The sequence below is a fragment of the Quercus robur genome, chromosome 1 (assembly GCF_932294415.1).
Source record: "Quercus robur chromosome 1, dhQueRobu3.1, whole genome shotgun sequence".
Lineage (NCBI taxonomy): Eukaryota > Viridiplantae > Streptophyta > Magnoliopsida > Fagales > Fagaceae > Quercus > Quercus robur.
In genome coordinates, this window is record NC_065534.1 from 36,006,795 (window position 1) to 36,127,000 (window position 120,206).

Genomic DNA, 120,206 nt, shown 5'->3' on the forward strand with positions numbered 1-120,206 from the left:
CTTTTTTGAGTTCTTAGATCTTTCTTCCTTTTTGGTGCAGAGATGATGAGCAAATTTAACAAGGATATGTACGCCAAAATTAAGGCGAAGAAGAATGAACCTCTTTCAAGTATTGGCTAGAAAACATTAAGGATAACTAACACGAAGAAGGAAAAAGAGAAAGAGGCAGTTGAGAGAGGTTTGTCCATCCCCACTTTGGATGAAGGACGGATAGCTTCTCCTACCATTTCTATTGAGGAGGTCCCTGCCCTAAAGAAGCGGAAAATAGGGTACAAGGGCAAGGAAAAAGTGGGCTCCTCTATTTGGGCTGATGCTGAGGCAGCCATGACTCAAGCAAATGAGTTCTTAACTCCTGAAGAAATGAAGGAGATTTACCTGGTGCCTTCCCACGAGATGGTGAGCCAGAATGTTCACGAGTTCGTCCAGGTAATTTTCCCCTTACTCTATTATTTCTTTCTTTGTTGATTCAAGTTTTGACGGTAGTCTTTACTATTAGGTGTTGGGAGAGACGATGCATCTTACTACTCAATTTTTGGCGAACGTAGAGAAGGCAGTTATGGCTACTTCAAAAGTGGAGGCTTTGGAGGCTGAAGCTTCGAGGTTGCAGAGGGACTTGATTGTTGCTATGGATGCTCATAATACCTTTAAGGAGCAAGTTAAAGTTCTGACCGAGCAATTTGAAGCTGAGAAGTTGTTAACGAAGCAGAAGGACAAACTTCTCGCATCGGCCGGCCAGAAGATGAAGGCTGCAGTTGCTAAGGCCATCCTTGCTTTCCAGACGACAGAGGAATATAATACTATTTTGTTCCAGTGGCACTTTAAGGGCTTTGAATTACTGAGGAGGTATTTGATGAAGCACAGACTTGGAACCAATCTGGAAGACTTGGATTTTGAAGTCGTTGATAAGGAAATTGAGGCAGACGAGGTGGCTTAAGTTGTTCAGGTTCCTCGTGAAGATCCTCCAGAGGCAGACAAGGGTGGCGACGATGCACCTCCGGCTTAACCAGGCTCCACTTTTCAAGACATCTTTTTTTTTTTTTTTTTGGTGCCCTATATGTTTTTGGGCTTTTGGACGAACAATCTTTTTATGCCTGGTATGTTATGGTGCTTTCGAACAACTTGCATCTTTTTATGTATGATATGTTTGTTGGTATTTCCCTTGTTCGTTTCAATCGTAGATGCCTTTTCTTCGTCCTTATGGGGACTAGGAGAATTTTTGTTTAGATACTCTTTTCGTCCTTATAGGGATTTTGAGAAGAAAAATACTCTTTTCGTCCTTATGGGGACTTAGAGAATTTTTGTTTAAATACTCTTTTCGTCCTTATAGGGACCTTGAGAAGAAAAATACTCTTTTCGTCCTTACGGGGACTTAGAGAATTTTTGTTTAAATACTCTTTTCGTCCTTATGGGGACCTTGAGAAGAAAAATACTCTTTTCGTCCTTACGAGGACTTAAAGAATTTTTGTTTAAATACTCTTTTCGTCCTTATGGGGACTTTGAGAAGAAAAATACTCTTTTCGTCCTTACCTAGACGATATTTATCCATTTAAGGAATCTTGTCGTCGATGTTCATTCATTCAAGGAATCTTATTGTCTTTTTGGTTTGGATGATGTACATCCATTTAAGGAATCTTATCGTCTTTTTGCTTTGGACAATGTACATCCATCTAAGGAATCTTATCGTCTTTTTTATTTGGACGACATTTTCGGTCTTTCGAGAAGGAAATAATTAGAGCGCATGAACTGCTGGATAATACTTGTGAAATGCTGAGTAACAACTTACGAAATTCTGAATAATCATTTATTACATAACTTGTATTAAAGAGCTCGAAATCAAATTATACAATCAGGCTATGGTTCCTGTTTCATAATACCTCTTTAGATGTTTGAAATTCCATGGACGAGGTAGCCTTTTTCCTCCTAAGTCTTCTAGGTGGTAACTTCCCTGTTGTGAATAGTGGACGACTCTGTAGGGTCCTTCCCAAGTCGGACCAAGTTTGCCTTGCGTTGGATCTTTCGTTGCAGGAGTCACCTTCCGAAGGACTAGATCCCCGATGTCGAATCTTTTTAGTTTTACTCTCTGATTGTAGTATTCGGCCATCTTCTACTGGTACTTGGCCATTCTTTGGGAGGCTTGGTCTCTGACTTCGTCTAGGCAATCAAGGTTCAGCTTCAGTTGGTCGTCATTGCGTTGTTCGTCAAAGAACTCTCTCCTGAGGCTAGTAAGCCCTACCTCGACTGGGATGACTGCTTCTGTGCCGTATGTTAGATTGAAGGGTGTTTCTCCTGTTGGTGTCCGTGCCATCGTCCTATAAGCCCACAAGACACTTGACAATTCCTTGGGCCATGCTCCCTTTGCCCCCATCAACCGGGACTTGATAATCTTGAGCAAGATTTGGTTGGTTACTTCCGTCTGTCCATTGGCCTGAGGATGTCCTTGTGATGAGTATTTGTTTTTGATACCTAGGCTCAAGCAAAATGATCTGAACCCATTGCTGTCAAACTGACGACCATTGTCTGAGATGATCGTCCTTGGTATCCCGAACTTGCAAACAATATTTTTTCCATACAAAATTTTGTACCTTTGCCTCGGTGATCGTTGCAAGAGCCTCTGCTTCAACCCACTTCGTGAAGTAGTTGATTGCGACGAGTAAAAACTTCATCTGTCTCTTTCCCTGTGGAAGAGGGCCCATGATGTCGATCCCCCATTGTGCAAACGGCCAGGGCGAGGCAATGGTTATCATTTTTTCCCCTGAGACTTGTTGAGCATTACCTTTGGCAACTGTCACATCTCTTCACGAAATCTGCTGCGTCCTGCTGCATCGTGGGCCAAAAATAACCTACCCTCATGATCTTCCTGACAAGGGACTTATGCCCCATGTGATCTCTGCAAACTCCCCCATGTACCTCCTCCAGGACATATCTGGCCTCAACCTCTTCTATACATCTTAGGTAGGGCTAGGAGAAGCCCTTTTTGTAAAACTCGTCATTTAGTACTGTGAACCGAGCAACTCATTTTTGGATCTTCTTGGCTTTTTCAGGATTTGGTGGTAATTGTCCATCTTTGAGGAATGACAAAATGGGATCCGTCCATCCCGGGCACGTATGCACAGGGAAAGTTTGAAACTCTTTGATACTGGGAGAGTTTTGTTCTTCCAGCCTCTAATCATTCATTTTATCTTGGTTGTCTACTGAGGCACTTCATGCTACCTCGTCAGCTTCTGCATTCTGATCCCATGGGATCTAAACGAACATTGCGCGATGAAAGGTATTTACCAGCTGGTTTGTCAGTTTGAGGTATTTCTGCATTCTTGTCTCTTTTGCTTCGAAATCTCCTTTAACTTGCCCTATGACGAGTTGTGAGTCGCTCTTGAGCACGATATTTTTAGCTCCAAGTGCCCGAGCTATTCTTAGTCCTGTTAACAAGGCCTCGTACTCTGCCTCGTTATTAGTTATAGGGAATTTGAGCTGGACCCCATACTTGAGAACGTCTTTTTCAGGGGAAGTAATAACAACGCCTGCTCCGCCTCCTTTCTGAGTGGATGATCCATCAGTGTTTATCGTCCAAAGGTCTTCTTGGTCGCCTGTGTTCTCGGGGGTGGTAAATTCCGCTATGAAATTAGCCAACGCTTGAGCTTTTATGGCTGTTTGTGGATGGTATTCTATATCAAACTGGTTGAGCTCGACAGCCCATTGTACCATTCGTCCTGCAGCCTCGGGCTTGTTCATCGCCTTTTTGATGGGCTGGTCCGTCATTACTATGATAGGATTAGCTTGGAAGTATGGACGAAGTTTTCTTGAAGCCACTATTAAGGCGAAGGTGATCTTCTCTATGTGAGGATATCGCGCTTCGGCACCTTGGAAAGCCTGGCTGATGTAGTATACAGGGAGTTGCAACCTGTTTTCTTCTTTGATCAATGCTGCGCTGACTGCCGTGATAGATACTGCTAAGTATAAGAATAAGTCTTCACCTTCTTTGGACGGACTTAAGAGTGGGGGGTTGCTCAAGTAGTGCTTCAACTCTTGGAATGCTGTTTCGCATTCCTCCGTCCAAGCAAATGCTTTCTTCAAAGTCTTGAAGAATGGAAGGCATTTGTCTGTGGCCTTAGAGACGAACCTATTGAGGGCTGCTACTCTTCCTATGAGGGATTGTACTTCTTTAATCATTTTTGGTGAGGACGTCTTTAGGATAGCCTTGACTTTCTCGGGGTTTGCTTCAATTCCTCTTTGTGACACCATAAACCCGAGGAATTTCCCTGACGAAACCCCAAAAGCACATTTGGACGGGTTCAACTTCATGCTGTACTGTCTGAGTGTGTTGAACGTCTCCTTGAGGTTGTCTAAGTGATCCTCTTCCTCTTTGCTCTTGACGAACATATCATCAACGTATACCTCCATGTTTCTCTCGATCTGTTTCTTGAACATCTGGTTCACCAACCTTTGATAGGTGGCCTCTACGTTCTTGAGTCCAAAAGGCATGACCCAGCAGCAGTAGAGCCCTTGGCTAGTGACAAAGGCAGTTTTTTCTTAATCTTCTTCAGCCATTTGTATCTGGTTATATCCGGAAAATGCGTCCATGAACGTGAGAAGTTTATGTTCGGCGGTGGAATCTACCAGTTGATCAATTTTGGGCAAGGGAAAATTGTCCTTCGGGCAGGCTTGATTAAGATCTGTGAAATCGACACACATTCTCCACTTCCCGTTTGCTTTCTTGACCATGACCACATTGACCAACCAATCAAGGTAGTGAACTTCCCGAATGAAATTTGCAGCAAGCAACTTATTTACTTCGTCCATTACTACTTTGTTTCGTTCGGGGGCAAAGATTCTTCTTCTTTTCTGGACGGACTTCTTTTCTGGGTCAACGTTCAGGCGATGCTGGATGAGGCTTGCTGGGATCCCTAGCATGTCTTCATGGCTCCAAGCAAATACATCGAGGTTATCTTTTAGGAAGTTGATGATCCCTTCCTTCATCCTGGGACTTAGATTCGTCCCTATTTGGGTCGTCTTCTCTGGAATTCCTTCGACCAACTTTATTGTTTCTAGCTTCTCAACGATTTCTGGTGTTTTTTCCTCGATTGTCCACGTATGGTTCTCTTTTGAGGCCAGGACGGCCTGGTAACACTCTCTTGCCAACACCTAGTCTCCTTTTATCTCTCCAACCTCATGTTCTGTTGGATAGTTTACCTTCAGACAGTACGTGGAAGTAGCAGCCTTCCAGCGATGTGTAGGTCGTCCTATGATCACATTGTAGGACGAGGGTAAGTCTACCACCAAGAAATTGTGCTGGTTGGTTATCTGGAAAGGGTACGAGCCGGCAGTGACTGTCAATGTCACTATCCCCCTGAGGTATACCTTGTCTCCACTAAAACTGACGAGGGGAGACTCGAAAGGACGAAGCCTCTTTGGGTCTACCTTTAGTTGCAGGAAGGCGAAAAGGTAGATAATGTTAGCTGAGCTCCCATTGTCTACCAGAACTCTCCTCGTATTGAAACCCTCGATCATGATCATAATGACCAGTGGGTCATCATGAGGTTGCTTTACACCCCTGGCATCTTCTTCTGAGAAGTACATGTCTTGGTTTGTTCATCTTTGCTTTAGGGGAGGTAGATTGTAAACACTGTTTACCTGCCTTTGGTGTGACTTCCTGAGGGATCTGAACGATCCCCCTGTGGTTGGTCCCCCTGCGATAGTTTTAATTTCCCCTAGTGCATTCTGTGGACGAGGCGAGGGGCGGTCTTCATCTCTCCTTGAACCCCCGTGCTAATCTTTCTGGTTGTATTTGTTGGAATCTCCCATTTTCACATACTGTTGTAGTTTTTCTTTCCGTATAAGTTCTTCAATCTGCTCCTTTAGATCTCTGCAATCCTCTGTGTAATGCCCATGGTCTCTGTGAAAGTGACAGTATTTCCTCTTGTCGCGCAAACTAGGCGATGAATGAAGTGGCCTCGGCCATTTAAGAGATGGTTCGTCTCTTATTTCCGTCAGAATTTGGTCAATAGGCATCACTAACGGTGTGAACTTCATTGGACGAGGGTTCTTGTCCTCCCTTCGTCTATTTCCTTCGTCATTTCGTCAATCAGCTCGATCTCTCTTTTGTCCTCTTCGATCATCTTCTTTTTCCTTGCTTCTTCCTGCTCCATCAATGGCTGCCAGAGCTTCTTTAGCGTTCATATACTTCTGTGCTTTCAATAATGCCTCGGCCATCGTTTTGGGGGGGATTTTTAGCCAAGGAAGCCACGAAATCTCTGGACTTCAATCCTGCCTTGAAGGTCGTGAGCTGGACCTTATCGTCTGTCTCGTCTACTTCCAGCATTCCTCGGGTGAAGCGTGTTACGTAAGACCTCAATGGTTCCTTCTTTCCTTGTTTGATGGTAAGCAAATGGTCGGCAGTCCTTTTCAGACATTGCCCGCCGAAAAAATGACGGACAAAGGAACTGCTTAGTTGCTCGAAGTTATCAATGGACGACGTTGGCAACTTGTTGAACCACTCCCTAGCTGCCCCTTTGAGGGTAGTGGGAAAGGAGCGGCATAAAATCTCGTCGGGGGGTTGTTGAAGACCCAAGGTTGTCTTGAAGGTATTCAGGTGATCCAGTGGGTCTTTCAGCCCGTCGAAGGGCTCTAACTGTGGTAAACAGAACTTGGAGGGCACCGGGCACTCCTAAACGGCCACGGTGAAAGGCAAATTTGTCTTCCTGACTATCCTTTCCAAGCTTTGGTCTGTCTTCCCTTTGATGGTGTTTCTCAATTCATCCATCTCCTTTCTCATTTCCTTGAGTAGATCTGGGCTCACCTCTTCTGGAGTGCTGGTTCGTCTCTTGTTACCATCTTCATCGTCATCCCTGTTGACGTCTGTACAGTTGTCTTCTTGTTGCAACCGCTGCCTCATCTCCTGGTTTTGCCTGGTAAGTTCCTCCACAGTGGCTGTGAGTGATTGAATCTGTAGGGCCAATACGGCAAGATCTGGGCTAGTATTGGATTCCATTTGAACTTGTGAGTTAATTGGGACAAATCACGTGCTGAATAGTAATCTTCCCCACAGACGGCGCCAAACTGATGATGCTCGAATCGTCAGTAAAAAGATTCGTCCAGCTTGGGATCGTCCGCAGCTTATCCTAAACTAGAGATAAGTCAAAAATAAAATATGGTCACCAGTGTAGTGCCTGCCATAGAGCCTCCGATGCCAAAGTTAGAATAGCTAGAACTTGGGAAGAAAGTAATTTGGGTGTTTTTGAAGATTTTTCAGAGTACCTTTTTCTCGGGCTTTATCAATGGGCATATATAGGAGTCCTCTTCCTAGCCGTTGGCTTTGCTTTAATGGTGGAATCATTGCAAGATTTGTAACGCCTATGCGAGGTGTCAAATGGACAGAATGATCTCCCAACGGCACTGAAGACTGCTATTTGTTTATGTAACGCCTCGTCATAACTGAGGGACGATGGTTGAGTCTTTGTCAAGCAGTTCTTCCCAGGCTTGGTTGATTCCAGTATTGTCCTTGTATATCGTCTTTCTAGGGTGGACAAATATATCTTCAGGACCATCAGTGACTTCATTCTCATATCAGTAATGCCTTCATAGAACATTGATGGTGGGTTATTTCCCCAACGGTATAGAAATTCATCATTTCTTTGTAACGCTTCATTAATGATTAAGGATGGACGAGTCTATTCCAGCTTGACAACGATCACTGGTTGGATGGTTTCTAGGATTGTCCTCGTCATTGTGTCGTCCTATAGACGAAGGTATAATCGGGATCATCAGGTGCGGTTCGGGTAGTGAAGTTGATGAGCTTCAAGCTCTCATTGAATCTCTCTATAAATCTCTGACCTTGGATTTGAAAAGCGTCACCTTTTTCTGTGATGATTACATGCTTCACCAATATGTGAGTCAATAATAACCTTATTATTATTTTACTTTAATTTGACATTTTTTTTAATAGTTGGATCTGTCTTATTATTGTAAATTTTGGATTGTTTTGTTTGTGGATATGTTTGGTTGTATTGATTATTATTTTATTGAGTTTAATAAAGTTTGTATAACTGTATTGGTGGGCATGGTTTTGATGGTCGAATATTTGTTGTAAAGGCACGTGGGAAATGAAACAAATAAAATGGAGGACGCTAGAGTTATAGAAATGTGATAATGGGTGATTTCGTTTTTGTTTTTGTTTTTGTTTTTTTTGTTGGGTGGTGAGTAAATTTGCTAAGGCATTCATAATCTAGGTATTCGTAATCTCACTAATCCCGGTATTTGGTGTGGTATAATGTGCTTTTAATATGATGCACATTATTATAATATGACATTAAAATTTTTGGTTTTTTTTATTTTTTCTAAAATTATCATAATTTAAAATTATAAAATATATTATGTCACTTTAATCTCATCACCTTTCTTATATTTTTTCTAACGTTACCATATTTTATTTTAAGTTTGCATTTAAATATGCAAGAGATGCTATAGTTTCTCAAATTATATGGGCTGAAGAAACTAGCAAAGGAAATTTGGAGACGTGTAATTTGCTTTGAAGATATTGATGTTGATAAGATATTTTCAGTTGATGGTTGCCTGCACAGATATCGCTTTTCTTGTATGAAACAGCATGTGGAGGTCAAGTTACTTAATGGAATGGTGGCAAAGCGCCCTCATGAAAATTGTATGTCGGAGGTGAGTATTGAAAGCTGCGGAAAATTCTTGGCACCAAATTTGGTTGAGGTCATGAGCCAACGCATCAAGGAATCATCTATTTCTCCTACAGAGAAAGTTTATTGCCCATATCCCAGGTACTCAGCATTAATGTCAAAAAGTGAGGTTTTACAATATACTAAAAATGTGTACATTGATGCGGAAGAATCTGGAGCCAAGAAATGCATGAAATATCATAATTTTTTCTGTATCAAATGCAAAGCCCCTTGGCATTTGAATATGACCTGCTTGTAGGAGGCAAAATTTTAAGCCAATCATAAAATGCCACATCAAAATTTAGTGACAAAATTTAAATTAATATGTCATTAAATTAGATAAATGAAGTGTTGACATGTGTCATTTAAGATGATATTTATCCTAATTAAATAGAGATAAATATCTCAATTAAATTGGAATGATAATAGTTAGTCATTATCTCTATTAAAATAAATAAATAAAAATAGAGATAATTATCTACAAGGAAGTCAATCTCAAGTGGGGCTCATCCTTTGAAACCACTATAAATAGAGGGCATACCTCCTCTCAAGAAGAATTTTTTGAAGACATCAGAGCTCTGGAGAAATTCTGTCTCAAGAAGAATTTTTCTAAGACGTCAAAGCTCTAGAGAAATTCTGTCTCAAGAACACACAAAGAACATTCAAATAAGTTCTGTGAAGTTCTATTGGAATTAAGCTGAAAAAGCCTCCATAAACTTCAACGAATCTCAAATCCTTGAAGCTCAACGGATCAAGCCTCTAAAGCCCAGAAGAACTTCAACCTAAAAGCCTTCATATTCAAAGACTTGAAGAACAATAAATCTCTAATAAGCTCAAAGCTAAAGATTTGTTGTGAAGACCGTTCAATCCATCTTTCAACTAAAGTCAAGAAGATTCCTTGTTTGAGTCAAGTTCAATGAAGATGGAATCAGAGGGTATTCTTTTGTAAAAGAATTGAAATAGAGATTGTACTCATTATTCATCAATACAAATTATTATTTGCAAACCATATTTCTTTTCAATTGTTTAATTTTCTACAATTGGAAAAATTTGTGTTTACACTGCTATGATTACAAAAGATCAAATCCTAATGCCCATCCAGGAGATAAAAAGCTAATCGATGGCGCCAGTGTTTGAAGTGCAACCACATGGTTGAACTAGCTGAAGGTTGTAATCACATCACTTGCAGGTACTCTAATATTCCTCCCTCCAACTCTTAGATGGAAGAGCTATCTTACTGAGGGAAGAAAGATACTAACAGAAGATAAAGAGTGAACCTTTTAAAAAAACTTAGATGATTGAATAGGCAGCGAATGCCAAATAGGGTATAAGATTAGGACATGGATAAAGAGTGCACCTTTTTAAAAAACTAGATGATTGAATAGGCAGCGAATGCCAAATAGGGTATAAGATTAGGACATGGGTAAATCCGTTGCCTTGGATAAAACGTACACTTGATTTCTTAATGCTAATATTCTCTATTTGCTTTGAGATACTGCCCAATAAATTTAGAATTCAGAAAATCAAGATTTTTGGTTTCACTGTGTTGGTTTAGTGAAATGGCCCTGCCTATAGGTCCCTTTAGACGGTATTTTACCTTCATTCACTGTGTTATAATATTCATGTCTTTGTATTTCCCAAGGGGAACAAGTCAAGATAAAGTCAACCTCGCTTTGTTTCTTGTTCATCTGTGTTAATGTCATATTTGTTAAACAATGCTTTTATTTTCCCATGCTTGCAATCTTTCTGCAGATGTGGATATGAGTTTTGCTACACTTGTGGAGCCGAGTGGAAGAACAAGAAAGCAACATGTTCCTGTAAAATCTGGGATGAGCGTAGCATTATACATGATAACCGGCAAAGATGATGATTATTGATTAGTAGTGTGAAGGCTTTTGTTGTAGATTGACTGCGATGGTCATCAGTCTGTATCTATTTCTCTCACCCTTTCTTTGACATTGTGTGGTTTAGTTTTTGGCAAAAAGAACAAGAAGCATCATATCTGCTAATGCTGTGAACATATAGCATCTAAGTTTTTATTTTTTATTTTTTATAGTTTTTGGCTAAAAGAACTGCAGGTATTTCCCTCTATCCAAGTGTCATTATTATTATTTTTTTGGTTTCCAAAGGTCATTATTGTTTTTCTTTTAATGCATGTATGTAGTATCGTTATTTACTTATTAAAAAGGAGTAGCTTCTTTTATGTACGTATATTTTAAATCCATTGTCTTGCTTGTGGACTACACAAGAAGAAAAAGATAAGTTTAGAGGGGTTTATGTCCCTCTCTTTGAGGCCAAGTCTACATGATCTTGATGCCATAACTTGGTCTTTTTTTTTTCTTTGCAATTACTTGCTTGCTACACATTACCTATTAAGGTGTTAATTTTTATCTCCTTATTCTCTGTTTACATAACCTATTAAGAAAGTGGAGACTTTAGACAACATTTGTTTATAAAACGGATTTGGTGGCTTAATTGGGGGATTCACATCTTGACCTCGGTGATTCTCCAAAAAAAAAAAAAACTTCTTGACCTTGGTGTTGTCATTAAAACCATTCTTTATCTTAACATGTTATATAAGAAACTTGGCCATCAAGGAACATGCATGTTTATAAAACTGTGGCTGAAATGAGAATGTTTGAGAAAAAGATGCTTAAAATCATGTAAATTGGAATGCTCTATTTTAGAGATGATGGGTTTTGGGGAGAAGTGGGGAAGATGGATGAAGGCGTGCATCTCTATAGTATGTTTCTTAGTGCTTATTAATGGGTCCCCAGCTGGTTTTTTTGGTAGCTCTTATGATTTTTGTCAAGGGGATCTTTTATCTCCATTATTGTTCTTGTTGGTGATGGAGGTGTTGTGTAGGCTATTGAAGAGGACAGAAGAGGGAGACTTTCTTAGGGGTTTCTAAGCAAGTCCCAATGTGCGAGGAGGTTTGCATATTTCTCATTTTTGTTTGTTGATAATACTATTTTTTGTGATGCATTCAGGGAACAATTATTATATATTCGGATGGTGTTGAATTTTTTTAAAGCTATTACAGGCTTGAAAGTAAATGTTGGTAAGAGTGAGATTGTGCCAGTTGGTGAGGTTGGGAACTTGGATGGCTTGTATTTTATGTTGTAAGGTTGGTTGTTTGCCCATATCTTATTTGTGAATGCCTCTTGGGGTTCATTTCAAGGATGCTTCGATTTGGAACCCTATTATATAAATGATGGAGAAAAAGCTCTCAAGTTGGAAGCGATTATATTTATCAAAAGGGGGTAGACTTACTTTATTGAAGAGCACTTTGTCAAGCCTTCCAACTTATTAACTATCTTTGTTTACTATTTCACAACATGTAGCAGACAGATTAGAGAGGATTCAAAGGAATTTCTTTTAGGGGAGACCTGATGAAGTTTTTAAATATCTGCTTATTGCTTGGGATAAGGTTGTTTGGCCGGTGGAGGCAGTTGGTTTAGGGATTCAGACGATTGGGCTTTTTAACCAAGCTTTACTTGGGAGGGAAGTGGCTTTGACACTTTGGGAAGGAAGTTACCCATTTATGGCGTTAGGTTATTGCCACTAAATATGGGGAGGTTAGTGGATGTTGGTGCACTAGAGTTGTTAGAGGGACACATGGTTGTGGGGTGTGGAAGAATAATTAGAAAGATGCAGATAATTTCTTTGGTCATGTGGTGTATGTAGTGGGAGAGGGTATCTGCATTCAATTTTGGCATTACCCTTGGAGCGGTCCTATTTCTTTAAAAGAGTTATATAACTTATATCCGGAATTGTTTGCCCATGTTGTGGTTCAAGAAGCTCTAATATTTATTTGATTTTATATGCACCAGATAAGGGAGGTATGAGTTGGAAATTACTTTTTCATCACGACTTTAATGATTGGGAAATGGGGAGATTTTACTCTTTTTTTGAGCATGTCTCTACCAGAATACCAAGGGAAGAGGTGATGATGTTCTGATTTGGCAGTTTAATCATAGTGGTATTTTTTATGTGCCCTCATTTTATAATTCTTTATTGAAAGCCCCTTCTGTTTCTTTCCCTAGGTAGAGCATTTGGTGTGTTAAGGTACCTAAAAAGGTGTCTTTCTTTTTATGGATTGCTGTTAGGGGTGGGATTCTTACAATAGATAACCTTGTTAAGAAGAACTTGTCTCTTGTTAATTGGTGTTGCCTATGTTGGTGTGATGAGGAAACTGTGGATCACCTTTTGCTCTGTTGTAAGTTTTCTCATTGTTGGGGACGTTTTGGGAAAAGGGCAAAAAATGCAAGATTAGTCCAAAACTTCGACCCATAGTTAGCGAGAAGAGGAAATTGAGAGAGGTTGTGAACAAGAGAGGGAAGGTTCCCTTGTACCCATATTTTGATTCCCAATCTTGAAAATTGTGAGAATGTTAGCTGGTTGAATGGGCTTTTGTTCTAAAGTTTCATCTCTGTGGGAAAAACATGGTTGATTTTGTTTTGAGCTGAAGGGAGAGTTTTATAGCAGCCTTTAGGTGTCCTTAATGACTGATTTTTAAGCTAAAAGATGAGGCTATGGACCTCCAAGGTGCTAAGTTGATGTTTGGTTCAAATTTGCTTTAGTTGGGTAAAAGTGTTAGCTTGTTTTATGCATAATTTGGGAAAGATTTGACTAAGCCCCCCATTGGCTCCTCATTTTTAGTTGTTTCAAACTCTTGGCAGATTCACATAAGTAAGGGCTAGTAGTTGGAGTTGGCCAACGAGAGCCAACTATTTTTAAAGGGAAAAATGAGTTTGTGCAAAAACTTTGAGCCATAGTCAGCCAGAGCATAAAAACTCTTTTGGGATGGAAATTTTAGGTACAAGACCTTCTCTATGAGCCTGAGGTGCAACTAGTGTCCCTTACCCACTTGGTAGCACATATGGGCTAGGCTCATGCAAAAGGTTTGAAAGAAACTGACCCATACTCTCTAAACCACACTCCTTCAATTTCCCCAATAAGTTGCATGAGCTTGGGTTATGCTTAAAAAAATAAAAATAATACATGAATTCAGCTACAAAGAAGTTGGGCTTGTAAAAATTGTGTCGCAAAAATAGGTATCAACACTCATGCTTTGTGGAAAGAGGTCTTTCTTATGTTTGGGGTTCATTGGGTGATGCCGAATATAGTTGTCTCTCTTATTTTCGATTGGAGGAACTGGTTGGGGAATTATTTTTCAATTGTTTGGAATTGGTACTGATGTATCTTATGTGGTTAGTATAGAAGGAATGCAATGCCCGAACTTTTGAGGACATTAAGAGACCTATTGATCTGTTGAAGACTTCACTAGTTAGGACTTTGTTTGAGTGGTCTCATATTATGGGTCTTACGCATTGTATTTCCTTGTCTGATTTCCTTATTTTTGTTAAATCTTCCATTTGATTTGTTTGTATTCTTTTCTTTGCTGTGAGTTTACAATCATAAACACATTGCACTTTTGTTATCAATAAAACTCTTATTACCTATAAAAAAAGAAAATAAAAAAGTCATGCACTGATGACCAAGTCAAAGGCATTAGAAGAATTATAGGGCACAAAATAAGGTGGATTGAGAATTGGAAGGCTTGATGGTTGTGGATTCAGTGGAAGACAAGGTTGTACATAGAGATGAATGAGACTAATGTTACTATCATCTTGTTGCTATTGTATATATACCCTCCCTCAACCCACCCCTTTCCCCCAAAAAAATGAAATCATTCAGAGTTCATGCTATCAAAAGTTAGGTTCTGCATATTTATTAGTGATTTATTACTTGGAAGTTGGAATGGTAGCCTATTTAAATCTACCTAATACCATTTATTTTCTATTTATAGCTACCTTTGTAGTTGATTAAATTGCTGGGATGAGGATCACATTTGGCTTTAAATTGATAGAGACTTTGATGAAGATGATGAGTATTATGACTCTGATTTTGACTCTGATTGCTATTGAATAGATATTTTCCTTTCACCATCCCTCTTTCTCATTTTCTCTCCTCTCTTCTTTTGATCTGCTTGCTCACAAGTCACGAATTTTTTCATTTCATATTTTATTAGGGACAATGAACGAATGCATGAAAAATGGATGAACAAAATAGAAAAGTTAATTTGAAGGAGACGAGACCAGGCTATTGTAAAAAGAATTTACGTTGACTATTTAACATAGTTTTGAGAAAGTATATCCTAAGCCCACTTTATGGAATTGGCCTCTCACAAGCATGTTTGCCCCATTGGCTTGTGATAGGCCCTCTCCATAGAGTGGACACATTAGATAAATTTTGCATCTTAAGAATTTTGAGTTATGGTTTGGTATTGCTATACAATGGATGATTCTACTAGATGGAAGGAGCTATTCCTCTGATAAAAGTTCCTAAATTAGGGCCCATTTGGATTAAAGGGGGAATGAGGGGGAGTGGAGGGGAGTAAAGTAGAATTGGCTGAAAATATTCAAATTTTAGGCCTCTCCTCCTCAATCCAAACGGACTATTAAACTAGACTTAAGGAGTAATTCCTAATTTCCTATGATAAAAGGTTGCTAAAGCAGTTAGATTTAGGCTATTTTCATTTTAATGGTGAGTTATGTATCCCTATTGCTTCTTTGTATTACTTCACACCATGGTTTTAAAAACCAATATGGTCAAACAACCAATTTATGCCCCTGTTCCTAGTTTAACTTGGTTTTTGATCGGTTTTATACTAGTTTCGAGTGATTTTACTAGATCGAATTGGTGCCCAATTCCTAGTTAAATCGACCAGTTCGGTCCGGTTTACACTTAACAACACACATTTATAACATGCCTCGCATGCCACCTCTTTGTGATAGGTGATAGAAGGTTGCTAAAGCAGTTAGATATAGACTATGCAATGTTAATAACATAGGACCTTAGACCTCCCCATGGACCCCACCTTTCTTACCCAACTTTAACAGCAGAAATTTTAGTTCGAGACGTTAAATATTGGACTTAACTGTAGCAAGTTTGTAAAATTAAAAACTAATTATTTTATTTTAACTTTTAACTCATCTCTCTCCTGTCTCAACTCAACTTAGCCTATCTCACCTCACTTGTCTTCTCTTTTTTCTCTTCTCTCTTATTCTCAATCTCTCTCAAAACCATCCACCTACTATCGTGGCCAACTCGGGTCAAGCAGTGGAGATCGGTGTGCCAACTCGGCCTAAATGGTGGAGCTTATGAGTTGCCAACTCGGCCTAGGCAGTGGATCTGGCATGGCCAACTCAGCCCAGGAGGTGGATTCAGCGTGGCCAACCTCAACCTAGGTGGTGGAGATTGACGTTGCTTGGGTATGGGTCATGATTAGTTTGGTTTGTTGTGGAGCTCATGGATTTGATTTGTGTTGAGGTCTAAAAAAAGGTCATAATAAAATAAGCCCAAAACAGAAGAACAAGTCAAGCCCAAAAGGAAAAATTCAGGCTAAGCCCAAAGCAATAGATACGGATGACTCATGGGGGAATAAAAGGAAGGCCCAGAGGATCCTGAAGCCCAAAAAAGATAGAAGCATCCAAAAAAAGAGACCACGGCAAAGTATAGAGAAGCAAGGATCCTCAATAAGCGCAGATCCCTCCAAGCACAAATAAAAAAGAAGACCGGGACAGATCGATAGAAGGAAGACAGAAAAAAGAAAACAAGAAAACAAAAGAACGCAAGCGACCCTTCATGGCACAGACAGAAGAGGCGTCGGGGAACCAAGACAGGGAAGAAGAATGATAACAAACGATTTTAAAAAGGCAGAACAGGATTCCGCCCAAATAGGAAAGAAACGGAAAAGTAGAAGGCGCCAGAAGTGGGGATGCCGAGAAGGGCATACCTCAGCACGTCCCAAAGAGGATGGCCAACCAGAAGCTTTCGAAGGAATCAGAACCAAGAGAAGGAAAGAATGAGAGAAAACGGAAAAGGGACTTACCGAGACGATGGGGACAGAACATGCTCTGTTTGCAAAAGAACAAAACAGGGGAACCAACGGTTCCCCGGGACGCCCAGAAAACTCCACTATAAAAGGAGGGGATGGGTTGTGAAGAAGGCAGCGAGAAAAAAAGAAAAGAAACACAAAAAAGAAGAAATTATCTAGGAAAAACTATCAGAAAAATCTGTGCAAAAAGAAAATACTAAGGGAAAAACAAATACTGCTTCCCGATATCCTGTAAAGGCCACTATTGCACATACTCGGATTCAACGAGAATCAAACTTTGCAAGTTTTGAAGGCTGAAATAGCCATTCAAGACTGCAATTTTTGAGTTTGATTGGACTTTGTATCACGTCCTAGTGAGCTTTCTGTAATCAAACAGATAATGTATTAATGAAATACTGTTTCATAATTCCCAGGATCCCCACAGCACTTTTTTTTTTATCGTCTTGCTAATCCTGTTTTTCTTTCTTTCTGAACTTACGTTGTTAATTTTTGGCACTCTTCGATATCCTTGTTTGTCATTTTTTCTGTATATTGTCAGGAGTATTCTCTGCATTCACTTGATTCTTAAACAGCTTGTTAGCTGCGGTGAGTCAAGGCCCGGTCCACCAAATCCTTTCCTTTTCATTCAGGCCCGGGATCCTTGGGCCTGAGTATCCCGAAAAAGGCAACCTCACAATTTGTTTTGGGCTAGGCGGTGGAGCTTATGGGTTTCAAAGGTTTGTTCAGGGCTGGCCAATGGCTCTAGGTTGTAGGTTTGTAATAGGTCACGGTGGCAGTGGTGGTAGTTTGACCAATTTGGGTGTAGGTTAGGTTAATCTGGAGTGGGTTGTTCCAATGGTTTGGGATGGTGTAAGTTCTGTGATTCGTACCCCCTTTAAATGACATATCAGCATGTCGGTTCCTTCTCACGAAGGTGAGGTGCACGATATTTAATCTTTTTGAAAGTGGTTTTAGACTCAAACCAACGTGAGCTTAGGAGTACGTGATGCCTCTTAAAAAGAGGCAAATTTGTCACCATTTGGTTATAGGTCCAGGAACCAAAACATGATTCCATGAAGGTCTTCATACTAGATAAGGTCCGGAATTAGGGTACAAGATAGGAAAATGTTAGGCACCCCAAGCCTGCCCAACCATAGCTGGCTTTCGTATATCATTACTAGATAGTGGATAAATGGTATCTATCTAATGAGCCTATGTGAAAGCATGCATGCATCTAAGCCCTAGAGTTTGTCTATGGGTCATGTGAACATATATGGCAAGCATATTAGACATGTGAAAGAAAATCAAACATGTGAAGGTCAACGGAAGATATAAGCATATGACATTTGATCATATGAACATGAAAAGCATGGAAACATCCAAACATGTGAACATACAAGTACGTGAAGATACGAGCATGCAAGCATGTGAACATGTGAATATGCAAGTATATTAGGATATGAACATCCAAGCATATGAGCGTGCAAGCATGCAAACATGGAAGTATGTGAGGATATGAACATCAAGCATGTGAACATGGAGCATACAAACATATGAGCATGAGAGCATCTAAACATGTGAGCATCCAAGTGTGAAGACATGTGAGCATGTGATCATCAAAGCAAGTAGATACGTGAGAATGTGATCATCAAAGCATATGAGCATGTAAGTATGCAAGCATATGGACATGTAAACATGTGAGCATCTAAGCACATACCTCTTACCGCCTAATCACCTCAGCATTTAAGCATAATCGTCAAAGCGCATAAGCGCATGAACGTCCAACTGCATGATCACTTAAGCCTCCATGCATATAGACATATCATCCAAGTGTGTGCACATGTGGATATCAAATAAAGGGTTGAATGATTAATGTGAATTAATGATTAAGTCTTATGAAGGATTGACACTTAATTAGAGTGAAGTCTTCATTTAATCTTGAATGTCTTTCCTTTAATAAACTCAACATCAATTATAAAATGTGCTCCTAATCTTTAAATGTGCTCTTGCCTTTTAAAGTGTTCATTAATCAATTGAATTTTATTGCCTTAGATATCAAATTAGTTTAAATTCAAATATCCAAAATTCCAAATCTTTTAGGAAGGATCATCAAATTATATAAGCCATCAATTGCTTTGTCCTTTCGGATTCAACTATTTCTAATATATTAGGCAAAATGATCTCTTGATTGTCAACCATTAATGTTTGTCAACTATTTTGGAATTAAACCCTTTAGCCTTTTAGGAAAGATTTGCGATTAGTATCTTATCAATCAATTGTCCTTTCCTTAATTGACTTTTAGGTTTAAATTCAAATGGCGAAAACACTATTTTAGTCCTTATATTTTAGGGTCACAGTCAATTTAGTCCCTACATTTTGATAATAATAAATTTGGTCCTTGTTATTTTCAAATGTATAGATTAATTGTTTTATAAAGATTTCGTAAAAAAAAAAAAAAAAAAAAAGATTTGGTCAATTTCAGTCGAATAAAGTTTGGTTGTTTGTGTTTTTTGAGAACACTCACACTCATAACTCACAGTTTTCTCTCCAGTACCAACGTACGATCTTATATCGTCTTTAAACTTTTGGACCCACGACTGATCGTTTTAACTTTTTTTTTTTTTTTTTTATAAGCCGATGGTTTTCACTTCCTTCTTCTAATCTTCTTTCGCAAGTTCAAATTATTTAAGGTTAGTTTGGTAATATTGTTTTATTAATATTATTGTATTTTTTAAAAATATATATAAATAAAAAATATATATAAAAATAAATTTAATATTATTTAAATACTAAAAATATTCAATCATACAAAAAAAAAAAAAAAAAATACTAAAAATATCCCTACAAACAGCCCTTAATATTAAAAAAGAAAAAAAAAATCAAACTTCTTTAACAAGGATACTTCTTTGCGTTTGCGTTGAAAGAAATAAAAACCAACAGTTACCAAGCACTTTCCTTTCCTCAGACATACACTTTCCCTCCAAAGCGAAAGAAAAACAGAGAGAGAGAGCATTAAACATGGACGAGCTGTACACCACACTCACTGAGCAACGCCGAGAGCTCATGGCGGCGAAAACCCTAGACTCCGACCTCGACTTGGCCTATCAACTCCAAATGCAAGAGGCCATGAACGCCTCTCTCGCTCTCCACAACCCTGCAGCTGCAAGCTCTTCACGCACTCCTCCACGTCCACATCCGCAACCCAACGACGACGTCGTATTCATACCACAATCCCCTAACGACGACGTTTTGGACATCGCCACAACGCTCATGCTCGAAGACATGAACAGGTTCGTGCAAGAACTCGAGGACCGCGAGCAAAGCGAGGCGGAGATGAGGAAATTGAAGGAGGATCTCGACCGTCGGATCCACGATCAAAAACTCGCCGTCGATATCCACAACATCCCGGACCAACAATGGGAAAAATACGGCGACAATTACCACCGCCCCTACCGTACGGCCAAGTCTTCGCCATCGTCTTCGAAGGCTTTGGTTGACTCGGAGTGTTTCAGGCTGTATTTCAAGGGCTTGGTGAGCGAAGAGAGGGTAAGGGGTATAATGGTAAACGTGGCTGGTGCTGGCGTTGCCATTTGCGATTCTCGGGATAATCTGATCTTAGAGGCGAGGAAGAATGTGGAGGCAATGGTGAACGGTGCGGTGGTGAGTGGAGAAGTTGCTGAGCTCCAAGCTCTCATTGAAGCTCTCAATAAAGCTCTGACCTTGGATTTGAAAAGCGTCACCTTTTTCTGTGACGATTACATGCTTTACCAATATGTGAGTCAATAATAACCTTATTACTATTATTTTACTTTAATTTGACATTTTTTTAATAGTGTTGTATCTGTCTTATTATGCTAAATTTTCAGCTTTGATGGTTGTACTGATTATTATTTCAGTGAATTTAATAAAGTTACTTTGTTTGGCTGTATTGGGTATTTATAGCTTGGTTGGTGGGTCATGGGTGTGGCTTTGATGGTCGAATGTTTGTTGTAAAGGGACATGGGAATGGGAAATGGAAAAAATAAAAAGGAAGTTGGATTTATAAAAATGTGATAAAGGGTGTTTTTGTTTTATATATATATAACACCACAAATGATGCCATTACGGCTGGGGTTTGTATCATGGTCAGTTTTAGTCCCTTACCTTGGAGCCACCACTTATAAATAAATAAATTAAAGTTTAAATGTGCTAAGGTAAAACCTTTGTTATAAGACCTAGACATTTTGACATTGGTTCAGTGGTTGGGTTAATTGGTTGCAAAACTGTGAAGGTAAATTATCTTTGTGAATGTGACTTTTGTGATTAAAATGAATATTGGGCACAACAAGTTTCGATTTAAACAGATATTTTACAGGTTCTTTGCGGATTCATAGTAGGAAAGCAAGTCCTACATATGTTGCTTTATTTGATTGACTGCTTCAAAATTTGTTTTAGTAGCAATGTGCAGAAGTTGCAAGATCCCAAACAAGTGGAAAAATGGGAGGCATTCCATTGTTGCAACTTTTCTTCTTGAGCTTTTCAATTGTGCTATCATGATTGGTTGAATTAGCCTCTCTGGTTCAACATTGTCAATTATTAGCATATGCATATTATTTTCTAATCTGTGAACTCTTTTGATGAGGTGTTACCATTATGTTGTTGTTGCAATAAATTTTCAATTTTCTTCTCTAGTATTCAAGTTATGATAATTCTTTGTCTGTGTTTGTAAAGCCTAGTAAGCTGCATTCTTCTGATACAAAGATAGAAGTATTGACATTTTATATCTGGATACAGGTTACAGGCAGAGTACCACCACGGCAGAGCAAGACTGTAACATTAGTCAATCAGGTGGCTCTTCTTCAAAGAAAATTTACATATTGCAACCCATCTCTTGTGGCACGTAACAATATTAAATTTGCATTTAAATCTGCAAGAGATGCTATAGTTTCTCAAATTATCTGGGCAGAAGAAACTAACAAAGGCAAGTTGAAGGAGACATGTGTAATTTGCTTTGAAGATACTGATGTTGATAAGATATTTTCAGTTGATGGTTGCCTGCACAGGTATTGTTTTTCTTGTATGAAACAGCATGTGGAGGTTAAGTTACTTAATGGAATGGTGGCAAAGTGCCCTCATGAAAACTGTAAGTCAGAGGTGAGTATTGATAGCTGTAGAAAGTTCTTGGCACCGAATTTGGTTGAGGTCTTGAGCCAACGCATTATGGAATCTTCTATTTCTCCTACAGAGAAAGTTTATTGTCCATATCCCAGGTGCTCAGCATTAATGTCAAAAAGTGAGGTCTTACGATATACTAAAAATGTATACATTGGTGCGGAAGAATCTGGAGCCAGGAAATGCATGAAATGTCGTTATTTTTTCTGTATCAAATGCAAAGTCCCTTGGCATTTGAATATGACCTGCTATGATTACAAAAGATCAAATCCTAATGCCCATCCAGGAGATGCAAAGCTCAAGTCTCTTGCAAAATCAAATCAATGGCGCCAGTGTTTGAAATGCAAGCACATGGTTGAACTAGCTGAAGGTTGCTATCACATCACTTGCAGGTACATTAATATTCCTCCCTCCAATTCTTAGATGGAAGAACAATCTTATTGAGGGAAGAAAGATACTAACAGAAGATAAAGAGTACCTTTTTTAAAAAACTAGATGATTGAATAGCTAGCAAATGCCAAATTGGGTATAAGATTAGGACATGGGTAAATCTGTTGCCATGGATAAAACCTACACTTTGATTTCTTTATGCTAATTCTCTATTTGCTTTGTGATGCTGGCCAATGAATTCAGAAAGTCAAGATTTTTGGTTTCATTGGGTTGGTTTAGTGAAATGGGCCTGCCTATAGGTCCCTTCAGACGGTATTTTATCTTCATTCTCTGTGTTATAATATATTCATGTCTTTGTATTTCCCAAGGGGAAAAAGTCAGGATAAAATCAACCTTGTTCTGTTTCTTGTTTATCTGTCTTAATGTCATATTTGTTAAACAATGCTTGCAATCTTTCTGCAGATGTGGATATGAGTTTTGCTACACTTGTGGAGCCGAGTGGAAGAACAAGAAAGCAACATGTTCCTGTAAAATCTGGGATGAGCGTAACATTATACATGATAACCGGCAAAGATGATGATTAGTAGTGTGAAGGCTTTTGTTGCAGATTGACTGTGATGGTGATCAGTCTGTTTATTTCTCTCACCCTTTCTTCCACTTTGTGTGGTTTAGTTTTTGGCAAAAAGAACAGCAAGAAAGTATCATATCTGCTAATGCTGCGAACATATAGCTTCTATGTTTTTTGTTCAGTTTTTGGCAAAAAGAACAGCAATGAGTATCATGTTTGCTAATGCTGCAGACATATGCGAATACATGCTCAAATAGGACTTGGTGGTGATATTAGACTATAGCTTCTAAGGTTTTTTGTTGAATGTTGGCTCATACTGCTTGTCTTCCTTTCTATCACCCCCTCTTCCTATTTTGGAATTGTATGCTTAGGTCATCGCTCTCATCTGGGTTGCAGGTGTTTGATACTCCTTCCCTCTAAGGTTTCCAGATTACTCCCTGGCTTCTTCCTAAAACTTGTTTCAGTTTTTGGATTGAAGTCTTCTTACTCCATCAATCTTCACTTTCTCTGAGAAATCCAATATTTTTCCCTAGCTGCTCAACTGCTCAAGATATGGTCATATATAACAAAGAAAAACTATTCATCCATAGCCTGAGCTATGCCATGGTTTCTTTCTACGAGCTAAATTTCAATTAAAAGTTGAAAAAAAAAAAACTTTTAATATGTAGCTTAAAAAAAAATTTATTACAACCATTGCAAGAGTTGAAGTTAAATTGAAACACATTATTAAAAAAAAGTGCCAACGAAAGTTTTTTCAAAATAAATCCAACTGAGGGTTGGATACTGTAAATGAACAGATACGCGTTGAACGTAATGTTTGGCAAAGTGAAGGAAGGGATAGAAAGGTGGGGGCAGGGTAGTTATTGTGCTTTTTTTTTTTTTTTTTGTGTTTGTTGTTTTGAAGGAATTGAAAGAAAAAGGAAATGTTTGGTGGGTCTTACAATTCTCAATACCTGAATATTGGATCACACTCAGCTTCTTCTTCTTTTTTTTTTTTTTTTTTTTTTTTTTTAAATGTTTTTGTTTGTGATGCGAAATGGGTCTTAGGTTTAATTTCCGTGTTCCTAATCCTGAGATCAGATCTATATGCCATTTTGGTTCCATATTTGATTATATGATCACCTAGGATTGTATGTTTGATACTTGCTTTGAGTATAAATGGAGATACCTGGTTGATGTGGTAGAATTTGTAATCGGTAATGTGAAGTAGGTACTACTAATTCAATGCATTTTTGTTATTGTTATATTTTGGTCTTGATCTGTCACTTGCATTTCTATTCTAAGCGGATTGTTCATGATCCAGTATTTGGGTCAGATCTGATTTTTTTTGGCTCATATAGATTCTAAGAACGCTTTTTTTCTTTTTTCCCCTTCTCAAAGCTGGGTACAACATATTGCCATTACTCCCATGGGCATGCAAGTTAGAACGCGTTATTTTACTCTTTTTGTTGTATTCATGAGCTGCTCGTGCTCTTTGCTTCGGCTAACCTGTAAATACAGTTTTTAGCTCTAGTTTCTAGGAAATTTAGTGTATGCACGGGGGCTTTTGAAAGGGACTCTTTTTGTTGTATTCATGAGCTGCTCGTGCTCTTTGTTTCGGCTAACCTGTAAATACAGTTTTGAGCTCTAGTTTCTAGGAAATTTAGCGTATGCACGGGGGCTTTTGAAAGGGAATGAAATTTTTAGTGCCATACACTCGGGGGCGGCTCTACGTTTAAGGCAGGATGGTCACGGTAGTCCTTCTGGGGCAGTTTCATCGCTTCAAGGTCAACCATATCTTTAGAGAGGTGAATAGGTGCGCTGACAACCTAGCTTGAGCCAGCTGCTCTCTTGCAGGGAATTTTGTTGTTTTAGATGTGCCACCTAATGATGTATTTTGTAATCTTTTAGTTCTGATGCTGCTGGTTTGTATTCCTTAAGGCTCACCGCCACAACTTTGCCTTTAATGGCTTCCTAATTTAATGCATATTCCTCTTTAACCAAAAAAAAAAAAAAAGAATAATCACATGAAATTTTTTTCTCGGCCTCGCTTCTCTCTGAGAAACCAGGCTGTGGAACCTCTGTTATCTTCTTCGGAATGATATCTCTTTCCCTCTGCTAACACTGTTATCAGTAGGGCTTGTTGGTTTTATTTCTTCGTGGGTTTTAGGGAAACACATCCTCTCTTCCTTTCCCCCTTCTCAAACTCGATCATGGATGAAGTCCTCAGTGATTGGAAAAAACTATCCCTCACAGATGAGGAAGGTGCAAAACTTAGCCTAACAAAGTCAAAGAATCTGAAAAGAAAAGAATATGTCATTGCAGCAAAGTTTCTGACAAAACGTGCCCTGAACGTAGACGCCATTGGAAGAACTCTTAAACCATTATGGAGAGCCAGAAAAGAGTTTAAGATCAGAGAAGTAGGCGACCACACTCTGTTATTCGTTTTCGAACTGGAGACAGATGCGCAGAGAGTTCTAGCTCAAGAACCGTGGTCTTTTGATAAGCACCTCATTCTTCTACAGCGATATGACTATTCGATCCCGGCCAAACAACTACGCTTTACAAAGATAACGTTTTGGGTGCAAATACATGGTCTACCCCTAAGATTGTTAGACACTGAGTCAGCCATTGAACTAGGGGAAACACTTGGAGAAGTGATAACTGACGAAGCAGAAAAGGAGATGGTGGGCGGAGATTTTGTACGTGTAAGGGTTAGAATAGATGTCTCAAAACCATTGAGCAGAGGCCGAAGAGTTGTTCTGGACGAGGGAAGCGAGACTTGGGTCTCTTTTAAATATGAGAAGCTCTCCAACTTCTGTTACTGGTGTGGTTTGGTAACGCATGATGAGAAAGAGTGTGAACAATGGCTAGCCGGGAAAGGTTCAATTAAACAGGTCCAGCAGGAATACGGCGTATGGTTGCGGGCCACTCCGTATAATCCAAGAAGGTCCTCATACACTACGGTCTCGGGAATGGGTGATGGGCTTGGTGGAGTGACGGAGAAGACGTCTGGACAGAATAATGGAGTAGCGATGGAGATTCCGTTGGTGGCTTCTCAGGGAGGACCTTCTCCGGCGGGGGTCAGTAACGGTCATTCCAACGTGGATAGTCCGCGTACATCTCACATGGAAACAGAGGATATTGTGGAAGATTCTGTGCGAAATTCCAGGCCATCATTATCACCACTTATTCAGGTAATTAATCCCACCCCAAATTCCGCCCCATCAAATAACCGTCCACATGATTTTGAAAATCAGATTGAAGAAATTGATTCGGCATTGAATATGTTTGACCCCCATTCAATCTCTACAACTATCAAGCCTTCTGTTATCCCCACACACTCTCAACCCGGTGCAAAAAATTCTGAAATAAATGCAAATATTTTAGACATGAATGCTCTTAGTAACCCCCACGTGACCATGCATGTTACCCCACTTGAAAACACTCCCATACGCACGTGGAAAAGAATGGCCCGAAATATTATGCCACCTGAAAGCTTATCCGAACACTCTGTTTTAAACAAAAGAAACAGAGAGATTGACGAGGAAGACCATTCGGATTTACCAAAGAAGAAAGTCTTGGTTTCAAAAGATGAGAACACAGAAACTTCAATGGCGGAGGCTGCTGTGTAGTCCCGCCAAGAACCATGAGCATCATTGTCTGGAACTGCCGCGGGCTTGGGAACCCGCGGACAGGAACAGAGCTTGAAGTAGTGATTCGAGCAAAAGACCCCTCCGTCCTGTTTATAGCCGAAACGTGGGCGGATGAAGCAAGGCTGAAAGAAATCAAACAGAAAATCGAATTTGATAACTTATTTTTTGTAGAAAGAAATAACAGAGGTGGAGGTCTAGCACTCTTTTGGCGAAACTCAGTAGACTTGCATGTTGATTCTTGCTCGCCAAATCATATAGATTCCATCATCAACAAAGGGAAGGAGGAAGCATGGCATTTCACAGGCTTTTATGGTGAACCAGTGACGCATAAACGGATTGATTCGTGGAACAAGCTTCGACAACTTCACAGAAAGTATAATATCCCTTGGCTGTGCGCCGGGGATTTCAATGAGATCATGAGAAGCTCTGAAAAATTGGGAGGAAGCAGCAGGAACCAATCACAGATGCAACTATTTCGAGATGTAGCAGATGAGTGTGGCTTTATTGACCTTGGTTTTTCAGGGCCTTGGTACACATGGCAAAAACATTTCTCAGCAGGTCATTCATTATGGGAAAGACTTGATCGGGCCTTGGTTACTAACGATTGGCTTTTAAGATTTGCAGGTACAAAAGTCCACCATCTCAAGTCAGATTCTTCAGACCATTGCCCACTATGGATAGATATGGCGGGCCTAGAATTTCAATGTGCAAAAAAACCATTTCGGTTCGAAGAGGCATGGCTGTCAGACCATACATGTACAGAAGTTGTAGAAGCCAGTTGGGAAGAAAGGGGAGTGGATGATCCAGCAACAAAAGTCATTAGAAAAATTGAAAGGTGTGGCCGAGAACTAAAAAGATGGGAAAGGGACCACTTCGGCAACATTAGAAATACCTTGAAGAAAAAGAGGAAAGAGCTGACTGAAGCTGAGAAGGAGGCGATGCGCACTGGACAAAACTTCAAAATTCAGAGATTAAAGCATGAGATTACAGAATTGATGGACAAGGAAAATAGGCTATGGCTCCAAAGATCAAAGGTGCTATGGGCTACTCAGGGTGACCGAAACTCAAAGTATTTTCACAGCCGGGCTACCCAACGAAGGCGGAAAAATACCATCCAGAAGCTTCGGTCCACTAATGGGCAATGGAGTTCAAGCAATGATGAGGTAGCCGAGATACTCATTGGCTATTTCCAAGACTTATACACATCTGCAAATCAGGTTTCATGTGATGCAGCCACAGAGTCTATTGAGAAGGTGATCAATTCAAACTTGAACAATCAGTTGACGCAAGAATTTACTGCATGGGAAGTTCAGAAAGCAATTAAAGAAATGGCACCTCTCAAAGCCCCTGGCCCAGACGGAATGCCTCCTTTGTTTTACCAACACTACTGGGGTACAATTGGTAATGACGTTACTCAATCTGTATTACATTTTCTTAATTCTGCTTGCCTTCCTGATAATCTCAACCACACTTTTATTACACTCATCCCAAAAAAAAACTCCCCTGAATATGCTTCTGATTTTAGACCCATCAGCCTTTGTAATGTTTTATACAAAATATTTTCAAAGGTATTGGCAAATAGAATAAAGAAAATTCTCCCAATGATCATCTCTGAGCATCAAAGTGCTTTTACAAAAAGCAGATTAATTTCTGATAATATTCTAGTTGCTTTTGAATCTCTCCATAGTATGCAGAAGCATGTGGGCAAGGAAGACTATATGGCTATCAAATTAGACATGAGCAAAGCATTTGACAAGGTGGAATGGTCGTACCTTGAATCAGTCATGAGAAGAGTGGGATTTACTGAAAGATGGATTAAACTTATGATGCTTTGTGTCAAGACGGTCTCTTATTCCATCTTGGTGAATGGAGAGCCAAAAGGGATGATAAAACCTACTCGTGGTATCCGTCAAGGAGATCCACTGTCACCATTCCTTTTTTTGCTATGCACGGAAGGCTTAAACGGCCTCATCACTAAGGCGGAGGAGAAAGGTGATATTAAGGGTTATGCCCTATGCAGAAATAGCCCAAGACTAACCCATCTCTTTTTTGCAGATGATAGTCTGTTATTTTGTAGGGCAACAATCCGGGAATGCCAACAAGTTCTGGATATACTTGAACTTTATGGAAGATGTTCGGGTCAACAAATCAATAAAGCAAAAACTACCATCTTTTTCAGCAGGTCCACATCGGAGGAATTCAAAAATCAGATCAAATCTGCCTTGGAAGTACCAGAAATCCTACAATACGAGAAGTATTTGGGATTACCATCTTTGGTGGGAAAAAACAAAAAGGCTAGCTTCAACTACATTAAGGAGAGACTATGGAAAAAAATTCAAGGGTGGAAAGAAAAGCTTTTGTCTCAAGTGGGAAGAGAGATCCTTATCAAGGCTGTGGTTCAAGCAATACCAACCTACACAATGAGTTGCTTCAGGCTTCCTTTAGGACTTTGTGGAGATATTGAGAGTCTCATAAGAAAGTTTTGGTGGGGCCAAAAAGGTGACAGAAGAAAAGTTCATTGGGTCAAGTGGGACACCCTTTGCAAACCAAAATTGGAAGGGGGTATGGGTTTCAAAGACTTGGCAAACTTCAATGATGCCCTTTTAGCAAAACAAGCATGGCTATTACTTCACCAAAAAAACTCTCTTCTTTATAGGGTTTTTAAGGTGAGGTTTTTTCCAAATTGCTCTATCCTAGAAGCTTCCTACTCAAGTTCGGGGTCTTATGCATGGCATAGCATACTAAAAGGAAGGGATTTATTATTGAAGGGAGCAAGGTGGAGAGTGGGATGTGGAGATGCTATTAGTGTGTGGAACGATGCTTGGTTGCCTTCTAAAACCCATCCGAGAATTGAATCACAAGTGGTAAGTGGTTTTGAGGAGATGAAAGTCTCTGCACTCATAGATCCCATCACAAAGAAATGGGATCATAATATGTTGAATGGACTCTTCACCCCATTGGAAACAGAATTGATTTTAAGTATTCCATTGTGTCAAAATACGGTGGAGGATACAGTTGTGTGGCCGTTCACTCCATCAGGAACTTATACAGTGAGATCGGGTACAAGGTTCCTCACAGCAGACCATGCACCAATCCCACAAGACGTTCCTATACAGCCAGATAAGGAAGTATGGAAATCAATCTGGAGTCTCAATGTGCAAAACAAAGTCCGAAACTTCCTGTGGAGGACCTGCCATAATGCCTTACCGGTGAAACAAAATCTGAAGCGAAGGCATATCATAAATGAAGATGTCTGCGAACTGTGCAAACAAGAGACCGAATCGGTTTTCCATGCACTCTGGAGCTGCACACAACTTACACAGGTATGGGGTTCTTTATCAACCTTTTCGTTCAGGCAGATGAAGGTGTTTTCTTCCATTCAAGAAGTGCTTCTGTACATGGACAAAGAAAAGAAAAATCCAGAACTGTTGGCATCAGTAATGTGGACTATTTGGCATCGCAGAAACCAGGTCCGCACCTCTCCAAAGGACTTTCCACTAGCACAGGTCGCCCCAACAGCTACTCAAGCTTTGGAAGTCTTTCAACAAGCTAACTTAGATGCAGCCGCACTCTATAGAGACCCTCATCGTTCGCGGGATTGTTGGTCACCACCGGCAGAAGGAGAGATCAAAATTAATTTTGATGGAGCCCAATTCAGAGATGTGGGCAAAGCGGGATTGGGTGTTGTTATCCGAAACAGCAGAGGACAAGCTCTGGCTTCTCTCTCGGAGCAAGCAAACCTTCCATACTCTCCAGACATTACAGAAGCTTTGGCTGCTGCCAGAGCTATTTCTTTTGCACGGGGACTCGGCTCACTTCATTCATTTTAGAGGGAGACTCCACAAATATTATTAAAACACTAAAGTCTGAAGAAGCATCTCTATCCTCCTTTGGACATATTCTTAGTTCAGCAAAATCCATGATGGCAGATGGCAATATTAGATTCTCTCATGTGGGTCGTATGGGTAATATGGTAGCACATAAACTAGCTCAACATGCTAGACATGTTAGGGGATTTTCGATATGGACGAAAAATGCCCCTCCACACCTTTCTCATGTACTTGGTGCCGATCACGGCTGATTTGTTTCTTCTTCCTTAATAAAGTTTAAAGTTCTTGTTTCTCAACAAAAAAAAAAAGAAAAAGAAAAAAAAAGAAAAAAGAGGAGACAATTGTTTTATCCTTGTATATTCTAACCTATAGAGAAGGTATTTGGTATCAAATAATATCATCTCAACTGTATCAAAATATAATAAGTATGAGATATGTCAGTAAAAAATAACTTACTAATAATTAAAATACATGTGTTAGTGGGTAGTTATTTTTGCACGCATTTCTTGTTTATTAGATTTTGATATGAATGAAATGTGGTATCGTTTGATAAAAAATACTTTTTTGGTCCTGAAGAACAACAAGAAGGCAAGCAACAACCGGAAATGGAATTGGACAATATATTGGTATTAGAAATGGAAGTATTAATGATTCTTCTTCGGTTAACGAAACTCTTCTAAATGCCACATGCACTGTCAAGCCAACCAACAAAGGCAGAACTATACATGCAGTGCCAGTATACACGGCTTTTCGGTGGCAATGTACATGATTCGTGCTCGTTTGCTTCATGCCCCTAATAAGAATGTTTGAATTTTTATTTATTTATTTATGATTAACAACACATCAATTTATCAACTCTATTCCTAGTATTACTCTTTTTAAACAACATTGGGGGTTTAGGGGTCAACTAGTGTCTGTTATACCTGTCGTTTGATTCTTGTTCGTGCCATTCTTTAAGTACTAGGATTAATCCTTGTTAGTTAGGTGCAATTTTTTTCTTGAACCTAAGGGAAAGAGTTAAAACAAACCAACTGATAAGGATAAAAAATAGTACTTATTCATACAAGGCATAAAGCTGACAGTTTTAGATAAGCCATCAGGCATAAGCTGACGGGTACAGTCATAACCGTTAGCTTCCTCATGTAGTAGTCGACAACTGATGTTCTAAATTGAGGGAATGAGGGAAGTCTACAAGACACACCTAAAGGCTGACGGCATCAACAAAACTGACGCCAGTAAGGTTGAAGGAAAAAAATAAGCTGACGAATAAATAAGCTAACGACCTTGATGCATGTTTACTTGCTCCCCACGATTGCATGTATAAGGAAATACCTTGCCCTCTACGTTTGATACTACTCAAAGGATCCCTATTAGGAAAGGACCCCGCCAAATACGCCTAAGAAAACTCCTATAAGGAAAAGACTTCTGCACCAAGGAAGAGATGTCAACCCTTTGCTACTATAAAAGCCCCAATACTCTCATTAGCCAAGGTACGCATAATTTACCCTCTCTAGCACTCTAGAGTTGTGAGAATAGTTTTAACTTGACCTTCGGAGGGTATTTGGCCGGCACCACACCGGTGCTCTCTGTTAGGTCTTCTCTTTTTGTTGTATAAGTGCTATTTCAAGCATGCGAGGACTGTGTGGCTTACTGGTGATTTTTTCGGCATCATCAATTGGCACCATCTGTGGGAAGCGTTTCGCGGATTGTAAGCCATATTATGGCTTCTTGGAAAAAAGAGTTGCATGGTGCTCACTCGCTCAATGGCAATCACTAACGTTGTTCAAGAAGAAGAACCACCCACGACCGCCCTCGAGAGACAGGTTAAAACTCTCGCCGCTGCTGTGGAACACCTCACCAAATAAAATCGCGACCTGGAAGAGCAGTTGAGCCAAAAAAATGCAGCACCGAATAACCAAGGAGCGGATCAAGAAGGAACCAGCGCTGAAAGAAGGAATCAAGAGGGACCACAAGCCAGTAACGCCCCAAGCAGACTGGAGAGACAAAACATGAGCCTCCCCTCCCTCATGGATACGGCTCCACCACCTATTGTCGTGGAGATGTAGGCAATGAAGGAACAGATGGAAGTTATGATGAACGCTCTCAAGGGACGAATGTCCAGCGATCTTGACGACCTCGTTAACCGAACTGACTCGCCATTCACCGCCTTCGTCAACTCCTTCCCCCTGTTGAGTAAGTTCCACATGCCACAGATAGATAGTTACGACGAGGTCAAGGACCCTCTAGATCACCTAGAGACCTTTAAGACCTTGATGCACCTTCAAGGAGTAGCAGATGAGATCATGTGTAGGGCCTTCCCTACAACGCTGAAGGGTGCGGCAAGAATTTGGTTCAGCCGGTTGACGCCCAATTTCATCAGCACCTTCAAGGAGCTAAGCGCTCAATTTATTGCGCACTTCATCGGGGGACATAGGTACAAGAAGTCTACGACTTGCTTGATGAGCATCAAACAACGAGAGGAGGAGACACTAAGATCCTACATATCCCACTTCAACAAGGAGGCACTCTCGATCGACGAAACCGACAACAAGATACTTGTAGTGACATTCACTAATGGGCTGAAGAAGGGTAAGTTTTTGTTCTCCCTGTACAAGAATGACCCGAAGACCATGTAAGAGGTGCTTTACAGGGCCACCAACTACATGAACGCTGAAGACGTGCTGCTAGCCCGAGAAGAAAGACCCAAGAAAAGAGGCAGGCAAGAAGACATACGGTAGGACCAAGGCCGGAAGAAGGCAAGGACAGGAGATCGAAGGGATGAAAGGCGCCCTAAGCCCCTAGGAGGAAGATTCACAAGCTTCACTCCATTGACCGCCCCGATAGATTAAGTTCTAATGCAAATCAAGGAGGAGGGAGCTCTGACGTTCCTTGGAAAGCTGAAGGGTGATCCCAACAAACGATCTAAGGATAAATTTTGCCGCTTCCACCGTGACCATGGTCATGACACGGCCGATTGCTATGACCTAAAGCAGCAGATTGAGGCCCTTATCAGACAAGGAAAACTGCAGAAGTTCGTCAGCAAGGAGAGAACAGATCCACCCCCTCAAGACCAGCACCCCCGGCGGGATAATGAGCGACCAAGACCCCCCATAGAGGACATAAGGATGATCGTGGGAGGAACAGCGGCCGCTAGGTCGTCCAAAAAGGCCTGCAAAACCTACCTTAGGATGGTACAAAATGTTCAGCTGACGGGAGTCGTGCCAAAGATAGCACGGAGAGAAGGCCCCATCATCAGGTTCTTAGAAGAAGATGCGCGACGTCTTCACCACCGGCATCACAATGTGCTTGTCATCAGCATACGGGTAAGAGACTACAACATGCACCGGGTGTTGGTCGACAACGGCAGCTCAGTAGATATCCTATACTACCCGGCGTTCCAACAGATGAGGATCGACAAGGAACAATTGATTCCGATGAACGCCCCGCTTGTTGGCTTTGGAGGGAGTCGGGTATTCCCCCTGGGCGCGGTCACATTGCCCGTAATGGTAGGCGATTACCCCAAGCTACGTGGCCATGATGGAAATGGAGGATTAGGTCCAGGCCATGAATATAAAAGAGCACCGGATGGTGACGGAGCCGGTAGAGAAACTTGAAGAGACGATCCTTGACAATTCCGATCCTGACCAAACGACCAAAATTGGAACCCTCGCTAATCCCGCGATCCTCCAAGAGTTCATAACCTTTCTTAGGAGCAATCGGAACGTATTCGCCTGGAGCCATGAAGACATGCTAGGGATAGACCCTTCAGTAATGGTACATAGGCTGAATGTATCACCTTCCTTCCCACCCGTTCGACAAAAGAAGAGGGTGTTCGCCCCAGAGCGAGATCAGGCCATAGCAGAAGAAGTCCGCAAACTACAGAAGGCAAGTTTCATCAGGGAAGTTTACTACCCCGATTGGCTGGCGAACATAGTAATGGTTAAAAAAGCTAGCGGGAAGTGGCGGATGTGCGTGGACTTCACCGACCTTAACAAGACCTTCCCCAAAGACAGTTATCCCCTCCTAAGGGTCGGCGTTCTAGTAGACTCTACGGATTGACACTAGCTGTTAAGCTTTATGGACGCTTTCTCGGGTTACAACCAAATCCGAATGCACGACGCTGATCAGGAGAAAACTTCATTTGTAACCAGTCAAGGCCTCTTCTGTTATAAAGTAATGCCCTTCGGCCTAAAGAATGAGGGCGCAACGTACCAGAGGCTTATGAACAAAATGTTCGCGCAGCAAATTGGGAGGAATGTCCAAGTCTACATTGACGACATGCTGGTAAAAAGCCGAAGGGAGGAAGATCACCTAGAAGACCTCAAAGAAACATTCGACACCCTTCGTTCTTACAACATGAAGCTCAATCCAGGAAAATGTGCCTTCGGAGTAACGGCAGGAAAATTCTTAGGATTTATGGTGTCTCAAAGGGGGATCGAGGCCAACTCGGACAAGATCCGGGCCATTATAGAGATGGCACCGCCAAGAAATATGAAGGAGGTACAAAGCCTCAACGGAAAAATAGCAGCACTGAATAGGTTCATGTCAAGGGCAACGGATAAATGTTTGCCTTTCTTCCGCACGTTGAAGAGATCATTTGAGTGGACAGCCAAATGTCAGCAGGCATTAGAGGAGTTGAAAGCCTATCTCTTCTCCCCGCCGTTGCTAAGTCTGTCGCAGCCAAGAGAAGAGCTTTTCCTCTATCTGGCCGTTTCCCCCGCAGCCGTCAGCGCTGCTTTAGTCAGAGAAGAAGAAAGAGTGCAAAAGCCCTTATACTACGCAAGCCGAGCGCTTCGCAGTGCCGAAGAAAGATACCCACCTATGGAGAAACTTGCCTTTGCATTAGTAACAGTAGCTCACAAGCTCAAGCCATACTTTCAAGCCCATACAGTGAACGTTCTAACCGACAAACCCTTACGATGGGCGATGAGCAATCCTGAAGTTGCGAGTCAACTAGTTTTATGGGCAATAGAGTTGAGTGAGTTTGATATCCAGTATTGCCCACAGACTGCCATCAAATGACAGGTTGTCTCGGACTTCATAGCAGAGTTCACTCACGACGAAGACAAGGGGGCAGAAGAGTCCCTTCATTGGAGCATATATATAGACGGATCATCCAACAGACAAGCCGGGGGGGCCAGCATCGTACTACTGTCGCCCAAAAGGGACATGGTTAAGTGTATGGTCCATCTCGACTTCCCCACTACCAACAATGAAGTAGAATACGAAGCACTAGTGGCGGGGCTCGATCTTGCCAAAGCGGCAGGGGCAGTGAGTATAGTCGTTTACTGTGACTCTCAAGTCTTTGCAAACTAAGTAAATGGAGATTATGAGTGCAAGGGCGAAAGGATGAAGAGGTACCTTGATCAAGTAAGGAAAAGAGTAGACGACCTAGAGGCCAAAATCATCCAAATCCCCCGAGGAGAAAATAAGCAAGCTGATCGTCTTACCAAGACTGCTTCAGCAGAACATATTATCGTCCTTGGTAATGTACTTTCTTTTGTTCAGCTTTCTCCACTAATAGATGCCGACGATGTACAGGAGATTGGCTCTGAGAGTAACTGGACCACACCGTTGGTTTCGTACTTAAAGAATGGCATCTTGCCAGACAGGAAGGAAGCCGCGAGAAAGCTAAAGGTCTAGGCAGCAAGATTCGTCTTGATAAAAGATATCCTGTATAAAAGAGGTTTCTCCCGTCCATATCTGAGATGCTTGGGTACGGAAGAAGCGGACTACGTCATGAGGGAGGTACACGAAGGGATTTGCGGAAACCATTCAGGGTCAAAGTCATTAGTGCACAAGCTTGTGCGAGCAGGGTACTATTGGCCCACCATGCAGAAGGATGCCGAGGCTTATGTTAAGACCTGTGACAAATGCCAAAGGTTCAGCAATATTATTAGACAACCAACCGAAGAGTTGACCCCGATGACGGCCTCATGGCCGTTCGCTCAGTGGGGATTAGATATTGTGGGACCATTCCATACAGTAGTACGACAGCTGAAGTTCCTGATAGTGGGCATTAACTACTTTACAAAGTGGGTGAAAGCTGAAACTTTGGCCACCATTACGGAAAAGAACGTACGGAGTTTTGTCTGGAGATGCATCATATGCAGGTTTGGCATTCATAGAGTCTTTGTCTCGGATAACGAGAAGCAATTCGGCAACGACTCCTTCCGGGATTTTTGCTCGCAGTTAGGGATAAAGAACCACTACTCCTCCCCCACCCACCCTCAGGTTAACGGCCAGGTCGAAGTCACGACTGATCCTTGCTCAAGATTATCAAGACTCAGCTCGAGGGGGCAAAGGGTATATGGCCTGAAGAGTTGCCAAGCATACTATGGGCATACAGGACGATAGTGAGGACGCCCACAGGAGAGACACCATTCTGGCTAACGTATGGGAGCGAAGCAGTCATACCAGCCAAGGTCGGACTCACAAGCTACAAGGTGCATAACCACGATGACAGCAAAAATGACGAGGCCATGTGTCTACAACTTGACCTAGTAGATGAAGTCAGGGTGGCGGCAGAGCAAAGGCAAGCATGATACTAGGACCTCATGGCTAAGCACTACAACTCACGGGTCCAACGCAAAGACTTCCAAGTTGGAGACCTCGTTCTAAGGAGAGTTATGGGCACTGCTAAAGACCCCACCCAAGGAAAGCTCGACCCCAATTGGGAAGGACCTCACCAGATCACGTCATGGTAGAGGAAAGGCACTTACCATCTGGAGACGTTAAAGGGACAGAAGCTGCCGCATCCATGGAACACTGAGCATTTGTGGAAGTATTACCAATAGAGATGACAACATGAAAACCAGCCCTTTCTTTTTACGGTTCACCGTAGTTAATTTTTATACTCCTTAGTTCTATCATTTACTTTAGTTTTGCTACAATATCTTTTTTAAGCCCAAAGGGCAGGACCTTTTTTTTTTCTTTTTTTTCTTTTTTTTCTTTTTTAAGAACTACTTTTTCTATGAATGGATAAGAGGAGTTTATTCAGAATTGACTGAAGTTTCTTTCTACAAGTTTATAGGCCACAAAAAGTGGACGGTTCTAAGTCCATAAAGTGGACGACCCTTAGTCCATAAAGTGGATGACCTTAAGTTCACACAAAGTGGACGGTTCTAAGTCCATAAAGTGGACGACCTTAAGTTCACACAAAGTGGACGGTTCTGGACGACCTTAAGTTCACACAAAGTGGACGATTCTAAGTCCGTAAAATGGACGACCTTAAGTTCACACAAAGTGGACGGTTCTAAGCTCGTAAAATGGACGACTTTAAGTTAAGTTCACACAAAGTGGACGGTTCTAATTCCGTAAAATGGACGGCCTTAAGTTCACACAAAGTGGACGGTTCTAAGTCCATAAAATGAACGACCTTAAGTTCACACAAAGTGGACGGTTCTAAGTCCATAAAATGAACGACCTTAAGTTCACACAAAGTGGACGACCCTAAGTCCATAAAATGGACAACCTTAAGTTCACACGAGGTGGATGGTCCTAAGTCCATAAAATAGACGACCTTGAGTTCACAAAAAGTGAATGATTCTAAGTCCATAAGGTGGACGAACCCACCCCAAAAGGATAAAACACTGTTAAAGTCCCTCAAAAAGAGGAAATCATAAAAGTGACGGGTTCATCAAGTCCTTATAGTGGACGGGGCTATAAATCTGACGGTCTCACCAAATGAATGAGACTATCATCACATAAAACCGACGGGCTAATGAAAAATGACAAGGTCATTAAGTCCATAACATGGCTGAAGCCATAAAGCCGACAAACCAATTTGATAATTAAGATAATAAAAGTGACAAGGTCAATAAATGGACGAAGCTATAAAACTGACGGGCCCATAAAAAATGGCGTCGTCAGTCTATAAAGTGGACGAGATTATAAGGATAACAACGCAATCAAACGCCCAGAGGTAAAGCTCATAAAACCGACGAGCTTACCAAACTCAAAAGGGTGAGGTGGACGGGCTCATAAGTCACACCAAGCCCATATCAACAGATTTGTTGAACAAGTCCACCCTCAAAAAACTGACGACTTTCCCAAAACAGACGGGATTGCAGGCCGACGAATTCATCCAACACAATCACTGATTAAGAGTAAAATAACGACGGGAATAACATGGCACATAACAAAATAAACTGTATACAAATAAAAGCCCAAAAACCAAAAGGGTACTTAAACAATTGTTTGCGGAATAATTGAAATACACATTAAACGATTGTTTGCAAAATAATTGAAATACACATAAAGAAACTAAGTAGCAGGAGCGTCAGCAGGGTTCCCGTCATCTTTCTGATTTTCAACATCTACGAGCACTGTTGGAGGGTTGGAAGCAGGAGTAGGAGGATTGGCAGCAGGCTGGGTGAGAACAACGACATTGTCATCCTTGGGAGGAGGATTGGACTCAAGGGAGGCGTCACCTTCGTCGTCCATCGTAATTCCGGATAAGTCCAGCTCTGGGAAAACTAACACGACTTGTTTGAGGCAATCATCAAACCTAGTACCATAATACTCAGCACAAGAGTCAATGAATGATTGCGACGCCTTAAATTCTTGAACATCGTCAGTCCCAGCCGTTTCCACCCTTTTACCCAGAACCGTCACCTCCTGCTGTAGTTTTTCCCTCTGACGGTCGACCACCTCTAGCTTTCCCCTGACTTCCTTCAGCTCATTGTTTAGTGTGTGGACAGCCTCCTTGTATTGCCCTTGCTCATTCATGAAATTTGTATTATGTTTTCTGACTCCGGTGAAGACCCCTTCCTTGGCAATGCAACGATCCTGAAGGGTCTTGACACGCACCAAGGCCTGAAAAAAGAGCACAAGCGTCAGTCAAAGTAAATCAAAACAAAATGAAACTAACTTGACCTAAGGGAGCGAGCATACCCTAGTAAGATCAAAAAGAGCTGACGCCCCTAGGTCCTCCGTCCCCAGTAGGTCGCAAGGCCCTATATCTGTCGGCTTTATGAAGGACCCAACTTCCCCGACGGTATAGTCCTTGTGGGTCAGGAGGCAACAAGGGCCCTCGATGACGGGACCCGAGGAAGTCATTACCCCCTTGCTTGCACCGTGTCTTGGCTTAAGGAGAGATTTCCCCTTTGGAGAAACGTCCCCAGAAGTGACGGCAACCTTCTTGGACAAACGGTCGTCACTCCCGTTAGGTTTCCTTTTTGAAGCCTTGGTGACGGTCTTGGGGGTTGACGAGGTTCCCCCTCTGCCTCCTTTGCTTTCTTTTCCTCTTTTTTGCGGGCTGCAGCAGCCCTCACCCTTTGCCTAGCAGATTCCATCTCTGCACAAAGTAACCAACAATTATTACAACAGACGAGATGGGTAAACTGACGGAGGAAATAAAGAGTTTACTCACGTCGGCGAGAGAAGTCGTCCAACCTACGAGCTTCAGCTGACGGCTCCGGACCCCTGCAGTATAAGTGGAGTGTCTAGGGTAATCAAGTCCCTACACTTTCATTCCTCCAAAGGGATTTCAAGAACCCGACGGATGAACGCCTCTTACTCGGTGGTTATATATGGATGGCTACAGGCTGAAGAGACAAAAGGGAAGACGTTAAAAAACTAAATGGAGTAATAAAAGGATAAAAAGCTGACGGTTAATCAAAAGTTGTTAAAACCTGAGGGTTTAACTAATGCCCAGGTATTGTCAAAACCATGAGGCATGGTATCCTACTCTTCTGGACGGCATACCCAATCAGATCCCTCAAGGAAAAAATATCTACTTTTCCAACTCCTGTTGGAATCTGGCATGTCAGATACAAGTCTTAAGTCCTTTTCCCTGACGGAGAAATGGTAAGTCCCTTTGGACGAAACAATCTGACGGGGCTTGTAGCAATAGAAGAACTCGTCTAGAGAAAGCTGACAGTTCCCACCGCTCAAACGACCCCACAAAACCTCAAACCAAATAAAAGTCCTCCAAGCATTGGGGGCAATCTGGCTGACGGATATCCCCATAAAGTCCACAAGCTGACGGTGCAAAGTCGTCAGTGGTAGCCTTAATCTAGCAGAAAGCATGGCATCATACATGCTGACGTTTGCAATCCTCCCTGTATAACATTTTTCCTTTTTCCTAGGGAGACGGATTGAAATGTGTTCTGGGATTTGGAAACGGTTACGTAATTCTTTGAAAACCTTCTCACTCATTTTGGGCAAAAACTTGTTGACGGCCTAATCCTAGGGAAGGATGAAGGGGCGGTTTCCTCCGGGACTTACTGAAGCCTCTTCATAGGACTCCTCATCACCATCATCCTCCTCTTCATCTCCGTCACTCTCTCACTCCTTTTCAACCTCACCTAGTACTTTCTCTCCAACTCCCTCAACATAGTCTTCTACATCGTCGCTAGGAGACTGGGCTGACGTTTCCCGTCCTGACAACTCAGAAAAGACGTTGGACTCTTGACCTGAGCCAAAAATTCGTTGTAGTCCGCTCCATCGCGAACTGGCGACTGGTCACTCGACGCATCACTTGACATCTGACTACCTACAAGTGACTGATCCATTCTAAGTACCTAAACTAACGTCCTCACTAAGAAATTGTTTAGCTAGAGCAAAAATGCGAATGAAGAAGGAAAAAGAACTTACGAGTAAATAAGTCTTGGAGGAGAAGACGGCCTGGAAAGTGACGATGTTGGCAACAGGTGATGGATCAACAAAAGCAAAGGCGATGAGCTCTCTCTTGAAATATCAGCAATGGTGAAATAGAGAAATGAGGAGAAGGATGCGTATTATATATAGGAAGAAGAATGCACGGAAGACGAGGCGACGCCTTTGTCCAGAAACGAGGCCAACGGAGCACGCCACGTGTCCAAGCATTAAATGGATGGCAGCTCGAGAAGTCACTTATAAATGATTTTCCCGCTCGTCTGAACCAAAATATAGTTAATCGATAAAAACTTAACTCTACATCCCGTCAATTTAAAACGACGAGGATGTAGAATAGGGGGCAGCTGATAAGGATAAAAAATAGTACTTATTCATATAAGGCATAAAGCTAACAGTTTTAGATAAGCCATCAGACATAAGCTGATGGGTACAGTCATAACCGTCAGCTTCCTCATGTAGTAGTCAACAACTGATGTTCTAAATTGAGGGAATGAGGGAAGTCTGCAAGACACACCTAAAGGCTAACGGCATCAACAAAATTGACGCTAGTAAGGCTGAAGGAAAAAAATAAGCTGACGACCCTGATGCATGTTTACTTGCTCCCCACGACTGCATGTATAAGGAAATACCTTGCCCTCCACGTTTGATACTACTTAAAGGATCCCTATTAGGAAAGGATCCCGCCAAATACACCTAAGAAGACTCCTATAAGGAAAAGACTTCTGCACCAAGGAAGAGATGTCAACCCTTTACTACTATAAAAGCCCCAATACCCTTATTAGCCAAGGTACGCATAATTTATCCTCTCTAGCACTCTAGAGTTGTGAGAATAGTTCTAACTTGACTTTCGGAGGGTATTTGGTCGGCACCACATCGGTGCTCTCTGTTAGGTCTTCTCTTTTTGTTGTGCAGGTGTTATTTCGAGCATGCGAGGACTGTGTGGCTTACTGGTGATTTTTTCGGCATCATCACCAACCATTAAGTGTGGTGGCTTTAAGATTCTTTTTTAAGATGGTTACTAAAAAACTTAAATTATATAAAATTTAATAAAAAAATAACTGGAGAATGCTGAGATCAGTGTAATAAAGCGAGAGAAGGTCTAAAATGATAATAGAGAAGAGAAAATGGAGAGAGAGAGAGAGTCTAAAATGATAATAGAGAAGAGAAAATGGAGAGAGAGAGATGAGATTTTCTACAACTGTGAGCCGAGTTGCTAAGAAGAGAAAAATTTTTATGACTGTAATGCCAAAGATAGCATAACTACAAGTACCGCCAAGGAGAACTCACGATTACAGTATTTTACCTTCTTTTTAAGGAAAAATGAAATTAGACATTATATTTATGCAATGGGTTTGTAATGGGTTGAATAAGTTACAAATTTGAATAATTATAGATTTTATTTAATAGAGTTTTTGTAGAATAATTTGTTCACTTGTTGTTTGGTTTAGTCTCATTTTTGTTATTGTAATTTAAGACGCACCCCCCCCCCCCTTTTTTTTTAAGGGATCATGGATTATGTTTAGGGGAGAAATTTATTTTTGGAATAATGCTATGTTTACAACATTTTTCACAACAAATCTTAAGTAACAAGTCATTATTAGTGGGTAAAAAGTAATGTTAATATTGAGCCCAAATTAGAATTAGTAACAACTTATTACATATGATTAGTTGTGAAATTATTGTGAAAATGTTATGGATGTAGCATTACTATTATTTTTGTTGAATCCAAATTATTATAATTCTCAAGTCAAGGTGTCCAACATTTTTATTAAATGGTCAAATTGTCAAAATAGATTATTTAGTATATAATTTTTTTACGAGTATATATATATATATATAATTTTTTTTTTTTTTTGCAAGTCAAGACTCTTGACATAAATTTAAAGCCGCCACTGCATGCATTAATTTACAATTATTTGTTAATTGATAGATTACAAAGAAATCGACCATATATATTAGTTGAAATTATTCTATTAGACTCTCTTCTAGGTTCTCACATGGTCCGATGAATAGATCCACGTTTAAGGTCCATGGGATGCTCTGAATAATTTCACCCATATTAAGTACATAACAATTATGCTGTGTTTTTTTTAGAAGACTTATGCTGTGTTTAGTTCAACGGAAATTGATTTCCCAAAAATATTTCCCACATTTAATGGTGTTTGGGGTTATAGAAAATGTTAGTTAACCAGAAATTATTTTTTTTGACGGTAAAATAAAGGCATTTATGGTGGAAATTGATTTACACTTTCATTTCCATAAACCATTTTTCACATCACCCTAACTTATCAACTAAACATCTACCCTCCACTATCTACCAACCCCCACTAATGTCCCCGATCTCCGGTGGTCAACCACCCTGCCACTGTTGGTCCCCCAATCACAATTTTTTTAATCTAAAATTTTTCATTTTCTTATTATATTTGTGCTTGGGAGATAGGAAAATGTGAGAAAATAGTAGAAAATAGGTGTTCTATAGCATTTTCAGGAACACAATTAAACACTTAAAAATAATTTATTTTTTGAAAAATATTTCACTTGAAAAATTTATAGTTGGAAAATATTTTCCATCGAACCAAATAGAACCTTAATTAGAATTAACTAGAAAACAACTAAACTAGCTTCTCCTCTCTGGTCTGTCCACTTCAAAAACCATTCGCTTTTGCCTCTTCTAATTCTCACTTCTATTATTAGAGGCATTTTATCATTCAAATGGTATGGAACATTTACATGCTACACTAAACTTGGCTCATATTAAGAGTTATCTACATAGGTAATTTCCATTTTCTCCAACTTTCTAGATCAAATTTCACTCCGACTCGTCAACTATACATCTTTCTTTCTCTCACCAAAAAAAAAAAAAATCTTTCTCTCTCTCTCAACAACTCAACAAAGCAAAATTAAAAACTAAAATAAATTACCCAAACAAATCAATCTCAAACTTTAGATTTTTTATACTCATTGCTAGAAACTTTTCCATTCTCTCCAATCAAATCCGCTAAAGAATGCCCATCTAGCTAAAATTAGTTTAGCAAATTCGTTTCAAATCTTTTTAGTTGCTTATTAAGTTTTTATTGTTCTGGTTGCAATATAAATATATATATATATATATATATATATGGTTTAGATTAACTTCTTATTGATGATTTTTTTTTCTCAAGGATTTGTCTCTCATTTATAGATTTTAATATGATTTTTTTTGTTTTATTTTGATTCAAGGAGATTTATACATTGGCAATTGTGGTCATGGCATGAATGAAAAGGTGTTGAGCTTGGACTACTGATCCAGGTGAAACTCATCCATGTTCTTCATTTTCTGTCTTTTAGTCCCCATGAGAGCCTTGGGTTATGTAAAATGAGTAATTATCTTTCTTATGATTTTCTGTTTATTGGTTATGAAAATATATGACTTGATCCTTCTTGACCCAACAAAGTTTGGAATTGTCGTGATATGAACTATGAAGAAGACATCTCCATGTAGGCTCATGTTTGTGTTCACACTTGTATTTTGTGCAATACTCTATAGATTGTTTAGTGAATGATTATTCATTTTCTTTGTTTTTATTTAATTTATTTTTAAAAATGCCACAAATTTTTTTTTTTTTCACATTGCTTACATGATTTATAATCCACTTTTAAAGAATAAATAAATATAATCCATTTTTAACTAAAGAATAACAAACACAATATAGTTCAATTAATATAGTATTAAAGTAATTTACTATATATATATATATATATATATATTTTTTTTTAATATAATGTATAATGAAACAAATAACAATGAAGCAACACTTCTATATCAAGTGGTAATATTTCAAGGATTATGTGACTAATGAGAGAGAGAGAGAGAGAAGAAAAAAAAAGTTTACTCATATATTTCAAGCTATGATATGAGATCTAATAAAAACAAAGGAATATATTATCTTCAAGCTAGTTACAAGAATTATATCTTTATGTATATCTCATATGTCCAATGAGTTTTATTTCCTCTTTAATTCATAAATTTGACAAAATATATTACATACCTTGCAGATTATCCATTAAAAATAATACAACTTAATTTTCTTTTGATTAATTTATTTTCTAAGTACTTTTTAAATCAAAACATGTCATGAAAAATATTTTTCATCTAAAAACCATGATTTCATTCATATATTTAAAAATGAATTAATAAAAAAAACCCGTGCAAGGCACGGGCCAAACACTAGTTTTTAATATTTCTCTTTTTAAACTTATCATACAGCTATTGAGCGAGCCACATGATGTACAAGAAAAATACTCTATTTTTTCCTCTTTTACTCACATTAGCTTGGTGAATGTTGCTACAATTTTAGGGTGATGTGAACAATAAAGATTAGAGAGAGCTAAAAATATTTTCTTTTCATTTTTATCATTGAATGGTGATTTTGAATGTAAATTTGTGTTAAATGCTTATTTGTTTAGTCATTGATGGTGGTTAAAATACAGTCATATATATATATATATATATATATATATATAAAAGTTAGGTATTAAAACACAAAGCTTTTGTCAAATGTACAGACACATTTTGCTAAAAATATTATAAAAAAATACAAATGATATTAATGGTTTAGGTTTATTGATAAAACAAGTTTTTTTAATTTTTTTTTTTATTACAATAGATGAAAATTACTCCAATTGACTTACTAATTATATAAAAAACGTCCCATTAAACACTGTTATCACATTAGGCCACAAAATGTATCAAGCTAGCTTTAGCAAGTAACCAAATTGACTTTGAAAACATAAGAATTTTTCATTTCTTTCTTAAAACCAACTCTTGAAAAAAGAAAACAAAAACAGTTATCAAACATAACCACAACGTCTAAAAGAGGAAGACTATTGGTCAGTTCTTTGCAATTAAGTTTGCCTCTTCTATGGAAACTATTACAAATGAAATATTCTACAACCTAGCACTAGTTCTCGAAATGATCATCATATACCTTATTCATGTCTTGGCTAAGATTCAGAGTTTACCTTTTGTAGTCTACCCACCCTCTTACTCTGGGCTGTTATGTTGCACCACCAAAACGGAAAACCTAAAACTTGAACTGGCTAGCACGTCCCCAAGTACTCCAAGCTCAGGGCATTCGCTCCATTCTATAAGGCCTAATGTAACTGGAGAGTGTGGTTCATGGTATCTACCCACTATAACTAGATCAAAATTGTTCGCCATCTTCTGTATAACAAGAGTTGTATCTGCCCCATCTCTCACAGTCTCCTTTTCATGCTTTATTTTCTGATTTCCATTTATACTAGCCCATAATTCATCCATCGCCTCCTTGTCTAGATTATTTTGATAATTGATTGTGTTGTAACTTGACGCTATAAGCTGAACCACTGTTAGGTTGACATTAGGATGCCCGGCCATGCGAATGCTATACGCAAGTGCCTCTCGATCATCAGCACCACCTATGAAAAGCATGGAAATCAAATATGATGAATTACCTGTCAAAATGCTCAAGTTGCCACCAATTTCGCCTCGGTTAACAAGAACTCCAATGGAGCAAGGGGCCTTCTTAAGCACATTTTTGTTTATGGTCCTAAGGAAAGGAATGTTTGCTTCGGCTGTTCCATCAATTGCCCATGTTTTGTGAAAGGGAACAATTATGATGCTTGTTTTCTGATCCATTGCAAGAGTACATATATCATCATGCATGCTTGCACATGGTGCAATTGCTTTGAAGTTTTGTATTTTAACACTCCCTTCACTGTAGTTCTCATAATGATCAAAGGCATTGCTAATTTGTCCAGAATAATCTAGATTAGAAGCTAATAAGTTGTTTTGCTTATCAAGTTTTACAAGGATAGATGCTGCCTGTCCTGTGATCTCAATGAGCTGAAGGACACAGACAAAAATAGGGTTTTCTTTTGTGGGGTTGGACACTTCAATGAGGTTAGTAAATGAAGATACATTCTCTTCTGAATGGATGCAGACCAGCATTCGGAGACCAGAGTTTTGTGCTGAGTTTGTGATTGTCCTCCTTGTGTCAACCATGTATCTTGTGGAAGGGTCATAAAGGTGACGGATAAAAATTGTGGCCAACCCTGTTGCCATAATCATGCTGAAAATTAGAAGCGTATATGTTTGGGTTGTTATGAACTGTCAATGAACAAACAAAACAGAAGGTTAATGCACCATTAACATTATCTTACAAAGCAAACAAAACTTCATTCTTCTTTTTTTTTTTTTTGGTCATAAGATAATCGTAGGATTTGTAACTAAGTAAACAGAGCTTTAAGAAAAGTACTATAGTATTTTTTTTTTTGGAAAGTATTGAATGTGAAGACTGAAGTGAGCATTTAAGTTAAATTGATATTGATCCTATAGATTCTTCACACTTAGTTGTTTCTTGTGTTACCTGATTGTCGTGCCACACCCTAAATATAGTGATTTCCATAACGCCTTTGCAACACATGATGAGAGCCAGTGTCAAAGATTCCTTAAAAGGGATCTTAAAGTAGATTGATGGCAAAATGGTGCCAATGAACTTGCCAAAGTAACCAGCAAAAATGATGAGCTCTGTTTTTACTGCAGACATGTTTGCTATGGAAGAGAATTGCGTTTTGAACCCACTAGTAATGCAGTAGATTGGAAGTAGCAACCCAGTACAAAGAGACTCAAGCTTTTGTATCATGGTTGCGCCTAATGTTGGCCCATTTGGCAAAGACAAACCAAGCACAAAAGTACCAAAGTGAGCATGTTCGCCAATATACTCTGCAAAAAATCCATTCACCAAAACTACACAAAGGATGGCTATAAAATGATTTTCCTCATTGGGTCTATTTTTTGGCATGAAACTGTCAATCCATATCACTAGGGGTCTCATTAGGAAGATTAAGATGAAGTAATAACCGACCACTGTTGCTATTATTGATAAAGGTTCGGTTGGGGAGTATTTCAGGGCTGCACCAATATTTCTCACAATAAATGCGAGAAGCCAACCACTTGCATCACTTACCAAGGACATGGAGGAAGCAAATCGGCCAATTTCTGAATTAAGAATGTTGATTTCATTAAGGAGGCCGGTGATGTCAATGAAAGGGGTCAAAGCATTTGTAGTAATTAAGATTAAAAGTACAAGTGCATGCTCTGAAGGGTTAGCATGTTCTTCGATCTTGTATGCTGCCACTCCAAATACCAAGGGAATAATAGTCCCTGTTAGAGCGATTACCACGACTTTTCTTCCAATGCTCTTTACTAAGCTTGTATCAATCTGTAATCCTAATAGAAAGACGTGAAACATGAAGCCAAACTCTGCAAATGTTAGAAGTACCAATCTGGCTCCTGGAGGAAATAATTTTGCGACATACACCTTGCTTTGACCTAGTAACGTTGGACCCATTATTATGCCGGCCTAGGAAAGCAGATTATTTTAAGTATCAGCATGTATACTGTAAGAAACTTGATTTTGATCTAGCTATATGCATTTTGAATGCGGACAATAAGTTGGAAGGACCAAATGCGACAACATCAATTTTAAAAATTCCACTAGTAGGAAAATGATGACAACAATGATAAATGTTTAATTATTTAACAATAATTCTAATACTCCCCTCATATGTGAGTCTAAATTCCCTCTTAATAAGTGGGGGCTCAACACATAGGATTTTTAATTTTTTAAATGAGAGGTAGAATTGAGACATGAATTGAATTCTGGATCTTCTACCCTGATATCATGATAAATTACCAACTATTCCAAAACTTAAAATATGGACAAAGTTTTGGTTCAAACAAATTTGAAACTATCTTTTCTAACTCATTGTGTGACAAATTATAGACTACCTTTGTGTATTATGGGAAATGACTTGATATGGACATGAGTTATGTAAAGAAACAAACTTACAACAATTTGTATGATGATCTTGGGTTGGCGAAGAGGCCTAAAAAACATGAAAGTGAAACCAAAGACGATAAAAATCACGATGATCTCGACCATTAGAATTGAAGTGTTGTTGTCCAAAGGATGATCCCTGTTCCAGAAACCCCTGGAGTTATTTATGTGGGTGTATTGACACACCATTGATTCACCTAGGGCAGTCCCTCTAGCCCTTGTCAACCCTTTTGAATTGTTCATGGCAAGCTGAAACAGTCTTAATTTGTTAATTGTAAAAATTCAAGAAGGATAATGATTAGCTTACACGACAAGACAACAACAAGATCAAAAACATATTGAATGATGGAAAAAGAATAGAAGGTAAGCCTTTAAAAAGACTAGAAATTGGGGAAGAGATAAAGAGATTAATGTCAATAGGATATATAGACGAGAAATTTGGAAGTGTGAATAGACATTTGCAAGTTTCAAGGTTTTTCTAATTGACTAACTTCCAAAAGGGTTTCAAACGACTAACTAGTCAAAACTTCAATGTCGACCTTTGAAGTTGGTCTTTGAAAAGGACAAGATTTTTGAGGTTGTTTATTTATAAGATCACCGTACATGACAAGACAACAAGATCAAAAACATATTGAATTATGGAAAAAGAATAGAATGTAAGCCTTTAAAAAGACTAGAAATTGGGGAAGAGATAAAGAGATTAATGTTAATAGGATATATAGACGAGAAATTTGGAAGTGTGAATAGACATTTGCAAGTTTCAAGGTTTTTCTAATTGACTAAGTTCCAAAAGGGTTTCAAACAACCAACTAGTCAAAACTTCAATGTTGACCTTTGAAGTTGGTCTTTGAAAAGGTCAGGCTTTTTGGGGTTGTTTATTTATAAGATCACTGTAAGGAAAGGGATTTTGAGATTGTTTAGGGTCTGTTTGTTAATGTTGTTTGAACAATAGTTTTGGTTGTTTAAACAGCACAATATGTATTTCCACAATAATTTTTCACCTACATGTATTTCCACAACACTTAAATAACATTACTAGAAATCTCTTATCAAACTAGCCTTTATTTTTTAAGAACACTGTTTGTTACCGTATACACACAGGTAGCTCCACTTTGAAGGCAAGGGGGTCAAACTAACCTAACTGGACGAAAAAAAAAAAGGTATCTATAATCTATATTTATATATAGGACAAAACTTAGGTACAGTACCTTAGATGTTGTTTCTTAGGTTCCCTTCTTAAGATTCAGCCATGTGGATATTTAACTAAAATTTACACTTCTATCCTATGAGAAAAAATCCAAATGGCAAAATCTTAAGAGGGGAACTTAAAGAACAACACCTAATTATCGTACCTAAGTCTTACCCTTATATATATAGAAGTTGAAGTCTATCATTTTTTTTTTAAATCACATCATCAGTCACATCACTATTTTTTCCCCATTTTTTAAAATAATATTAATATATAAATAGTGCAACTTTACACATTTTCTAACTCATTATATTCAATTTACCATTAATTCTATCATCTTCCAATTCTAATTCTTCCTTTCCCCTTCAAACCCTTCATGTGCCACCACTGCAATTAACTACATTGTTTTTAATGGTATAAATTTCCAATTGCTCTTTATCCCCTCCACAAAAGTTGTCAAAGTAGCATTAGATTTGGAAAGTCCCTTTGAGGTGTGTTCATTCCCTTCTTATTTTTTCTTTTTCCCCAACTTTGGGTTTTGTATTGGAATTTTGATAGTTTGTGGCTAATATGGTTTTTTGTGGGTTGTTCACAATGTGATCACTTTGGGCTATGGGTGGCTAGGATTTGGTTTGCTGGTTATGAGAAGGGTTTTTAAGGATCAAAAATCTCTACAATAACTTCATATTCATGTTGTACAATTTTTATTTTATATTTGTGTTTTAGCCCATCAATTTGTTCACTTCATATTCATGTTGGATGTCGGACCTTTCTCAATTTATATTTGGTTCCAAAAGTCATAAATACTATATTTAGCACATTGTTTTTTATTATATGCAAAACATAACAATTTGATCTTGATGCCCAATAGAAAATAATAAATATGCCACAAAAGGTTGATGAGTTTGTGTGTCACAAGGAAATTGAGAATCTCAACCTAATTGGGGGTTTGATTTTTATTTGATTCTGGCAATGCTAAATGTGGAATTTGATTCTTGCAGGGTTTAGGAACATTAATCCAGATTCATGGATGTTTAACAATGAAGATTTTTAAGTGGCTAGAGACATTTCTAACTTTAAGAGAAAGACAGTTTTTTCTTCCTTTTTCTTCACAACAAGCTCTTGGTCCATGTGTTGACCTAGGCCAGTTTGGACCAAATGAAAAAAAATTGATCATTTGAGGTGTGACATGTTGATTCTAATGATGGCATTAGGGAACCTTAGAGAGCAGTATTTTCCAACACAAATGCTTTATTTCTTACATTCAGCAGGTTCATAATTAAGTTGTTCCCTCATTTAGTAGCTCCAATTGAAGCCAGAGTGTTATAGCTCAACCAACTCCTGTTGTTTCTAATAGAAACATTCATGATTTAAACTTCAAATCCTCATTTCCCCATTATAACAGTAGATTTTTTTTTTTTAAGTAGAATCATAGAATATCCTCTTTCTCGCTTATCACTTAATCCTTAAGGCTGATTTTCAATTATGATCAATTTGCTCTCAAACCCCTTTTATTATAGTGTTGATATGTTAGAATTAATGAGCACTTGTACATGCCATAAGTCATGCTTGTTGGTTTGAATTTTGGGGGTTAGTTGCTTGCATGTGCGTCACATTTATTTTGGCAAAGAGATAAAAATAGGTTATTTTTTACCTTTGTCGACAATTGTGACTAAGATAATCTATACTATCTATAATAGGATTCCTCCCTTTAATCTGGACTTCTCTCAATGTCAAAAATACCTCATCTAATAACCAATGACTTTTCCTTGTTTTAGGAATAAGGTCAATAACATCATAGGATTCCCCATAAAATTCTCCTTCTTCAATTAGACTTTTATGTGGTTCAAAAATATCCCTACAACGTTTAAGTAAAGACAAAACAAGGGAACAAATACGTAAAATAAAACTCACTACACCACTTTCAAATACACATTAAAAAAAAATAAAAAATAAAAAAAAAATAAAAAATAAAACCATTCACCTCATAGTCCATTTGAATTAATGTCTATGTTTTATTTTAATTCAAATACTAGGTCATTGCCACATCTATATCACTTTTATCATTATTGCAAAGAGATGAAAACTCACTAACCCCTCTTTTTTAGTTAAAATGGAGTTCCTTCAAATTAAGGATAACAAAGTCATTTTACAAGTGATACCCGTTTTTGACAAATAGCCCAATAGTGAAGGAAGATGAAGGAGGAAAAGAGTGAAAGAAACCTGATAGAAGCAAAAGGGTCATGGGAGCCCAAGAAAAGAGGTAAAAACCTAATGGGCTTATAGGGCAAGAAATAACAGTCAGTAGACTCATAGGCACAACGAGAGGTAAAATAAAGTAAATGGGCTATGAAAGTTCAAGAAAAGAGGTAAACGCCCAATGGGCCAACGTGGCAGGAAATAATAGCCAGCAGGCCCATGGACACAACAAGAGGTAAAAGTAAAGTAAATGGGTTATGAAAGTCCAATAAAAAAGGCAAACGCCCAATGGGCCAACATGGTAGGAAATAACAGCTAGCAAGCCCATGGGTACAAAAGAGGTAAAAGTAAAGTAAATGGGCTATGAGGGCCCAAAGGAATAAGTAAAAAACCAATGGGTTGACAAGTTTATGACCATAGCAAGAAGAGAAAAATAGACTAGGACATAAGAAAGAAGAACAAAAACCCAATGAATTGGTTTGGCAAGAACTTATGCCAAACAAGCAAACAAGCCCATGAGGAAATGAGAAGAAATAAGGTAAACCGAGAAACCCATGCACCTTTTCGTGGAAGATAAGAGCAAGTAGAAGAGACACACAGCAAAACTAGACATGACAGAAACGACATGGGAATGAAAGAAAACAAACGTAAAGGATAGCGTAAAGAGCACACAAGGGCCGGAGCACCACTCACTTATACCCAGCCAATATAGGAGAGGTAGGCACGCAGTCAAGGGATTTAGAGGATATGGTTTCGTAATGGGGGGAAAAGTCTATTTTGGGTTTCCAACTATAACTTCTTTTGGAAAAAATGCCTTGCTGGGATGGTATTTTGCCCAAAAGAGGTAGTAGACGGTTGGGACCACCTGATGCATGCCATAGAGGTAGGTAGTGAGAAACGCAAACCCTTATCCATTGAGGCAAGAGGGGAAAGGCGGGAGGAAGATCAAATAGAAGAAGAAAAGTGAGGTGAGCTTTACTGTAGGTATCACTGCAGGAGTGACCATCACACCATGAATTGCTATGCTTTAAGGAATATCTTCCATAAGATGGTAGCCAAGGGAGATTTGGTAATCAAGAATATAAAGCATACAGACCAAAGGATGCACATGCTTGAGGTTGCCATGACTTTCTTTATGGAATGCGAAGATCCTATGGGGGAAGAGGCTGGGAGTATGGCTAGTAGCAACTCCACACCCCACCTATGCAAGATGAAGAAATGACGTTGAGAATCCAGCAAGATGATAAAGTCCATTCCTTGTTGGAAGGGATAGGTCTTAGGTCATTGGCTAGACGGGAAGTAGCACAAGCCTTAACCTAAGTAGTGGAAAGAAGATAGAGAGTTACTGCTTTTGAAGGAAGTTTATTGTAGGTGCCTTATCATGAGACCAAAGATTCTGTGACCTTCTCCTTAAGAGACTTAGCCAATCGAACAGTTGATGGCAAAAGACCACTATATATTATTGCCTTTTTGGGAGCTTCTTAGAGCAAGAGACCCTTGGTAGACACTAGTGCTTCAACCAACATCCTACCCCTCCTAACACTGGATGCCTTGGGTATCCCACGAGAAAGAATCATCCGAGAGCCACTCCAATTGTCTGGGATAGGAATGTTGCACCAGTGCACTGTGGGCCATGTGTCCTTGGATTTAAGGGTAGGGTCTATTAAAGCGCGTACTCTTATACAATTGATGGATGGTGATACTTCACACCATATCATCTTAGGCTACCCTTGGCTCCGTGCTTATAAAGTCATGACCTCTACTTATCATCAGTGTGTGAAACCTGTTTAGCAAGGTAGGCCTATAATTATTAAGGCCACTAGGATGCCTTACGACAAAGTGGAACGTCATTTCGTTGAGGTAGCCCTGTACCAGGAATTCGAGCCTAAATAAGGGAACACGATCCTTCATTTCAACACCACCGTGCTAAGGAGGGATGAGGAAGATGAGGGAAAAGTCATAAAACTTATGTGCGGGAAATACCAATCCCTTAAAAAAGGACCTTAAAATGCTAAATCCATTAAGTAATGCACAAATGGGTTGAATAATATTCATTTATGTAAAATGAAAACCATTGGTCACATCAATACAAGAATGTTCATACAAATGTATAATTAAGCATGATAACCATATTATATTCTAATATCATGTACATTAAAGGATTACATTTGTTCTCTTATTACTACCAAAATTCTAAACTAGCGCATATTTTAGCTCAATATGCTAGAAATTTAGATTCTTATGTAACTTGAGTAGAGAAAAATCTGGTACTCATTGAGTCAGTTTTAGCTCACGATGTTTTGAATTTATCTTCAGATGAATAAAATTACATGTCTTTAAAATAAATAAATAAATAAATAAACTTATCCAATTCCCACTTCTTAAAAATAAAAAATAAAAAAATAATTTGAGACTATTGACTATTAAGGGTCCATTTGGAATCCGCTTATTTTGTTGAAATTGATTTTTTTTTTTTTTTTTTTGTTGAAAGTACTGTAAATAAAGGTAAAAATTAGTTGAAATAGTACAGTATGACCCATAAATAATATTAAAAAGTGCAGTGAGACTCATGAATAGTAGAAAAAATAAACTGAATAGTAAAATAAGTTGGCAAATTTTGACGTAAATGCACTTTTAGTCCGTAAACCAATTAATGCGAGACATTTAAGTCCTTGAAACACTATTCCGTCACCAAACTAACGCTGGTTGATGGATCAATAAAATAACAGGAAGAAATCAGACTCACCAAGCAATAAAATAATAAACTCACGTGAAGAAGAGCCAAGCAATCTGTCATCCAACACTGCGCCATTGCATAAACAGCCTCCAGACCTCTTTCCCCTGACAATGCAAAACCTTTGTTCAACACTGCCAAGTCAGTCACATTTTCAATAACTTTAAATACTTTTTCTTGAAACTCCTTTCCCATGTACACATCTTTGCTAACATTTGTGGGCAGGCTACACTTCACGTAGTCATGCTTTTCATTGAGGGACTCTTTGAAGAAGTTATAGGTATCATAACGAAAGAAACAACCATCAAGATAAATGCAAGCCGAGTTTGAAGGAAGGCATTTAGGAAGCCTTGTCCTGGTCCCAGAGTAGCAGGATAAGCAATCCTTGTGTGAGAGGAAACCATAGCATTGAGCATATGTGAAGATCTCAAGCTTTGTCGAAAGCACAGCATTGGCTCCCCAGTGCTCATCATTAATTTTTCTAGATACTTCTTCCATTGAAGATATGAAATTAGGAATGAAGTTTAGGCTGGATTCCAGCTTTATGGAACCACAAAGTCGCTGACTAAAGAGGCTTGAGGGTCAGAGAGGGAGACATCGAAGAAGAAGAGGAAGATGAAAAAATGAGGAACACCATTTGGTGCTCTGTTTGATGCTCTGTTTCCTCGGTTTCATATGAGAATTGGTAAGAAACAGAGCAAATGGATGTTTATCTCCTTCTTTTTCCCTCTCTCTTTTCATGTGAGAATTGGGAGAGGGAGGGAAGCTGAACCCAACAAGGGAATGGTGTGGTTTTGTGTAAATTGCTTTATGTTTCTTCTTCTTCTTTACCTTTGCGCCAAATTGCTTGGCTCTTCTTCACGTGAGTTTATTATTTTATTGCGTGGTCAGTCTGATTTCTTCCCGTTATTTTATTGATTCATGTGTAAAAAAAAAAATTTATTTTATTGATTCGTTAACCACGTCAGCGTTCCGTTAGTTTGGTGACGGAATGTTGCTTCAAAGACTTAAATGCCCCGTGTTAATTGGTTTAAGAATTAAAAGTGATAAAAATAAAATATAAGGACTAAAATGGACATTATACTATTTATATATTTAAAAATTATTTTGTTATAGAATTTTCAATATTTAGTTTTCGACAACAATCAGTATCAAAACAGAACTAGTATTGAGCATCATTTTCTCTATTATTTCGGAAGAGGAATCAAAGTTCAAACTCGTTACATATTACATATATTACACAGTCAGAGAGTGATAGTCTCGGGGGAGAGAGAGATGAGTGGAGCAGGGAAGAAGGTAACTGAGGCGGCATTTGAGGCATCGAAGAGCATAGATTGGGATGCGATGACTAAGCTTTCCGTCTCCGACGAGGCTCGCTAAGAGTTCTCCACTCTTCGCCGTGCCTTCGACGAGGTCAACAACACCCTCCGAACCAAGTTCGGTCAGGTACGGTACCTCCTCTCTCTCTCTCTCTCTCATCGATCTTCTTTTTTAGCTAATTACATTGACACCAAGTTCATTCATACTTCATTGCTTCAGGCTTTTAGTTGATTTGTGTTCTACATTTTAAGCTTAATTAATGATATGAAATTGATCCAAGTCAGCCGTTGAGATTGATTTCTTTGTTTTTGTTTATGTAAAAAACCAGAAACAATTTCTTCCAAGTTTTTTTAATTTTTATTTTATGAATGTTTTAGAATTTTAAACTATTTGGTTTGTTATTGTGTCTTACAAATCAGTGTGGGCGTGTTTGGATTGGGTCATTGCAATTCCATGGCTAAGTTCAGGTTTACATGGCATTGATCTTTGACGCTCATTTTGTTTATAGAACTTGCTAGAGCTTATGAATTTTATAAACTCATTTTCAAATTAGGAGACTTGGAATTGGTAATCTTTATTTATTTTTCTCCTTTTATACGTTGTTGTTTTGTCCCAATGAATACAAAAGCCTGCATTTTTATTTTATTTTATTTTATTTTTTGGAATCTTTGTTTATTCTTTTGTCTGTTTTGTATTTTTGAAATTCGCGTAATGAATTTGTATGAAAATCATGGTGACACTAACAATTAAGACATCATATGAAATTTCTGGGCCTTGTTTATATTTATCTATAATCTGATAATCCATTTTGTTAATTTATTTTTTGAATGATGCAGGAACCTGACCCGATTGACTGAGATGGGTCTCACATAGTTGATATTTACAAGGAAGCATATGATAGTATGTATTATACATTACCTATGTGCCATTTATATTTATTCTTCATATAACGTTTTTCGTTATCATCTTGCATGAGATGGGTGAGTCTGTTTGAGCGAAAGTCTCCATACTTAGGTTCTTTTCTCTGTAGTAGGAAACTACTTCCAAGCTGTAGTCTTCTATAAGAATGAATGCATCCAATCCTTGTTTATTTTTCTTGCATCTTCCTAAAGCACAAGAAATTTCAGGTCATAGATCATAAAATAGTGAACCTTCTAGAACTTATCTGCATGCACTATGTCTATGTGTGACTGTAGGTAGCATATACAGCTATTCAAAAATTGAACTTTTTGTATAGTTGAATTCAGTATTGACTGTTTGGTTAGGTTTTCTTTAAAATTCAGCATATAGGTTTTCTTTAGCTCACCACTTCAATACTTAAATATATAAATAAAAAAAGAACCTGGGGATTAATGTATATCTTATGCCTCCTACCTATCAAGAAAAAGAAGTTATTGAGATGCCTCCTTCATAATTCCCTTAGGAAGTTGTGGATAAGTGAGTACAGATGGCCATAAATTGTCTATTCTATAGAGAGTATTGAAAATATTTTTTAACTCCCCCTTCCAAAAAGAAAATAACTACATCTAGATTAACGACAAAATTTTATCTGCAGAAGTGCAGAGTATACTTGTAAAAGAGAACAAGATTTTCTTTTTCAGAGATAATTCCATTCCTTCTCTTCTGTGCTAGGTCTTTTTCTTTGGGGGGGTAGGGGGAGCCTGTGGTTATAGGAGTTAACTTTTTTATTGAATTTCAGTTGTTTTTGTAAACATATCAATTGATAAAAGAAAGACATGCTGTATTCAAATCACTCATATTTTTCTTCCAGATTGTATGTACCTGCAGGATTATTTTGGAAAAACAGTGGAGTAATGCTAGAACAAAAAAATTCTATTGGAAACATTCCTTTAATAGTTTAGGTGCCAAATAATAGAACCCACTGTTGTGTTGATTTGAGGTGTTGATAAGGCTGACTTCATCTCTGTTCAGTGGGTGAATCTTGCACATATGGAAAAGCTTCATATCAAAATCTTTAAAGTTACATTTTGTTTTATTTTTGTGGGTGATTTCTCATGTATACATCCTATGTACTAGGAATGCACCCCTCTTTTTCACATTTTTTTAATTAAACTTTATTTAGTTACATAAAAAGAAAAGACCAAGATAATGGCAGTAGAGAAAAGGTTTTTGGGAATTCACCCAGCGTTGTCCAATAATTACTTCATTGGAATCAAACAACTATAATTAAATGGTTTATGGTGGTAGAATTGGTTGATCGATCTGCTTTCTGCACTTATTTATTTCCTTTAGTCTGTTAACTTTATATTAGCCTGATTTTGGCACTATATATGTTAATCTGCAGACATTCAGATCCCAAAGTATGTAGACACCATCACTCCTCATTACAAACACAAGTCTGATGCCTTGGTAATGGCCGCAATTATTTTTTATTTTTTTTATTGGTTCTCATTACTCTCCTATTCTCCTATTAAAGCTAAAGGATCCCTTTTTTCTTTTCTTTTTTCTCTTTCTCCGCGCTTTGTTTCGACAAATGTCTGGAACTGCTCATACTTGTTTTGATTTGCATAATTGAAAATGTAACATCCAAGAGGGCATGAAGAATATCCAAATGTCCATGGATATGATGTGAATGGGATGACTTCCGGTCATATCTTGCGAGAAACTGAAATCAAGAAAATCATTTCTATCGGGAATACCTGAATTGACAAATTCCTGTAAGAAAGGTTCTGATGTTGTTTATCTTCTGCTAGGAAACATGAAAAATCAACATCAACAGGGGTTAAAAAAGGTCCAAATGTCTTAGAATCTGATGAAATTGCTCCTGGTCATGTCTAACCAGGGTAAACTTTTTCATTAGGAGCTTCGGTGATTGCAGGAAATTCTTGATTTTAGTGTTCTTACTACATAGAAACTATCCAGCTACTGTAAACATGGCAGGGGAAAAACATCTTATATTTTTGGGAACATATAACGAAGTTCAATATATTTTGAATTTTAGTTGGTCGAGCTGAAAGAAGCTGAAGAGAAATCTCTGAAGGAGTCTGAAAGATTAGAAAAGGAGGTTGCAGAAGTTAAAGAGATGAAGGTAAACATTGATTTTGTTTTTGTTTTTGTTTTTTTTTTTTTTAAATCACCCATTTTCAAATGTCTCTCTCACCATTTTGGTTTGTATTGGTTTGTGTGCCAACTTAACAGTAAAAGATCAGTACCACGACTGCAAATTTAAGATGCATCCAGAGCTAAAGATGAAGTTTTGATGATGAATATCCGAAATGATCGATTATTGGTGTTACTGAAGTCATCTCTGCTTATAACTTTTCAGTTATTAAGGGCCTGTTTGGGTAAGGAATTTTCGTCACTCAATTTCCGTCACTCAATTTCCATCACTCATCACTCATCACTCATAACTCATAACTCATCACTCATCACTCATTTTTTTCACACTCATTTGGCAACATCACTTTTATTTTCATCACTCAATTTTTTCACACTATTCATGGGTCCCACACCTGTCAGCCAGTACAGTAGTTTTTTTTTTTATTTTTTTTTATTTTTTTATTAATACCCAACTCACCGAAGCTTAAAAAAAAAAAAAAAAAAAAAAAAAAAAAAAAAAAAAAAACCGAACAGCCAAACCCAGGAAAAGAAAAAGAAAAAGAAAAAAAAAATAAAAAAAAAGGACAACGCCAACCCAGAAAAGAAAAAAAAAAGGAAAAGAAAAAAAAAAAAAAAAGAACAACGCCAACCCAGAAAAAAAAAAAAAAAAAAAAAAAAAAACAGCCAACGCCAACCCAGAAAAAAAAAAAAAAAAAAAAAAAAAAAAAAAAAAAAAAAAAAAAAAAAGTCAAAAGGTGGTCAAAAGTTGCGGCTGTGGGTCCCTCATGTGTGTTTATTTACGGAAATGCCATTGAGTTATGAGTTATGGAAACTGAAAACAGCCTTTTGTTGTTTTCAGTTTCCATAACTCATAACTCAAAAATCAGAGAATTGAGTGATGGAAACAGAGTTATGGAAACAGAGTTATCGTTTGGCCAAACAACCTTTTTACTATGGGTCCCACCATTTTTGAGTTATGAGTTATGGAAACAGAGAATTGAGTTATCAAAAAACTCAATCCAAACGGCCCCTAAGCATCTATTGCATTTCAAGTTCTACGCCTTCATGCCCAATTTGTCATATTCCATTAGAATAAAATTAAGCAATTGTTCTTTTCGAATTTTGTAAGCTTGTTCTTGGGAAATTGTGAAAATTTTGATCAATATACTTGTGTGGAAAAGGATTATCTTCATTTCAAGTCTTGTTTATTTCGATCATTTAATTGTTTTTAATTTTATTCTCTTGATCTAATAGTGTAAGGATTGTCATGTCATTTAATCGTATACTTGTACCATAGATCTGGGTTCTGACTTCTTTAAAAGACAGATGACTGTTATGGAACGGGCCATATGTATCAAACCAGTCTGAAGTCCAAAGTTAAATTCATTTATGAAATTCTGTTCTTAATTCCTTTTGTTTGCTTGACAATGAGATATATAATCCCAAAATACACAAAACAATAAAATAAAAAGGAAACTCCACCCAAACTCAACTTTGGGCCACTGGCCACCTCTTTGATCGGCTGCTATAATTCCAGCATAAAGACAAAGGTAAACTACATATATCACAGATTCACAATATTGATTATTGACTTATTGAGACGTTTACGGCCGCAAGAGAATCTTCATGGGACCAAGGCTTCTCCTTCTCTCACTGAATATTTAAGAGAAAATAATTCAACAGAAGAAGTTCGTAGAGAATTAAAAGCTCTAGCTCTAGGTTAGACAAATGGAATAATAAAAGGAATATTGGATAGAAGTTGATGATGATTAGAGAGAGGAAATCTTGACTCTGTCTCTCCCTCAGGCTGGGATAAAAACTCTAGGATAGAAAACCAACTAATAATAAGCTCTACTAAGATGAGTTGGAGAAAATGGTTTGGTATGATTCTTCCAACTCTGATGTCTACCATCAATTATGTGATTGTTGAAGGAGAAGGACCACTCTCCTTCTCCTAATGCCAAAAGCTAAAAGAAGAGTCATGTGATGTGCTCCACACTGGGGCTTTCTTCGTGGTCCCCCTTTCTAATGCAAATTTATAAATTCTCTTTTCCCTTGCATTTAGATTTTGGACGGAGTTAGTGCTTTTCAGACTGCTGCATTGCATACCATCAACAATGGTGGTGTACAAGTAATGCATTGCATGGATCCCATGATACCAAAGTCCAAACCCTCTGTAATGTGTGTGGATTTCACGGACCTAAACAGGGTCTGCCTCAAGTATAGCTTTCTCTTGCCAAGAATCGACTAGCTAGTTGATTCAACACTGGGGCACAAACTCCTCACCTTCATGGACACTTTCTTAGGCCACAACCAAATCCAAATGTCAGAAGAAGACTTGGAGAAGACAGCTTTCATTACCAGTCAAGGACTCTGTTGTTACAGGGTCATTGATAGTGGTAAAAATATAATCATATATATATATATATATATATATAAGTTAGGTATTACAAAATTTTACGTAAACAACTAAATTAAAAGACAGCTTTTGTCAAACGTACAAACACTTTTTGCTAAAAATATTATTAAAAAAATACACATGATATTAATGGTTTAATGGTTTAGGTTTATTGATAAAACATTTTTTTTTTTTAAATTATTACAATAGATGAAAATTACTCCAATTGGCTTACTTATTATACAAAAAATACCCCATTAAACACTATTGTTACCTTAGGACGCAAAATGTATCGAGCTAGCTTTTGCAGGTAACCAAATTGACTTTGAAAACTTAAGATATTTTTCTTTACTTTCTTAAAACCAACTTTTGAAAACAGAAAACAAAAACAGTTATCAAACATAACCACAACATCCAAAAGAGGAAGACCATTGGTCAGTTCTTTGCATTAAAGTTTGCCTCTTCTATGGAAACTATTACAAATGAAATATCTGTAGCCTAGCACTAGTTCTCGAAATGATCATCATATACCTTAATCATGTCTTGGCTAAGATTTAGAGTTTACTTTCTTTAGTCTACCTACCCTCTTACTCTGGGCTGTTACGCTGCACCACCAAAACTGAAAACCTAAAACTTGAACTGGCTAGCATGTCCCCAAGTACCCCAAGCTCAGGGCATTCACTCCATTCCATAAGGCCTAATGTAACTGGAGAGTGTGGTTCATGGTATCTACCCACTATAACAAGATCAAAATTGTTCGCCATCTTCTGTATAACAAGAGTTGTATCTGCCCCATGTCTCACACTCTCCTCTTCATGCTTTATTTTTCGGTTGCCATTTATACTAGCCCATAATTCATCCATTGCCTCCTTGTCTAGATTATTTTGATAACTACTTGTGTTGTAACCCGACGCTATAAGCTGAACCACTGTTAGGCTGACATTAGGATGCCCAGCCATGCGAATGCTATACGCAAGTGCCTCTCGATCATCAGCACCCCCTATGAAAAGCATGGCAATCAAATATGATGAATTACCTGTCAAAATGCTCAAGTTGCCACCAATTTCGCCTCGGTCAACAAGAACTCCAATGGAGCAAGGAGCCTTCTTAAGCACATTTTTGTTTATGATCCTAAGGAAAGGAATGTTTGCTTCGGCTGTTCCATCAATTGCCCATGTTTTGTGAAAGGGAACAATTATGATGCTTGTTTTCTGATCCATTGCAAGAGTACATATATCATCATGCATGCTTGCACATGGTGCAATTGCTTTGAAGTTTTGTATTTTAACACTCCCTTCGCTGTAATTCTCATAATGATCAAAGGCATTGCTAATTTGTCCAGAATAATCTAGATTAGAAGCTAATAAGTTGTTTTGCTTATCAAGTTTTACAAGGATAGATGTTGCCCGTCCTGTGATCTCCATAAGCTGAAGGACACATACAAGAATAGGGTTTTCTTTTGTGGGGTTGGACACTTCAATGAGGTTAGTAAATGAAGATACATTTTCTTCTGAATGGATGCAGACTAGCATTCGGAGACCAGAGTTTTGTGCTGAGTTTGTGATTGTCCTCCTTGTGTTAGCCATGTATCTTGTGGAAGGGTCATAAAGGTGACGGATAAAAATTGTGGCCAACCCTGTTGCCATTATCATGTTGAAAATTAAAAGCGTATATGTTTGGGTTGTTATGATCTGTCAATGAACAAACAAAACAGAAGGTTAATGCATCATTAACATTATCTTACAAAGTAAGAAAAACTTCATTCTTTACTTTTTTTTTGTCCTAAGATAATCGTAGGATTTGTAACTAAGTAAACAGAGCTTTAAGAAAAGTACTATAGTATTGTTTTTGGAAAGTATTGAATGTGAAGACTGAAGCGAGCATTTAAGTTAAATTAATATTGATCCTACAGATTATTCACACTTTGTTTTTTCTTGTGTTACCTGAGAGTCGCGCAACACACCATATGTAGTGATTTCCATAATACCTTTGCAACACATGATGAGAGTCAGTGTTAAAGATTCCTTGAAAGGGATCTTAAAGTAGATTGATGGCAAAATGGTGCCAATGAACTTGCCGAAGTAACCAGCAAAAATGATGAGCTCTGTTTTTGCTGCAGACATGTTTACTATGGAAGAGATCTGCATCTTGAGCCCACTGGTAGCGTAGAAGATTGGAAGTAGCAACCCAGTACAAATAACCTCAAGCTTTTGTGTTATGATTGCACCTAATGTTGTCCCATTTGGCAAAGCCACACCAAACACAAAAGCTCCAAAGCGAGCATGTTCACCAATATACTCTGCAAAAAATCCATTCACCATAACTATACAAAGGATGGCTATAAATTGATTTTCCTCAATGGGTCTATTTTTTGGCGTGAAACTGACAATCCATATCACTAGTGGTCGCATTAGGAAGAGTACGGAGCAGTAATAACCGACCACAATTGCTATTAATGATAAAGGTTCGGTTGGGGAGTATTTCAGGGCTGTACCAATATTTCTCACAATAAATGCGAGAAACCAAGCACATGCATCACTTACAAAGGAAATGGAGGAAGCAAATCGGCCAATTTCTGAATTAAGAATGTTGATTTCATAAAGGAGGCTGGTGATGTCAATGAAAGGAGTCAAAGCATTTGTAGTAATTAAGAATAAAAGTACAACTGCATGCTCTAAGGGGTTAGCACGTTCTACGATCTTGTATGTTGCCACTCCAAATACCAAGGGAATAATAATCCCCGTTAGAGCGATTATCACGGCTTTTCTTCCAGTGCTCTTTACTAAGCTTGTATCAATCTGTAAGCCTAATATAAAGAGGTGTAACATGACGCCAAACTCTGCAAATGTTAAAAATACATATCTGGCTCCTGGAGGAAATAAGTTTGCTGCATACACCTTGCATTGAGCTAGTAATGAGGGGCCCATTATTATGCTGGCCTGGAAAAGCAAATTTTTTTAAGTATTAGCATGTATACTGTAAGAAACTTGATTTTAATCCAGCTATATGGATTTTGGAATGTGGACAATAAGTTGGAAGGACCAAATGCTATAAAATCAATTTTAAAAAATTCCACTAGTAGGAAAATGATGACAGCAATGATGAATGTTTAATTATTTAACAATAATTCTAATACTCCTCTTATGTATGTGTCTAAATTCCCCCTTAATAAGTGGGGCCCAACACATAGGATTTTTAATATTTTAAATGAAAGGTAGAATTGAGATTTGTATCGAATTCAGGATCTTCTACTCTGATACCATGATAAATTACCAATTGTTCCAAAACATAAAATATGGACAAAGTTTTGGTTCAAACAAATTTGAAACTATCTTTTCTAACTCATTGTGTGATAAATTATAGACTAGCTTTGTGTATTATTTAAACAAATCAAATGTCTTATTGAAAATATCGTGCAACTAAAATTACACGTGAATGGATTTTTCAATTGTCACGTAGATTTGAGTAAGATAACTCCAAACATAGCTAAGCCAAACATTTTCTATTAGAAAATTGTGAATTTTTTTTTCCCCAAAAAAAGAAGAAGGTAGGGGTAGCTATAACAACTGCCAAATTAAAACATGGGAAAGGACTTGATATGGACATGAGTTATGTAAAGAAAAAGACTTACAACAATTTGTATGATGATCTTGGGTTGGCGAAGAGGTCTCAATAAAATGAAAGCAAAACCAGAGAGAATAAAAAACACAACGATCTCAGCCAATAGAATCGAAGTGTTGTTGTCCAAAGGATGATCTCTGTGCCAGAAACCCTTGGAGTTATTTATGTGGGTGTATTGACACACCATTAATTCCCCTAGGGCAGTCCCTATCGCCCTTGTCACTCCAACTGAATTGTTCATGGCAAGCTGAAACAGTCTTAATTTGTTAATTGTAAAAATTCAAGAAGGATAATGATTAGCTTACACGACAAGACAACAACAAGATCAAAAACTTATTGAATGATGGAGAAAGAATAGAAGGTAAGCCTTTAAAAATAGTAGAAATCGGATATATAGACGAGAAATTTGGAAGTGTGAATGGAGATTTGCAAGTTTCAAGGTTTTTCTAACTAACCAAGTTCCAAGAGGGTTTCAAAGGACCACTAGTCAAAACTTAAATGTTGTTCTTTGAAGTTGGCCTTTGAAAAGGACAAGGTTGTTAAGGTTGTTTATTTATAAGATCACTGTAAGGAAAGCGATGTTGAGATTGTTTAGGGCATGTTTGTTAATGTAACACTTAAACAACGTTACTAGAAATCTCTTACTAAACTGACCCTTATTTCTTAAGAATATTGTTTGTTACCATATACACATAGGCATCTCCACTTTGAAGGCAAGGGGGTCAAACTAACATGACTTGGAAAAAAAGATGTATCTATAATTTTTTTTTTATATAGGACAAAACTTAGGTACAATACCTTAGGTGCTATTCCTTAGATTCCCTTCTTAAGATTCAGCAATGTGGTTATTTAACTAAAATATACACTTCTATCCCATGAGAAAAAATCCACATGGCAGAATCTTAAGAGAGGAACCGAAAGAAGGATAATGATTAGCTTACACGACAAGACAACAACAACATCAAAAACTTATTGAATGATGGAGAAAGAACAGAAGGTAAGCCTTTAAAAATAGTAGAAATCAGATATATAGATGAGAAAAGTGGAAGTGTGAATGGACATTTGCAAGTTTCAAGGTTTTTCTAACTGACCAAGTTCCAAGAGGGTTTCAAAGGACCAACTAGTCAAAACTTAAATGTTGTTCGTTAAAGTTGGCCTTTGAAAAGGACAAGGTTGTTGAGGTTGTTTATTTATAAGATCACTGTAAGGATAGCGATGTTGAGATTGTTTAGGGAATGTTTGTTAATGTTGTTTAAACAGCACAATACATATTTTCACAATACTTTTTCACTCATACATATTTCCACAATACTTAAACAATATTACTAGAAATCTCTTACTAAACGGACCCTTATTTCTTAAAAATACTGTTTGTTACCATATACACACAAGCATCTCCACTTTGAAGGCAAGGGGGTCAAACAAACATGACTTGGAAAAAAAGATGTATCTATAATCTATATTTATATATAGGACAAAATTTAGGTATAGTACCTTAGGTGCTATATTTTAGGTTCCCCTCTTGAGATTCAGCAATGTGGCTACTTAACTAAAATATACACTTCTATCTCATGAGAAAAAATTCACCTGGCAGAATTTTAAGAGGGGAACCAAAAGAACAGCACCTAATTATTATACCTAAGTGTTGCCCTTATATATATATATAAAAGTTGAAGTCTGTCATTTTTTTTAAATCACATCATCAATCACGTCACTATTTTTTCCCCATTTTTTTAACTATATATATATATATATATATATATATATATAGTGCAGCTTTACACATTTTCTAACTCATTATATTCAATTTACCATTAATTCTGCCATCTTCCAATTCTAACTCTTCTTTTCCCCTGTCAAAAGCCTTGTAGTTGAATTGACACCTCCCTATGTATAAAGTGTTTTTTAGGAAGGAAAGGGTTCGAGTTGCAGGATTAGCAGCATATTATAATTATCTCTGAAAAAATAAATAAATAAATAACTCTTCCTTTCCCCTTCAAACCTTTCATGTGCCACCACTGCAATTAACTACATTATTTTTAACAATATAAATTTCCAATTGCTCTTTGTCCACCCCACAAAAGTTGCCACAGTAGCATTAGATTTGGAAAGTATGCGTTCATTCCCTTCTTATTTTTGCTTTTTCCCCAACTTTGGGTTTTCAATTGGAATTTTGATAGTTTGTGGCTAGTATGGTTTTTTGTGGGTTATTCACAATGTGATCACTTTAGGCTATGGGTGACTAGGATTTAGTTTGCCGGTTATGAGAAGGGTTTTTGAGGATTAGAAATCTCTACAATAACTTCATATTGTGGGTTGTTCACAATTGCTATAATAACTTCATATGGGTGGCTAGTATGGTTTTTTGTGGGTTGTTCACAATTTTTATTTTATATTTGTGTTTTACCCAATCAATTTGTTCACTTCATATTCATGTTGGATGTGGGACCTTTCTCAATTTCTATTTGGTTCCGAAAGTCATAAATACTATATTTAGCAAATTGTTTCTTATTATATGCAAAACATAACAATTTGATCTTGATGCCCAATAGAAAATAATAAATATGCCACAAAAGGTTGATGAGTTTGTGAGTCACAAGGAAATAGAGAATCTTAACTTAATTAGGGGTTTGATTTTTACTTGATTCTGGCAATGCTAAATGTGGAATTTGATTCTTGCAGGGTTTAGGAACATTGATCCAAATACAAGGAAGTTTGACAATGAAGATTTCTTAAGTGGCTAGAGACATTTCTAACTTTAAGAGAAAGACTATTTTTTCATCCTTTTCCTTCACAACAAGCTCTTGGACCATGTGTTGAGCTAGGGCAATTTGGACCAAATGGAAAAAATTGATCATTTGAGGTGGGACATGTTGATTCTAATGATGGCATTAGGAAAGCTTAGAGAGCAATAATTTCCAACACAAATGCTTTATTTCTTACATTCAACAGGTTCATAATTAAGTTGTTCCCTCATTTGGTAGCTTCAATTGAAGCCAGAGCATTGTAGCTCAACCGACTCCTGTTGTTTCTAATAGAGACATTCATGATTTAAACTTCAAATCCCCATTTCCCCATTATAACAATAGAATTATCAACCAAAAAAAAAAAAAATAGAATCATAGAATGTCCTCTTTCTCGCTTATTACTTAATTCTTAAGGTTGATTTTCAATCATGATCAATTTGCTCTCAAACCCCTATTATTATAATGTTGATATGTTAGAATAAATGAGCACTTGTACATGCCATAAGTCATGATTGTTGGTTTGAATTTTGGGGGTTAGTTGCTTGCATATGCGTCACATATATTTTGGCAAAGAGACAAAAATAGGTTTTTTTTACGTTTGTCGACAATTGTGACTAAGATAATCTATACTATCTATAACAGGATTCCCCCTTTAATCTAGACTTCTCTCAATATCAAAAATACCTCATCTAATAAAATAAAATCATAGGATTCCCCATAAAATTCTCTTTCTTCAATTAGACTTTTATGTGGTTCAAATATACCCCTACAATGTTTAAGTAAGGACAAAACATGGGAACAAATAAGTAAAACTCAATACACCACTTTCAAATACACGTTAAAAAAAAAAAAAAAAAAATCGTTCACCTCACAGTCCATTTGAATTAATGTCTATGTTTTATTTGAATTCAAATACTAGGTCATTGCCACATCTATATCACTTTTATCATTATTGCAAAGAGATGAAAACTCACTAACCCCTCTTTTTTAGTTAAAATGGAGTTCCTTCAAATTAAGGATAACAAAGTCATTTTACAAATGTTGATACCCGTTTTTGACAAATAGCCCAATAGTGAAGGAAGATGAAGGAGGAAAAGAGTGAAAGAAACCTGATAGAAGCAAAAGGGTCATGGGAGCCCAAGAAAAGAGGTAAACGCCTAATGGGCTAACGTGGCAGGGAATAACAGTCAGCAGGCTCGTGGGCGCAACGAGAGGTAAAATAAAGTAAATGGGCTATGAAAGTCCAAGAAAAGAGGTAAACACCCAATGGGCCAACGTGGCAGGAAATAACAGCCAGCAGGCCCATGGACACAACGAGAGGTAAAAGTAAAGTAAATGGGCTATGAAAGTCCAATAAAAAAGGTAAACGCCCAATGGGCCAACATGGTAGAAAATAACAGCCAGCAAGCTTATGGGCCCAAAGGAGGTAGAAGCAAAAAAACAAGAAGAGAGAAGGAGACTAGTGGGACGGAGGAAATAAGAAAGAAGAACAAAAGCCCAACGAATTGGTTTGGCAAGAACTTATGCCAAACAAGCAAACAAGCCTATGAGGGAATGAGAAGAAATAAGGCAAACCCAGAAGCGCATGCACCTTTTTGTGGAAGATAAGCACGAGTAGAAGAGACACACAGCAGAACGAGACATGGCAGAAATGGCATGGGAATGAAAGAAAACAAATGTAGAGGATAGTGGAACAAGCACACAAGGGCAGGAGCACCACCCACTTGTACCCAGCCAATATAGGAGAGGTGGGCACGCTGTCAAGGGATTTAGAGGGTGTAGTTTGGTATTAGGGGAAAAAAGTCTATTTTGGGTTTCCAACCATAACTTCGTTTGGGAAAAATGCCTTGTTAGGATGGCATTTTGCCCAAAAGAGGTAGTAGATGATTGGGACCACCCAATGCATGCCATAAAGGTAGGTAGTAAGAGACCCAAACCCTTATCCACTAAGGCAAGAGGGGAAAGGCGGGAGGAAGATCAAACAAAGAGAGATTTTATCATGGCATGGGTGGTGGAAGAAAGAGAATGCACTAGATTCACCCAGTGGTGGTAATGGTCGGGCAACCAATGGGTTGATGGGCAATCCTGAAGGGATGCCCATAACAAATCAAAAATAGTTGATGAAACCCTGGGGGGTAAAACGGAGAAATCCCATGGAATTATCCCCCTATAAAGAGGGGCAGTAGCCATAGATGGAAGAGAGGCGGGACAATAGTAAAAGACTAGGAAAGAAAAGACTAAGGAAAAGAAAGAGATGGTTTTGGATCTGCTCACACTCACTTTGATTTGGGTTTGTTTAGATCTTGTTGTCTTATTCAGATATTTTATTCAGATCTGGGTTGTGAGCTGTGTGTTGATGATGCTATTGGTGGGTCTAAGGTTGATTTGGAAGTTTTTAGCTCAAGATTGTTGTGGATTTGAGTTAGGGCTTTACTGGTTGCTGGGAAATTGATTAAGGAATTTGTTTGATTGAAATTATGTTTATTTGGTTGAAAATCTATGTTATGAGAAATATTGTATTAGGAAAATAATTTTTGGTTGAATGTATAATTGATTTTTGTGGAAGTATTTGTGTACAAATTTTGGAATATTCTGGGTTTCAATTCTTTTGTTCTTGTGATTGAATATTCTGGGTTTGTTGTTCTTGTGTATTCATGATCAAGATGAACACAAATCTCAATTAATGTGTTTTTTGGTTTTTAATTTTGTTCTTCTCTTTTTTATATGGTTAAAATTGATAATTTTTTTTTTTTTAATTTAGAAACTTATGCGGAGCTGGCATGGTATTTTTTAAAAATCAAATAAAATTTTTTTATTATTATTTTATTAGCCATGTCAGCATTTACTATGCAAATAGTGCACTTCGTCTATCACGTATGAATTTTCTGTTAGTGTGTTAATGGCATGGACCAAAATGGACGTGATATTTCGTTTTCAAGGACTGAGGTAGGTGTAAATAAAAGTTAGGGACCAAAATGAGAATAGGCCCAAAATGTATGGACCAAAAGTGTATTTTTGGCTTGAATTAAAAAAAAAAAAAATTGTCCCCCCTCCCCCGGCAGCGCCCTTTGTTATGCATATTTCTGCCCTTGGTAATAATGTCTATTTCCTGCATATATGTAATTCGAACATCACCTTTGCCATTATCTATCAATCTCTATATATATTATCTCTACTAATAATTATTATTATTAGTAGAGATGATGATAATAATAATAATAATAATGTGTGAAAAAGTGAGCAAATCTAGTTGAGTCATGTTGTACTTAGATCAGATTGGGAGCTAATCTGGTTTCCTGCTTGGATTAATTAAAAAATTAAAGAGAATCCTTGGTAAATCCTATATATTTTTATTATAAAAATGTTTAGATAATTACTAATCTCTAAGAGGCTCTTTTTTTTATTTTCTAAAGGTTAATAATTTTTATTTATCATTGTACAGTACACTAGCCAAGGCAAACAAGAGTGCTAACTTGGCTGAATCTAGACCTTACACGTGGACAAGTAGTGAGGAAAGGAAAGGGGATTTTGGCAAAGGGAAGAGTGTCCATGGCTCATGCCACAGGCATGATCACCCTTGGAGGGAGTGAAATGCGTGCCTTGGCATGGACACCCAGCACCAGCGTAAAAGGGAGATAGCAACCCCCTCTGGTCGGAGGTATTAGAACACCTCTCATTGGTTGAAACTCGGTTGGGCCACTACTGAGAACACGTGTATCACTTCTAGCCCCCTTGGATTCCCTTTCCTTGTCTAATGCTTGTTCCTCACGGACTCACGATGTAGCAAAGCCGTCCTTCATCCCACTATCCTGACATTAGCAGATTTTCTCTCTCCTCCAGCCATGGCATGGTACAATAGCTATCTTAGGGTTTGAATGGGGGAAGGGCTTAACACATGTTTTTGTGTACCTAACAACATTCCTCGTACTATAAAAGAAATATATTGCTGAGCAATTAGGGCAAGAGACAGAAGAGATAGAAAGAGAGGCAGAAATCTGGGTAGAAAAGTGAGGAAAAGAGAGGCTTTTGGGGAAGAACATCACCTTATGTAGTACCTTAAACTTTCACATAATAGAGAGCTTTAAAGAGTGAAGGATATTCCATCCTTCACTCACCGTGGTTTTTCACCCCTTCCTCAAGGTTTTCCACATATGTTACATGCCTTCTTTACTTTCTTTGCTCTGTATTTTACTTTCCTTAGATGTTAAAGTGTTAAAGTTTTCATTTTTATTGTTCATGAGCTTTTACACTTAAATACAATATTAGATTTCTACTTCGCCTTCTTTGCACATTTGACAATCTAACTTGCACATACATTTTTGGCGACTTCACTAGAGAGAATCTCAGGTTATTCTCTCTTTTTGTTTTTCAATGCCTCTGAGAAAGAAGAACGCAGCTGATTAGACAGGTTCAGGTGAAGAACAACAAGTCGAAGCAAGCGTGGATCATGTCTCCATGCACACTGAAGGTACAGAGTCTTTTGAATAGGTCTGGCAGCCCAGAAACCGAGAGCTTTTTGTGGCCATAGAGGACCCTCAACGTTCCCAAGCCACCATGTGGGTTGAAGTTCAGTCTTTGTGTCAAAAGTCATCTACTCCTCAGACCCCACAAGGAGGCCAACCACCTCAGGGAGAGACTGAAAGGTCGAATCTGATTCCACCTCCAATTCCAGAGCGGAGAGCACCACAACAGCCCAATGAGCCTCAAGCATCTCCCTATTTGACTACGGCTTGAGGCCAGAAAGGCGGAGAGCCTGTGGTTATTGGAGTTAGCTTTTTTTTTTATTATTGAATTTCAGTTGTTTTTGTAAACATATCAGATCCCAATGTATGTAGACACCATCACTCTTCATTACAAACCCAACAAACCCAAGTCTGATGCCTTGGTAAGGGCCGCAATTATTTCTTTTTTTCTTTATTGGTTCTCATTACTCCTCCTATTCTCCTATTAAAGCTAAAGGATCCCCTTTTCTTTTTTCTTTTTTCTTTTTTTTTCGTGCTTTGTTTCCACAAATGTCTGGAACTGCTCATACTTATTTTGATTTGCATAATGGAAAATGTAACATCCAAGGGCACGAAGAATATCCAAATGTCCATGGATATGATGGGATGACTTCCGGTCATATCTTGTGAGAAGCTGAAATGAAGAAAATCTCTTCTATCGGGAATACCTGAATTGACAAATTCTTGTAAGAAAGGTTCTGATGTTGTTTATCTTCTGCTAGGAAACATGAAAAATCAACATCAACAGGGGTTAAAAAAGGTCCAAATGTCTTTGAATCTGATGAAATTGCTCCTAGTCATGTCTAACCAGGGTAAACTTTTTCATTAGGAGCTTCAGCGATTGCAGGAAATTCTTGATTTTAGTGTTCTTACTACATAAAACTATCCAGCTACTGTAAACATGGCAGGGGAAAAAATCTCATATTTTTGGGAACATCTAATGAAGTTCAATATATTTTGAATTTTAGTTGGTGGAGCTGAAAGAAGCTGAAGAGAAATCTCTGAAGGAGTCTGAAAGATTAGAAAAGGAGGTTGCAGAAGTTAAAGAGATGAAGGTAAACATTGATTTCTTTATTTTAAAAAAAAAAAAAAAAAAAAAATCACCCATTTTCCATGTCTCTCTCACCATTTTGGTTTGTATTGGTTTGTGTGCCAACTTAACAGAAAAAGATCAGTACCATGACTGCAAATTTGAGAAGCATCCAGAGCTAAAGAAGAAGTTTGATGATGAATATCTGAAATGATTATTGGTGTTACTGAAGTCCTCTCTGCTTATCACTTTTCAGTTATTAAGCATCTATTGCATTTCAGTTTCTACGCCTTCATCCCCAATTTGTCATATTCCATTAGAATAAAATTAAGCATTTGTTCTTTTTGAATTTTGTAAGCTTGTTCTTGGGAAATTGCGAAAATTTTGATCAATATACTTGTGTGGAAAAGGATTATCTTCATTTCAAGTCTTGTTTATTTCGATCATTTTATTGTTTTTTATTTTATTCTCTTGATCTAATAATGTAAGGATTGTCATGTCATTTAATCGTATACTTGTACCATAGATCTGGGTTCTGACTTCTTAAAAAGACAGAAGACTGTTATGGAATGGGCCATATGTATCAAACCAGTCTGAAGTCCAAAGTTAAATTCATTTATGAAATTCTGTTCTTAATTCCTTTTGTTTGCATGACAATGAGATATATAATCCCAAAATACACAAAACAATAAAATAAAAAGGAAACTCCACCCAAACTCAACTTTGGGCCATTGGCCACCTCTTTGAGATCGGCTGCTATAATTCCAGCATGTAAACTACATATATCACAGATTCACAATATTGATTATTGACTTATTGAGACGTTTATGGCGGCAAGAGAATCTTCATGGGACCATGACTTCTCCTTCTCTCACTGAATATTTAAGAGAAAACAATTCAACAGAAGAAGTTCGTAGAGAATTAAAAGCTCTAGCTCTAGGTTAGACAAATGGAATAATAAAAGGAATATTGGATAGAAGTTGATGATGGTTAGAGAGAGGAACTCTTGACGCTGTCTCTCCCTCAGGCTGGGATAAAAACCATAGGATAGAAAACCAACTAATAATAAGCTCTACTAAGATGAGTTGGAGAAAATGGTTTGGTATGATTCTTCCAACTCTGATGTCTACCATCAATTATGTGATTGTTGAAGGAGAAGGACCACTCTCCTTCTCCTAATGCCAAAAGCTAAAAGAAGAGTCATGTGATGTGCTCCACACTGGGGCTTTCTTCGTGGTCCCCCTTTCTAATGCAAATTTATAAATTCTCTTTTCCCTTGCATTTAGATTTTGGACGATGTTAGTGCTTTTCAGACTGCTGCATTGCATACCATCAACAATGGCGGCGTACAAGTAATGCATTGCATGGATCCCATGATGCCAAAGTCCAAACCCGCTGATGCACCACTATTTGCTATGTGGACTCAGCTCGTAATGTGTATAGATTTCACAGACCTAAATAAAGCCTGCCTCAAACATAGCTTTCTCCTGCGAATAATCAACCAACTAGTTGATTCAACACCGGGGCACAAACTCCACACCTTCATGGACGCTTTTGTAGGCTACAACCAAATCCAAATGTCAGAAGAATACCCGGGGAGGACAGCTTTCATCACCAGTCAAGGACTTTAATGTTACAGGGTCATTAATAGTGGTTGAAATACATTCATATATATATATATATATATATATATATATAAGTTAGGTATTACAAAATTTTAAAAGACAGTGCTTTTGTCAAACGTACACACACTTTTTGCTAAAAATATTTTAAAAAAAAAAAAAATACACATGATATTGATGGTTTAATGGTTTAGGTTTATTGATAAAACAAGTTTTTTTTTTTTTTAAATTTATTACAATAGATGAAAATTACTCCAATTGACATACTTATTATACAAAAAATGCCCCCTTAAACACTGTTGTTACCTTAGAACGCAAAATGTATCGAGCTAGCTTTTGCAGGTAACCAAATTGACTTTGAAAACTTATGGATTTTTTCTTTTCTTTCTTAAAACCAACTTTTGAAAACAGAAAACAAAAACAATTATCAAACATAACCACAGCATCCAAAAGAGGAAGACCAATGGATAGTTCTTTGCATTAAAGTTTGCCTCTTCTATGGAAACTATTACAAATGAAATATTCTGCAGCCTAGCACTAGTTCTCGAAATGATCATCATATACCTTAATCATGTCTTGGCTAAGATTTAGAGTTTACTTTTTGTAGTCTACCCACCCTCTTACTCTGGGTTGTTATGTTGCACCACCAAAACTGAAAACCTAAAACTTGAACTAGCTAGCATGTCCCCAAGCACTCCAAGCTCAGGGCATTCGCTCCATTCTATAAGGCCTAATGTAACTGGAGAGTGTGGTTCATGGTATCTACCCACTATAACAAGATCAAAATTGTTCGCCATCTTCTGTATAACAAGAGTTGTATCTGCCCCATGTCTCACACTCTCCTCTTCATGCTTTATTTTTCGGTTGCCATTTATACTAGCCCATAATTCATCCATTGCCTCCTTGTCTAGATTATTTTGATAACTGCTTGTGTTGTAACCCGACGCTATAAGCTGAACCACTGTTAGGTTGACATTGGGATGCCCAGCCATGCGAATGCTATATGCAAGTGCCTCTCGATCATCAGCACCCCCTATGAAAAGCATGGCAATCAAATATGATGAATTACCTGTCAAAATGCTCAAGTTGCCACCAATTTCGCCTCGATCAACAAGAACTCCAATGGAGCAAGGGGCCTTCTTAAGCACATTTTTGTTTACGGTCCTAAGGAAAGGAATGTTTGCTTCGGCTGTTCCATCAATTGCCCATGTTTTGTGAAAGGGAACAATTATGATGCTTGTTTTCTGATCCACTGCAAGAGTACATATATCATCATGCATGCTTGCACATGGTGCAATTGCTTTGAAGTTTTGTATTTTAACACTCCCTTCGCTGTAATTCTCATAATGATCAAAGGCATTGCTAATTTGTCCAGAATAATCTAGATTAGAAGCTAATAAGTTGTTTTGCTTATCAAGTTTTACAAGGATAGATGTTGCCCGTCCTGTGATCTCCATAAGCTGAAGGACACATACAAAAATAGGGTTTTCTTTTGTGGGGTTGGACACTTCAATGAGGTTAGTAAATGAAGATACATTTTCATCTGAATGGATGCAAACTAGCATTCGGAGACCAGAGTTTTGTGTTGAGTTTGTGATTGTCCTCCTTGTGTTAACCATGTATCTTGTGGAAGGGTCATAAAGGTGACGGATAAAAATTGTGGCCAACCCTGTTGCCATTATCATGTTGAAAATTAAAAGCGTATATGTTTGGATTGCTATGATCTGTCAATGAACAAACAAAACAGAAGGTCAATGCACCATTAACATTATCTTACAAAGCAAGCAAAACTTCATTCTTTACTCTCTCTTTTTTTGTCCTAAGATAATCGTAGGATTTGTAACTAAGTAAACAGAGCTTTAAGAAAAGTACTATAGTATTGTTTTTGGAAAGTATTGAATGTGAAGACTGAAGCAAGCATTTAAGTTAAATTGATATTGATCCTATAGATTCTTCACACTTAGTTGTTTCTTGTGTTACCTGAGTGTCGTACAACGCACCATATACAGCGATTTCCATAATGCCTTTGCAACACATGATGAGAGTCAATGTTAAAGATTCCTTGAAGGGGATCTTAAAGTAGATTGATGGCAAAATGGTGCCAATGAACTTGCCAAAGTAACCAGCAAAAATGATGAGCTCTATTTTTGCTGAAGTCATGTTTACTATGGAAGAGATCTGCACCTTGAGCCCACTGATAGCGCAGAAGATTGGAAGTAGCAACCCAGTACAAATAACCTCAAGCTTTTGTGTTATGATTGCGCCTAATGTTGTCCCATTTGGCAAAGCCAAACCAAGCACAAAAGCACCAAAGCGAGCATGTTCGCCAATATACTCTGCAAAAATTGCATTCACCAAAACTATACAGAGGATGGCTATAAATTGATTTTCCTCAATGGGTCTATTTTTTGGCGTGAAACTGACAATCCATATCACTAGTGGTCGCATTAGGAAGAGTATGGAGCAGTAATAACCGACCACAATTGCTATTAATGATAAAGGTTCGGTTGGGGAGTATTTCAAGGCTGCACCAGTATTTCTCACAATAAATGCGAGAAACCAACCACATGCATCACTTACGAAGGAAATGGAGGCAGAAAATCGGCCAATTTCTGAATTAAGAATGTTCATTTCATAGAGGAGGCTGGTGATGTCAATGAAAGGAGTCAAAGCATTTGCAGTAATTAAGGCTAAAAGTATAACTGCATGCTCTAAAGGGTTAGCACGTTGTACGATCTTGTATGCTACCACTCCAAATACCAAGGGAATAATATTCCCCATTAAAGCGATTACCACGGCTTTTCTTCCAATGCTCTTTACTAAGCTTGTATCAATTTGTAATCCTAATATAAAGAGATGAAACATGACGCCAAACTCTGCAAATGTTACAAGTACATATCTGGCTCCTGGAGGAAATAATGTTGCCTCATACACCTTGCTTTGATCTAGTAATGAGGGACCCATTATTATGCCGGCCTGGGAAAGCAGATTTTTTTAAGTATCAGCATGTATACTATAAGAAACTTGATTTTAATCCAGCTTTATGCATTTTGATTGTGGACAATAAGTTGGAAGGACCAAATGCTACAAAATCAATTTTAAAAAATTCCACTAGTAGGAAAATGATGACAGCAATGATAAATGTTTAATTATTTAACAATAATTCTAATACTCCTCTTATGTGTGAGTCTAAATTCCCCTTTAATAGGTGGGGCCCAACACATAGAATTTTTAATATTTTAAATGAGAGATAGAATTGAGACATATATCAAATTCAAAATCTTTTACTCTGATACCATGATAAATTATCCATTGTTCTAAGACATAAAATATGGACAAAGTTTTGGTTCAAACAAATTTGAAACTATCTTTTCTAACTCATTGTGTGATAAATTATAAACTACCTTTGTGTGTTATTTAAACAAATCACATGACTTATTGAAAATATCATGCGACTAAAATTACACGTGAATAGTTTTTTCAATTGTCACGTAGATTTGAGTAAGATAACTCCAAACATAGCTGAGCCAAACATTTTCTATTAGAAAATTTTGAATTTTTTTTTTCCAAAAAAAAAAAAGAAGGTAGAGGTAGCTACAGGAGCTACCAAATTAAAACATGGGAAAGGACTTGATATGGACATGAGTTATGTAAAGAAACAGACTTACAACAATTTGTATGATGATCTTGGGTTGGCGAAGAGGTCTCAACAAAATGAAAGCAAAACCAAAGATGATAAAAACCATGATGATCTCGGCCAGTAGAATCGCAGTGTTGTTGTCCAAAGGATGATCCCCCTGCCAGAGACTCCGAGAGTTATTTATGTGGGTGTATTGACACACCATTATTACCCCTAGGGTAGTCCCTTTCACCCTTGTCACCCCTTCGGAATTGTTCATGGCAAGCTAAAACAGTTTTAATTTGTTAATTATAAAAATTCAAGAAGGATAATGATTAGCTTACACGACAAGACAACAACAAGATCAAAAACTTATTGAATGATGGAAAAAGAACAGAAGGTAAGCCTTTAAAAAGAGTAGAAATCGAATATATAGACGAGAAATTTGGAAGTGTGAACGGACATATGCAAGTTTTAAGGTTTTTCTAACTAACTAAGTTCCAAGAGGGTTTCAAAGGACCAACTAGTCAAAACGTAAACGTTGTTCGTTGAAGTTGGCCTTTGAAAAGGACAAGGTTGTTGAGGTTGTTTATTTATAAGATCACTATAAGGAAAGCGATGTTGAGATTATTTTGGGCATGTTTGTTAATGTTGTTTGAACAACAGTTTTTGTTATTTAAACAGCACAAGATTCTGCCATGTTTGAACACTATTTGTTACCATATACACACAGGCAGCTCCACTTTGAAAGCAAGGGGGTAAAACTAACCTAACTTGGAAAAAAAGAAGTATATATAATCTATATTTATATATAGGACAAAACTTAGGTACAATACTTTGGTGCTATTCCTTAGGTTCTCCTCTTAAGATTCAATCATATCGCTACTTAACTAAAATATTCACTTCCATTCCATGAGAAAAAATTCACATAGTAGAATCTTAAGAGGGGAACCTAAAGAACAGTAACTAATTATTGTACCTAAGTCTTTGCCCTTACATATATCTAAAAGTTGAAGTTTGTCATTTTTTTTTTAAATCACATCATCGATCTCGTCATTATTTTTTCCCCATTTTTTTAACTATATTAATATATATATATATATATATATATATATATATATACACACACACATATATAGTGCAGCTTTACACATTTCCTAACTCATTATATTCAATTTACCATTAATTCCGCCATCTTCCAATTCTAACTCTTCTTTTCCCCTACCAAAAGCGTTGTAGTTGAATTGGCACCTTCCCATACACAAAGTGCTTAGAGGTTTAGAGGGAAAAAGGTTCAAGCTGCGGGGTTAGCAGCATGTTGTAATTACCTCTCCAAAAAAAAAAAAAAAAAAAAAACTCTTCCTTTCCCCTTCAAACCTTTCATGTGCCACCATTGTAGTTAACTACATTATTTTTTTTTAACGGTATAAATTTCCAATTGCTCTTTGTCCACCTCCACAAAAGTTGCCAAATTAGCATTAGATTTGGAAAGTCCCTCTGAGATGTGTTCATTCCCTTCTTATTTTTTCTTTTTCCCTAACTTCGGGTTTTCTATTGGAATTTTGATAGTTTGTGGCTAGTATGGGTTTTTGTGGGTTGTTCACAATGTAATCACTTTGGGCTATGGGTGGCTAGGATTTAGTTTGCCGGTTATGAAAAGGGCTTTTGAGGATTAGAAATCTCTACAATAACTTCATATTCATGTCGTACAATTTTTATTTTATAGTTGTGTTTTACCCAATCAATTTGTTCACTTCATATTCATGTTGGATGTGGGACCTTTCTCAATTTCTTTTTCCTCTTTCTCACTTATCACTTAATTCTTAAGGCTGATTTTCAATCATGATCAATTTGCTCTCAAACCCCTATTATTATAATGTTAATATGTTAGAATAAATGAGCACTTGTACATGCCATAAGTCATGCTTGTTGTTTTGAATTTTGGGGGTTAGTTGCTTGCATGTGCGTCACATTTATTTTGGCAAAGCGATAAAAATGGGTTTTTTTTACCTTTGTCGATAATTGTGACTAAGATAATCTATACTATCTATAACAGGATTCCTCCTTTAATCTGGACTTCTCTCAATATCAAAAATACCTCATCTAATAACCAATGATTTTTCCTAGTTTTTAGGAATAAGGTTAATAACATCATAGGATTCCCCATAAAATTCTCTTTCTTCAATTAGACTTTTATGTGGTTCAAAAATACCTTTAAGTAAGGACAAAACATGGGAACAAAAAAGTAAAATAAAACTCACTACACCACTTTCAAATACACGTTACCCAAAAAAAAAAAACCGTTCACCTCACAGTCCATTTGAATTAATGTCTTTGTTTTATTTGAATTCAAATACTAGGTCATTGCCACATCTATATCACTTTTATCATTATTGCTTAGAGATGAAAACTCACTAAGCCCTCTTTTTTAGTTAAAATGGAGTTCCTTCAAATTAAGGATAACAAAGTCATTTTACAAGTGTTGATACCCATTTTTGACAAATAGCCCAATAGTGAAGGAAGATGAAGGAGGAAAAGAGTGAAAGAAACCTAATGGAAGCAAAAGGTCCATTGGAGCCCAAGAAAAGAGGTAAACACCTAATGGGCTAACGTGGCAAGGAGTAATAGTCAGTAGGCTCATAGGCGCAATGCAAGGTAAAATAAAGTAAATGGGCTATGAAAGTCCAAGAAAAGAGGTAAACGTCCAATGGGCCAACATGGCAGGAAATAACAGCCAGCAGACCCATGGAGACAACGAGAGGTAAAAGTAAAGTAAATGGGCTATGAAAGTCTAATAAAAAAGGTAAAAGCTCAATGGGCTAACATGGTAGGAAATAACAGCTAGCAAGCCCATGGGCACAAAAGAGGTAAAAGTAAAGTAAATGGGCTATGAAGGCCCAAAGGAAGAAGTAAAAAACCAATGGGCTGACAAGCCCATAACCACAGCAAGAAGAGAGAAGGAGACTAGTGGGACGAAGGAAATAAGAAAGAATAACAAAAGCCCAACGAATTGGTTTGGCAAGAACTTATGCCAAACAAGCAAACAAGCCCACGAGGGAATGAGAAGAAATAAGGCAAACCTAGAAGCCCATGCACCTTTTCGTGGAAGATAAGCACAAGTAGAAGAGACACAACAGAAGGAGACATGGCAGAAACATCATAGGAATGAAAGAAAACAAACCTAGAGGATAGTGGAACGAGCACACAAGGGTCGGAGCACCACCCACTTGTACTTAGCCAATATAGGAGAGGTGGGCATGCGGTCAAGGGATTCAAAGGGTGTAGTCTGGTATTAGGGGGAAAAAGTCTATTTTAGGTTTCCAACCTTAACTTCTTTTGGGAAAAATGCCTTGTTGCGATGGCATTTTGCCCAAAAGAGGTAGTAGACGGCTGGGACCACCTGATGCATACCATAGAGGTAGGTAGTGAGACACCTAAACCCTTATCCACTGAAGCAAGAAGGGAAAGGTAGGAGGAAGATCAAACAAAAAAAGATTTTATCATGGCATGGGTAGTGGAAGAAAGAGAATGCACTAAATTCACCCAATGGTGATAATGGTCGGGCAACCAATGGGTTGATGGGCAATCCTGAAGGGATGCCCATAACAAACCAAAAATAGTTGGTGAAGCCCTGGGGGGTAAAAGGGAGAAATCCCATTTAATTAGCCCACTATAAAGAGGGGCAATAGCCATAGATGGAAGAGAGGCGAGACAATAGTAAAAAGACTAGGAAAGAAAAGACTAAGGAAAAGAAAGAGATGGTTTTGGATTTGCTCTCGCTCACTTTGATCTAGGTTTGTTTAGATCTTGTTTTCTTATTTAGATATTTTATTCAGATCTTGGTTGTGAGTTGTGTGTTGATGATGCTATTGGTGGGTCTAAGGTTGATTTGGAAGTTTTTAGCTCAAGATTGTTGTGGATTTGATGTTAAGGTTTTGCTGGTTGCTGGGAAATTGATAAAGGAATTTGTTTGATTGAAATTCTATTTATTTGGTTGAGAATCTATGTTATGAGAAATATTGTATTAGGAAAATAATTTTTGGTTGAATGTATAATTGATTTTCGTGGAAAAATTTGTGTACAAATTTGTGTATAATTGATTTTTCTCTTTCTCTGTGCTTTGTTTCGACAAATTTCTGGAACTGCTCATACTTGTTTTGATTTGCATAATTGAAAATGTAACATCCAAGAGGGCATGAAGAATATCCAAATGTCCATGGATATGATGGGATGACTTCCAGTGATATCTTGTGAGAAACTGAAATCAAGAAAATCTTTTCTATCGGGAATACCTGAATTGACAATTCTTATAAGAAAGGTTCTGATGTTGTTTATCTTCTGCTGGGAAACATGAAAAATCAACATCAACAGGGGTTAAAAAAGGTCCAAATGTGTTAGAATTTGATGAAATTGCTCCTGGTCATGTCTAACCAAGGTAAACTTTTTCATTAGGAGCTTCAATGATTGCAGGAAATTCTTGATTTTAGTGTTCTTACTACATAGAAACTATCCAGCTACTGTAAACATGGCAAGGGAAAAAAATCTTATATTTTTGGGAAAATCTATTGAAGTTCAATATATTTTGAATTGTAGTTGGTGGAGCTCAAAGAAGCTGAGGAGAAATCTCTAAAGGAATCTGAAAGATTAGAAAAGGAGGTTGCAGAAGTTAAAGAAATGAAGGTAAACATTGATTTAGTTTTTTTTTTTTTTTTTTAAATCACCCATTTTCCATGTCTCTCTCACAATTTTGGTTTGTATTGGTTTGTGTGCTAACTTAACAGAAAAAGATCAGTACCATGACTGCAAATGAGTACTTTGAGAAGCATCTAGAGCTAAAGAAGAAGTTTGATGATGAGATCCGAAATGATTATTGGTGTTTCTAAAGTCATCTCTGCTTATCACTCAAATAAAAAAACGCCAAAACTATTACCAATTTTACTAAAAAAATAATTACAAATTAACGTGACAATAAATATAATTGGCACAATTTGAACAATATAATAAATAAAATTTTAATTATTTTTTATTGTGTTTTAAAGATTGATATATCAATTTGTTCTAAATAAATTTCTTTGAATAATCAATAAAAGAAAAGATACAAAATAACTGTTTTTGAATCATTTTTATTTATCTTTTGAAAAAATATATATTGTAACTAGGTTTTCCATAATTCACCAATGGAGTAAAAGTCATTTTTATCATCTAATTATATGTCAATTTATTTAATTAAAAAATTAATTAGTGTACCAAGAAAAAAAAAGGAAACAAACTTTCAACTTTGAGTTTTAAACAACAAACAAGTAAAGCCTAACAGCTTCATAATACTATGTCTTGAATATTGGTAAAAAAAAAATAATAATTTACAAATGTTTTGAAATTTACAAAAAGTCCACCAAAAAAAAAAAAAAATGCACACACCAGAAGAGCACACTCTTTGTGGGGGATGCTCCACCTAGTGGAACTACTGGCCAGTGTGAGTGACTGCGACCCCGGTCCGCCAATTTTTTTTTAGACTAGGCCTCACCCACGTGAACGGGTGGGATTGTGATGCTCAAAATGTTGAATTCAATGTAAAATGTACTGCCCCCTAGATCGAGAGTTTTACATGAAGTCGCCATTTATTTAATTTAAATGGAAAAATAAGAAAACCTTCTCTATAAAAAATGCCTCTGTTGTATTATACATATATATATATATATATATATATTACAATTTACATCAATTTTGTAACAAAATTTACAATGCTTTTTTGGTCCTAGATACAATCTAAGAAAGTAAATTACATTGCTTTGTTTCCTAATTACATTCTAAAAAATGTAAAATTGCATTTACAAGAGCCTAGTCTAAACCCTTGATCTTGGTTCGGAGGCTAATTTACTAGATGGGAATGGATTAAGCACCCATCTCGCCCAGTAAAACCGGTCTGCTAGGTTAAGGTGGCTAATATCATGTCATGTCAAACAAATGCAAATAATATATCATATAAACATGTTAATTTGCAAGAATTGTAAACAAACATATGTTGGGGAATTTAATGTAAAGAGAAACAAAAAGTAAAATTTGTTAGATAACAATGTAAATGTAAAGAAAGCATGAAAGTAATGGCATGTTAATCTAGGAAGTTAATGTAAAACAAGAATTTCTAACTTCGACATGTTCATCCAAGCATGTTTAATAGATTAGAAAATTAGATATGTTCATCCAATTATGTTATGAAAAGTAAATAATAAGAAGTTTTCATCCAAGCATGTGAAGGAAAACAAAATTGTCATGTTATTTGTCATCAACATAATTGCAAAGAAAAAAATACATATATTTTTAGGCATACCAATCATCCAAGCAGTTATGAGAAGAACAAAGAAAATCACCCAGACATGTTCACCCAAGTTTTTAAGTGAAAATCAGAACGTTAATTAGACATGTTTGTCTAAGCATTTAAAAAAGAGAGTAAAACAACTACCTAAACATGTTCATCTAAGCATTTAAGTGAAAATTATGCATTAGCCTAGAAGTGTTCATCTAAGCATGTAAAATGAACATCAATGAGATATTTAGACATGTTCATCTAAGTATATCACCAGAACTTTAGAAAATTCAAATGTCATGTGTCAAAGGATTAGGGAATGTTATTACATTAATTTCATGTGAAAACGTATTGTATTACATGAAACCAATTCAATATGTACATTTGTTAAAAATCAGCATGTGTTAAGAGAACAATTTCAACATTTAGAGTAAAGATCAAAGATCTAGCATGCAAAAGGAATTCAAGAATTTAGCATGTGATGGAAAACAAAAATCCGAGCATGTTGGAGGAAAAAGAAAATCAAGCATGTGACAGAAAACAAAAGTTTAAGCATGTTAGAAGAAAATGAAAATCAAGCATGTGATAGAAAACAAAAGTTAAACATGTTAGAAGAAAATGAAAATCAAGCATGTGATAGCAAACAAGAGTTGAAGCATGTTGTAGGAAAATGAAACTTAGGCATAGGATAACAAACCAAAAGTTTAAGCAAACTCAACATTTAAGCATGAATATCAAACTAAAGGCCAAATATAAAAAATATATGAGATCATAAACTCAAGTCAATGCAATACATATAGTTTATATACATGTGACAGTACATATAGTTTATTAATATGATACATTATATAAACAAGATTAAAAAGAAAGAAACCAAGTAATGATCCCCATTTGAAATTTTGAAAGAAAGTTGAAGATGATGCTGAATTTGTGTTATCTTCTGCACCTGTTTCGTATTTTGGCTTGAACTTTCTACTCAAACTTCCAATTGATTCGGGATTGGTGTTTTTTGAAAGGAAATTCAATTCTCTACAACTTTTCCAAAAATAGAGGAAACCAAATTTCAACGTTTTCCAAGCCAAAAATGCGATTCAAGTTGCTGCTGAAAATAGTAATGTTTTTGAGCATTTTCTGTTATTTTTGAAAATTTTCATGGATCATATCTTTTTCTCTATCCAAATTGTTTTTCAAAAGAGCAAGTAAGATGCCATAAAGAAAAACATTTTTTATTATTTCTTAAAAAATAATAAAATAAAATGAAATCCAATCAAAATTCACACTTAATTAATTTTAAATTAATTTTTGTTGGGACCAATCAAAATTAAGTGTTTAAAATAGGATGTGATCAGGCCCATTGTGTAGGTGAGCCACGATCATTGAAAATTATTTGTATGATAACTTTTGATCAGGTGGTTCGATTAAGGCCAATAACATACCATTGATCATTAGAGCATCAAGATTTGTTTTGTATCACAAATCTGAAGATCTAACTATTGAAATTACAGTCATGCCCTTGGTGCAAATTACTGTTTTGCCCTTAATGTTGGTTAAATGCAAGTTGTAAAATGGTGTCTACAGCCAGTGAATTCATCAATCACAGCACCAAAACTATGTAGAGCATCAAGGGAGAGAGATGAGTTCCACTTGAGTGCTTTCCCTTCTAATGGTTTCTAGTAAAGGTGGATCGATAACCCAGACTGGGAATCAAGGCCTTGAAAATCCCCACAAAATGACAGCAAGTGATGATATGGATCACCAATCCCATTGTATTTACTAAACTTCGATATCTTGAACCCTTTCAGCAAAGCTACAGACGTTGGCAAAATCTTTGAATCTCAGTTTCCTCCCGTATTGGTCTACTCTACTGCAGCTTGCATCATTGCCTCAATTTCCAATCCATCTTTTCAAGAGGCTTCTCTATGGGGATCACAAAGCGATCATAGTAAAACTCTTTAATATGAGATTCATAAGCGAATTGCTTTCGAGGCTTCTCAGATTGTTCATTCATAGTCTGTCTCTTCATAAATAAAAAATAAAAAATTAAAAAAAGGTAATACCGTTGAATTACAACATTCTTGACTTACATAGTCACAGATAAATAATCTCAAATAGTTAAAAGAATTTTTAATCTCATTCCTTGGCCTAAGAGAGGTAATGAATGAGTATACATATCATCTTCTCAAATTTATTTAACGTAACCATGTACTCAATAATAGTCAACGCATCCCAATTTTCAAAATGCAATAAACAATTGCTTTAGCCAAAAAAAAAAAAAAAAAAATCAATAAACAATTGCAATTTGCAGGAGCACGCTAAGAAACAAGGTCTTCCACACATTTCCTATATATATTGTTTTTTTTTTTTTTTTTGGATGGGTTCCTGTATATATTGTTGATGTAACATTTTTGTTGTGTTCTCTAACTCTAGGTGATGCCTAAACAACCTTTACAGGTGTATGGCCTTGATAATAATTGTAGCTGTATGGTATTGAATTAATCAATGCTTAAAAAACAAATTAATTGATTAAAGAAAAAAGAAAGGTAAGCAGCTAATAATTTTACGTATTTATGATGTATGGATTAGTGGCATTGTGTTTTGTAATGTGTGAGGTGGGCAATGCACGCGCAAATCAACGAGAGTAGAACAAAGGAAATAGGATAGGACAGAAAATCGAACAGGGCCGTTATTTCCAAGCATAAGCAACCGCCACTACTATTACTATAATGATAATATTCGACGTAACTTCATCTCCTCCACGTGGACTGTACCCACACCGTTAATTTTCACCCACGTCCTCTCACGCAATCACTGTCAATCACTCCTTCCTCTCATACCTCACTCTTTCACTCGTGCCTGTATAGTTTTTTTTTTTTTTTTTTTTTTTTTTTTTTTTTTTTTTTTTTTTTTTTTTTTTTTTATGCTTGTATAGTTTGTACCTTACCCAAAAATTAGATCAATATGAATTTTTTAAACTAAAATAAAAAGTCATAATTATTAAAAAAAAAAATTGTATATAAGCTTACAAATTGATAGGTTAATTTTTAAATGTAGCACAAATCACATTTCGCAAGTGTTTGGATGAGTAAAAAGCTTACTCATTAAAAGTTGACAAAGATCTAATTGTCATATAGGAAAAAACAAGACTTTAATAATCAAATAATTTAACAGAAAAGGTTAATTCAAATCCATGCCTTTTTCCCATCAAAAAAAAAAATCCATGCCTTTAAATTGGCTTTTATTAATCTGTTAAAAATCATCCAAAAGTATAAATATACCCATAAAATTTGATGCTTTAAAAATTATACAAAATAAAGATAAGATATAGTCAAAAAGTTAATCCATGTACATATTTATCATATCAGTTTATAAAAAAATGAACCTACTATCTAAGTACTTTATGAAATTAAAAAATAAATGATAATAATAACTTCAAATAAGTTTTTTTTTTTTTTTAGAATCAACTTCAAATAAGTTATTGGCAAAAAAGTTAATCAAAATTTTGTAAACTTTTAATAATAAAGTGATAATAACTTCTAACATTTATTCATTTATTTATTTATTTTATCTTATCTTATCCGCTTAGGATTGGAAATGCAACGAATACCTCAACTTTTCACATGGTGTAAAGCTAAAAAAACCAAAGTAAGCAAAAAGAAGATGAAAAGGGTAATATTTCAAAAAAAATGATTAAGAGCCCATTTGCTACGTGTGTTTAAACAATAAATTTTAATTTTTTTATAATACATATGAGTGAGGGGAAATAGGTATAAAATTATGTATGATATTATTTAAAAACTAAAAATATATATATTTAAATTTACGTAGTAAACGGGTCATAAATCCATACACATTTTCCAACCTGCAGACACAAAAGAAAGCCACCAGTATATATGTATTTTTCTCACCAAACTTTTTGCCCCCTCACTTTTCACTCTCTCTCTCTCTCATTGTCAAACTTTTTTGGTCCCCCTCTCTCTCGTCTCCACCTTTGCGTACCAGTGAAGCCTTTTTTATAACTTGCCCCCACACCCACTCTCCACCACATTTCCACGAAATGAGCCAATATCAATATTCCCCAACTCCCTTTCTTATTCTTCTTCTTCTTACTACTATTCATTTTGAGCACCCATACAAAAACTAATAAAGTTAAAAAAAAAAAAATAGAGAAATGTCAGGCGCTTATAGTAATGTGAGGGTGCCGGAGGACTTGCCGTTGACGGATAAGGCAACGGAGTTTATGAAGGCGGCGGCGGAGATTACGGTGGCGTTAGGAAAAGGGTGCAGGGATATAGTGAGACAGAGTGTAGTGAGAGAAGACTCCTACATTGCTAGAAAGTTGGGAAAGGGTTCTTACTTGTGGAGGAATATTGGTGAGCCTTTTTGTGAGAGACTTGGTCACAATCTTAGCTTCTTCAATCAGTTCCTGCCTGAAGATAAGAACCCCTTGCACTCTTGGCTAGTCATCTTCTTTGTCTCTCTCATTGCTTTTTCAGGTATTTCAGTTTCTAATACTTCTGTTTTTGTTTTAATTTTGGATCTTAGAAAGTGGAATGTTTTTTTTGGGACAAAAGAACTTGGGTTTAATTCTTGTTTGGGATTTAGCGAATGTTTGGTTTTTTTTTTTTTTTTTTTTTTTTTTTTTTGGTTTGTCGTTTGTTTGATTTTGATTGGCTTCAAATCCTATCCTATTTTGTAATATGTAGTTTCATGATGTTTTGTTATAATACTTTCCTAGTATGTTGTATGGGATTTTAACTGCAACTCAAATCCTTTCCTTCTTTGTCTCAAATTTATAGAAAAAACTGTATTACATATGACAAAACTTAGGTACAGTTACTTAGGTGCTATACCTTAAGTTCCTCAATGAAATTGAACCATGAGGCTTATTGCCTAATGCACTTCCTTGTTTATAGTTAGTTACAGCTTCCAAGGCCACATAATTGAATTTAATCGAGGAACCTAAGATACAAAACCTAATGATTAGTCTTTGTAATCGTGAATTCATTTAGAGTATAGCTTTTGTTATGTATGTTCCTGAGATGCTTGTATGTTTTTTGTATGTGTTCTAGACTCTAGTAAATTCTGACATGGTTAGTTAATTTGCAGCCTTGAAAATTAATACCGAACAGGATACCTCCCCCGTCCCGTTGATGAAGAAAGTGTACCTACATCCACCTAGTGCTAAGCTCATAGTGCTTCCGGATGGTAGATATTTGGCATACAAGGAGCAAGGTGTTTCGGCTGAAAGAGCTAGATTTTCTATGATTGCTCCACATACTTTCCTTTCCTCCAGGCTTGCAGGTTGTACAATGGCAGAAATGAAAGAATACAGTTTCACAGTTCATTTGAGTAACATTTGGTGTTGTGTAAAATCAGCCACATGTTTTGACTTTTTTTTTTTTTTTTTTGGATTCTGTATTGTCTCTTTTATTAGGAATACCTGGGCTTAAGGCTTCACTGCTGGAAGAGTTTGGCATTCGCTTGATAACGTATGATCTTCCAGGTTTTGGTGAGAGTGATCCTCATCCTAAAAGAAATCTTGAGTCATCAGCGATAGACATGTTACTCTTAGCAAATGCTGTTGGTGTCAATGACAAGTTTTGGGTAGTGGGATACTCAAGTGGAAGCATGCATGCTTGGGCTGCACTCAGATACATTCCTGATAGACTTGCAGGTATTTAACATCCAATATCTATTTTGATCAGCTTAGCTTGGCTAGAATGTGGAACATCAATAATACACGACCCTCTCTTTGAATGAAATAAAATTATAATAAATACCATTTATTTGGTTTTTATGAAGGAAATTTGTATTTGTCCCTTTCTGGAGTTTTGAGTTTCCTTAATGCTAGATCTTTTGGTCATGGTTACCTTTCCCTGTGAAATGTAATGACACTAGTCTCACTGTATAGATATAGATTTGCTTTTCCTCATGCAGAATAAATGTGGTGGAAATCACTTTTTTAAATTTATTTGATTTTTTATAAGGTTCTCCTCAGTTGGTAAAGGACTTGATCAAAGAAATTTCCACAACCCCCCTTCCCCCTGCTTCCCCACAAAATAAAGAGACTAAAATATTTGCAGAAGACAAGTTTTTGTTGCCATCAATTAAGCTTTAGATATTATATTATTACTTATCAAAGGAAAAATAAAAAGTCGTTCTTTTATATAAGTTGTGGGGCAAAATTGCACATGTAGTCACTAGATTTTAACTTAGTTGAAAGCTTTGTATGAATATGCAGTGGCTAGGAAAAAAAATAATTAAGTCCAACAGAGGAGGTGACAGTATGCACTAATCCTAAGCTGTAACTACGTTTAGCATGGTAAAGTAAAAAAGACTAAATGTGCTGTGTGGTTGAAACCACTTTTTATTGATTTGATATTCTTGATACTGGTGACATAGCCCCAAAATCTGCTGCTGTTGAAGGAAGTGAACTTGTAAACTGCAACAAAAAAAATAAAAAATAAAAAAAAATAAAAAAAAATAGAAGGCAAGTTATTGGTTAACTTTGGTAATCAATGTCAATATAAACAAGTCTTGACATATTAGGAATTAAGATGCCTTACTTAATAGGCATGTTGTTGATATCAATTTCTTTTATTGGAAAGTAATGTGGGCACTTGGTGATGGGTCATGGGTAGCCCTTGAACCCACAACTCCTACAAGGGGAGGAGGTGCAATTTGAGCTAGAGCTCATTCATGAAATTGAATTTTTTAAATAATCTAAATTCATCAAGAGGATAGAATAGTTTATAACACGACCATGATCCAGAACTTATGATTGAGGAAATGAATAGTTTTTCTGTATTATAACAGGTGCAGCCATGTTTGCTCCAATGGTTAATCCATATGATACAATCATGACTAAGGAAGAGAGACGTGGAACTTGGGAGAAGTGGACTCAAAAGAGGAAATTTATGTACATTTTAGCTCGGAGGCTTCCTAGATTTCTCGCTTACTTCTACCATCGAAGCTTCTTGTCTGGAAAGCATGGTCAGATTGATAAGTGGCTTTCATTGTCACTGGGAAAGAGGGTGAGCCATTTTATCATCTTTAATTTCTTTCAGATTAATATATCTACAAATTTGACCCTTGTACCATCACTACTCTTTGATGTCTTCTGATGGTTGCTGATGTATTTTATTTTCCCTTCCCGTCTTTTTTCCTGTTTCCAGTAAGGCACTTTTGCAATTTCAGTTGAAACACATTACCCTCAAATATTGGAAGGAGAGTTATACACAGCTGTGAAATCTTGGCTGACATGTCCTTTTATATGCCAGTACCCTTTATGCTGTTTGTATAGATGAGTAAGAACAGTCCCTTGTATAGTGGAGCATAGACGGGGTGGAAAATTTCCTTCTGGGGTATTCAGAAAGCCTGTATTTATTGTGTGCTCTATCCTTGTGGGAAAAGAAAGGGGGGAGGGTGGAGGGGTTGTGTGTGTGTTTGTGTGTGTGTGTGAAGATACAGGGATAGAGCTGGTGATTTATGTAGATTACGCAATAGTTCTTGTAGGCTATATGGTAACAGAGGATTGATGCTGCTGTTTCCATTTAAAACTGGAGAAAAGCATTCTTGTTCTGAGGCTTTTACTTTCTGGTTCTTTTAGATAAGCTTATTTAGCTGCTTGTTTACTTGTATGCGTCATTATTGAAGACATTGCTTATCTTTCTAGGACAGAGCATTGATGGAGGACCCAATTTATGAAGAATTTTGGCAAAGGGATGTGGAAGAATCAATCAGGCAGGGAAATGCAAAACCCTTTGTGGAGGAAGCTGCATTACAGGTCTCAAATTGGGGTTTCAGCCTTGCGGACCTTAAATTACAGAAGAAACAAAGAGGGAAAGGCTTGCTCAATTGGCTCAAGTCTATGCTCACTGAAGCTAAAGAGGAATATACAGGCTTCCTTGGCCCAATACACTTATGGCAGGTTAGTGGCATATCCATTTGCTTCATGTTTGTTTTGATTGAATAAAGTTTTATTCTCTAGCACTCCATAGATACTTGGACATCATCAGCTTAAAGTAGTTTGATTATCAATTCCGATAGACTTTTTTCCGCAGAGACATTTGGATTAATGTAGTTAATGTTTAATAAGATGATGAGACAACATGAAGATCAGTTATAAACTCACTCAGAACTTTGAATAGATGTTTACTTATTACTTGGAGGTATATTTGCTATCAACACTATTTTTGTCATATCCTTTTTACAGGGGATGGATGATAGGGTGGTGCCGCCATTCATGACTGATTTTGTGCACCGGGTTCTACCAGGAGCTGCGGTACATAAACTCCCATACGAGGGCCATTTTACCTACGTCTACTTTTGTGACGAATGTCATAGGCAGATATTCACTACACTTTTTGGAACCCCACAAGGCCCACTCAATACTATAGCAATAGATCAAGCTCTGGTAGAAGGTGATTCCAAAGGGCAGGAAGAGACTGAAAAGCAGGAAGAGGTAATACCTGGCGATCCAGCCAAAAAGAGTTAATACTGAGTGATTATATCATTCTTCTAGTCTACGTTAGAAACTTACGATGTATATACGTATACCATAGGATTGCTCTGTTGCTCATGGAGCATAAAGATAAAAATGAAAAGGTTAAAAAAAGTATATCAGGTCATTTGTCTTGGAGTTCAAGGTGATTCTGAGGGCATCTGATGTGTGGGGTAACTTTTAGACATGTTTGACACTACAAAAGGTATACGAGAAAATAAATTGTTCTGATTCTCAATTGTAGGTCAGAATCTCCTTCTGATTTTCACCTAGTTGGATTGAAAAGGCAAAATGGGCCTTATTATTATTATTATTATTATTATTATTATATACACACACACATATATATATCCTGTTGCTTAGATTTTAAATTATGGGATTAGCAACCCTAAGATAATCTATAATGCCAGCACTTACGGCTCACAAAGCTTGCATTTTCTGCCAGCCACGATTTTAGTCCGGTAAAAGACTCTTAGTTTCTATGTCACTGGTTAAAGCTTTACCAATAAACAGCTCCGCTTTTTCATTCGAGGACCAGATCTTCCATCAAATTTACATCTACTATATGAACATGCCAAAACCATCTTTGTTAAAACCCTGTTGAGAATTAGATCTTTGTTGGATATTGAAGGCACAAAAGGCTAAAAATTTTAGATGGGTTCCTCATAATATATTTGCATTTACTTGTTAATTTTTTTTTTAAAAAAAATTAAAAAAAAAAAAAAAAAAATATATATATATATATATATATATATATATATATATATATATATATATATGAGATCCTTCATTTACTTGTTACATTTTTAAAAAAATATATATGAGATCCTTCATTAGCAAATTACCTATATCTAGAGAAACAAGAAGCCCTGAATGGCCTAGTTGATCCCATATATTGTACACTAAATAATTTCACATTAATTGGGGGAAACAAAATGGAGCAAGAAAAAGGCTAACAAACAAAGACAACCAGAGCAGAGGAGGTATCTGGCAATGGTAAAATACTAAAAATGTGCAAAACAAACTCTGTTATTATTAAGCAAAGCCTAGGATCAAACCGTCATGTTCCTCCGCAGTTGAGGACCGTTTCTTTCATTAACTCGCACAAACATGCCAAATCTGTCTCTAAGATTATATTCTCCACGCACATTAACTTTTCCACGAGCAATAACAACCCCATGCAAAGCTGCACCTTGATCAAAATCTTCATCAACCTCTCTCCGACTCCCACAACCTGAGACCTCAGATTTCACTAGCCATGTTAGATCACAAACTCCAACTTTGTATAAAATGATAATTGCCATTGAAACAATAAGCTGTGTAATCCAAGGAGCCGTGGCGATAATTGCACCGGATATACCAAAAACTTTGATGTAGATAAGTGCTTGTGTGTTGGCGGTGGCAAGGAGGAAGAGGACAATGCCAACGATAGTGAGCCAAAGGGAGTGGATGAGAATTGACCGGAATGGAATTCCTTGGTTGCTGGAATTGTTGGGCTGCATTTTACTTTAAAGGGTTGGACTTGGAGGGCATGATGGTCACGTGTATTTATGGTGGGATTATGTGAATTGTGAAGCAATAGGGAATGTTTACGAGTTCAAAAGTTCGTTCCGTTTGGTGAGAGTTCTAATTAGTTACAAACTTCTACGTCACTTCTTCTTTCGGTCTGGTACTGTTTGAATTATTTGCTTATCTATCTCTTTTGGAGGAAAACCAGAAAACCCAGCTTTTCCCAGTTGTCAAGTCTTTTACCCTTACCCCAAGTAAATAAGAGGAAGTAAAAAGTAACACAATTAATAGCAGAAATCAATTTTATTAAACACCGTTATTCATTAATTATTTATACACAATTATATTTTTGCTTATCCCAGGTGGGTAGCAATTGCTCTGTGTGACTGTGTCTAAGATATATGCTTCTACTGACTACTGTGCACAGCTGTCATATATTTAGCCGAGTGAAGCCCAAGATCAAGAGAGGTGATAAGGTCCTGTCACCTTTAACAATTCTCTACTATCTCATCATCATACATATCCCAAGCTTCATTTGATTGCCAATTGCCAGTCCTTTGACAAGCCTGAAAACTTTACCATGTATGCATCCTCATATATGTATCACAGAATAGCTTAGTGAATCTTTCGCCTTCCGCAACAAAAGAGTTTCCAGGAACTCTAATTTAAGAATGAGTCCAGTCCAGAATAAAACCTTCATCTTTCATCTCAACTACAAGCGTACGGGCTACATTTATATTTGGGGAAGGAGATTAGAATCCAAGTTCTCCTTCATGGGAGAATTGGATAATGCCGCTAAGTCACAAGCCTCTTGGCAATTCCCTCCTTTTCCCGTCTATCAAGGTGCTGAATATTAGAACACATGCCCATTGCTCCATCCTCTAAAACAGTCCTTTCCCTTCCACAAAAAAGCCCACGTCTGCTTCAAATATCAAATGGCATAGTGAAACTTGCTATTTCTGGGGTTGCACCTCTTTTAACCATCACGTTCAGCAGCCTCTTTGCTTCCTCAAACCGATTCAACTTACATAACCCACTCACTATCTTGTCACACACAGTTAAATCAGTAGCAAATCCTTTCTTCTCCATCAGAACTTGCACCTCAAAAGCTTCAGCGACCATCCCTTTATTGCAAAAACCATCAATTAACATACTAAACATAACATTTTCTGGTTCCATTCCTTTACTCTGCATCATATTCACATATGCCATTGCCAGCCCCATTTCTCCAGCCTTGCAAAGACCACTTATCAGAGCACAATACGTATCAGTGTTAGGGAAAACACTTCTATCAGTCATTTCACCAAACATCGACATTGCACTATCCATAGACCCCAATCTACAATACCCATCAATAATCAAATTGTACAAATGAGTATCCACTTTTAAACCTTTATCATGCATCTCCAAAACCAACTTGCTAGCTTCGTCGACCTTGCCAGAACTCGTGAACCCATCAATCAAAACTTTATACGTATGGTCATTGAATGCCACTCTTTCCTTTTTCATCGAAAGCAAAACCAAATCCAACTCCTCAAAATTCCATCTCTTGGCACAAGCATTCACCATTACATTGAATGTAACAATATTGGGCTTAATTCCTCTACCAATCATCTCTTCCACTAACTCCCTACCCCTCTTGACCTCTCCATTCCAACACAACCCATCCACCACCACTGTCAGAGAATACACAGAAACCTCAATACCCGATTCTACCATTTGATAAAAGAAGTCTAAAACCAATTGCAAAAGATCACAACTTTTAAGTGCAAGCAAATGAACAGTACAAGTCCTCTCATCAATCTCAATTCCATTATTCTTCATATAATCAAAATCCTGAGAAACTAAATCGAACAATTTACAATCCGAATAAACCTTAAGCATAGAATTGAAAAACTTGGCTATAACTTTTGGATCATTGCAACAATTCACAACTGTAGAGGCAATAACAGAAAATGGGTACCTGGGATTTTGGCAAACCAAATCAGATTTCATGGTTTTCTCAGCATCTGAGAACCTTCTTTCCCTAAGAAGCCTGCAAATTAAGGTCAAGTGGGCTTGCAGGTCAGGTCTGAAGGACAAGAGAGATTGGTTGTGGAGGAGAAAATTGAAGAAACGTAAGCATTTAGAGGATTTGAGTTCTGGGTCAGTGAGAACATGGAGGAGTGTGGTGGGGTTGAGATTGGAGAGGAAAGTGGTGGTTGTGGCGCTGAGTGGTTTGGAAGCTGAGGAGGGTTTTAGGGGTTTAGAGATAATTTGTGTTATTTCCCGGTAGGGTTTAGGGGTAGGGGAAAAGTTTGGACGGTGACTTCTTTTCACAGTTTTCAGGGTTTTGAGGAGGTTTTGGAGAGACATACTTAGAAATTAGAACAGATTATTGAAAGAAGGATCATTTTCAATTGGAACTTGTTTACAAGCAGCTCAGTCCTAACAAAATCCCATCCGTTTAACAAACTAAAGCATCTCTTTATAGTTGTTTCAATGGGTTGTAGAGAGCGAGAACAAACCTGTGAAGACTGAAGATTGAAGAAGAAGAACAAACCTGTGCGTGGCCTTTATTTTTGGGCCCATACGAGGTTTAAATCTAAGTCCATCAACGTTAAGGTCCAATCAGCTTGTCCGTGCGGTATACGTGGCCGAAAGAAAGGGACCGTTATAACCGGTATGAGCCTGAATGCTTGAATAAAGCTTTAATATAAGTATATAACAAGCTGAGCTCTTTTTTTTCTTTTTTTCTTTTTAAATCATAATAATTTTGTTTGTGAGAATACAAACTATCTTGAAAAGAACTACTTGCAAAATAAGACTTCGCACCAAATTGATGGGCTCTGCCACTGCCTAAACTAATAGGACTTCAAAAGTACAAAATATTCAACTAAGAAAAATAAGGGAACAAGCAATGTAATCACAATATGTAGTTATCTTAATTCAGAATTCAAGTTCATACAAATAAGAAATATTCAAATCACACGAACTCCTAAGTTAAATTACAAAAAGAGCTATACTTAGACAATTCATGTGAGGCAAACGCACTTACAAACATGAAGTTATTCTTTCGTTGACCGGGTATGTGAATTTAGTTTGTCAGATTTTGTTGTCCTTTCTGATAATACCTTTAATCTTTATTTATAGTAGACAAAAACAGTTACTGCACTCCTCCTTATATTTTGGTAACTTCTATTGCACTTCTGACTAAGTGGATAACTGACTCACATGCTCACACATGTGAAAACTTTACAAAAACCTTTAGTTACATGACCATGACCTCCAAAGTGAGTTTATTGTGATATTCTCTATTATAATAGGCCTTGCAAGTTTTGTTTATTTGGGCCATGGTTTACATTGATCAAGATCCAGCCCCTCAAGTCACCATTTAGTGGAAAATTGACTCACATGCTCACACATGTGAACAATGTTTATTTTTTTATTTTTAGCCTAACAAATTTCCTTCTCAAAAAAAAAAATCATAATAATTTAATTTAATTTTAACTAGATATGATAGTATTATAAATGCATCATACTACCAAGTCCACAAAGTACGGCTAATTACAAAGCGCCAGATACTGCTACTAGGTTCTATTATCACTATTTAGAAACCAACAAAAATTTGTCAAGTGTTGTTGAAATAAAAGCATAAAAAGCATGCAAAAACCAATCACACATTGACGTATATAAGGAATCACATAGGCAATCCAATCAGGTGTTGACATGTGTCACCTTGAAAATCAAAACATTTCAACCAATCAAAAGATGCCACATGTCTTGGAGAAAAACTTTTAAAGCTCCTCCAATCAGACTGCGACACATGTCACCAATCAAATTTCGCCACATGTCGCTCATCCACCCCCAAACTCCTATAAATAAAAGCCTTCCTAAGGCATTTCTACACACCAACACATCTTGGGATACGCCAAGGCATCCATGCCACAAGCAGCATCATAGAAGATTCAGAAGTACAGAAGCTCTGCTGGAATCAATCCTTGAAGCCTCCAGGAACTTCCAAAACTTTAACCTCAAATACAAAGAACATTCGAAGTAAAGTCATCCAAACTACCTGCCTTGATCTTGAAGTTTGCTGGAATCAAGCCCAAAAGCCTCCAGAAACTTCAAGAAACCACAAATTGGTGAAGCTCTACGAATTCAAGCCTCTAAACCCCCAAAGAATTTCCACCACAAACTTTCAAATACGAAGAACATTCAAAGAGAAATCATCCAAATCATCTTCCTAAATCTCAAAGTTCACTAGAATCAAGCTCAAAAGTCTCCAGAAACTTCAAAAAAATATAAATCGATGAAGCTCTACGGATTCAAGCCTCCAAAGCCCCAAAAAATTTCCACCACAAACCTTCAAAGACAAAGAATGCACGAAGAACATGAAGAACAAAGGATTTCTAACAACCTCATAGCTAGAGATTCATTGTAATTCTATTTCAAAGATTTTCGATCCATTCTTTAGCCAAATTGAAGTATATTTGGTGTTTGAATCAGAATCACATTACCTTAATTCAAATCAACAAATCTTTAAAGGATATCGAATCAGATGATTACTCTTTTGTAATTATAGAGAATTGTACCATACATTCATCAATACAAATTCATATTTGTGAAACTATTTTATTTGGTTGATTTATTTCAAACTTGAAATTTAGTTGTCCACATCATAGAATCCAGATATTTTATTTGACGACAAGATATTTTAGCAATTAGTTCAACAAGTTACATGCTTAAATATGACTTTGTGTGACATTTTTTTGAGAGTATAAATTACATTCTTTAAGTTTGTCGATTGTCATTTTTACTGCTAGAAGCCTTGTAACCAAGGGCGGAGCTAAAAGGGGAGAGGGGCAATTGCCCCTTGATTCCTAAAATTTCCTTGTATATGAAGTCTTAAGAAGTTACACACTGATATTGAGAAAAAACGAAAAAAATGACTCCCACTTAGATGAAAGTAACTATGACATAGGAAAAATAAAGGGAAAAATATATATAATTCTTCTTAAATAGCAAACCATATCTCGTTTTCACCCATGTCACTATTCTTATAAATAGTTTTTGTCTTGTCCCACATTTTGCACCTATTTCACTATTTCTTTTTTCTTTTTTCTTTTTCACAGTATTTTTTGTCACTATTTTTTTTTATCATTATTTTCCCGAATTTTACCATTCGTGAAACTTTTCACAATATTTTATTGTTGAGTGATATTAGAGATATTGAAAATTTTACTATTTATGTCTTACAAATTGGCATGTCACCAATCACAAAAAATCATTTCAAACATCTATTTATTATATTGTTTAAGTAGCACTAATCACATTTTTACCATATCAATTTATAGACTTTTTGTTGCAGCTATGAATTGGTTATTTTTGTTTATTTATTTTAATGATATCAAATATAAACATATTTGTTTACAATTGTTTATTTATTTTGTTATTATTAGTGATTACTATTTCTTAGATTAATTTTGCTTTAAACATTGTCTTTTAATTTTGCCCCCTAGACTAAATTCATGGCTCCGCCAGTGTTTATAGCTCAACTAGCACCTTCTGGCATTTTTAACATAAACAACAAACCTCTAGGGTTTAAATCCCCTTTCTCTAACTATCAAATTATGGGAAAAAAATGATCACTATCATCTCCAAGAGTTTAGTGGCTTAATTAACACATCCTAATTTAAATTCTAATGAAAACATATAGGGTTTAAATCCAATTTTTTCCAACAAACATTTAATTTTTGTTATTTATTTAAGTTCACCTTCTTTGCCACTTGTCACTATTAACCCTTCCATCCATAATTGCCGTTAACCATTAAAATATAATTTTTTAACCATTAAAGTATAATTTTTAATACTAACAAATTACTAGAATTTATTTTAAATAAAAATAAATGATAATTAACCAAATGTGTTTGATGAATAATAATAATAATTGACCAAAGGGTGCAAATTGAAAAATTTTATTTTTTGTGTGACCTCAATTGGTCATTGACACTTGGCAAGCAAAATTTCTAAAATAAAGAGTTTATTACAAAATGTTAATTCGAGTCTGTAATACGGGCGTAATTGGTTTACAGACCTAGTTGGGCTATCCTAATCAAAATTCACTAGCTCAGTCGAGATTAATGAAGGGAGCACACATTGAAGATTTTTTTGTTTTGGGGGGGGGGGGGGGGGGAGAGAGAGAGAGAGAGATTGAAGACGACGGTATAAATGACTTAGGTTTGGTATCATTCTTTATATATTGTACCTTAAATTTTTTAATTGAATTCAACCATGTGATTACATTGGTCATGAAGAACAAAGTTGAATTTAGGCTAAGTTCCAATTATATCATCTAATTTTGACATTTTTCAATTCAATTCAATTCTTTTTTTGGTTTTTTTCTTTTTAATGTTTTATTTCTTAATTTCAATCATTCAACTTCCAATCATCTCCAAAATATAGTCTTTCAAGCCAATCCACACCGTAAAGTGCATTAAAATGGTGTCGTTCACTAACGATAGGATTGGATGAAACTAGACAACCGAACTAAGTTCAAAACAAATTTAAAAAAATAAAAATAAATAAAAAAACCCCCTTAAGGGACTAAATCAAAAGCTTGTTATTATTTTTTTTTTTATTTTAAATAATAATAAAGGGGATTTGAACTCTGGAATCTTGATGTCTCATTTGGAAATGCTAAGAAATGCCAACCATTTGAGTTATAAGCCTCTTGGCCAAACATGTTGAAATAAAATGGTGTAATTTGTAGTTTAGCTTTGAATTTAATTGTTTTTATATGTGTCTTTTGCATTGCATTTCTCAATGCAATCACATGGTTTAATTTAATTGAGAAATTTAAAATGTAACACTTGAAGAATTGTACCTAAATATTATCTTAATTTTTAAACTCTTTTTTTTTTTTTTAAATGAATAAAGTTTAGCTACAAAATTGGTTGTAGTCTAGAGCTACAACCTTACTCAATAATTTTTTTATTGAGGTGAGTTTTGACAAATCCACCATTGGATTAAATTTTCTTCTTGTGTCCTTCATGCTTACAAAATTTCTAGAAAATTAAAAATCAATAGCTATGTTATCAATAAATTGCTTAAATTACAAGTTTTTATAGTTTAAAATTATGCATAAACTATAATCTTATAGATCATATAGTAAATAATATCCTATTGTCACAAAATTTGACATGTGTATTAAGAGTATAAAGAAGATGCAATCCAACGGTTAGATTTTTGAAATATATAGTAATGTTAATGATATTGAGTAATATTGTAGAATTAGACTACAACTAATTTTTTACCTAAACTTTATCCTTAAAAAAAGAGTATGAAAGTGAAACAACGTCGTCGAGGTCAAGATGGACAGTGGAGGCTTTGATGAGCAATAATTTAATGTGTAAAAATAATTACTAAATTTTCTTTTAGTAGTAAAATAATTACTAGCTAGAACAATTATGTATTCAACAAAAAAAGTCAAAAAGTTACGTACATTGAAATTTGATATAACTATTAATTAGGAGTGGCAATTCGTGTTTGCGAGTCGGGTTTGTGTCATGTCAAGCTATGAGTATTCGGCTAAATGGGTTTACCCGAACCCGACCTGTTTAGTAAATGTGTCAAGAATCCTCAACCCGAACACAACTTGTTTATTAAACAGGTCGACTTGACCTGACATGTTTAATTCGTTTAATTGACAAGTTATGTAAAAGTCAATACAAATAACCCGTTTAGTAATTCTATTTGATTAATAGGTCATACCTAACCTATATAATTTTTATCAATTTCCATATATCTAAAATTAAAACACAATTACAATCATAAATATAGTAATAAACATATAAAAACAACCATATATTAAGTAATAATATCAAACAAACTAATAACTTAATAAGCTAAATAGGTCAAACGGATTCGTATATTGAACACGAACCTAACTCGTTTATTAAATGGATTAGCTGTGTCAACCCAAATATGACCCGAACCCATTTAGCCTCAACCTATAACCTATTTATAAACAGGTTAGTCGTATTGAGTTCGCCGGTCATGTTAGATTTTGCCACCCCTACTATTAATATATAGCATATGATATAAATATGATTTTAGGATACATAAGTATCATGGTAGTCATCAACAATGAGATAAAACATCTAGAGATTTGGTATAGACTACCTCAATCTAACACCCTAATAGGTACTAGTGCAGATAATATGTTTCTCCATAATATTTAAATCATCGCTTGACCAATAAAGGGCGTACCTTAGTAGTAGGAAATTCTTGTGACCCATTATAAATGCGAGTTTAGGAGTTGTGGATTTGAGTAGTGACAAACCTCACTAGTGCTTGGGTGGTCTCATGCCATGCATGATAGGGTTTAAGTGGGTGGGGACAATGAACACATGCACAAGCTCCATTTTTTGGTTATTAAAAAAAAAAAAAAAAATCATTGTTTAACAAACTAGTATGCCGAGATGAAATCCAATTTAAAATACGCTCGTGTTTTTGTTTTTTTGGTTTTTAAAGTATTGTCACCGTGCAATATGAGAACTTCTTGAAAGAATTACCAATTGGCAAAATAAATGACCAATTAAAAATGTTTTTTTTTTTAACAAATATTTTTAAGAACAAGGTTGTTATGTGAGAATCATAATTTGACAAATAAGAGATTACAAGCTCCTCAAAAAAAAAAAAAAAAAAAAAAAAATAATGAAGAAGAAGAAGAAGAGAGAGAGAGAGAGAGAGAGAGAGAGATTACAAATATGCTATGATTGAGGAAAAACTAACATGCATGCATTTTAACTTTGGCATGAAATTAAATTGATGGAGGATATGGACGGCCTTTTAAGACAAGAAATCAACCTGCATTGATGATATAATGGCATGTAAAGCATGTATGGCATGAAAATCTGAGGGGACCTCTTTGATTTGGTAGCTAATTGTAATGTAATAAACTGCCCTTAATTTTGTTTTTGATCTTGCAATAAGTGCTAGAATGTGTTTCCAAAGTTAACATTAGTAGATGTGTCATGTGTCACGCTTTTATTTTCAGTACATGTCATGAAGGCATAAATACCCTTCATGGCTAGCCCTGATTTCTCATCTCAATTCTCAATGCCCTTGTCAGTTTTCATGTCTTCATCCTCAGTTGCTCATGTTCTCAATCTTCCCTTTCCAACCCCATCCATTAATCCTCCTATACATTTTCCCTTTCAAAAATCAAACGTGAATATGATCTCAAACAATATTACTAGATATTATCAAATCGGACTAGTGATTTACCAGAGCAAATTCACATTTCCAGTGCATATAAATTTCAATTGATGGGTAAGTACATTTCTGTTATGATAGAAAACTAAACTATTATACTTTGATTAAACGAGTTTTTGCTACTGTTATTGGGGAAGTCTTTAGTTTTATTCTTACCCCATAATGAATGGGTTAAAAAAATTTTCTTTTTCTTTTTTTGCTCTGGTTCTCTAAATGGCCTTGATTTTCCTTTGTTTGGGGTTGCTATCAATGCTATGCCTCTCTCAAAATTCCTCATGATCATCTACATTATGAGTCTAAAATTTATTTTTCATCATCAAAAATAATATCGTGCCATATTGAACGAAAATAGTTTTATATTTGGGAAACGGAGTTAGAATAAGATTTTCCATTTTTTCCATTCTTACGCCCAATGGATTTTTGTTCCTTAGACCGGGTTGGATCCATAATAGCCTAAGTAATTTGATCAAACTTTTTAATTATCTTCACTAAATATGAAATTATGAATTTTCAAAAAAAAAAGGACCGTTTTTACTATCTCTTGTTTGTAGGCTAATTGAAATCGAAGTTCTCATTTCCGTAAATTTCATCTGGATGCCACATGACACAACCAGTGGGAGCTGAAACATCATTTCTAGTTGTACAATAGCAAACCCTTTGCAGTGCAATCTGTTTTATGATCTTTTGTTAAGTTTTGTATTTGGACATTCCATCATGGGATAGGCATTGTCCTAATTCTTTGAAGACTGAAGAATTAAACTATTACCTATCTTGCTGTTACACCCATTATGTGTGCCTTTGATTCTGTTATTTGTGTTCATTGAAATGCCCCTAGTAAGACACTGTCAAAAAGATGTGTACTTGTAAGGGAAGATTAGGTTAGAATATTGTTATTAGAAAGAATTATATAGCGATTCTGTTCTAATTCAATCTATTCATCAGAAAATTGAAGATTCTTGGTCCTAGTGATCAAAGCATTTTTGTTATATTTGATAAAATACTTGAGGTTAAGCCATATTGGTATGGTAAATTAATATTACTACTGTTTTTGGGGGGGGGGGGGGGGGGGGGAACACGTTAGGGAGCTTTCTTGAGTAATTAATATAACATATAGAGATACACTTTAACCCAAAAGGCATATGCCTAATGGGTATGTTGCTCAATTATGTTATATTAATCACTCGTTATTCTCATCTTTATTCAATGTGGGACTTCACTCATATGTGTAACCCAACAATCTCCCCTTCACATGTGAGTCTCTGCCTCTCTGTGTGTTTCAAGACCTCTCTGTGGACCATGAACAAGTCCTATTCACTCCCCCTTGTCTAATGGACTTTTCACCTCATCAACGCATCATCCATGGGTCTCTCATACGCCATTCATGGAAACCACATGTCAACCCCGCACGCACATCCATGGAACCCCGCACATCCATGGTCATGGGAACCTCGCACCACACCATTATTTAGTACCATTTTTTTTTCAGGATCTTTGTGTGTGGGCCTTTTCGGCTTTCTCTGTCCCCACTGGGTAGGGACCATGAACATCTCACCACCTTCGCCACACACCGCCATGGGCTTCTTTGAGTAATTAATATAACATATAGAGACATACTTTAACCCAAAAGACCTAAGCCTAATGGGTATGTTGCTCAATTATGTTATATTAACCACTCGTTCTTCTCATTTTTATTCAATGTGGGACTTCACTCACACGTATAACCCAACAACTACAATAATTGTTGGTATTGGAAGATCACTATCTGTACAGGTTTATTGGTTGTTTTAGTGACTGTCTAAGTTTTAAGAGCTGAGTGTTCATATATTGGTTGTTTTAGGACTGCATAAGCAGGTTCTTCAGTGCTTAAAAATGTCCTCTACTTCCTCAAATGCTCTAGAAACTCTAGTATTGTAGCCTCTGCAAGCGTGACTGTTACTTGGCATATATCATGCGCAACTGCTGCTACTCTGATCCCATCTGCCTTTTTCATGGTATGAGAATATTGCTAGAGATCTTAATTTCATTGAAAATGTACATTCCTCTGAATGTCGTATCTTGTTACCACACCTAAAAGCAGATCCATTTATTAGTCTTTAACTGTATTTAACTCAAGTATTTTGTTTTCTGCTGCAGTTAAGTAACAATAAGGCTTGGAATCAATTTAGTTAGTTTCAACTGTGTTTAAATCATCTAGGCTTTTAGTTTTCTACAAGTAGAATTAAAATATTTTAAATTTCATGTTAGTTTAATATAAATACTTTTGTTTCGATAAAGTGTTTAGACACCTGATTAATCTACTATGACATTGGTTTTACTAATCCTAATCATGTGACACACAGATTGATTTGCTTAATTGTTTATGAAGGGAAAAATGTACCATTTTCTTGAGGGAGGACATATCAGCAATGGAAGATGCAGCTCAAAAATTTGAGCAAGAAGAAGAAATTTCACTGGAACTTCAAAAAGAAACCAAATTTGAAAATGACATGTTCGTGAAATCAAGTAAATATTCTTTCTATAATGAAGGATCTGCTCCATATTGCGAGGTGAGATTTGAATCAAAGCTTGAAATTATCTTAATTACTCCTGGATAGTTACACATTTGTCATGCCGTGTCAAATTTATGTGTTTTCTGGGAACAGTAAATAAATGCAAACTGCTCCTTCAGGATTTTTCACAGATACATTGAAGATATAAAGAATAAAGAAAACTTATTAAGATAAATCTATTCATCAGAACATTGAAGATTCTTGATCCTAATCAAATCATTTTTGTTATATTTGATAAATACTTGAGGGTGCAAACTGAAAACATCAACCTAAGCACTAAATTGTGTGTAAATATCTTTATCATTCTCTATGTCACATATAGACTGTTTATCTAAGTACTACATGTTCTACATTAATATTTTTTTCACTTTTTAATTTTAAAGAGGACCCACAATTTGTATGCACTTCACTCTAGTGCTAAAAGTATATAGTTCATTTCCAGAAAATCAGAGACATTGAATTAATTCAATTCCACTATCGTATGGAAACAAGAAAATTTACTAATTTTTTTCCCCTCATCCTTTCAGCATTGATAATTCCAGCGCTTTCTTCAAGAGCATTGTATAATAAGCTACACACCATTCAGATAGAGCCAATTGTGATAACTGATAAGCCAGGAAATCCATGGAGAAAGGGATTACTAAAGCTAAAGCTTTTAAAGGCGTGATAAGCCTGGAAATACCATAAAAGGTGGGATCAAATGTCTGAAAATATGGGTGTGATAAAATTGGAAAATCTGCCGAAAGAGGGTTAAAACACATTTGACAAGCCTCAGGCCTCAAGCCTACAGCCACGTTAAGAACTACTTAGACAATGTTGGAAATTCAAGTTTTTGTTAGAGTGAGGTTCTCGTATTCATTTTGCTGAAGTATGCCTTTTTGGGAAGTGTGATGAAGATTTCTACAAGCCTTAACCTTTTGGTCAAGGTGGAATATCGTTCTTTCCAATTAGCTAATGCCAAAAATTACCAAGCAATTAAGAAAATTTTGGGCAATGTTGGAGATTCATTTGTATTGACCATCCAATGAATTCTTGTTCAGTAGATGATGCACACAAATTGTATTTTACATTTTTTTTCCCTCTAATGTAATTCTTTGTTACATAAATGTTATTGAAGTTTTCATTCAACTCTCTCTCTCTCTCTCTCTCTCTCTCCAATGCAACATATGTCTCTTATGAATTATGTTAAAGGAATTTCTAACGAAGCGAAATATGGACTTGCATTAAATGTTGAATGCGAACCACTATTCAAATAGTTCAAAGCAAAATTAATATTTTAAAAGGGAATTCAGTGACAAATTTTTCTAGTAAATCATAAACATTATTGTTTTTTTTTTTTTTTTTTTTTTGAGAGTGATAAACATTATTGTTCATTCGAAATTAAAACGTGAAAACATAAGTAGCCATAAATTGTGAGATAGATTGTCATATTGTTATATAGTATAATTTTAAGACTAAAGCTTTGTTTGGATAACTTATTTTTTGCCAGCTTATTTTACTATTCAACTTATTTTTGCTATTATTCATGAGCTCCATTGCACTTTTTGGTACTATTCATAGGTCTCACTGTATTATTTCAGCTAACTTTTAGCTTTATTTACAGTACTTTCAGCAAAAAATTATCCGTTTCAGCAAAATAAGCGGTTCTCAAACAAACCCTAAAAATACACTTTTTTCACTATTAAAGAATGAAGTTATTTTTATTTTGGCTCTATATGTTTTAAAACTTTAATTTTGATCATTCATGTTTGATTAGGGAAAAATGCAATGACATCCCAAAAAAAAGGGACAAACCAATAGATGCCTCAATTTGACATATGTGTGAAGTTTAGGAATTAAATTGGTTAAGATAAAAGTTCAAGGGTGTAATGGCCACCATCCCGAAGTTTAGGAGGGTGTTATGACATTTTTCTTCTTTGATTATTTTATTATATTGGTCCTGCCGTCTATTTATATTAGTACTTTGACCATTTATAATATGATTTTTTAGCCTACAACAACGAAATTCTTGCGCACCACATCATTTTAGAGCTAGTATTTTATGAAATAGTTAAACATAAAAGACATTTAACAGTCAGATTACTACCTTACTAGGAGAAATAAACAACAAAGTCATATGAAGGGTTAAAATGAATATTTTGAAATATAAAGGGTCAAAATGTAAACTCCAAACTTTAAGGACCAGAATTGTACTTTAGTTTAATTTGGGAATGAGACCTTTAATATAATATAATATAATATTATATATATATATATATATATATATTAATGAATTTGACATTTAATATACATTGAGATGAAGAGATAATTCTAAACTTCATTACATCCAACAAAGAATTTTAATTTATGAATTTCAAATACTTGTGACCATAAGAATGATAAAACAAAAGATTTTAAATACATAAAAATTAATATTACATTTTAAATCCTTTTTAGGGTTGGCTCAATGTATTTTTGGAGCCTAAACGATAAATTTAAGAGTGATATTTTTAAAATTATTTTTCATTTTATAATATATTTTTCATGCCTTTTAAAATACAAAATTACTAATTCAATTTTTGTATTCAAATTCTAATAATATTTCCTTTTCAATTAATAATTATGTTAATCATCTTGAGATTTTTTGTAACATAATAAATCTTAAATATTATTTTAACTATTTTGATTTTACTTATTTGTACAAGCACAATTGTAACATGTATTGCTTTTTTATCTCTCTCTCTCTCTCTCAATTTTTCATATCTCGATGAATTTTTTTAGCAGACATTTAAAAAAAGAAATGTCATCTACACTATAAAATTGTAATATAATTAAAATAAAATAAATTTTAAAGCATAAAACAATAAACCTAATTTATTAAAACACTATTATAGCTTTACTTAATCTTAGAATCTACAATACTTTCGACCTTCACAAATAAAGATGAATTAACTAAAAATCAAATTAATACTACAAATTTTCACTTCAATTGTTTATAAAGCATAAGATATAAAGAATAAAGAAAACTTATTTACCTTAAATATGACTTTTGTGATAAGTTTATGGGTAAAAGGGACAAAGAGTGGGTTTTCCAAGAGATGCTTCAATTTTTTGATTCAATTTTTTGTTTTCATTGAAATGCCCCTAGTAAGACACTGTCAAAAAGATGTTTACTTGTAAAGTAAGTTTAAAGAGACCAAGACTCCATCCTCTAAACTCCAATAAGGGTGTGTTTGTTTGAGGGGAAAATAAGGTGGATAGAAAATGAGGGAGAGAAAATAAGAGAGAAAATGAGTAATAAGTGTATTTGGTTGGGAGGGGAGAAAAGAGAGAAAATTAATGGCGCTTGAAAGTTTTCTCTTCAAGTCCACAAAAATTCAATCCTCCCAATTCGGGAGGAAAATTGGAATGAAAATTCTAGTTCATATTTTGGACAAAACTGCCCCAACCAACGTTCATAAATTTTGAACTTCTCTATCCTTTCCTTTTTGGTCTTTGCTTCTTTTGTCTTTTTCTATTTCTAACTTCATTAGTTTCTCTTCTTTTTTTTCCTTTTTTTTTTCTCTTCTTTTATGCTTATAGTAGTGGGGCGAAGACTAAGTGAATTTTGGGCCTTATTATAATAAAGTAAGTCCTAGGCCCAACTTAAGTATCAACCCAAACGATGGAGATAAACCTAGTATTGGCTAGCCCATTTCTTAAATGAATGCAAAACCTCGGATCCTTGGTTAGGCCCAATACCCTTTCAAGTCACACGCCAAGGTCATATCCGAGGTAAATCCCAGAGAGGCTAAACTTTTCCGAGGTAGTTTTCTAAAAGTTCCTAATGATTCCACAACAACTCTCGTATCAATATAAGTCACCTGCTTGGCACCACCGCATTTAATGTAGAAGGACAAGCCTGAATAGTAAGAAAAGTCCCAGAAGTCTCCATTCATGATGAAAAACCCACAAAAGAATAGCCAGATAAGACCAAAAGTTATCCAGATGGATGCTTGAACAGTAAAGAAGACCCCAGAAGTCTCCATTTATGATGAAAAACCCACAAAAGAAGAGTCTGATAAGACCAAAAGTTATCCAAGTGGACGCCTGAATAGTAAAGAAGACCTCAGATGTCTCCATTCATGAAGAAAAATCAAGAAAGAAGGGCTCGATAAGGCTAGAGGCTATCCAGGTGTACTAGGACAAAAAAGTATGAAGATGACTCATATAAAAGGAAGAGAAGAAAGAGAAGATGAACACACAAAATATAGAAAAAGAGAGAACATAGTAAGAAAAACACTCAAGAGAGATTAACATATTACACCTGAATAAATAAAACAATGTTGGAAGTTTACGTTCTTGTCCAAATTTCCCTTTGTGGATTAATATCAACTCATAACACAAATTCATTGTAGCACGTGTTTTGCTTAGTATCTTAAACCATTAAATTAGGAGACACATTCCGAAACTTATCTATCTTCGGTTTTTTTTTTTTTTTTAATCTTTCTTTTCTTACATACTTTTTTTTTCTCAACGGTTGGTTTTTTTTTTTTTTTTTTAATAAAGAAGTTTCAGGTTCTTCAACTTAAAAAAAATGTGGAAGTACAATCCATACTATACAATATTTTAATAAAAAAATGTGTAACTTTTTTGTTTTATTTAATAAGGACATAATTGTAAATTTATACAAATTTCATTTTCCATCCTCTTATTTATTTCTCTCAACCAAATAAAAGAGATTTTCATCCTTCCACTTTTCCATCTCTCCAACCAAACACACATGAGGGAAAACTAAATCTTTTCTATCCTTTCACTTTTCTATCCTCCCACAATTTTTTATCCTTCCATTTTTTCACATCTCCAACCAAATGGACCCTAAGGCTTTGTTTGGAAGTTCATAAGAGAATAGAATGGAATGATCATAAGGGAATGGAATGGAATGTATTTAAGTAAGGGAAAAGAATGGAATGGAATGAAATTAAGTAACCTTGATTGAATGTTTTAAAATAAAAGAATGGAAATGAATGAAAATGAATGGAATGTAAGTAATCATGTTTGGGAGTAACATGAAGGGAATGAAATGGAATCATTTTATGACAATATTACTATTAGACCCCTATTTTAAAATAAAGGGTTGAATATATAAGGGTATTTTGGGAGTTTTAGTAAAAAATTCATTAAATCTAATTTCATTCCCTCCAATTCCTCCCAATTTCGAGGGGAATGAAAATTTGAGATTTTAAGGGAATAGAGAAGAATGAGTGTTCCCTCCTACTCATTTCATTTCCTCCCACTTAAACTCCCCAAAAAGAGAATGGACTTTCCATTCCCTCCATTAAAACTCTCAAACAAAGGAAGGGAATAATTATTGTTTTCATTCATTTCCATTCCATTCCATTCCCTCCTTCCAAACGAGGCCTGAGGAAAGGTTAGTATATTGTTAATAGAAAGAATTATATAGTGATTATGTTCTAATTCTATTATTAACTACTAGAAAGGTTGAATATTACAACCTAGGGATGGCAATTTTTGCCTAACCTGCGGGTACCTGGCCCGATCCGACCCCAATGGGCCGGATTTTACTCAGTCCGATTAGGAATAGAGTCAGGTATGGGTTTTTAAAAAAAAACCCGAAGCGGGTCTGGGTCGGGTTCGGGTTTTATCAAAAAATCCAAAACCCGACCCAAAACCCGACCCGGATATAACCCGATTATCCCGAAATTACAAAAAAAAAACCCCTATATATATAGTTATAACTAACCCTAAGTCCCTCATTTTTTCAATAGCAGCGCACGCCTCCCTCACTCCCTCCTCACCCTCACTCCCTCATTTCAGCTCACTCACTCTCAGTCACTGCCTCACGCACATGGCCTTACTCACTCTTAGTCATTGCCTCACGCCTCGCCTCCCTACCACCATTGAAATCAACTTAACAACAAATCCAAATGAACTCCCACTGAGTCAATTAAACCCACCACTTTGAAATTGGTCAAAATGGGTTTCGGTTAGATTGGTTGAACCGTTTGTGAGAGAGAGAGAGAGTGAATCGTTGATGAAGATTGAGTCTAAATGGTAGTAGATGGTAGTGGCAAACGGCAATCACAATTAATGGGTGTTAACAGACAGAGAGCTTGAAATGTGAAATGGAGAGAAGAGAAAGAAAAGTTGGCCATGAAGTGAAGAGAAAGAAAAGTTTGGCCATGGAGTTCCGATTTTGAACAGTGGGGAACGACAAGTTGCGAGTTGCGAAGGGAAAGAAAAGTGGGGAACAATGGTGAACGGCGAGTTGCGAAGCATGAAAGTCTGGCCATGGAGTTCCAATTTTGAGGTTGAGAGAGAGAAAGAGTTTTGAAAAAAAAAGTTAACTAAAATCGGTAGAAGAATTCTAAATTAAAGGGTTTCTATAATCGGTAGAGAAAGGGCTCGGCTAAGTTGTAGTGTTTCTGAGTTTGTATTGTTTTGGATTGTAGTGTTTGGTTGCCCAGAATGTAGGCAAAAATAAATTTGGGCTTCAATTTTGTTTTTGGATGGGCCCATATTTGGTAGGGTTTAACGGGGCCTGCAGGACCCGGTTGGGGCAGGTCAGGGCCTCGAAAAAAAACCCGCTTAGTAAACGGGCCGGGTCCGAGTCGTGGGTCTTGGCCCGCGGGTCGAGTCCAGGTGTGGAAAAACCCAGCCCGAACTCGACCTGTTGCCATTCCTATTACAACTGATGCCTTATTCATATGCTTGGTTTTGAGATGGCAGGTCTTAGAATAAATCTATTCATCAGAACATTGAAGATTCTTGGTCCTAATGATCAAAGCATTTTTGTTATATTTGATAAATACTTGAGGGTGAAAATTGAAAACATCAGCCTAAACACTAAATTGTGTTTAAATATCTCTTTATCATTCTCTATGTCACATATAGACTGTCTATCTGAAAACTACATATTCTACATTAATATTTTTTCACAATTTTATAAAGACAATCCACAATTTGTTTTCGGGCTATTGCTAGAAGTATATGGTTCATTTCCATCAAATTACAGACATTGAACTCAATTTCACTACATATGTCAAATTGGCAACAAGAAAATTTACTAATTTTTTCGCCTCATCTTTTTAGCATTGATAATCCCAGTGCTTTCTTCAAGAGTATCGTATAAGCGACACACCATTTAGATATAGCCAGGCATGATAAGCCCGAAAATCCGTGGAGGAAGGGTTTAAAATGCCTAAAGCTAAAATTTTTAAAGACATGATAAGCCCAGGAATACCATGGAAGGAGGGATCAAATGTCTAAAACTATGAGTGTGGTAAAGTTGCAAAATCTGCCAAAGGAGGGTTGAAACACATTTGACAAGCCTCAAGCCTACAACCATGTTAAGATCTACTTAGCCATTGTTGGAATTAGAGTGCCAAAAGATACCAAGCAATTAAGAATATATATATATATATATTTTTTTTTTTACAGTTTTTTATATTTCTCATGAAAGTTGTATTAAAACTTTCCATTAATGAATGCCCTAAGGCAAGGTTGTCAAGATCAAGATCTTACGTAGGATCGTGGGAGGTAGGTAGAATCATGAATCATAAGATCGGATTGTGGATTATAAGATGCTACCTATTTTTAGATTTAAAGCAAAAAACACATTGATAGTGACTTTTTATATTGAATAATCACATAAATTATGAATTCATCCATAAAAAAATAAAGATTTACATCATATGATGTAATTTGCATGTCATACATTGCTACGTCTATACTAATGAAACAAATATATTTAAGTTTTGACCCAATGTATTTAAAAAGTTTAATAAATGTTTAAGGACAAAATTTAGCTACAAAATTGGTTGTAACCTTAGGCTACAAACTTACTCAATATCTTTTTATTGGAGGTAAATTTTGACAAATCTACCACTGGATTACATCTTCTTCTTATATTCTCTATGCTTGCAAAATTTCTAGAAAATTAAAAGTTAATAGCTATGCCATCAATAAATTGTTTAAATTATAAGTTTTTGTAGTTTAAAATTCTGTATAAAATATAAGCTTATAGATCATATAGTAAATAATATCCAATTGACATAAAATTTTACATGTATATTAAGAGTGTCAAGAAAATGCAATTCAATGGTTAGATTTTCAAAATATGTAGTAATATTTATTTTATTGAGTAAGTTTGTAGCCTTTAGCTACAAACAATTTTGTAGCTAAATTTTGTCCAATGTTTGATTGGCAACCAAGTACCAAAATATTTATCAACACATATGGAATAAATTTTCCAAGTTCTAAGTTCTAAGTTTAAAATCCAAAATAAATTAGCAAATGGAAACTAGCTAATTACAATATGAAATCCAAAAGCAAGATAAATATTAAGGTGAAGTGAACATTTAATCATTCTCATTATAAGGTTCTTATAATCACCATTCTAGTCATTATCATCCATTTCATCATCTATGTAGACATTGTATATATGTCTACTAAAACTACAAAAGATATCAAGATACAGTTTCACACTTAACTATTTAAGTTATACCATTCAAGAACAATTACAAAGTATTCTAAAAAAATCAATCAATCAATATACAAATTCAAGTGTGAGGGCCAAAGAGATTTATACCAAATTTGGCCTAAGCCGAAATCTAAATAGACCTAACCAAATGTTCAAATGAGTTATGTGGGCCCAGATAGGACGAAAGAAAAGTCCATCCTAGGAGGTAGTTAGTCTGAGGAAAGAACTTAGAGAAGGACAAGCCGAGGAGGTTGAAGAGCTCTTAGACCAAACTAAACGTGTTGGCTCAAGGAAGGTAACAATAACTATCCTGAAAAGAATTGAAGAAAACTTCCCAGTGAAGATACTGTCACCTCTACATTAAATGCACTGCACCAACTAGACATGTCGTATTAATGGCTGAATGACACCCGAATGGTGCCACAACAGCCTATTACCAGCTCACCACAACCTCAAAAGGAGGAGAGGAGAAGGATGAGACAAGTATCTTGTGAGAAGAATCACCCACCCCCCAAGTGGATAACAATGATTGAAGTATTAAGACTATAAATAGGAAGAGATCCCCCATGTACAGGTATTTGATCAAAAAATAGAGAGAAAAAAATATAGAATACTTGTAATATTGAGAGAAGTTCAATTTGTATCTTTCTTTAAGTGTAAACACTCCTCAGTAATTCTGAGGAAGAAGAAATAAAATTCAAGTCTTATTTTATCATACAAATTTGCCTTGTAGTGCTTTGTTTTCAATTTTTGTGTGAAAATATTGATTTAGACTCAACTGTTAGTCCTAAAAACTCATCTCTTCAAATTAATTGTCTTGGATATTAGTCTAGCCCAATCAGTTAGGGTCCTTGGATTTTAGCCCATAAAACAAGCATAACTGATAAAATTATATATAAAAAAAAACATTTTAGTAATATTAGAACACAAGTTAGTATATTGATCAAATAAATTTAACAATATTATAGCTTAAAAGGCAGTAAAGCCAATATCAAATTCTTCATTTAGAAAATGATGAAGCATTCCTTCATTTTAATTACAAGTGAATTAGAAACTAGAAAGCATTTACCTACGTTAACATAATTTTCTAAAAAAAATAAGTATATTGATCAAACAAATTTAACAATATTATAACTTAAAAGGCAGTAAAGCCAATATCAAATTCTTCATTTAGAAAATGATGAAGCATTCCTTCATTTTAATTACAAGTGAATTAGAAACTAGAAAGCATTTACCTACGTTAACATAATTTTCTAAAAAAAATAAAAAGCCATACTATCATAACGTGGAATAATAAAAACCCTTAAAGTTTCTTTAAAACCAAAAATTTATCCCATAAAAAACCAAAAATTTATGTATTGGCAGGATCTCATATGATCCTACAATTTTATATGATCATACATGATCCTACAATTTTTACAATCATAACGCGATTCTAAACGTTTTGGTGAGATGGGATTGTAAAATCGTGCGATACTATGATCTAGATCATTATTTTGACAACTATGCTAAGGGTATCTGTTAACTAGACCCTTAATATTAACCAACCTATGAATTTGTGTTTAGTAGATGATGCATACAAATTATAATTAATTTTTTTCCCATCAGTGAATATAATGCTTTGTTACATAAATGTTATTGAAGTTTTCAAATGATATTGTCTCTCTCTCCCCCAACACAGCATATGTATCTTTTATGAATGGACAAAACTTAGATACAGTACCTTAAGTGCTGTTACTTAGGTTCCCCTCTTAAGATTCAGTCATGTTGCTACTTAACTAAAAAATACACTTTCTTTCCATAAGAAAAAATCCACATGGCAAAATCTCAAAAGGGGAACCTAAAGAACAGCACCTAAGTATTGTACCTAAGTTTTGCTCTTTATGAATTATATGTTAAGAACTTCTAATAAAGTATAATTTTCTTTTTAAAATTTTTTTATAAAGTTTCAACTTATGGCGTCCACTTCTAATGATTTAGACTTGCATAAAATCTTAAATGTGGACCATGATTTTAATAGTTCAATTGTTCAAAGCAAAAATAATATTCTAAAAGGGAATTTAGTGACAGAATTTTCTAGTAAAGATAATATCATAAACATTATTGTTCATTGGAACTCAAAAATATGAAAACATATGTAGCCAGAAATTGTGAGAGAGATTACCAGATTGGTATTTGTAATTTTAAAGGAACCGGAATTTCAATCTCAAAATTGTGGGGATGAGACAATTAACATAATTAAAAACTTTGTTGTAAGTTGTAGCCATTCATAAAAATAAATAAAAAAAATCAAGTTTTAACCAATGTTTATCTACAAAAATATTTAATAGTAGTGATTAATAATTATGAGGTTAGAGGTGGTTATACCTAGGTCCTACGTGAGTAAAGTGGATATCTTGACTTTTGAGCTGAGAATTTTAATTAGCCACTTGACATCAAAATTAAGAAAATTGAATTAGATGTGTGACACAAAATTAGATAACTACTAGAAACTGATTTAGATTTTAATTGTGTTTTGAGTCTTTCACTTTAATATTATATATAAGTACTATATCTACAATATTTTCACAATATTTTAATAATAAATCTTATGTGGCAGGTTGTTCTTGGTGGGATAGAAAAACAATTTCAGTGATAGGTTCAAATTAGAACTAATAACAACTAACCACTTATAATTTGTTGTGAAAATGTTGTAAAAATATTGTAGATGTAACACCTTTTTAAAATTTTATTAGTTTGACAATTAATTACACTATGATGAAGAGATAATTCTAAACAAAAAATTCATTGCTTCCAACAACGAATTTAAAATTTTGAATTTCAAATACTTGTGAGTAGATAAAAGCAAGAGATTTCAAATTCATAGAAATTAGTATTACATTATGAATCTCTTGATTTGAAATCCAAATCTTTTTATTTTTTATTTTTATTGAGAGTGTTTCAACCTATGACATTTGCTCCTAATGATAACTCTTTATTATTAGACTAATATACCAATCAGTTTTTGTTGTAAGCAAGCATTGAACCCCAGTTAGCTCAACTGGTAAAATCTCTGATGGATGAATATGAGATCTAAGGTTCAATTCTTGCATACACACAAAATTTATTGGCCATAGGTTGAAACTATCTGAAATCCAAATCTAGGTTCTCAAAGATGATGATGTTTTGTATCAAATAAGGGAAAAAACTGGAAGAACAAGCTAGTGAAAGGAGACTTACCATAATCAAAGATTTTAATAAATCTTGGGGAGAACGGAGAAGTTCAACATCCTCCCTCTCTCTCTTTCTCTCTCTTATTAGGTAGTGTGTGACTTCAACATCTTATAACATTCGATAGCTTTTTTTTTTTTTTTTTTTTTCGTAATGGTGAGATAAAGTTTATTATTTAGTGAAATATGAAATAGAAAGTAAAACTAAATTTGCCAAATGGACATTTCTTTTCTTTTAATTTTTTTAGCTTATTTGCTTATGTATAGTTTTAATATGTGTGATAAATAAGTGCTAAGAAATATTTTATTTAAGTAAAAACAATAAATAATTTAGGTTTATGCAACTTGGTCACATCCACATAGATGTGGCCAAGTTGTATAAACCTAAATTATATGTATGTTTATATAAGCATAAATAAATATATGTAATCTTCTATTTTTATTTTTTGTGTGAGAATAACCATATATAAGGATGTTATTTATAATAAGAGAGATGTTACGTCTACAACATTTTTACAACAAATTACAGGTGGTTAGTTGTTATTGGTTCAAATTTGAAACTAACACTAAGATTACTTTTTTGCCCTAACAATAACAACCAGTAACAACCTGCCACTTAGAATTTGTTGTAAAAATGTTGTAGACATATCATTTTTCTTATAATAACGTAAGAAGGATGCCGATAGATAATTGAAGACAAGCCGGCCTTTACGTGAAAAAAAAAAAATACAATAATCTATGTGATTTTTTTTTTTTCTTTTGAGAGACAAAATCCATGTGACTTAAGCATAAAATAAAGTTATGGGCAAAATTGGCCACGACAATCGGTAGGGTTTAGCTCAAAAGGGTTTTTATTTATAAGGCGGTTAAGGACTGAGTAGTGAAGCAGGGCTTGCTATACGGTATAAGTAAAGGAGGTGTTCGTCTAAAGTCCCCAATTCGTTTTTTGTGTTAGGCTCTTAAATGCATTATTAAGCTGCCCCGGAGTGTAGACAAAATATATATACTTTCATAAACAAGAATTAATCCATAAAATAAATAATCTCTGTCACGATAAGAGCTCAGGAGATCTTGAAGAACTTTATAAAATTATGAAGCATAGGAGGGAGAGGGAGAGGGAGAGGGAGAGGCAGAGCGAGAAGGGAGCTTATCAACAGCCTCTTAAAAAACGCAGGGTATGCATATATCAATATATTTATATCTGCTTGTAAATTTTAAAAGGTATTTGTGGCCATATCTGTCTTATTCCTATTATTTTTGAAAAGAAAAAAGAACAGAAAGAATTCCTATATTTAAAGTGAAAATTCGTAGCTTGATTTTGTGATTGGTGGGTCTGTGTGTTGCTGTGGAACGGAGAAGATAACAAAAAAAATTATTTATTATAAAATAAAGGGAAAAAAATATTTAATTAAAGTAGAGAATTAAAATATTCGTTAAAATATTTGGCTAAAATATTTGGTTATGTTTGGTAACAGTTTTTATTTTCTATTTTCAAAAACTTGTTTTTGAGAATATAAAGAAAAAACAATTTTTTTGTATTTTTGAAATAAAAAACATGTTTGGTTAGTTAAAATTAAAAAGATAGTTTTTTAAAGAAAAAATAGAAAATACTAAAATATGTTTGTTATTAGGATTTAAACTCTAATACTAATTTATTAAATGAGACAGATTCATTAAATTAAATGTCTTTATTCATTGACTTTTGAAAATTACAAACTTAAAACAGCCTTTTATATATTTTTAGTTTTTTTTCTTCATA

The 120,206-nt window shown here is 36.3% G+C and overlaps 5 protein-coding genes and 2 pseudogenes across 5 annotated transcripts; 4 read left to right on the forward strand and 3 right to left on the reverse strand.

Annotated features, from left to right (window-relative positions):
* Nucleotides 1-10,545, forward strand: part of LOC126705684 (uncharacterized) — a 13,706-nt pseudogene extending 3,161 nt beyond the window's left edge.
* An 8,937-nt stretch (nt 10,546-19,482) lies between these two features.
* On the forward strand, nt 19,483-22,983 carry LOC126733312 (E3 ubiquitin-protein ligase RSL1-like). Its single transcript, XM_050436554.1, has 3 exons — nt 19,483-20,334; nt 21,334-22,103; nt 22,564-22,983. Exons 1-3 carry the CDS (start codon nt 19,579-19,581, stop codon nt 22,676-22,678), a joined length of 1,641 nt encoding a protein of 546 aa, XP_050292511.1. The 5' UTR covers nt 19,483-19,578; the 3' UTR covers nt 22,679-22,983.
* Nucleotides 22,984-45,777: 22,794 nt separating this feature from the next.
* Nucleotides 45,778-55,233, reverse strand: LOC126705819 (cation/H(+) antiporter 14-like). Its single transcript, XM_050405066.1, has 3 exons — nt 54,772-55,233; nt 47,141-48,136; nt 45,778-46,881 (listed from the first exon to the last, which is right to left on the reverse strand). Exons 1-3 carry the CDS (start codon nt 55,231-55,233, stop codon nt 45,778-45,780), a joined length of 2,562 nt encoding a protein of 853 aa, XP_050261023.1.
* Nucleotides 55,234-55,887: 654 nt separating this feature from the next.
* On the forward strand, nt 55,888-83,623 carry LOC126733321 (ATP synthase subunit d, mitochondrial-like; annotated as a pseudogene).
* Nucleotides 83,624-88,903: 5,280 nt separating this feature from the next.
* LOC126733329 (uncharacterized) lies at nt 88,904-93,723 on the forward strand. Its single transcript, XM_050436572.1, has 6 exons — nt 88,904-89,451; nt 90,065-90,259; nt 90,393-90,632; nt 91,775-91,992; nt 92,634-92,888; nt 93,174-93,723. Exons 1-6 carry the CDS (start codon nt 89,127-89,129, stop codon nt 93,453-93,455), a joined length of 1,515 nt encoding a protein of 504 aa, XP_050292529.1. The 5' UTR covers nt 88,904-89,126; the 3' UTR covers nt 93,456-93,723.
* A 610-nt stretch (nt 93,724-94,333) lies between these two features.
* On the reverse strand, nt 94,334-95,192 carry LOC126733346 (uncharacterized). Its single transcript, XM_050436595.1, has one exon. The coding sequence runs from the start codon at nt 94,961-94,963 to the stop codon at nt 94,514-94,516; it is 450 nt and encodes a 149-aa protein (XP_050292552.1). The 5' UTR covers nt 94,964-95,192; the 3' UTR covers nt 94,334-94,513.
* A 66-nt stretch (nt 95,193-95,258) lies between these two features.
* Nucleotides 95,259-97,523, reverse strand: LOC126733338 (pentatricopeptide repeat-containing protein At2g28050-like). The gene has a single exon (XM_050436584.1). The coding sequence runs from the start codon at nt 97,323-97,325 to the stop codon at nt 95,895-95,897; it is 1,431 nt and encodes a 476-aa protein (XP_050292541.1). The 5' UTR covers nt 97,326-97,523; the 3' UTR covers nt 95,259-95,894.
* Nucleotides 97,524-120,206: the final 22,683 nt, after the last annotated feature.

Coding starts and splice junctions, on each gene's coding strand:
- LOC126733338 (XM_050436584.1), bottom strand. CDS start 97,325: ATGTCTCTCCAAAACCTCCTCAAAACCCTGAAAACTGTGAAAAGAAGT.
- LOC126733312 (XM_050436554.1), top strand. CDS start 19,579: ATGGACGAGCTGTACACCACACTCACTGAGCAACGCCGAGAGCTCATG. Junction 20,335..21,333: donor ATTACATGCTTTACCAATAT/GTGAGTCAATAA, acceptor ATCTGGATACAG/GTTACAGGCAGAGTACCACC. Junction 22,104..22,563: donor TGCTATCACATCACTTGCAG/GTACATTAATAT, acceptor ATCTTTCTGCAG/ATGTGGATATGAGTTTTGCT.
- LOC126733329 (XM_050436572.1), top strand. CDS start 89,127: ATGTCAGGCGCTTATAGTAATGTGAGGGTGCCGGAGGACTTGCCGTTG. Junction 90,260..90,392: donor CCTTTCCTCCAGGCTTGCAG/GTTGTACAATGG, acceptor CTCTTTTATTAG/GAATACCTGGGCTTAAGGCT. Junction 91,993..92,633: donor CATTGTCACTGGGAAAGAGG/GTGAGCCATTTT, acceptor TTATCTTTCTAG/GACAGAGCATTGATGGAGGA.
- LOC126733346 (XM_050436595.1), bottom strand. CDS start 94,963: ATGCAGCCCAACAATTCCAGCAACCAAGGAATTCCATTCCGGTCAATT.
- LOC126705819 (XM_050405066.1), bottom strand. CDS start 55,233: ATGGAAGAAGTATCTAGAAAAATTAATGATGAGCACTGGGGAGCCAAT. Junction 48,137..54,771: donor ATTGCTTGGCTCTTCTTCAC/GTGAGTTTATTA, acceptor CTGCTTTCCTAG/GCCGGCATAATAATGGGTCC. Junction 46,882..47,140: donor GGGTGTGGCACGACAATCAG/GTAACACAAGAA, acceptor GTTCATTGACAG/TTCATAACAACCCAAACATA.